This window comes from Epargyreus clarus, unplaced genomic scaffold (assembly GCF_041222505.1).
Source record: "Epargyreus clarus isolate Ecla_fem2 unplaced genomic scaffold, WU_Ecla_fem_2.2 ptg000015l, whole genome shotgun sequence".
Classification (NCBI taxonomy): domain Eukaryota; kingdom Metazoa; phylum Arthropoda; class Insecta; order Lepidoptera; family Hesperiidae; genus Epargyreus; species Epargyreus clarus.
This window is the reverse complement of record NW_027332223.1, coordinates 4,039,281-4,140,559: the sequence shown is the minus strand read 5'-3', so window position 1 is coordinate 4,140,559 and position 101,279 is coordinate 4,039,281. Positions and strand designations below refer to the sequence as shown.

At 35.1% G+C, this 101,279-nt stretch overlaps 3 protein-coding genes and 1 non-coding gene across 4 annotated transcripts; 2 read left to right on the top strand and 2 right to left on the bottom strand.

Annotated features, from left to right (window-relative positions):
• Positions 1–9,454: 9,454 nt before the first annotated feature.
• Positions 9,455–9,525, top strand: TRNAG-CCC (transfer RNA glycine (anticodon CCC)). Its single transcript has one exon. It is a non-coding gene; the product is annotated as a tRNA-Gly (tRNA).
• A 15,721-nt stretch (positions 9,526–25,246) lies between these two features.
• Positions 25,247–70,126, top strand: Wnt6 (Wnt oncogene analog 6). The gene is made up of 6 exons (XM_073081229.1): positions 25,247–25,544; positions 51,798–52,018; positions 67,561–67,667; positions 68,843–69,049; positions 69,225–69,365; positions 69,763–70,126. Exons 1-6 carry the CDS (start codon positions 25,483–25,485, stop codon positions 70,081–70,083), a joined length of 1,059 nt encoding a protein of 352 aa, XP_072937330.1. The 5' UTR covers positions 25,247–25,482; the 3' UTR covers positions 70,084–70,126.
• Positions 70,127–70,138: 12 nt separating this feature from the next.
• LOC140747851 (uncharacterized) lies at positions 70,139–78,842 on the bottom strand. The gene is made up of 6 exons (XM_073080467.1): positions 78,821–78,842; positions 72,790–73,029; positions 72,010–72,197; positions 71,188–71,329; positions 70,811–70,944; positions 70,139–70,696 (listed from the first exon to the last, which is right to left on the bottom strand). Exons 1-6 carry the CDS (start codon positions 78,840–78,842, stop codon positions 70,139–70,141), a joined length of 1,284 nt encoding a protein of 427 aa, XP_072936568.1.
• Positions 77,899–100,977, bottom strand: wg (Wnt family member 1 wingless). Its single transcript, XM_073081228.1, has 4 exons — positions 100,813–100,977; positions 94,127–94,389; positions 81,580–81,878; positions 77,899–80,719 (listed from the first exon to the last, which is right to left on the bottom strand). The coding sequence occupies exons 1-4, from the start codon at positions 100,905–100,907 to the stop codon at positions 80,192–80,194; spliced, it is 1,185 nt and encodes a 394-aa protein (XP_072937329.1). The 5' UTR covers positions 100,908–100,977; the 3' UTR covers positions 77,899–80,191.
• Between the last annotated feature and the right edge of the window lie 302 nt (positions 100,978–101,279).

Below are 101,279 nucleotides of genomic sequence, written 5' to 3'. Positions count from 1 at the left end.
TATTGCATAATTCGAATTTATTTATTTGTAGAATGTTTTATGTTCTATTGATAACCACAGGATTCTTCTTCTGGTAATTAGAGGGAGCCAGGAAAATATGTACCTACCCTGTAGCTTTAGAACGGATGGGTGAAGGCTTTCTTAGGATTTTATTGGCTGATTGTTTAAAAAGAGTTAACTTACGAAAAGCTCTTTGTGACCTCGAAGCTTTTAGTCATCATCATCATCAACATTATCAGACGTCGTCAATTTAATCATAGAAGCTAAAAAGCTTACTTTCTTCATGTTTAAGCTAAGCTTGCTCCAACCTGTGCCTCATATCTTCCGTTTTTAAGTGATGTGTACTAAATCATAGATTAAAAAAAGTCATATTTGAATTTTAGTCACTTTTCTTTCGCACCTAATACTTGCATAAGTATATTTTCATGTAAACTTAAAATGTTTAATACAATTACATAAATAAATATAGTTAATTATTTACAATGTAAGCCTGCGTAAGCTTATGAATAGGACGGTCTGTGAATGAACAGACCCCAACATTCCATACAACAATTTTATTGCCAGGATAATCATGTTTAATGCGAGACAAATATTTTTCTAGCATCACCTTGTCGTCCACATTGTTGAAAGTGATTACTTCTTTTTGCTGGGAAATTGCTGTAAAATTCTTAGATAGGCATGTTTACTATAAATATATTTACTAGGTATCAGGAGTGGATTTGTTTTCTGTGAAATTACTTAGTTTTAAAAAATCACAGCTAACGTTGATATTGAATTTGAATAAATTGAAATACATACAATTGAAAATTACTATAAATTTGAATAAAATATGTCAAATATTATTGAAAACTTATAATTATTATTTTTTAAATGTTTTTATAAATATTGCCTAATGATTTTAGAGTAAAATTATTGCGGAATTGAGACATTTTACTAAGTAATGAGTACTCATCATATGCATAAAGAAATATAAAAACCGCATTTCGAACCGAAAAATATTTGACCTTAGAGATCTTGTAAAAAATGTGGATAATCGAATACTTTCATTGAAATAAACTTCTAAATGATCTGACGAAATAAACTACTCTACCTAAAACTTTTATTTCTGTACCATGACAACAGATGGCATTGTACATATACTTTTATTTATAGCGACGGTACAACAATTCTAAGCATGTGCGGAATGAAATTTATTAAAACAGAACTTAGGTATGACGGGTATTGTTTTGCTGGATCCGTCGTGGATTTCGTTTCGCGAATTCTTGAGCGGCGAGAAATTTGAGATTGTGAATTTTGGAATGTGAAATTGAAAAAGTTAAATTGGGCGGCCGAGGGGATATGGAGGGGCGGTGGGCGGGGCGGGGCGGAGCCTGCCCTATCCGATCGGGTGCCTTATCGACTGGTCACGTTACATTATCATTCAAGAACCTATTATCGATAAGTACTTGTTAAGGCTTATCCGTTTGGAGACGGATTACGATTATCGTGATCGTTACGATTTGAAGTGATATCGATTATAAATGGTTTGAACGACAGACGTATTAATGTACATGTACCTACTTATCTAATGATGCTGGGAATATCACTCTACTAGTTCAGTTCAATACGTTTTAAAGCAATATCTATGGTAGAGTATAGTCTACTTTTCTACTTTTATAGTCTACCTTTTCTTGTTATATCTAGGTAGAGGTCAAGGCCCAGCAATGAGATAGAAAAAGAAATGGAGCTTTTATAGTTTCTCACGAAAAAAAAAAATTTTAGATTAAAGAAACTTAATTAGATATTAATGTGTCTCTCTTTTTGGAAATCTACTGCATCCTATATATGTAGATTATACGATGCTTCTTCAATACAGATTTGAATTTTATTAGATCTGTCCAAAAAGAAAAAGTAGAGTCTGTAGTAAGTATTTTAAATTTGGGGTCTTTAAAATTTATAATGAAGAAATGTTACATAAATTTTACAGATTTATTACCACTGTTACTTGGTAGAGTAAGACGACGACAAGAGCCTGCTTATTTACAAAGTAAATAAAACATTAAAATAAAGGCATCCATTAAAATGAAGCCATCAAACACAAAAATGACTATCTCTACCGCGTGAAACTACTTAAGGACAAAAAATAGAGCCTATCGGCAATGATACGCAAATAATGACGTTATGACGCGTCAGAATCACTTTGTGTCGAGATAGGGTTGCCAACATAACGTTGTAAATAGGCAAAGATCAACATATCGGTAACCTTATTCTATTATTTTTGTAAATGTATTTTTTTTTGATTTGGTGGCTATCAATTTTCACAAAAAAAATTAGATATTGTTTATTTTTAATTTTACATGCATTAAAGGATACGTATTACATTTAGTTTGAAAATAAAGTATGACGCACGATGCAAGAAGTGCACAAAAATACAGTTTCCACAAAAATAAGTAACTAAGATATTTCTGCCTTTTATATCATATTGAACTGTACTACATGTTTTTAACTATTTTAAAAATACTGTCATACTGTTGACAACCCTACTCAGCGATGACGCTTAGCCGGTCTCACGAGCTGATACCATCGGTAATCTCGCACAAACTTCTTGAAACACACACCACACTCTTATTTTAACGGCGTAGCCCACAAATTTGTACTGAAAGGCTCTCATTAAGTTGGTCCTACGTATATTAATGTGTCAATCGCTCCTCCTCTCGATGCGTTATTAATAATCATGTCAATCCTCTCTCGTGAGAAACTTTAAAGAGACGGTAACTATTAATTTAGTTACATTATAACTATTATTGGGTAATTGGTGGTGTTGGTTTGTGCTTATGTTATTAATTTTATTTAATTTTTATGTTACGTGCGCTGGGAGATGACTGAGTCATTGTGGCGTATGGTTTTTTGTTTTGATTGCAGTGGAGGGTTTTTTTGGTTTTGGTGTGGTGTTTAAGTATTTTGATAGGTAATCAAAATATGAGTTATGTAAAGCGAATTGTACGAGTACCTAGAGTGTATGTTCATATAAACATTTGTGGTAAGGGAGGCTTACTTTTCTGAGGCATTCCAGCTTAGTCCTGTCCAGGGTGACAGTGCATTTGTGATCAACCTCAGTTAGGAATCTAATTTTATCTGGGGTTGATTACAGATATCCATGGGCGGCAGTAGCCACTTACCATCAGGTGGACTGCCCCCTCGTCTGCTACTCCTATGTTATAAAAATCGTCACCTATCTTTCACATCTCTGGTGGTATGTCCTAACTGGCCTTAACGTTACGACTCTCCCGCAAATAAAGCAACTCGAACCAAAGCTATTATACTTCGATGCTTATAGATACATTCAAGGAGATACTTACACTCTGATGAATGAAAAAGTGAGTCAAAATAATAAGTAGGTATTGAAGTGCACAAAAAGTCACAACTTAATTTAATGTCTTGTTCAGACTTCTGAGTATTGCGTATCTGTTTTTTACTCTATTCTTATACTGAACAAAGAAATCACTCTTCATTATGTTCAGTTCCAGTAACTTTATTTCGGTACAGCCAGCTCCAAAAGTAAATGAACAGATTAAGGTTTAAAAAATACCTATACATCCAAGCGTTCATAAGTAGCTTAACACAACTAGTACCATAATTAGATGAACGTCGTAAAGTTTCGAAAGGAGAGGAACACTACAGTGTGAAAAGTTTTTTTTTTATATAATATACGAGTAGCAGACTAGCATGCAGTCCACCTGATGGTAAGTGGCTACTGCCGCCCATGAACATCTGTAATCAACCCCAGATAGGATTAGATATTCCTAACTAAGGTCTCCCATAGATGCGCCGCTACCCCTGAGGACTAAGCTGGAACGCCTCCAAAAAGTATGTCTCCCTTACCACACCCTTCTAAACGGAACACAGCAGCGCCTAACACTGCTGTTATTAGGCAGAAATAGGTGTGGCGGTGGTGCCGCCGGAGTGGAATCTCAAAGGGTTCTACCACCTTCAAAAAAGAAAAGCTGAAAAAAAAAGAAAAGTAGCTGAACAGTGACATATCATATTAGTGACGTGAGCTATTTTGCACATACGGTGTTCAGCTTCTTTTGACGCATTCGTGTTTATACGCTTTACGATGTTCATCTAATTATGATGCTAAGGGTGTTTAGCTACTTATGAACGTTTGAGTGTATAGGTATTTATGGAATTTTGATCTGCTCATCTACTAATGAAGCTGACTGTACATAGTGGACAGGAATCAATGTTATTATAAAAAGAGAACAGACATTGATGCATTTCTGAAAATCCATGAAATGACTAATCGGATAGTTGAAGACATCGATGACTAATTTGATATGATTTCACACTGAAGCTGCAATATGCATCGAGTGCCTAAAATGCCGCTTTTTTATTAAATATAATAATTTACTTAACTTTAAGGTTTTGTCATTATTATAAGGTGAGTTTTTGATAAGACTTAGTAAAAAACGAGTACGCAGTCAACTTGATGGTAAGTTGTCACTGCCGCCCATGGACAATGGACATCTGTAACCAACTCCATATAGACCAGGAAACTCGAACTAATTTAATTACAGAGGCATTATCCTGTGGACTAAAATGGTCATCTCACATATATGTTAGCCGGCATCCAGGCTTTTCCATCGAAACGCATGAACTGATTTATGCTAGAAATAGATGTGGTGGTACCTCCCCGGTCGTTCTTTAATGGTTCTACTACTTTTTAAAACTTTTATTACTTTTCCTTTTTCACCTTAGTGATATCTTAATAAGTAAATGATAATTATTGTTTGGACGTAAGATATCGTAAAACGCCACATAAGTCTCAAAGAAACTCTTGTTTTTTTTTTAAATCTGTTACGAGTAAAATAAACACAACCTTTGGTGGTATACCTAAGTTAATCATTAAGTTGTTAAAATACGATAGTACATTAACAATTTTAACGTCGAAAAAAATATACATTTAATATTTTGTACTCCAAATCATCCGCCGTCATTCCCAAATTCACAAAAAAATTAAAATCGGGAATGAAGTCATCAGAGTGACGGGACATGAGTGTATAATTTGCGTTCTCGTTTTTTGTTTCAAAAACAACACTAGCGGGATTTTAGTCGACAGTTTAAGATTATTAGCGGGCCATTAAGTGGGAATTATATCGAGCTGGGTTGAGGCCTGACCGATCACATTCCGATGAAATTGGTAATGAGATAAGCATCGGGTTATTATCGCGCGGGGAGCAAATCTTGACGTCAGTGCACTAGGTACTGCATGCGGTTCTGTCTGTTTTTGCCCGTGGGTAAAATGAAGAGGGAAATGTGTTAAACAATGGACTGTGCCAGTTTATAAAACAGGTACTTGTTGGTAAGTACGTGTAACATAATGAAAGAATTCATTAATTTTATTTTAATTCGTTTTACTTAGAATTTTTATAAGACATTGTTTTAAAACAAAAGCCGATTACGAATTTATTTTGTATCTCAGAACCAACTTAGAAAAATTGAGGTCTTCTAAGAGTTAAGGGTTTTAGTAACTTTATAAAATATTTGTAATTTAGTATCAGTAGTTCAACTTTATCAGTCTTACAATATTTTAGTGTTCAAAGTTAACATTAAATAAGTTAGTTTTTCTCAAAAAAAAAATGAGCAAAATTAGTAGCAGTATTTATATAGAAATTAAAGCACGACAGCGAGACAAGCAAATTTTGCTTTTATGTACAGATATAGACATAGATTGTTATCTCTTGCCCTTTTAAGCTTAATGCCTTCAGGAGCGTGGCAGATTGAATTCGCTCGTGAGAGGTGTGGGTCCATATCGATGACTGACATGTGAACATCTTATCGTTGTTTTTGTGTTATCGCATTAAAGACTTTTTGAGATATTTTGCTAAGTAATTGAGTAATTTTTGGAATTAAAAATCAATTAAGTACATAATTTGATTTTTATCAAGATTTTATGTGGAACGACTGTTTTAACGAAAGGGAGCTTTTTATTGTTTCTTTTCCCTTTTTTTGTCTATGCTATTTTAAATAACATTAATAATACACATGGTCCTTATCAAATAGAATTTATGTGATTTTATAATTATCGTTGTTTTAGTGTTATCGTATTTAAATACTTTCTTGAGATATTTTGCTAAGTAATTGAGGAATAATTTAAAATCAAATAAGTACAAAATTAAATTTTTTATTAAGATTTAAGTGATAACGTTTGTTTTGATGAAAGAAAGGTTTATGTTATTTTTCTGTTGTCTATTGTCTATGTGTTCTTTAAAAATGAAGAGGTTATAATATCTGTTTTTTAATGATGTATATGATTATAATATTTATGCTCTGAAGGTGGTAGAAGCCTTTGTGGTTCGACTCCGACGGCATCACCGCCACACCTATTTCTGCCTCATAACAGCAGTGTTGAGCGCTGCTGTGTTCTGGTTTGAAGGATATGGTAAGGGAGACATACTTTTCCGAGGCGTTCCAGCTTACTCCTCAGGGCATCTTTGGCCGACCTCAGGTAGGAGTATCTAATCTTATCTGGGGTTGATTACAGATGTCCATGGGCGGCAGTAGCCACTTACCATCAGGTGAACTGCATGCTCGTCTGCTACTTTCATTGTAAAAAAAGAAATCTTGCACATACATATGGAAATTTTGCACCTAAATATGAAAGTAAGTTAATATAAACTTATTTTACTAATTTAAATTTGCTTTTATTAGTTAGGCACTGTGGAGGATCCGTCATTGCCAAAAATGACAGAATGTATAAAGAAAACAATGTAACTATTATTTTAAAAACATACATAATATATACACTTACGTATACACCTATCGATCGTAATTAGAAACTTATATATTGTATAAACAAGTTCATATTAATAATTATAGCGTGTATGTTCGGTCTATTACGATCGAGTTTGGGATATTTGCCAAATTAGATTTTCTCTCCATTTCTGTATTGCGCGTTAACATCACAGATGGCACCTAATACAATGTAGTAGTAATAAAGTGGATAGTTTATTCATAGATTAGTAAAGATTACTCACTCCTAACAAGAAAATGTACTCAGTTTTGAGTATTGGAATAGTTGCGTAAAGAAGTTTTGCCACGTCTCCGTGCTAAAATGTTACTAGAATATTTGAAATAATTATTTATTTATTACTTAAATTTACGAATAAATGACTAATACTGCGTGTACTAGTCATTTATTCGTAAATTTCCTCTAAAAATGTTTTTATTTGTCAAGAATTCAAAAAAAGAACTTACTAAAATAAGCCGTTTGTGGCTTCGTTCAATTACAAGGCGGCGAAGTATCTTTACTAATCTATGAGTTTATTATTCAACGTAAATATCCACTTTCCTTTAATCCGCAATTAATATATGATTAACTATGATGCAGACCTTTCCCAGATGTGGGGAAACCCATGCCAAGTATAACAAGCGTTTAATTATTTCTTCATTTCTTGGAAGTATTAGGAAAACCAGAAAGTTTTAAATTTTTGTTTTGCTGTTATTTATTTAAGATCATCATCACGTCAATATCGAGGCGATCCAGCCCCTCGATACAACGGACCTAATGAGAAGACTCAAACGGACATTTGAGTTAGCGTAGAATTGCTCATTAGTCTTAAATTAGGCTAGATTGTAATTAATATAATGTACCTATTACTCACTTGGTACTTTATACAAACAAAAAAAAATAAGAAATCTTAAATTCTAATCGAATTAACTTCTCTTTGGGTAGCCGGTAATTTTTTGCATGTGCACACATCCTATGTGGCAGGGAGGCTGCTTAGTTTAAAATGTATACCATCATAATCATTGGTACCGGATTGTTGCGAATTAAATTTAACCCTACCATAAAATAATTTCCATTATTTTTTAACCGCCACAAAAAGGGTTAGAAGATGATCGAAATTATTTTGTCGATTAGCGTTTATCCTACTTAATTACTGTTATTCGCCACCGAACAAAATTTTGATCGATTTTCAGTTTCCTAATGGGTATATTATTTATTGAACCCTTTGTAGTTTGACTCCGGCGGCATCACCGCTACACCTATCTGCCACTTACTTCAGGTTCATGCTCGTCTGCTACTCCTATAAGTTTTATAAAAAATCATATCAATTCTTTGCTATGGCAACTACAGACAGAAGCTTCAATTTTATTTATAAGTGTAGTACCTAGTAGTATAACGAACGAATTCACTAGAACAAGATATAAATCTGTCGATTCCCCAAACTAATTTCATATTCACATCGCGTATACAGTTATTATAAGGCCAGAGTCCTACCGATGAAATCTAGTTCCATTTATTAATTTTATCACTTGACACCTCATTTACGTGTCACTTATCGCCCACTAAACCTACACAATTTACTTTCAAAATCACATTAATGTCAAACCGACTTGAACTTCTGCTTTGTGTAAAGTGCATTGATAATAATCTGAGCCATACTCGCGTGGGTAAACGAGATGGGGGTATGTTTTTGTGCGGGTGTGAGCGGGATGGATGATTTTGAATAGAAACATCAAAATTTTACAGCGTTTTTATTGCGCTCGCGCCGATCCAACTGTTTACATACCGGCGTCCGGTTCGCTTTCGGCCTATCGGGTTGTAGGTGGTGGTTTTTGGATATTAAGCTTTTTTGGATTCGCTGTAAACCATAAAACTTGGTAGGAGCAATTAACCCCTTTTAAGTTGTAACCAGTTATAAACCTACGTGCCAGATACAGCAATGAACACTTGTGATTAATTAACAAATTTCCCAATATTTGCGTAATAAAGATCGAAATTTGTTAATTTTGTTGATTGTTGAATGTTGACTAACATTGACAAATTTAGATTTTTGGTCGAAAAATCATTGGATAAATTCTTGATTATTAACGGATGTTAGTGCAATTATTAGTAAGTAAAATTTTACTTTTTGGGAATAATTTGAGGAAACTAAAACTATTATAAATAATAACGTCCCCGTGTTATCAGGGTATCTATATAAATGTACCCGTTTAATGTAATAGGTATGTCTGTAAAATAATGTTAACAATCACACTATGATAAATACTGATAAGGTCTCTCAGGCCAGTAATATAAGATCCTTGTTGCCGTATAAATGGTTTCGTAGCAGGTTTCAGGATTAAATGGATATTACGATACTGAGTGGAACAGTTTAATGTAACGATTAAAGTATTGAACTAAGTGCGTAGTAAGAACTAAGTTTTTTAAACAAATGTACATTAGTTTTATTTATTACTACGTTATTAATATTATATGTGTTGTGAATCCAGAAAATTTAACAACTCACTATCATTGTGATCCTTATTTCGTTGCAATAATGGTTATCCGTGAGGCCAATATAAAATGGCTAGTCATAAATGACTATTTTTTAGAGTTATGCATTTTTATTCATTCATTATTAAGTAGTTTTTTCATTAATATTATTACATGTAGCACATGTACTTATTTTTCATCAAGTTCAAGCGAGCACTGCTGGTGTAGTGGTATCATGCAAGATTCCCATTCTTGCGACCCGGGTTCGATTCCCGGGCAGTGCAATTTTTTTTTCACGCTGTAAATTTACTATTCACAGTTCTATTCACTTATAATATTTTGCTGTAAAAGTAATAAATTTATACACAATGTAATTTTTTTTGTATTTCAAAAATATTGTAGATATATTTTTTATCGTCTAATTTTGCAATAAATACAATGCAAATATTAAAAAATAGATAGGTATTTTCATCCACTTTGGGCAAAAAATCTGTGATTTTCGAACCGTAGAAGGGAACATACTTAGGTAGTACCTACTTTAAGCTCCTTATTTTAAAGTACACGCACCAATTTAGGACTATCGAGGCAACATTTTACACCCGTGAGAAGTTCAAGGTTCCTGTATCAACCCTTCAATCTCATCGCGAAAATTTTATCTGCCCAAATACCTCCAATATCTAAAGCGTGTGAATGCGGTAGGTGGCATGTCACATGACCGAGCGCCAAAATTCCCATGCAAGATTCCACCGACCATGGGAATTGAACAAATTAAGTGAATTCGACATAACATTCCTTCGTCCTGATTTTTAAGTGAATCACCTTTCTTTATGAATCATTAGTCCTGGACAAAATTCATACGTAGGTAGCTACTTCCTATTAACTACGTTATACATAGAAGTAGCTTAGTCTGATAGTGATTTAGCGTCAGTATAGTTCGATCGGAAAAGTACTACCGCCACATCTATTTCTAGAGTGAAGTAGTTCTATGAGTGCCGGTGAAAAGATCAGCACGCCAGCTGACTTACACATGAGGCGACTATCTAAAGGAGTACTTTTCAGGAGTGACAACGCGTCTTCGACCGGCTTCAGATAATACCTATTTAACGCTTTCTACATGCTTTCTACACTCACAACCCCACACTAGGATTCCCTGTGTCGTGGGTGCCATGGACACACACATAGAAAAATACACAAACACACAGACCCAGAAACAGAAATCGAAATTCATCATTTAGCTATCTGTCTGGCCGGGCATCGAACCCGGGACCCTTTGCGCGTCAGACCGGTATGATGGCCGCTCCGCCACGCGGGTCGTCCTATACCTATTTTATTACCTATTCCTATACCTATATTTAATACCTATTTTATTGATTTATAATATTAAAGTGTCAAATGAACATGTAATCTATATCACGGTACCTGGGTACGATCGTCCATGGACATCTTTACAAAGCCAGATCAGTTTGGATTCCTACCCGAGATTGGTCATAGAACTATTGGGAGTAAATTGGAACGCCTCGGAAAAGGTGTCTGTGTTACAGCAGTCTCAAAGAAGCGCTTAAATTGCTGTTATAAGGCAGAAATAGGTGTAGTGGTGCCTACGGAGAAGAACTACAAAGGGTTCTATCACCTTCCGAATATTCTACACCTGTTCTATATTATGAAATTTGTAACAGATAGGCGGTAGGGACCATATATTATCAGGTGGAACGTATCCTCGCTTGCTACTTCAATCCTATTTTAATATGTAACGGGTACTCACAATACGATTTTAATTACTTTTTCGCTGATATTTCGACCCAGTTGCATGGAAAACTTAAATAAAAGTAATTAAAAACCACGTATCGTTTACTCGTTACATATTAAAATATCTCAATACCGCGATAATATTAGTCTAAAATTCGATTTAATTGTATAATCATATAATACACGTTTAAAGATGGTAGAACCATTTGTGGTTCGACTCCGTCGGAACCACCACTTATCTATTTCTGCCTAATAACAATATATCGAGCGCTGCTGTGTTCTGGTTTGAAGGGTGTGGTAAGGGAGACATACTTTTCCGAAGCGTTCCATCTTAGTCATCAGGGCTATCGGCGCATCAGCCCGACCTCAGACAGGAATATTTAATCTTATCTGGAGTTGATTAGAGATGTCCATGGGCGGCAGTGGCCACTTGCCATCAGATGGACTGCATGCTTCTACGAGTATATTGTAAACTAGCTGACCCGGCAAACTTTTTACCGCCTCAAAATCTATTTATCAAATATATTTCATATAAAATATAGCCTATGTTACTCGTGGATAATGTAGCTTTCGAATGGTGAAAGAATTTTTAAAATCGGTCCAGTAGTTTTTGAGCCTATTCATTACAATCAAACAAACAAAGTTTTCCTCTTTATAATTTTAGTATAGAAAAACGGCGGTTTTATATTAAAGGTGGTATATTACTTATAAGTTCATATTATAAGCAAGCTTCAGGTCAGTAACAGTACTGTTCACGTCGCTAATTAAGTAACTCATTACACCGCGAACTGGGGCTAATAAAATATTATGTGTTATTATTAAATTATTGTTACTGTTTGTTGCAAGTTGTTAAAATGCGAACATTAATACGTTAGACAGATGAGGACAGGATTGAAAATATTAGATTATAATGGGGAGTTATGCAAATAGGCTGTATTGTACTTTTTATAATATAGCGGTAGCAGACGAGCATGTAGTCCACCTGTTGTTAAGTGACTACTGACGCTTATGGATATCTGTAATAAGATAAGATAAGATTAGATTCCTACCTGAGGTCAACCACACATGCGCTGATATTCCTGGTGACGAAGCTGGAATGCCTCGGATATTTCTTTCCTACCACACCCTTCAAACCAGAACACAATACAGCAGAAATAGGCGGTGGTGCCGCTGGAGTCGAATCACAGAGCTTTCGACTATCTTCAGACATTATCGTACATTTTTGGTTACGAGATGAAAAATATTTTTTTGAGATTTTTAAAATATTTTATATTTATTTTTAGTGACATACACTACAAAGAGCTAAACATTAGCCATTTCTAACTTCATCATATCCACACAAATCTAACGCGCTAGCGTGGAACAATAACTCGTAAATATTTATCACGCGTTCCAAATGAGCATTTTTCAAGGCACTAATTATTTCTACAATCCGCTTGAACAAATCACAAAACAATTGATTCGACGGTGTTTTTCACTTTGAAACTCATATGTTATTGCTTTTTGAGGTTAATTTCCGAAACTAATTTCTATTAGGTAGATCGATTTACTGAAGTCCGTTATTAATTATTAATGTATCCTATGCTTTGCCCACAAAGAACGAAATCTGACAGTAATTTCACAAGTTCTGCTTAGAATTATTGTAGTAGGCAAAAATGGACAAACTTCGATGTTTGGTATATTTGATAGATTGATTTTATTAATCTAAATATATCAATTTTTGCCTATTAGAAGTTGTCAAAATTAGCTTTTTATTAGTAAAAATAATTTAATAAGTGAAGAAAATGTAGCCCATGCCACCTACGACACCTCATAACTATATTAAAAGCTGTCAAGCCGCTTGAGCTGCAGGGCGTGCCAAAGAATGACAAACATACATACACACATACATAAGTATATAATATAGAAAAAAAATTGCCTTCCGTAGTCGGGTAAAAAAGAATCGGATGTTTCATATTTGTTGCTTAGCCAAACTTTGTCCCCAAACATAATCAGGCAATCACACTTACCTCCAAACTTCATACAGCATATATTAGCGGCCCATATGAGGTAGAACTACGTGTGAAAGGTGTAGACACGATCGGACAATGTATACACTACAAAGAAAGGTCGCAGCAAGAACGCATACCTACATATTTTTAAATACGCAAACGATTTAATTTGAATCCATGAAAGTTACTGACAATATTTATAGGATATAACACCACAAAAGTTGGATTTTTTACTTCCCATTCACGGATTTAAATCGATAGATGTGCCTTCGAAGAAAATTTTGTAACAAATTTTATAATTATGTTAGCATTGAATCACGTACTGTGGAGAGTGCACGCTTACTCTTATTTATTTATTTATTTATTGGGGACTACCATCATAAGATACAGCAGTGACTATCATATACAGTACAATTATATGATTATCTTATAGAGTAACTGTTCTTACTATTACAGGTAATCACAACATGCGTTGAATGTATATATACAGGGTTACTGATAATTCGATACATTCCCTTGGAGGGGTAAAAGTAGAGCTCATTTGCAATAGGTTTTGTCATTAAGTACCCTAGCCGATAGTGATTTGTTTTTGAGATATTCAAGTTTTTGTGTTTTTATTTCTAAGTACCGATTTCAGGCAAAAAATAAAATGCTCCTAAGTGAATGTTCTATTTTGATCCTATTTTCGTGCATAATCTTATACCTAACATCGCAACACTTCCTTAAAATGACAATACGCTGTAGTAGTACCCTTAAACTTTACGTTATGGAGGTCAATTTGCTAGAGTTCGATAAAAAAACCCTTTTTATTTCCACTTCAGAGTGAATTTGCATATAAAGGATGTATGGAATGTGTCGTACAAATTATTAAAATAATAGCCTACACAGCTACAGCGTATTGTCATTTTATGGAAGTGTTGCGATGTTAGGTATAAGATTATGCACAAAAATACGATCAAAATAGGACATTCACTTAGGAGCATTTTATTTTTTGCCTGAAATCGGTACTTAGAAATAAAAACACAAAAACTTGAATATCTCAAAAACAAATCACTATCGGCTAGGGTACTTAATGACAAAACCTATTGCAAATGAGCTCTACTTTTACCCCTCCAAGGGAATGTATCGGATTATCAGTAACCCTGTATATACTAAAAATTGAAAAATTAACTATCAAACTATGTAGCTATAATAACATTAAAATTAAAATAAAATATAGGTACGTCAAAAGTTTGTAACTTTTTTGAGCTTGGCTGAATAGGTGGAGAAACCATACTCTTACACGTAATATTTTTATCTCAGTATTTTTTCTGGGTATTGTGTACTGCTCACTGTATAATAAAAGGTAATGTACTACCCGCCATTTGCATAATAAAAGTGAAATTGCAAACCACTGGAGATCGAGTCAGTCCTGCTTCGGTAACTGTGAGAAACAGACGTGTCTCAAGTGCACGAATTATAATACAGTGTTTCCATTAGTTTCAAGCGTTGTTGTCGAATCCCAAAAATCCCATATATCCCATCCCATCCCATATAATCCCATATACCGGGCTAGTGAAATATAGGAACAACAATCGGGTTAAAAGTTGCACCTATACATTTATTAGTACCTAAATCAAAAAATTAATTATTTATACAGATAATTTCATTAAATGAAGTAGTGTTAGACGTTTTAATTTTATTAAAATTTTGACTTTTACTTAGTGAAAACATACACCCGGTATATATTAATAATCAAATCTTAACCAATTTTTGGCTGCCAAATTTCGAAATTTGCCAAAAATTGTCTAGAAAAATTGACAACTCAAATAGCCAAAAAAATTGATTAACAATTGTTCTCTTACTAACGGATCATCTTGTTGACAAATTGTGATCCAATTGCTAGTCGGCGAAAAACGGCAAGTCGTATCTATTGACTTAGATCTTCGGCCATACATCATCACGTTGACAGCCACGAGTCACGCGTAAGTTTTTCTCATAATCTTTTATATAAATGCACATTCATTTTAATGTACTAAGCCATTCAGAATAAATACATTCATTGTAAGCCTTAAAAGGTATCCGTGTTTCTGGTGGTTGCATTAAAAAATATCTGTCATTAAGAAAAAGGATTTGTGTAGCGACTTATATGTGACGACACGACATATTTATTGGCATAATGTGAAGGAAAAACCGGTCGTCCTGAATACAGGATAGGTTAAGTAGTCGGTTCGGAAATTATTACACAAAATCTTCGTGTAAGTATTAAATTACTGAATCCTAAGATATGTTAAGTTTAAATTTAAGTTTTTGAACGCAATGAATGCAATGAATTTGCCTCAGAAAATATGATTATTTACTTTAATCAGATCCTAAAACACGAAAATTATGTTTAGGGTGGAGCAAGTAATAATATAATTTTATTGTTTGTTTGCTTAGTACTCGGCATAGTATACAAATGAAAGCTACATATGGAATGGTAGTACAGTTAAATGTTAAATATGGACCGACCGCTTTAGTTTCAAATATGTCAAATCTCCGTCCATATATCAAGTGTTAAGCAGCCTATCTCAAACAAGTCTGAATGTAATCAAGCTTCCAGTCGCATTACCTTACCAGCAGACATAATCACGGCCTTATCAAAATGATTACACGTTCCGTCCGATAGATCGTATCTCGTCTGTCCTTCCATTAGATTTCATTAGAATGTCTACAGTCAATATCCTTTCCACACGCGTCATTATCAGTCACAATTCATTAAATTTTTCGTCAAGCTCACGATTCCAATAGGGATGTCGAGTATCCGCTATTGGTTGACATATCGATGCAATGATCTCAGATTATTATCGACACTCATTCCTGCACAGTCACCTGACTGGGGTGGCATCGTGTCTCATTGTGTTACAGCTATCTAGTACCATATTAAGCGTCTAATGTATGGAATTTAATTTCTAAACTGCAGCAAGCCAGAATGACTGGTTGTTACAACCGCCTAATGGCGGTTAAGACGTTTGGTTCAGATTACAGATTATGACATTGCTCGTAAGTTGAAAGCTAATCAAAATGTTTTAATCGATGATGCGATAACAATAGTGATGTGCCTATTTTTTGTATGTTATCGATAGGATATCTATATCCTTTATTTAAAATCTTAACCTTATATTGTTTACTATCACAAAATTTCTGGTCGTGATTGAACGTTACATGTTATTATATACTTATCGATATCGCTATCTAGAAGGTTAATTGTTCTAAATGTTTACAGACATTAGGTTAGTAAGAAACTTATTAATAATTAAACATCGCACTTTATATTATAATAATGATATCTAAAATAAATAATGCATAGTTATTTTGTTTATAAACTTTGATGTTATTTTTAAATTAATGATAAAGTAGCAATTTATACGAGTAAATGAAATTGTTTACTTTTATTGAATATTACGAGTACAATGTTATGAAATATAAACGATTTTTCAAAGTATTCGGGTAGTTGTAATAAATATATTTGACTTCACTGTCATACTTTATATTTTTATTTGTAAAGATAAATTAAAAAACGTGACGATTGTAATTCCAAATATCTATATTTGTAAGAATTTCGTCGATATCGATACTTTTCCTTAATGATTCACATCACGAAAGGTGAACGAATTCTTTGCATTACTTTAATTGATTTGTTAGATATTTCTCGTTGAGTGAGCGACCATTAATTGGGATTTTTGAACATAATATCGCTTTTATGGTTCCGTACGATGGGCTTTTATTAGCGTTCTATTCGTTTTCAAGTAATCGAATAGTGAATGACAGACGAATTATCGATAATCTTTTGACATAATGACTGAATAATAATTATTAAATTAGCCGATTTAATTTTCAAAATTTTACACTATGTGTCTTAAACATATTATACAAATTTGAGGCGATATGCATGGAATATTCACTTTGTCAATCTGAAGTGGATTATACTAAATAGTAATAAGTGATTACTGCATCAAGTAACTAAGTATACTTATTTGATGCTATAATTTCGTTAATTGCGACGGCTTTATAATAAAGCCTATGTCACTCCCACAATTTAGTCGAATCAAATGACATTTCAAATAAAATCTGTTAAGCCGTTTGTGCCTTAAGGTGTGCCAAACAATGAGGTATACGAACATAATAATACAATAACATTATCTAAACTCTTTGAGCTTGTGACTGACACAGTGAAGTGTTAGTGAAATAGTTATAAGTGAACATTAAGAACACAAGAACAATGTGTCTACTCCTTTATTTGATAAGACAAAGAAGTGCAGTGTCAGAGGACGCAACCTTCATTATATGATTATTTAGCAGTTTAAGTTAGCGTAGAATTACTCATAAGTGTTAAATTAGGCTAGTTTGTAATTAATATAAAGTAACTATTACTCCCTTGGTACTTTATACAAACAAAAAAAAAATATCCACTTTACGATTATCCCCCTCAGTGGGGTAAAAAAACCAACAATAAGGTAATTTCACTCACCTAACCCTAAATATTAAAAAAAACTAAGCTCAAGTGTAGATCATGCGACTAGTTGGCTTAGGACAAAAAAGTGGACCTCTGCGGCGGACATCGGAATCGTTTTAACTCGAGAGCGCTCTTCAGATGTTTTGTTTGCGCGAGAGTGTTGGCCCTTCGCATTCTAGAGGTCCCAAGTGCACTATTTAGTTTGCCGTAACAAGTGTCCGTCTGTCTGCTTTTATTTCAGACAAGCGACTGTCGAGCTATCGATGGCTGCGTGCCAAGGCTTTTAATTTTTAGGCTGGAATCTAGATATTTCTGAGGTAAAGTTTATTTCTATTTCTTGTCCTACATGTCCATGTGACTTCCAAAATTTAGATGTTTGGTTTAATACTTTGGAAAGATTGAAAATTTGAACCCTACGTTTTTTGATCCGCTGGTAACATTTCCTACCTACCTATAATTTCCTACCTATTTCTGCGTCATAGCAGTAATGTTAGGTACCGCTGTTTTCTGGTTTGAAGGGCGATAAACTTATACGAGGCGTACCAAGTTAGTAATCAGGTGTAACAACGCATCTTGTCGTCCTTAGGTATGACTCCTAACCAATCTGGGTTAATTACAGTTACTGTTGTCCATGGGCTGCAGTGGCCACTAACTATCAGGCCGACTGCGATAGATTATTATATTAAACAGTGCCGAGAGACGGGTTCAGTTTTTAACAAACAGAATTGTTTTCGAATTCTTTTACGGGAAATAGCGAACATTTTCAGGTTTATGTTATCGTTGTTATAATTCCATTCAGACATTTGGTTTATAAAATACACTTTTTCGTATAGAGGAAACGCATAATAAACATCTCAATCATCATTTGCACCGAGCTTTCATAAGCTTCATGAAGTTTTAGTTGGAACAGCTGCGTATTTTCACAGTAGAAAAATAAATGAGTCTACGAATCAAAGCTGGGAAATCGGAGTTCTGCAAAAGATGTTTCAAAGTGGAAATATCCTTTGTCGAATTCTTTTCAAACAATTGCCGGTGGTGCGATGCGCTTTGATGTTGCTCTAGAACTCGTTTCGTGGGTTTGTTTTGTTACGGCGTTTTACTTTATGAGAGGTAGATTTATTGTTAAATAAAACAATGGAAGGCTAGATAATAATTGAACTAATCAAAATGAGATTGTTATTGAAGTATTGTGAAAAGTAAATAGTAAGTAAAAATATAAATAAATAGGTATTATTGACAACACGTAACGAATTTCTTTGAATAATCACATTTCATTTTTTAGTATACGAATTCAAATTATTATATCAAACTGAGGATTTTTCTTGAACCCTTACTTGAGAGAAGGCCGATGCCCAGCGTGGAAAAGCAATAGTTGAAAACGGTTAGAATTATTCATAAAAGAAAATGAATTATAGTGTAAATGAAACAAACAATATACTTGGCAAGCTACGTGACCGATAATAATGTTATTTCCTATGATATAGAGAAATCTTTATTTATAGAAAGTATTAGATAATTGTGCACCCGTAGGTATAACGTTTATTGATAAAAAATCATTCACAAAATTACTGGCAAATCAAGTTTTTAGTACATAACACACAAATATGTTCAACGTAAAGAGAGTAAACGTAATGAGCCTAACCCCGCTAGACTCCGATATTCTTTCGAAAGTTGAACTGGATTTGAAATGTAAACAGTTTGTTTCGTAATGTTTTCCTGTTAAGCGTTTTGTCTTATCAAAGTTTCCATGTTTGTTAGTTAACAACAGTAATACGGTTTTTAGTAACAGCACCAGTTAAATAGGAGAGACGACTTCCGGTGCAATGTACTTGTGTACTTCGAGTATATTTATCAGTACATTACTCGTAATTATTAAATTGGAATTTTAAATGTGGAATGAACTTTCTCCTGAGGAATGAACTTTTCCCTAAGCGCTATCTATCATAGCTACCATACCATACCATACCTAGGCTCTTCAAGAAGGATGCAAAAAGAGCTCTGCTTCAAAGCCGGCGGTGTATTAACCACTCCTCTGGTTTTGCAAATCCATAGGCAACGGTGACTGCTTTATAACAGGTAACCCTTTTACATATATAAAAATATATAATTTGATAGACAGAAAATGCTTTGATAATGTCTAGCGTTGATGGAGATAATACTTAAATGATTAACATCCAATATAATATGGTAGTCAATTTGAGTTGTAGGGTCTACTCGTGCTATTAAGACAATGCTATACATAAATGTATAATAATATAAACACTTGTGCCTAGTGTGGCAGCTCCCCTTTGTGTGCAATTACTTTAACTATTCTTATTCATGTACGATTGGTCTACGATGCACTATAGTGATTACCGCTGATTGTTCTTCTACTGCAAATATCTTAACTTAAAAATATCGTAACCAAATATAACTTACAGCGTATAAAGATGTATCGTTCTGGTTTAAACGGTGTACGATAGCGGCATTTTTATCTTTCTATTTAGTCTACAGTGGCAGCAATCCGTTGATGATTGAGTTTAGGAGAAATTGTTTTACTGTTGTTATTTATTATTTTTGTCCTTAGAGTTAATCGTAGAGGTCACTTGTCATAAGGCTTTCTGCATACTCCTTTGGTACTTTTATTATAAAATGTATGATAGTTCATTATGAAGCAATACGGAAAATATTTAAAGCATAAATTACTTCTGTTATCTTTAAACTAACTAACAACTTGAGTAATAACTATATAACTATCGGTACAAACTATCGCTCACCGCATACCCAACATTACACTTGCGAGCAATAAATCTATACCTTGTTTATAATTAAGAGAGCTTTAATCATTTACCGTCTAATAAAACGCATTTATCATTTTGATGAGCTCAACAGTATATACTTACTTTATGTAGATGGAGAGATAAAATTGTATTGAGATAAGTAATGCACTTAAAGATAGGCTAATGGTTTGATTTTTGACCAAGAGGTTCAAGGTTCAAATCCCAGGCAAAATGATTTTCGGAGTTATATGCGTAATAATTCACTTATCGCTTCCAATTTGATATTGCTTGTTTTTCTTGTGTTTTGTTTAAAAATCATATTATTTAAAATGTGTGAAGTCCACCAATCCACTCTATAATTTTAAACTCTTGCTCAACTGTGACAGGACAGAAATGGGTGGTTAAGGATCATAATGGTATAAGTATAAGGTATAAGTGAAATAAATATCTAAAGAGACAAGGCATTCCAATGTAGACTTCAAGGGTTGCTACGCATCTGACCGACTTTAAACTGGACTTCAATATCATATCCAATTCATATGTGAACAATTGAGAATGGATGGAAGCAAGCAGTGCTCACTTATGCACAAGGTTTTGACAGTTGGTTGAACAAGTCTTTTTTTATAATATTGGAGTAGCAGACGAACCCTTTGTGGTTCGACTCCGGCGGCACCACCGTCTCACCTATTTCCGCCTAAAATAACAGTAGTGTTAGGCGCTGCGGTGTTCCGTTTTGAAGGGTGTAAGGGAGACATACTTTTTCGAGCCGTTCCAGCTTAGCCCTCAAGGGTAGCAGTGCATCTGTGGCCGACTTCAGGTAGGAATATCTAATCCTATCTGGAGTTGATTACAGATGTCCATGGGCGGCAGTAGCCACTTACCATCAGGTGGTCTGCATGCTCGTCGGCTACTCCTATATTATATTATAAAAAAAAAAAAAACATATTTTGGATTTGAACCCCGATCTATTGACTTACCTATGTGTTAAAATATTATTCCACAGAAGCACACATGTTATGAATATAAATATATTTAGTTAAAAAAATATAATTATTCAATTTAATGACAGCAGCAGCAGCGCAATCTGTCAATAATACAAAACTGGACCAACTACTACATATATGAATAGTATAACATATTTTAACATGTAATTATGTCCATTGATTTACATAATTAACTAATTAACCTACTAATTTTGAATATCGGCTACCATAAATAAAAAACTTGTTACTGGCATGACATATTATGCTTCCTGATTGCCATCGATATATCAAAAATATTTTATATGTCGTCAAATTTGTTTTTCAATTTTATGATAGGCCTCGCCTTAAAGGGATTGTGTGTATGATCTAAGACCCGAGTTAGGGACCTTCACTTACATTTAATGTAAAGTAATTTATATTAAATTATCAGTATTTAAAAAAACCTCATTAAAGACACATTCGGTATTTTAAAGCTTTCTAACATAATTATGACTGAAGTAAAGATACATATATGAAAAAAATAAACAAAATAAAGGAAAAGGCTTATTTTTAAGAAATTATCTTTTCATACTAACCATTTTATAATTTTTTATTGAGATAATCATTATCTGTCCAGAATTTATTTAGCCAACCCAATGGCGATATTTTTAACATACTCTATTTTAATTAAACGGATGAGTAAAGATCGTCTCTTATTCGAATCTTCTACTTCTGTCGTAGTGGAGACAGATACACAAGACACGTAGATTCCACTTTCCATCTCTTGTATTTGGTGTCAATTCTTTCTTCGATTTAAAAGAGAATGGTGCTATTATTTAGCAGCTGAGATTTCTGATTCGCGGTTGACCTAAAGTCTGTAGTAATGTCAACAAATCAAATTGTAGTTGATCTTAAAAACACAGTTCGTAATTATAAAATAGAATTTGTATTTAACTAAGGATGATTCTGAATTTCCTCTTACAATAGCTAACATTATAAGCATTAGAGACGTAACAATAAGATTTCCCAGACGCAAGTATGCCGCAAGTTTTAATTGGATAGACTTTATTATCAAGTAATTACAAATTAGTTAAGGAATAAGTTTTCCTATGTGATTAAATATGTATTTTATGAACCTCTTTGTAGTTATTCTTAATAACTAGGTACTAAATACATAAGATATGATCCTGTTTCGTATTTAATATAAACGTACATTTTTTGATTTTTCTCACGTCGTTTTTAACAATAATTTATATAACTAAAAATTAAAACGCGAATACCTAGCAGTAGGTAAAATATTCGTATTTTTTGATCTAATAACAAATATTCCTATATTTAATAAGAGACGGATTACGTGGTTGACCGATAGGTTCAGAAAAACATTTTTTGTCTTTCGCCTGATTTTGAAACATTTTTTTATTTTTGCCTGGCCGGGGATCGAACCCGGAACCCCACCACACTATAATAACTTTATAACGATACAAAATATAGCCCACAATTGTCAAAGTGGCTCCACCAGGTGCGTGGTGCGGCCGATTGTTTGTTTAACACAATTAGAATTTCGCACGTGTTGTCTAATAATAGATGTGGACTACGCTTCACTGTCCATCACTCGCCCAAACACGATACCTGCTCATATTTACGGCTTTAATAAAAGTTTGTTTGCATGAACGAAGTGGCATACACTTACACTGTACTATACTCGTACACTGTATGCCGCGCTTATTCTGTATGTCGCTCTCTGAGAATCTTACGTCTTTTTCTCTATTATCGGTCATATAATATGTAGAAATAATATATGTCATATTCCCTTCGACAATACTACTAAACGACAACTAGTGAAATTTCATTCTATGTTGTTGTTTGTATTTACGGCCTTAATAAAAAAATGCTTGCATGAACGGAGTGGCATACACTTACACTGTACTACACTCGTACACTGTATGCCGCGCTTATGCTATATGTCGCTAACTCTGAGAATTTTACGTCTTTTTCTCTATTATCGGTCATATAATATGTTGAAATAATATATGTAATATTCCTTTCGATAACACTACTAAACGACAACTAGTGAAATTTCATTCTATATTATTGTTTGTATGTACGGCTTCAATAAAAAAATGTTTGCAAGAACGAAGTGGCATACACTTACACTGTACTATACTCGTACACTGTATGCCGCGCTTATTCTGTATGTCGCTTTCTGAGAATCTTACGTCTTTTTCTCTATTATTGGTCATATAATATGTTGAAATAATATATGTAATATTCCTTTCGATAATACTACTAAACGACAACTAGTGAAATTTCATTCTATATTATTGTTTGTATGTACGGCTTCAATAAAAAAATGTTTGCAAGAACGCAGTGGCATACACTTACACTGTACTATACTCGTACACTGTATGCCGCGCTTGTTCTATATGTCGCTCTCTGAGAATCTTACGTCTTTTTCTCTATTATCGGTCATATAATATGTTGAAATCTACATGACATATTTCCTTCGACAATACTACTAAACGACAACTTGTGAAATTTCATTCTATATTATTGTTTGTATGTACGGCTTCAATAAAAAATTGTTTGCAAGAACGAAGTGGCATACACTTACACTGTACTATACTCGTACACTGTATGCCGCGCTTATTCTGTATGTCGCTCTCTGAGAATCTTACGTCTTTTTCTCTATTATCGGTCATATAATATGTAGAAATAATATATGTCATATTCCCTTCGACAATACTACTAAACGACAACTAGTAAAATTTCATTCTATGTTATTGTTTGTATTTACGGCCTTAATAAAAAAATGCTTGCATGAACGGAGTGGCATACACTTACACTGTATGCCGCACTTATGCTGTATGTCGCTAACTGTGAGAATCTTACGTCTTTTTCTCTATGATAATATATAGAACTAAATTTCCGTTTATGTTAACTTTCATGTTTATGGCTTTGATAAAAGTTTTTTTGCGAGAACTGAGTGGCATACATTTACTCGTACTGTATGCCGCGTTTATGCTGTATGTCGCTTACTCTGAGAATGTTACGTCTTTTCTCATAGTTCATATTTACAAAATCAAATCAAAATTATTGAAATGTCATTTCATTTTATTGTTCTTGTTTTCACCCGTGATAAAAGTTTATTTGCAAGAACGGAGTAGCATACGCTTATGATGCTGGGCTTCGAATATTTATGAATGAATATAAGTTTAGTTTTACGAGTATTTCACTGTTCAGAATTATTAATTTATTTATTAATCCATTTATCCATAAATTTACCTACTAAAGATCAACATTTGGTAGCTTCTGCATATTAGAAATTGTCAAATTTCCATCTATATAGGCTACATTTTGGATAGACTGAGTATTAACAACGTGAATTAAATACTACTATCCCTTAGACTACATGAATTTCTGCCGTATTCTATTAGTGTAGATTTGAGAAAGTTTATACTCCATAGACTTGTAATGTCTTTGCTGCATAGTTGAAATCCTGTATTAAAAAAAACGAGTGTCAACGTAATATCGCTACACCAAGTTACATTGGACGCTCGCAAATTTACTACTTGGTATTTTGTTAAATTTTATTACAACTTACACTAATGATGTTGCTGTTAAAGCTTGGAATGTAACGACTACAGTGCCTGTTATGACCGTTGAGTTATATGACAAGTTTATTATCATTTATGTCGAATAGATAACGATTTTCAACGGTAATCTCCAAACGGTGCTTGTGACGAGATTACTCTCCATACAACCTCCGGAAAAGCTTCGACTTAACATAAGGTTTAAGAAATAATTTCCTATTAGATTCGATCAACTTTAGCGCTATATAACATGAATTAAGCATACAATCGAGATCGACAGATTGACGAGGACGTAGTTAATTAACACGAAACTGGATTAGATAGACGTTAGTTAATCGAGCAAAAGCGCTAATTTATTAAATCGCCCACACGCGTCGTAACGAATGTTCGTATCCCCACCTTTGCATTTCTAATCACGCGAAGCCTAATCCGCTAAATATTAGCCAAAATAGCGCGAAAATCGTTTTGCGCTGCGCGTGCGGCGGGGTGGGCGCGCAGGTGAACGTCAGTCCGTGCCGCGATCTCCCGCCGAAAGGGATCCACGCACGCAACGCCGCGAAATTCGGAGCCGTATCGAAAATCGATCGTTCGTTCCGCAAATTTCGGTCGAAATTACACGACAATCGAACGGTCGCTCTTAGCTTTGAATGTTTGCGGGTCAGGGGTCGGCGTAGGCATGCTTAGGGCCCGGGAGTTGGGGCTGTGATGTCCGGAGAGACATGCGGCCGGTGGTCATCGCCTCTTGTTTGCTGCTCCTCGCGCCCATCACCGACTCCTGGTGGTGAGTCCGCCAGTTTGTTAATATTCAGCTAATTTCTCCAGGTCTTGCGTCGCGTTTCCGACATCGCGTTCGCGTTTATCTCGCCTGATTTGTTGCTAAAAGCTCTTATTAATACGAAGCTGTCGTGTTTACAAGAAGCCTATAAATCAAATATCAATCTGATATTATGCAGATATATAAGGAAAGTGGAATGTTTAGCATTTTACAAGCCATAAAATGTATGTAAATTGCCTTCGTTCGGTTGTAGATAGATAAGTTTGCGTTGATTAATTTGCATTAGAATCTGTGAGATAGACTGGTGTATCTTAATTGATTGGGTGTGATGAAAGATGATTTATTTCGGAGCGCGGTTCTCACCTTTAGCGGACAGAACATTAATTTACAGGCATTTATTTAAAGCAGCACAAAATGTCAGGAGTTAATGAAACAATGAGCGTGTAATGTAGGTCTATCTGTCACCTCGGTAGTAATAGGCGTTAGAAGATCAATTGTAGCGCTTACTGAGATGATAGTTAAAATATAACTTCCGCACTCATCTGGTAAGTCAACCGAGATAAATATGTGATGAAATGTGTGCATATAACTGCTAGTGTTCTAGTAGCTAGGTTTTATTTCATGTGCTTGTTCTGACTGTAGGAGAAAATGTTAAATAAGATATTGTTACTTATGTTGCTTTTGTTTATGTTTTAAAATTGCTGAGGTTTGAACTCGATTAAAATAAAAATCTTATTTAAACGTTTGAATAACATGATTTATTTAGTAATTATAATATAAAAAATTGACTTTACTAAATGGTTAAAGTATTTAACATTAATATACATGACAATAATGTCCTTAACACGCTTTTTTACATATAAAAAGTTGTATATTATTTTATGGGTACCTCTAAGTAAATTAGAAGTTAATTGAAGAACAGATTGAGCTACTCTACATTGTATCCAAGTGTTTTTGGAAACTTAGAAGTAGAGTTTAGTTCAACTCAAAGTTAAAGTTAATTATTATGTAAGAAAATAAAGAAAGTGAAGGTTAAATATTTTTATAAAAATACTTTATTGATACTAACGATTATCGACTATAATACTAGAATAAAATATTTATGCAATAAAAGATTTATGATTATGATTATGACAAAGCGCTGTGATTAGTGTTAACATTTTTCAGAAGCTTTCAGAACATTACACTGAAAGCTCAAGAAAGCTCTATAATGAAAGTGCTCTGTGCAGTCTATAAGGGTATGATTGAAAGCGTGATCCTCATTAGAAAAACAGACGATGTACCCACTCACGGCGAGATTTATAACTGGGAAGTGCAATAATCCTCTAAATCTGATTCGTACCTTTGTTAGTGCCAAATGTAGGACATTAGACGTCTAAGGCTCGTTTCTCATAACATGAGAATTGAGAGCGATGAAAAGATAGTGATACAATAATTAATTTTGTATTAATAACATCTTAAATACATATTGGTAAAATATAAATTATTTTGTAATAAAATGTCTGCAAAATAACAACTATTAAATACAATACCAAAATAATTAATTAATAATTAATTTGAAGGTGGTAGAACCCTTTGTGGTTGGCGGCACCACCGCCACAGCTATTTCTACCTAATAACAGCAGTGTTAGGCGCTGCTGTGTTCCGGTTTGAAGGGTGTGGTAAGGGAGTCATACTTTTCCGAGGTGTTCCACCTTAGTCCTCAGGGGTAGCGGCGCATCTGTGGCGGACCACATGTAGGAATATCTAATCCTATCTGGGGCTGATTACAGATGTCCATGGACGGCAGTAGCCACTTACTATCAAGTGGACTGCATGCTCGTCGGCTACTCCTATATTATAAAAAAATGAAGTGCTTTTGCTACAAGCAGATACAGGCCTCTGTACAGCAGGCCTGTATCTGCTTGTAGCAAGTGCAGATACACGCTTTACAAGTTTGTCTTTTTACATATTTGTATATAGTGCGCAGAATAATTAAAAGTAAAATCATACCGAGGGCCTGCCACTAAAAATGGGGTTGGGTCTTATTATGGATTATTATATAAATACTTTAATTATTTTTGTAATATTGTCATTATAACGATTATTATGTAATATTGAAAATATCAAGGGTTTTATTTTTTCAATACTAGAATATTTCTCGAAGGATGCCTGTTTTAAAGGTGATTCTTTACATTGACTCATTACCTTTTTAAGATTTTTCTTCTCAGCATTTTCGGGTTGCTGTACACTTTCTTTTTTATGAAATAGTGATCAAAAATAAGCATGTACTTTATTTTGGTAGTGATCATAAATAGCTTTAACTTTATTTGCTCAAAATTGCGTCTTCACCCTTTCTCACTTTATAAACCGTACACTACAATTATGAAGATCAAATTTAAGTACCTAGGTGGCGGCGTAGTCTAACTATAAAGGATTCTCCACGCTTGCAGTAGCAACGAAGAGTTAAAAGTTATATATTTTCTTAACCTGTAGCTGTAAGCTAAATGATCGTTTATCGCGCATCTTATTCTGTCATCCTGGTCAATAAATCTAATCCGTAGCTGCGGCATTATGATCTTATGATCCTCGCGTGATTTAGCATTATATCATCAGATCGTTACTTCTATTTATTGTTTTATTGTAAGTAACTAACAATATTTATTCTAATTGTTTATACTCACTATTTATATGGGTTATATATGCCCACTTCTCACATATTTCGATGTTGAGTAACCACCTGTAAAGAATATTAATTGCAACTTAAGCATCTCAAAAGCTTTTAATTGCTTGATGTTGAGGTTTTTTTTATTATTATCTTGTAGTAGACAAGCTTGCAGTCCACCTGCTAGTAAGTCGACACTGCTCATGGACATCTATAATCAACCCGAAATAAGATTACATTCCTGCCTGAGGTTTGCTATAGATGGAATGCCTCGAAGAGTTTCTCTTACCACACCCTTTAAGCTTAAAGTATTGATACTGCTGTATGTGTGACCCCAGTAGCCACACTTGATTACCATCAGGTGGGCCGCATGTGGCTACTGCCACTCATGGACATGTGTAACCAACTCCATATAGAACAACTAACTGAAGTGAGTACAGATGCGATCCCACTCCTTAAGACTAAGAAAACAAGTGGGTTTCTTAGTATTACATAGGGTCGCATGCGTCTATGAAATAATTTTTTCATCGTTCATCGCGTACTATCAGACCAGTCAATAAATCTAATCAGTATGTATGTAATATGTTAGTGCCAGATGTAGGACATTACGTGTCTTATTGTCTCCGCTTGATCCAACATTGTATCGTCGGCTCATTATTGTTGGTTTAATAAATGTAAGGGTGTATAAATAAATTGGAAGCTATTGCATAGTAAATCTATGAGTGTAGTTTAGTTTCGTGGTTCTTGGTCTTGGATTAGTGTATCTTAGATTGGTGACTCTTCGATTAGTAGGATCCTTATTTGCCGCTCTTCATGGAACAAAGGAAATTTAGAGGTTGTTTTTTATAATATACGAGTAGCAGACGAGCGTGCAGTCCACCTTATAGTAAGTGGCTACTGCCGCCCATGGCCATCTGTATTCAACCCCAGATAGAATTAGATATTCCAACCTAGATCGGCCACAGATGCGTCGCTACCCCTGAGGACTAAGCTGAAACGCCTTGGAAAAGTATGTCTTCCTTACAACACCCTTAAAACGGAACACAGCAGTGCCTAACACTACTGTTATTAGGCAGAAATAGGTGTGGCGGTGGTGCCGCCGGAATCGAACCTCAAAGGGTTCTACCACCTTCAGAATTATTTTGGTGCTTTAGTTTAGTGGTTCTTGGTTTTGGATTAGTTGTTCTTAGATTGGTGATTCTTGGATTAGTAGAATCTATATTTAACGCTCTTCATGGATAAATGGAAATTTAGAGGCTAGAACGAAAAGTTATGGCATATTGTTGCAAATTTTCAACTTTACCGGGAACTATTGTGGGTTTAGAAGTCACTGAGAAGAAGACATACCATTAATGTAATAATGGAATCTGCTCAGAGAATTATTTGTGAAGTTAAGAGTGATAGCCGAAGTTAAATCCTAGGCATGCACATTTGATTTTCCTATCCCCATCTGGCCAGCGCGGTGGACTGTGGGCGAAACCCTATCACCCTGAGAGGGAAACCCGTGCCTAACAGTGGGACAGTAATATATTAACGAGACTAACCGTTATTTAGAATGTTTATTTAAATCAGCTTGGTATCAATAACCTCTTGTAGGATTATCAACTTTGAGTATTTTCACAATACTGTAATCAATGTAAGCTTGGGGCTCATTAAAACTTTATGGCAAACGGAGCCGTTGAACACAGCTAGTCAATATTGCAGTTACTGTACCTGACCTTAGACTCTAAGGCTTACAGTAATAAAATTTGTTCGAATTGGCTTACAGCGTAGTATGATTTATCAAACTGTCTGTCTGTACAAAATAAGGAGATACCTATAATAAATCGAGTGAATACAATAAGGTATAATGCCTACATTATGACACTAAGTTAGTTAAGTCTTAGCGATTAGTCCCATCGTGTGTGAGATTCGATGAAATATACTTCCTAAGATTAAATTTAAGCTCTTATATTCTAAGTCATCTGCTAAACATTATAACAAACCAAAATGAACTTACTGAGTAAAAGCTCTAGTCTTAACCTGATATGAAAGTCATTCTTTAGGTATGCCTAAAACAGTTTCAGAGGCTTAGTCCATCTTCCGTCATGCTAGCTAAGTTCAAATTGGCGATTTTTATACATCTTTTGTGTACACCAATTGGAAAATAAAGGAATTATCTTAACGCTGGTTTTCTTCACCGTTTAAAGCCTCAAAATAATTTTTCTTAATAAACCAATTGTCACTGTTTCAATTTCCGCTATTTTCTCATACTATAAGATGTAGCGGTAAATATTAGTCATCCAGTGACTAATATTGTAAAGCGTGTAATTAATGTTAGTTTCGCTTAATTATGCGTCCGCTAAGTGTTTCAATCGTAGGAGTGAGCAGATCAATCGATTTGTCACTCTGAATAGATTATCCTTATACACCGGCTATAATGCGTTATTGTTGCTACATTTAAAACTAAAGCTTCTGATTATTTCTTTAATTATTATTGATCTTTATTGATACTTTGTGCTTTATTGATATTATGGCAATATTTTAATTCGATTGTTTGATCGTAAACGTAACATAGCTTCGCGGCTTGTTTAAGATTTACAAAGTGAAGCAACGTCAGTGCGATCGAAAGTTTGATGGGTAACCGCTAGTGATTGAATTTTACGCATGCTTTCGTACTTTAAAGGGCGCGTTAAGGCGTCGGATCCGGTTGTGATTTTTTGGATAGTTGGCGGTACACATCGTAGACTAGACATTACATTAGTCTACCTATCCAAACATCTACTTCGTTTTTGTTTTGGAGGTTATATCATAGGTCACAACCGAGAGAACTTTGATTATTATTTTTTTTGTTAAAATAAATAGTCTTAAATAGGACGTATCAAAAATGCTCTAAAATGTCTTAATTACAAATTAAACTAAAAGTAATAAGCAAACTTTTATTTTTATTGACTGATTGCCACACTAATAAACAAAGACAGAAAAATACAAAAGCGAAAATAAAACAAGACATTTTTAATTTAAAATATGTATATTTGAATTATCATGAAACATACAACAAAGTAGAGATAGGATGTTTTATTCATTTAACACACCAAAATCCAGAACACGGGTATTGAAGCCGTTGAACTCAACTTAGACCGGTGTTTCAAGTAATTATTTTCCCAATGCAACATACGGCTTTCCTCAAAATTTTACGGCGAGATAATCGCCCGGTTCGCTGGCTTCATAATAATAAATTGGCAATACCAAGCATAAATCAGCGTGCATGAAATTCAATAAAGTCATACGGTCGAACCACCTTTGAGGGGAGTTTAATTTGCAATTAATCAAGCCGACCCTAAATTAGGCGCTACGGCCACGATCAACAAAAATTGATGCACTGTAAAGGCGCGGTCACGGTGCGCGATTAATGTATTAGGCTTTTAATAAACTTGAGAATGAATGGTGGTGAATAAGGCAGTGGTATGGAGTTTCTTGCGCCGCTTCTTCTCCATAGCCAAACACCTTCTGAAGCGGTGGTAGTATGTTGACTTTCAAAAAGGGTTCTATATGAATTTTGAATAAATGAGATTTGAATTTGATAGGTTAGTGGTTGAAGATTAGCCTCTCAGTCGGATAAACGTTCGAATCCCAGGTACGCATTATTTTTCTAAGTGAAGTGCGTATAATAAATTGTTTATTACTTACAGTTCTTCAGGGGTAGGTACGCATCTGTCGCTATCCTCACGTGCGAACCTAGTTTTATCTAGGTTGGATTATAGATGTCTATAGGCAGCAGTATCCACTTGGTATGTTATACTTACTGCTATGTTCACTACTTGAATAATATATATAGGTAGTTTGTTGTAATACATTTAAACTAAGTAAGTAGAATTCTACGTATCTTACCGGTACGTTGATTATTTCGTTGAATAATGACCGTATTTGCTTCCTAAATTTACAAAATTCGTATTTCCTGTTACTAGTGAAATAAATCATCAATCAATCATTGTGAACAAGCCTTTACTGACTTTTATATTTAAGCACCTCAGTAAGTCAATGTTTCGTGACGTGACAGCCAAATTCTAAAGCATAAAGCATAATGGTGAAGAATGACTCAATTTTGCCAAGTCGAGATTTGTATGACAGATTGATTGATTGATCTCAATATGGAGGTTTCACGTGCGATGTTATTAAAGATTTCTTACCGTTTAGATCCGGTGCTAATGAATGAATTGATAATTTGGTGTAGGCTGATCTCGGACTAATTTCAACACCTCTTAATTTAAACTGGTAAAATGGTAATATGGTAATTTGACGGCATATAGGCGTAGAGACAGCCTTGTCTAAATGTCCACTCACTACGGCGAGCAACAAGTCATCGCACTTCTACGCAATGCACCATACAGCGCTATGGTACTCATTATATTATAGACTACCTAACAAACCTAATTTTGAAGTTTTAATTCCAGTAAGAGGCGAAGTTCTAAAAAGGTTGAACACAAATATGTTGTTACCTCTAAAGACAAAATTAGAGCAATTATGATAGTCCCGATGTAAATGAAAAAATATTTTTTTAAAATATTGTTTAGCTGTTAAAAGACTATTTTTTTCCTAAAATCCTGTAAATAATTTAAGAAATATAATAGTTGTAATCGTACGCAATACCCTAAGTTAGTGCGTACTTGTTTCAAATGCTATTACCTACCTAATAGTAGGTGACAGCATTTGAAACAGCAGTGTTATACTGCTATAGTCAGAAATGCTAGCCCGCTGATGTCAGCGCCGTCTTATTACAACAAGGAGAACTTACGATTACAGTATGTTTTTTCAACATACTTAATACCTTAAATGTGAGATATTTAAACTGTAGTTACAAATAACATAAAGTATTCACACGATTGCTATAATAACTTGAAATACGTAATCGTTGTAGGCACGCACATATCATGTTACCAAATTTGGGTATTTTGTCAAAAATTACAAGGTAATTTCAACGATAAGGATCATCATGTACAAGTTATTATATTTTCGTCACGTTTCTCAAAATATCTAGGCACTATCAGCGTGAAAGATAGGATCCAAGGCTGCATAGATTTGCGTTTGATAAAGTTGGCGCGTTTTGGAATATTTTTATAGCGAAATCAAGGTTGAAACTTTGTTTTTAAGCGATACAAGATATAATATTTTGTCATACAATTGACAAACAGAGCGCAGTAAGTAGTTAGGAAGTTATTACTTTGGAAATACATTGTTTGTTTATCGCATCACATCGCATTACACAAGTAATATATTAATTTAATAAATAATATTGTTTAGTACGATTGTCAAGTATTTATCTAAAACATAAATTATTGTTAATATTGATATGGTCCCATAAGGTTAGCTAATTACGTAATAACTTAAGACAGAAGGTCTCCTAAGTAGGGACTGAATAAATTAATCGACTTGGTATTACATGTATCTCACAACTTTTTACGGTAGAAGAATTGAGTTGCGTGACTTGTTTTTTTAAGTTATGTTTTTGATAGCTTGGTATTTTCCGATCAAAATAATCCGTAGTCGCTTATTATTGCGAGTATCGTACAGATGTCCATTGGCTACAATCATATGAAATGAAATAAAAAAATGTTCTCGATAAAAATAATTGTGGACAGTTACCTAAACCAAATTAATCATTCCTAATTTATTCAATTACAGTACAATTTCAATTAACATACTTTTGTCAAGTTTAATCGAGCATGGGTCACGCGGAGGTTGTAGTGGATTGGGATATTAAAATAAAAGTGTAATTAATTAGGTAATCGATGTTCGAGTTACCGTGGGCGCAAACAGGTAGGTATTAGGTAAAACGTGGTTACCACACCCACGGCATTTATTGACATCTTTTTTACAACGCTTTTTGTAATTACACGTTTATGTTCCTTTTTAGCGTTCCGTATCCAAAATTAAAGACTGAACAATTACAAAGCTTCCGCTGTCTGTCTGTCACAGGGGTCTATCTCTTTTATTATTATAATCATAATAGATAAAAGATATTTAACATTTTTACTGAGTGTTTATATGTATGGTTGCTATAGAAACAAATATTATACTGTAATAGTACAAGAAACTGGTAATTTTCGACATTTTTCGTACTAATTTATTAAACTGTAACAGGAAGACATTGCATGAATTTTTATAGGTGCAAATTTAACAAAATTATTATAATAATAATTTAAATAATTTAATGGGACGGAACCCTCGTAGCGAAATTGACTTGTACTTGGCAAAATATATGATAGTGATGTAGCGAGCGAGTCTACCCACCTGATAAAGTCCAAGTATGCCGCCACTGCCACCTATGACAACTGTTTTCACTTCAAATACGAGTAGTTTAAGGTCTACCCAACGTCATGTTGAAAGAGCCACCTCTTTGGTTTGAGTCTGGAGTCACCACCGCTACACCTATTTCTGCTGCAGTTCTACTAACATGATATTGTTATTTTGTCACTTGTTATGTGTGAAAGAATACAACTTTTTCTATAAATCCATGGCTTATTGTAGTACTATTTTCGTTGTAACCACAATCAACTACTAGGTCGAAATATTCACATATAAGTAATTAAATTATTGCGATTATATAAAATATTGGGCAACATACCCAGTAATATATCTATAATTAACAAGTTTCTCAAAAAATATGAATTATTGACTCGCACGTGCTCAGAATATTGCGGACGAATATATGAACGAACTTACAAAATATTGAAAAATCGACGCGTGTACTTTTAGTTTTTATAAGCCAAATCTGCTTCACATGCAGTGTAAGACGTTGTTATTTTTTTATTTTTTAAGTATAATAAGCACAGACTTATCATAAAAAAAATACTAAATATATTATTTGCAATATCAAGTGATTGCATTTATAAGCCGTTCAGCAGGACGGCAGGACGGCAGGATATATTAATGACAAGTAGAGATAGAAAATTAAATATTACAAATAAAAAAGCACATATTAATTTTCTTTAGCCTGATTTTTATATAATTTTATGAATTAAGATAAAAGGTAAGGTAATATTTTTCCTATCTCTGTAATACTTGTCTGTATATTTATAAAATGTAATATTAATTAACGTAGATAATATCTAAATATCTATCAACTTCCGATATATCTATTATGTTAAACGAAGCGCCTTGTGAGTGGGCAGCCTTAAATCTGCATCCCGTGAGATTTACGACGTAATTAAAATATTTACTTCGCATTAAAACACTACTCGCTCTATTAAGGAGAAATCTGAATAAACTTTTATTTCTTTGTATAATGTTGTAAATCAGACTTGAGCTTTAAGTTTAAGGTGCTAGAAAAAGTACGGATTGACGAAGAATGTACCACCGCCACACCTATTTCTAGCGTGAAGCAGAGTGGAAGGGGCAGATTTTTTTTATAATATTGGAGTAGCAGACGAGCATGCAGTCCACATCATGGTAAGTGGCTACTGCCGCCATGGACATCTGTAATCAACCCCAGATAGGATTAGATACTGAGGTCGACCACAGATGCGCTGCTACCCCAGAGGACTATGCTGGAACGCCTCAGGTGTGGTAAGGGAGACATACTTTTAAGTCTCCCTTACCACACCCTTCAAACCAGAACACAGCAGCGCTTAACACTGCTGTTCCGAGGCTGACATAGGTATAGCTGTGGTGCCGCCGGAGTTGAACCACAAAGGGTTCTACCACCTTCGATACATATGAGGCGACCATCTTAGTCCTGAGGAGTAGCAACTAATGATGTGCCGAGTCGGCCATTTTTGGTATTCGAGTACTTTAGTACTCATATAAAAAAATCGAGTCAGTACTCGAGTCCAAAGTATTCACGAAGTACTCGAGTACTTTGCACAACATACAGTCCAATAGCACGGAAGAGCAAAAAAAAACGCCACTCACTACACAAAACTAAACAAGTTTTTACTTGTACGAGTAGTAGTTGTAGTGTACGAGTATCGTCAGTATTCGAGTATTACTGGTACTCGAGTATCACTATTGGTACTCGAGTATGCAAGTTTATGTAAGTACTCGAGTACTGACTCGGCACATCTCTACTAGCAACATATCTGTGATCAGTTTCACGTAAGTCAACTAGTACGTAGTCTAACGCGTAGTCTAAGTTGGTTCTAGAGGTTCAAAGGCTACAGAGCAGCTGCAGGCTGCTTACTATCAATTGGACTGCATAATTTCTTCACCAAGGCAAAAGTGGCAAACGATTTCTAACTTAAATGTTAAATTGGATGCAACTGGACTATCACAAATTTAAAAATTCACCCATAAATAAAACGTGGCCTTAACATTAAATTAATGAACCTAGCAACATCCGCCCAGACAAGATCAGTCACAACATTTGGGTGCCGGTTCTGTATTGACAATAAAATTGATAGATAACACTGATTAACTAAACGTGGTCGTTTCACTACAGTCTAATTGAGAATTTATGTCTACTTTACAAACAAAGATAACATATCGATGTGTATTTTCTTAAATTTACACCTATAAAATGCTGTTCGCTTATATCAAGTTGGAACTTGGTTTAAATGTAGCTTTGTATAACGGAGGTACGGGCGTTTTACAAATCAGTTGTCAATAAAGAAGAAAATTGTATTATTGAGGTTCTTTTTAACTGAAGAAGCAATACAACGTCTAGTTAATCACCACTTGATTCCTAAGTATCCCTAAGTACTGATGCGTTGCTCCAGAGTCCTAAATTGATGTTACCAGAACATAAGTGTTAAGGGTTCTACCACCCTTACAGATCAGCCCTTTAATTTTCTGAAGTGTGTTTGATATTTAGATTCTGAACACCACATTACCATAATAACGTCGCATAATAACATGCTCTATATTTTATTTCATATTATATATATACAGCTTAATCTTATTAATTCAATGTAAGTCCCACCTATTAATAAAATAGTTAATAAATAAGATTTTTAGTTACGCCAAAGAAGAATAACTTAACATGAGCGCATAGCTATTTGTAAACACTTTTAATTACACCTCAATTTAATTTATTTGTGTATGTCAACACTCAACTCATATCATTGGCTACTTGTACTCTTAAACTATTACGCAAACCTCTTAAGATTAATTCAAGTGGTTAAGTAATACTTAAATAAGTTTACCCACATTTGAGGTAATTGAGTCATAAAACTGTTATTACGAGTATCTGGGGGCCTACCACCATATTATAAAAATCATCATAGTTCAGGAAAGTTTTATTTCAATATTGCATCAACATTATTTTGTTTCGTTCCACGACCTCCTTAAAACAGTTTTGTTTTATTCGTGCCGAGTGATGTAAAAGAATGAGTAATTTGTCTATTCTTTGTCAATTTGGATACGAGACATGGTCGTGATTGTGTTCCGTCATACGCAGTTGAACAAACTTAAACCCTTGTTAATTTTTCGATTATCCATTGTATAAAACCAACTGTAATTGTCATATTTTGCTTAACACGTTCCCTGCGGCACAGATTTTTCTGTACTTTCCATTACTGCGTTACGAGTTGTTTTAAACCTCGTCCTATATCCGACATTGTGGCGGCACGAGGCGTGTTAAATCCCACCGCCCGAAGGAGACTAAAATCCTTTTTTTGGCGCCAAATAAGACAAAATCGACGGCTTTTGTCTTGATTATTATTAACAATGAGTTGATTAACCTAAAACTGCCGCCGCCCTTGGTTAAATTCGTTACTTTAGATTCTATGGGTAAAATAAAATGTGGGTCTAATGCACCTCGGACCGCACTGAAAAATGGCAGGTTTCCATATAATTTAGTGATGGGAAAATATATATCGATTTTATTTTATTGTTTTTATTTATCAACGTTATGGACAGAATGAATACAAAAAGGGGAAAAGTTATGGATGTTTTTCATTGAAACATTTCAGACAATAAGGTTTTTTGCAAACAGTGCATTCCGTGAGTTTTTTTTTGGTTTTTTTGTCTGCCTCACGACATGTCAAGAATGTGCGGAGTTTTTCGTAGCATCCGACACATCTCTTCTTCTTTGGACCCTTATCGAGATGATGTGCTTTCTTTGCAGTGGATTCTGAAAAGTAGGAGCGAGTAGATTAGGGTAAAGAGTAATCGGAATACTCGGTAACGATTTTGCCTACGTTTCCTATATCAATAATGTAGCTACTTAACTTTTGTTTGAACCATAACAGGAAACGTAATTATCTATAATGTAATTTCTTACTATACGGATATACGTCTAGCCTGCCAAGTCTCACTACTGGACTTTCACCTAGACAGAGTATATTTGTGACTTACCTGTTTTTGAAATATCTTCCTGTATTCTGATTCTGGCTCAGATTTTTCAACCGGTTTTTCTTCATCTTCCTCCATGATCAACTTTTTTCGGCAACGTTTCGACATGATAATTTTCAACATAAAGACAGCGGTCCTACTTCGTCGCTACGCAGCCTCGACTGCGTTGCACAACACTAACCACGTGAAGCTAGCGTGGGGTGCGGTACGAGGTGCGTGGGGAAACGAGGCGTTCCCAACCTCGTTCCGCACTGTGTTAGCATTATTATTTGTTCAGTGCGGTACGAGGTCTAACAAACCCGACATAAGGTTGGTGTACCATAGAACTAGGAATCAGTAGCACATCACAAACATATAGTTATCACTCTCCTACACTGAACCAGACGGAAGTTATGCCTCTCGCACCACAGAGAAGTTAAAGTTTTTTCTTACCGCTATAACGACCAGACATGGACGAGGTGTTTTAAGCCGCGTTTCGCAGCTAACGTGTTAAAGAGTTAAATTTCTTGCAAAAAAAAATGAATGAATAATTTCGACTGACATAATACAAAACTGCTTATTATAATATTATAAAAACAGTAATACTTTAACGAGGTCGTTGTACGAAATTTCAATGTATGATTAAAATAATATTGTTTTAAGAGATGGTAGTAACCCCCCTGGACATACTGATGTCAGTGGAACGGTGAAAAGTTGATGGTATTAACATTTTATTACGCCTACGTGTGGGCGGTCGGTTAATCCAAGGCGACTATTATCAATTACAGTTGTATTGCGTTTATATGTAATAGTATTTGCGTATGTAGCGGCGAGTAAATTATAATGTTTTTGAAGTTAAGCAATGTTGTGCGCGATCGGGAGTTGGTTGAGGGACCGCGCATGATTTTTCGGTGTGATTCTGTGGTATTCCCTAGAACAACATTACTCTCTTGCCATGAATATCGAAGTAGACAACTTAGCGAAGGCGATGGGATAACGTCTGTCTGTGAAGTTACTCCAACAAGGAGTTATAGTGAAGCTGATATCTAAAGCACCTTTCCAGGAGATGTTGTTTTATTCTAATAGACTTCTATAAGTTATTGGCCGTCAAAAATTAGCCCTTTACGTACTGAGGCAGGAGCGTTCATGCTTTTGTATCTTAATTTTAAAGGCTGACTTATTTACACTGTAAATTTCACATAGATGGGTACTGATCTATTTGCAGTTGCCGAATTATTTGGATAGTGACCATGGTCGGGGGATTGACAGCAACAAATTGCAGCATGGTCTACTATGCTTTAAATCTGCCCAATTTAATGTCAAAAACTATATTTCTAATATATATCTATAACAGGAATGCCTTCGTACATTAAAAATTAAGCCACAAAAATTGTTTCACAGAACTATGTAACTCAAAATGACCCATCCACGGAACTATTTACACAAATCACAACTATTTAAGTACTCGGCTAAGTGCTTTGACCACCCCCTCGCTCAGAATCGTGAGACATTCGTGTGTACATCCATCAGGACGGATTGATCCCATTCAGCGGGTGACAATGAATGACGGTGTTTGCGGACACCGGGCGAGGCGCTAACGCGCGACATCTCAGCGATTAGCGACCACATGACGACTTAACTGTAAACATCATTACCATTACCACTCTACTGGAGTTGTGAAACTGGTGTCAATAATCCCGACTTTATTACGTTGTAGCATGGTTACCGTAGCTGTATTTTTAACGTGGTTAGACGGTTAGTCGTTTGTCAACAGCCAGCAACGCCAGACTAGATCGCTCTGTCACAGTACGAGAGTAAACACTTTTAAAAAGTTGATGTGACGATGAGCAATGTTGTCGTAAGGTTTTAGTGGGCGCATCATGAATGTTGGCTTGTAGGCTTTCAAATTGGGGCTGAGATTCTCGGTCGCATTGTTGGTGATTTTACACTTTTAGAAAGCGCTGTACGTTACCTTTTGATGCGGAACTGTTACTTGGCTATTTATTAAAACGTGTTATGAAAATGATATGACATTATTATTGTCGCTTAAATGATCTTTAAACTAATAGAATTAATTGTATACTTCGCAAAAGATGTTTTTTCCTCTTTACGATCACAATTTGAACACCATTTGAACTATGAAAATTCTCTGAGAACTTGTAATGAAATTTAGATATTTTAACTCGTGTCAATAAATATTACAATTAAATAGGTGTCTTAGTAGGTACGATTTAAACATATTCCATAAATACTCAGTAAATAAAAATTAAAAGTAAGTAATATTCATTCAAGATAGTAAAATTCAGGCATGAACGACAGTGAATCGTTTTAGCGCAAACATTTGCGTCCATAATGGGCGCGGGATGCGTTAATTGGTGAACTTCTACGCACAATGACGCGTTTCTCAAATACATAGATTAAGCTACATACGTAGAAGGTCCTTATGGTCCTCAGATATGGGTACAGAAGGAAATGTAGGTAATGTAGAATCACTAAGTGTTTCGGTAGATTAAACTGTGTTTTGTGTAGAGCTATATATTATAATTCAATAAGTGTTTCAAACAATGTAACTTTATGTAGAGGCTGCTACGTTTTTTTATTAATTTTGATTTTAACCATCTACAATCGACGACCCGCATGGCGGAGCGGCCACCATACCGGTCTGACGTGCAAAGGGTCCCGGGTTCGATCCCCGGCCAGACAGATATCTAAATGATGAATTTAGATTTCTGTTTCTGGGTCTGGGTGTTTATGTGTGTGTCCATAGCACCCACGACACAGGGAATCCTAGTGTGGGGATGTGAGTGTAGAAAGCGTGTAAAAAACAATGAAAGTTGAAACGGCAAGAGCATAGAGTATATCTCTCACATGGTTTTAAGGCGTTATAGTTAGTTAGTACTTACATAATGCGTATCTTTATTTAGTTCTCAGAATAAACTATTTATGATTGACATAATTTTAAACTTTGAATTATATTTATAAGAATCTATCAATGATGCCTAAGTCCGCGTCTGCGTTACACTATCGCGGGCATTGGTTAGCGAGGCCGTGCTAAGCGTACTGCAAACATGAGCAACGACAGGGCATCGCACTGCCCAGCGCATGAACTAGTTCTGTCTCTGCCGAATAGTGACGTGACTTAATTAATAAGTACAAAGACTAAAATAGCTCCAGTTATACTAATTTATAGCACATTATTTGAACTACATAAGGAGCTTATGTAGTCCACAGAGTTAATAACCTACATTTGACCTCATTTAGTTCAGATTACATATAAACTCTGGTATCGGGATTGGAAAATCAATGACAAGTCGAGTCGTTAATATAAAACAGACATGGCCTATTTATAAGTATCCGTGTATCGTGGATATGTTTTTATGCGATGCACGCAATAAATAAGGTCGGTCTGATATTATATTAAATGAAATAAACTAATTTGTTACAAAATTAAAATAATACAATAATAAAAATATCATAGTCATCGTAATTGTAACTATAAAATATTTTAACAGTATGTAGGTCCCTATACGTATTATATTATTAGGTATTATAAGGTATAGTAGGTATATCGGTATTTCATGATAGTAATTTAAAAAGTACCTTCCTATCACTATCACTGATCACTGCAATGTGTACAGTATACGTACAGATAACATCTGAATCAATTCCAAATGGACTAATAATCCTCCCAAAAGTAGACCAACAAGGCTACATTAGTATTAGCCATAGACTAGTAAAGATACTTCGCCGCCTTGAAATTGAATGAAGCCACAAACGGCTTATTTTAGTAAGTTCTTTTTTTGAATTCTTGACAAATAAAACATTTTTAGTGAAAATTTACGAATAAATAACTAATACTGCGTAATTTACGTAACAAATAAATAATTATTTCAAATATTTTAGGGACATTTTAGCACGGAGACGTGGCAAAACTTTTTTACGCAACTATTTCAATTCTCAAAACATTTTCTTGTTAGGAGTGAGTAATCTTTACTAATCTATGGTATTAGCACAAAAAATTATTAAGTATTAGTAAAAGATTGCACACAAAAACGTAAATCAAGAATTTTAAACTTATGAACGTATACTGGTCTCTCTATACTTCAATGTAGGTCAAAAGCCAACGTTTTTGTAACCTACCTGAGTTTGTCCTGAAATAATTCGTCGTTGAGGCAGTTATGACGTCGAAAATAGACGAGATGATTCGCCAATTTGTTACCGAACATTAATTATAACAAATCGGTGTTTCGCGCTCAGCCGTTACGGTGTACAGAGTAAAGATTATTTGGAGACAGCTTTGAAAGGTTTAAGAGAGGAATATGTGTAGAATTGACGCGCAAGTCAGAAGTAGCCACGGAATATAGTTTATACAATTTTAATGTTGAAAGGAAGAAATCAATACAACTCAAATTATTATTTTATACATAAAATTCTATTATAAAATTCTCGTGTCACAATCTTAGTTATCGTACTTCTCCGAAACGGCTTTACCGATTTTCACCAAGTTTTATATGCATATTCTCTCATATTCTTAAGTAGGTCTCAGAATCGGCTACTATCTATTTTTCATACCCCTAAGTGATAAGGGTTGTTCACCCTTAACATTTTTTTTATTTATATGGCAACACAACGTGTGCCGGGTCAGCTAGTAGTTTATTAAATTTGATATATTTTGGTGCCGTATAAACTGATTAATTATAATTAGATATCTATCATACCTAGTTCTCAAGAACAAGAACAGATACACACAGAACAGACAGTCAAGAACTTATTGCTCAACTCATCCATAGAGAGTGTAGTTTAGGTCATAGTCTTATGATTTCACACGATTTAGAAAACTTAGGTTTAAGTTTCCTCACATTGTTTTCCTTTACAATTATCGCAAGTGATACCTACCTTAAATTGTAATATGCGGATAACTGAAAAATCAGAGGTTAGTGTAAATTTTTTGCTGCTGTGTACTTTGCGTAATAAACAAGAACAAAGACAAAGTATTAAAAAAAATCTCCCACATATATAAAAAGGTCAAATTACACAAACTAAATTTAAAAATCAAAAATAACTTAATAACCTTCATACTAAGTTTAGTGCACATTTAGGTTAACTTCACCGAAATCACGTAAATCCGATCGCCAAGAATGTCATCATATGAATACCGTCCACGCTCCGTTTACCCCAAAACGTTACATTAAAGTAAGTGGAGTGTATCAATCTCATAGTTAGTGGACATAACACCCAATATCCTTACTAATCCTTACTAATATTATAAATCCGAAAGTTACTCTGTCTGTCTTCACGCATAAACACCACTGAACAGATTTTAATGAAATTTTGTACAAAGATAATCTGAGACCCGAGAAAGGTCATTTTTACAGGACAGGATAGTTTTTATCCCGGAAATCCCACGGGAACTAGGGATTTAACGATTTAAGATCGATTAATCGGAGAATCGATCTTTTGGACCATAAAGTCGATTATTTTAATCAATATTAGTAAGGATTGAATCGTAAACTATGTATTTGATCAAGTGATGATCTTTAGTAAGGTTGTTGTCCATGAGCCCACGAAGGTTTCAGAGTTGATACGACCAATTTTCGCCAGATGGTGCCACTGTCATTCCAATGAAGGTACGAATTTTCAGTTTTATGTATGTTAGTATGTCATATTATTTTCTTTTAAACGCGGGCGAAGCCGCGGGCAAAAACTAGTGTCATCTTGACAATACTGTCCACGCTCCGTTTACCCCAAAACGTTACATTAAAGTAAGTGGAGTATATAAATCTCGTAGTTAGTGGACATAAATACCCAATATTGTCCAATAAATAGTGTACTGGTGCCAACATTTCAGTGAGGCCAAAGTTTCAGTCCAATTAACATACAAATAAACAAATTTAAAACTATATTTAAATAAATAAAAACAAGTAAGTAAACGTTTTTTTATGAGAAATTAAGGTTACAACAACAACAAAATAATAAAAATACTAAAATAAAAATCAAAATATTGATTTCAAACATTCAAATCGTTTATATCTGAATTCATTTCTGAAGAATTTAAATTGAATTTGAACTATACTTCTCACAAAATACCAATTATTAACTCTTTTTACAATTTATTTTAACTAAAATTGTTAAATTTTATTTGAACGCTGTTTTATAGGTCGTAGATGGGATAAAAAATCACTCAATATATATTACATTCAATAAGATTTGATAAATTATATTATAACTTATTTTTCCTATTTATGTTATTATGACAGCTAATTTATTACAGACATAGATCTCAACGTGAAGAAATATATTATAATTAAAAATAATAATTATTATTGCCCTATATCTGCCTCTACATTAAAAAAAAATAACAAAGTATGTTGTAGTACTTGATAACTGTACTTTTATATTATCATCTTCAATTCAATCGGCGTTATCTGCGATAATCTTTAGTAGTAGGTAGTATATTTTTGCGAATCAATAAATTCACAATTAGGCATGTCTATTACCTTAGACTCAATTACGTTGGAGTAGATATCGTAATTTACGACTTTTACCCAATTTATTTTAATTAACATCTCTATTGACTTATGCCTGGTCGTAAATACTCTTAATACGTTTAGAAAGTAATCGAGATCTTGTTTTAAATTAAACTAACAGTAACAGGTTAATTGACTATTGATTTGGAGCAAATTATTTAGAAAAATCTATATCCCTTTTTACTTACATACATAGATACATAGTAGAGCTGCTAATATTACTATTACACAGCTGGTGGTAATATTTCTGGGCTAATCCGGCATCATCGCCACATCTATTTCTACCTAATAACAGCAGTGTTAAGTGCAGCAGTAGCAGAATACAGCAATTCTGGTTTCAAACCAGTACGGACGTAGTGAGAGAGACATATTAAAGGCTTTCCAACTTAATCTTCAGGAATAGCAGCGCAACTGTGGCCATCTTCGAGTAAGAATATTATCTGAGGATGATTACATATATTCATGTGTTGATTGTAATGGCTAAATTACATAAAACACCCTTCGAATGTTATGTGCAACAGTAGGAACTAGGCTATGGTAATATGACGCTGCATCAAAAATTAATGAGAGAAAACATCGCGACTCGCGAGGAAACTTGCATACCTAAGACACCTTAAAAAAGTTCCCAAAGGTATTTGAAGTCTACTAATATGCACTTGGCCAGCGCGGTTGACTCCTAAACTCCTTGAGAGGAGACCCGTGTCCCGTGGGACAGTTGAAGAGACCGTAAGATCACAATTAAATAGATAAACACTTCAGAAATGGCATTACCGTTGGCAGCACTAAATCATTCCGAAATTCGCTTGTCCATCATTACCCACTTCCTCTCCGCTTAGCCGCATCTCACACCACATGGGCTTTGAAGAATTATTAATTGACATACAACTTATCACAGTTAATTTATTCGTCGGATAGACAGAGGTTTGTCGTTAGTTTGGCAATATTCCATTGAAGCAACGCTCAGAGAAATGTAGACTCTATAACAGTAAATTTAATTCGATTTTCCAGTGAATAAGTGTATCATTTTCTCGGATCAGTAAAACGCTTCTCAAATTGAAGCCAAAATAAACTGGACTTCTTCAAAACGGATTTCGTAACTGTACTCACATAATCGTAGATACAATGTTTGACAATTATTATTGTGGCAAATATTTGGGTCCAACCTCCAACGCCCAACATGAGTCATGACGTATTGACAAGTGCTAAAATCAATCTATAATAATAAATAAGTAATATAAAAATGTGATGCCAGAAAACACAGACGTTTTCAAAACTAGAGCATTTTCCTAAACTTAGAACTATTTCTAATAGAAACTTAAGGTTATTTATACGATACCGTATTAAAATTAAATAATATCAGTTTTGTATTCTGGTTCATCATGGAAATAACTGAATCAATTGTATTGGATTTTTTCAAAATATTAATAAGACATGAAAAAATAATAATTCCACAGAATATTGGCACCGGTTAGTTATCCCAAAACTAGGATCTCTTCGTAAAATTAAAAAACCTTGCACATAGAATCGAGTGAAGCTTTAGGCGGAAGCTAGTTTAAAATAGATTTTATGAATATCACACCTTAAATAAGCGTGGGAGTTCACATCACGGTGTTTATAATGCCTTAATAACAAGGCACAATAATGACTGGTTTACTAAGGGACATAGCAAACATGCTACTTTTTGCAATCGCGTTCGACGATTCAGCTGTTTTTCGGATGCAGCGATCAAACATTGTGTGCACACATTTCAACGGCGGTCACAATTACTTTTGGACGATCAATCCAGCAACAGAATAGGAAAAACGCAAAGTCGCAATAATGCAGTCGATATGACGCCCATTTTCGATACAGCGATACACCACACAAAGTCGCTAAAACGTGATACAGCATGGATGCAGTCACCAAAATATGAATCTCCGATGCTATGTATGTCTGTAAGAGCCTTAAGATATGATTTTCTCATAATAATTCATACGAATCATCAATGTTTGAATATCATTTTTGTAATAGAGAAGAGATTTTAATCTTGATTTATAACTATGCGATATTCATTAGCTCTGACAATACAAGCGAATTCACTAGATATATCATTTCGTATCATAAAAATTTGTTGAATAATATAACTTTATTAAACCTACAATGTTATCGAATCTTAGAAATTACTCTCAGCTCAAATAAAATAGTAACAGGTTAAGGTATTTAAAAAAACATTTTAAATGAAAAGCACGTGTAGTATTAAGGTTATACAACCGGCCGCGCACGAAGCTTGTTTGCTCGGTGTAAGACGTATATAATAGAAAGAAGAAACAGAGAGAGTGAGAGAAAGAAAGTCACATGGACGGAACATAATATGTGACGGTTTCTACCATTCAACGCCTACAAGCGTTAACTTGTGTTCCAAAAACGTTTATTTACCGACAAACTTTCCCAACAACTTTTCAGCCCGCATTAACTCTTGTACATATTTATGTAATATCCTTTAAACGGCGAACAACAGCCTATTTCACGATCGGACAATAAAGATAAATCCTTGCGGGCCACAAATTATGTGAGTGGGGTTCTTAAGACGCGTACGACGAACGTCGCTAGGTGTCACCACCTGCGCATTCAGCCGCCACTCTGGCCCGATTGATTCAGCTAATGTAAGCGCTGGTAATGATGATTCAACCCGACTGTTTTGCGGATTTGTTTTATCGACTTGGTTATCGGTTTTCGAATTCCGATTGCGGGACTCGTGAGTGTGTGCTTACGCGTAACAAAGTATTTGATACTTTTTATCGTATGGACTGAACCAATTATTATAAGGATTTTATTGATTTAGCTAATGTAAGCGCTAATAATTATGATTCAACCTATTTTGCGCATTTATTTGTTCTTTGTTTGTTTTGTTTTCTAAATAACTGTGTGCGTTTATCTACGCATATCTAAAGCGTTCGTTTATTCCTCTTAAATTTTATATTTAATTATTTTTTTGTAATGGGTTTATTAATTCAGTGAATGTAAGCGCTGGTAATGATGATTCAACCCGACAGTTTTGCGGATTTGTTTTATCGCCTTGGTTATCGGTTTTTGAATTCCGATTGCGGGATCGGTGTGTATGCCTAGGTGTACCTACCTAAAGTATTCAATACTTTTTTACATATGAATTTAATTACATATTATAGGGATTTTATTAATTCAGTTTATGTAAGCGCTGGTAATGATGATTCAATCCGACTGTTTTCGCGGATTTCTTTTATAGACTTGGTTATCGATATTTGACTTCCAATTACGCGTATCTAAAATGCGCCGTTTTATTTATGTTATTTTTATAGGATTTTAATTACATTATTAAGAAGAGTTTTATTGATCCAGTTATGATTCAGGTAGTGTAAGCGGGCAATAATGATTCAAATCGACTGTTTCGCGGAATTGTTTCATTGACTTAATTATCGACTTTTGAATATTAAGTTAGATAAAATAAAGAGAATAAAACTCTTTATTTTTATGGGCACTGAAGTACATCTGAAGCAATTCATTAATAATTTTAATTATTTGGCTAAAAGGTCAAAATTATCTACGACTGAACCGACAATCAACTCAACTTATTATCCAATTATTTTTAATTCCGATGGTAGAATAGGACACGTACACCCACACGAGCATTATGAATTGTAAGGCAATCAAGTTCGCGTGAATTAAAGCTAATTTATAAATACATTTATAATATTTGCACCGAAAATCTTTTAACCTGAAAATGACGTCACCGAAGCAGCACGCCCTACCCGAATTCCTATGATGAAACTTACCTAACCCGACGTAAACATTTGTCTATGGGGTTAATAAAATCATTTCGTACGGCGAGCACCGGGCGTGTTGTGGTCGTAACTCACCGCCATCTCGACATTTAGTGTTGTACTCCCGTTTTACAGTAGTAGTAAAACCGCGAAGGTCGATCACTAGTTGTTTATATTAATTGAATTCTTGATAAACGCTTACGTATTCTTGGAGGATGAGTGCACTGATTAATATCGGTCGGATGATACAATATCGGAATATAGGTTCGGGTAAGGTAAATATTTGTAAGTTTAAAGCGGTTTTGTTTTAAATTTCGGGATATTTTTTAAAGATTTAATATTGCTAAATAAGTATTATTAATACAAAAATAAAGCTATAATTTTTGATTACCATTTTTTAAATGTTGTGACATTTAATACAACTTTGAGCAAAACTAGTATTATTCATAAATGTAAACTACATCATGTGAATACATTATAACTAAAAAGAGAGAAAAAATATAAATAACAAAAAAACGGGACAGATAAAACTAAATTAAAACTTGTAATAATAAAAACTTTAATGTTATGAACATCTTAACTACTTTAAAAAAATATTTTCAAATGTTATAGGTCTAATAGAATTAAACCAATAATCTGTGCAAACATAACATAACCTGTTCTTTATACTCGTATTATCCGTAATTAAAAAGATAAATCATAAATGATGCAAAAACCAATTCAATAATTAACTTGATGATTTTCCATTCAGAACACAATCCACAAAGGGCCTGTTTGCAATCAAAGCAACCTTATACTTCCGGTGGCTGAATGATGAATGAATGGAGTACATTCAATGAATGTCAAGTGATGTACATCAGTGACACGAGAAAGCAAATAAATGAACGAAAATAAATTCTGTTAACGATTTTAATCTGTGATTTATTCACCTTAATCCATATAATTTTGTTTTTTGAAAAAGACAACTTATCTACAAAAGATAACAATCTAGTTAGCAAGCTAGGTATATCTATAACTACAATACAATTAATTTCTTAAGTCGTAAGCGTAAAATAAAATAATTATCATTTCCTTTAACCACGAAAAAAAAAATCATGAATAAACTATTAATTTAATGATGTGTGAAGTTGAGCAATTTTCACTAGTGGCCAGTTCTATGATTTTTTTTTTCTGCCAAAATATCTGTATCTAGCAGTGGATAGGAACATTAATGATTTTTGCAAACAGTGCTTACCATAGAAATGCTGTTACCATAAAAGCACTGCAAAAATCATTACGTTATTTATAACTTCCATAGTGAAAGTTATTAAAAAGCAACAATTAATCATCTACGTTGTTACAAATCACTTCACAAAACCTCTGATGAAAGGAAACAATCAATACCGACCGCCTACGTCAGCGACTCATTCAATTCCTACTAAACCAATTACATACATATTCAGCTATTATCGAATCATTAGTTTTCGGGCGCGATCGATCTGTATCGAGACGATTCCCGGTAGTGTTCAGACACGTCTAAATTTATTCGAACTAGCTTCGCACTCGCCTGACAATGAACTCTTGTTGAGTAAACAGTTCATCATTCAACGCGACCTGGCGCTCGTCTATCGACTTCTCAGCGGCGGATCGTAAATCGATATTTACCGGTAAGAACAACACTAGTTGTAGAAGTGAGTTTTTACGACCGCCCGTAATTAGAGAACTTTCGGATTTTGAATTTAGAATTGAACGAGTTGTTGAATGATTTCCGTTTCGCTAACGGCGTTTCTGTTGTTATTGCTAAAATAATTTATACGCGGTATAGGTGTACCGTTACATCGGTACTTATTTTAATATACGGATACTTTAATTGATAGGTACTTAAATAATAACGATAGTATCTGATTGCTATTGCCAATAATTTAAATGGAGAGTCTTGTTATACTTCTATCGATATCAGATCGTCCAGTTTATTAGTTCTGGATGTGGTTTCTAAATGAGAGTTCTAGATTACAAAAATGTTAATCTCAACAGTATAGTGTTCTTTATAATATTACACGTTAAAGAGACAAGTAAATAGAATGCCACGGACCACTAAAATACTTACTAATTGACTAAATACATGGAATTTTATGTATATATCTATATTATATTTTCCGCTAATCCTTATAGTTTATATCAAATATTTGTGCGCTTCGATCAACAATAACGAATATTGTATTTATCGCTCAAAATCGAAAAAAATCAAGATCTAGACTAAACCATTCATTCGTTTGAATATACAACGCGAGCAGTTAAGTCGTCAACAGACTTCTCTAATTATACGCTCACCATTGCTCGAGTTAAGACGTATGCGTGATTTAATCCACATAATTTACTCTCAATGTACAGATACTTTTTGATTACTAACAAATCTTCGAAGAATGTACGTGTTTTAGTATTACATCACTTTGTGTTTGTTAAAATGCTACAATTGGCGTACAGGAATTTTGGTTATTTAGTCATTTCGAATTTATTTAGAACGAAAAATACATATTCAGGCATGCTGTATATTGTTCAATTCATTGATTTAACAAAATCTTAAACTTTTGATATTGCATTTGCAACAAAAGTGGATTAACTGTTTTTTTTTAGTATACGGTCACTACCAAACTAAAAGCACTATAATTTGGAGGATAAATTCAAAAATATCTTAGCTCAAACCACGAAAACAAGACATTTTATTGATACCTAGATATAAGTAACTTAATTATAAATATTAGGTCGTATTTTTTAATATTAATATTCTTTTGGTTACTTTTCGTTTGTACCTAGTTTTCTATTTTGGACATGGCAAACATTTATGTCGTTTAGCTGATGTTAAACGATCAACAGTCCTTGGACATTCATAAACTGTTGTAACATACATGTTTTGAGTAGTAAGGAAAGATACTGGTTATTAGGACTACGTTGGAAGTTAGATTCGTATTTTGTCCCTGAGTTTATCTAGCCCTTGAAACCAAAACAATTTAACTTTCCAGCACTATTATAAGAAGAGAAAGTGCTGCCAACCGTACATTTGAGTTACCACTTCCTTTATTTCCAGGGCGTCTGGCAGCGCAGTGATCCTCGACCCTCGCATGGTGTGCAAGAAGAACCGCAGAACCCGTGGGCGTCTGGCCCAGATCTGCAGGAACGAGACCGGCCTGCTGAAGGAGATCAGCCGTGGCGTGACGCTCGGCGCGACGGAGTGCGCGCATCAGTTCAGGAACCGGAGGTGGAACTGCACGACTCAGAGGCGCAGCATGAGGAAGATACTCATGAGGGGTAAGCATTATCTATTATCATTATCCTTTTTTTTTTACTACGAGGGGTACCTATTGTTTTTGTAATACGCGTAGGATCCGAACATTGTAACCCATTAACGAGAGGTAGAGTTACTTACTACCAGTAGCACTACCATGAGTTGGCATAGAAACGCCACTATAGAAATTGTAAATAGAAAACTATTGTCATTTTGCTAGTGAGTAACATAACTACTATCGTTACGGTATTTCTTGACAACGTCTGTCAAATTAATGACTCATGGGACCGAATTTGTATGGCAATAGATCATAATGACATTAGCTAGCGATTTGATTTCGATAGGTTTTTTACGTATCGAGTTACGCCACTACGGATTTTAGTTCTACGAGTAACCACCAGAGGCGCTGTACAATTTTTCATACATTTATTTTACGCAGTCGCTAGCGAGTAATACTTTTGTAAACTCATGGTAGTGCTACAGTAGGTTATCACTGCTAACTTTAGCGTAGAAGGCTATTAAAGTAGTAACCCATTAAAATCTTTTTCATTAAAGTATATAGTGAAAATGTTCAGAGGTATAAGAAAATCGTAAGCAGATCATTTTACATAAGCTCAAGTAGGTCAAAAATCGCAAAATGATACCTATAGGCAATGGATGCAGTTAATTTTATCATAACTAAACCAATCAAACATTTTCCTGATAGGATGTTAAGACAAGTTGTTTAGTTCCGGTATCAGCCTTATATTATAGAGCGCAGCCACCATACAATTTTTTTGGCAAAAGACAAAGTGAACCTGACACGTCTTACCTAAACCAACATATCATTCGACATCACGTGTGACTCCGTGAGAAAACACTTTTGACACGTCCTGACACGTGATAGTATCATCGGGTTATCATTGATCATCACGAAATTCAAATAAAAATATTATAGCAGCCTGCCTTCACTGGCAACACTTTCGCCTTACTATAAATAAATGTCACATGTGCATGTATTAAAAAAATTACAACTTGTTGAATACTTGGTTTTGTATCCAATTTGGATTAGTGCGATTTTCTCAAGTTACTAGTATGAATGTTATTACCTTATCTTATAGAACAGCAAGGTTTTCACACTTACCAAAAAAAAATCTGATATTTCGGTTGTATTCCAGCATAGACTATGTAAGGTGAGGGATATAATTATGTATCAAATTATAATACTACTCCACACTTAAATGAATTCTTGTAGAAGAAACGTACATATAAAATTTCATCATTTGTATATTTACTTAGCCAGAGATCGAACCTGGACCCTTAACTGCGCGGGTCGTCCAAATTACAGTCTCATACAAGTAAAATCTCAGATCAGCGTTTTTATTACTAAAAACTCGCCTTAACAATTAAGATGCATCGACATTCGACACTGTCAACCGCATTTAAGTCCATCTAATTTTATTACTTCATTGCTCATATAACGTTCATAAAACCACATCACACGGCCGTTTACACGCATTTATTGAATCGAGAAATCTATTTACGATCGATCGACACAAAAGTTCACAATCAATAGATTTATCGGAACGACGGCGATGAGTTCATCAGCATTTAAGCCGTTGTAAATTGTGGTCAGGGTCTCGCTACCTGCCAGCTTTATTAGTCGATGGACAAAAGAATGCAAAATGTGTTAAATCGCACAGATGGGTATCAGTGCCTAATTCGATTAGGCTAAAAGAGTTGATTTTTATGTGGCCACTCGTATATCTGACGACCCCGAGAGATGGCGGATCGGATCGGTAGCTTATCGATAAGTTTTGCATCGGCCAAAACATCTTAATGCGTAATGCTAAAACGGGTCGTTTACGATTCGGAATTTAAATAAACTAATATGATGGAATGTTTATGATTGTTGTGCTCTTGTTTGGAATGTATTAAGACACCCACGCGGATCGTTTAATTCAATCTTTGTTTTGGAATTGTCCGAAAAAAATAATAAGCAAGTTTAGGTTTAATGCTTTTAGTCTGAATCAATGATCATAACATTAATTATTTTTAGTACGACGATAACAATGTTGTGTAGTACCACTTTTAGTGAAAAATATTTTAAATTTTTATTTAAACATTCGCCAAGAATCAGAGTAATATATTTATACTGTCTGAAGGCCTTAATGACCACTGAAATTATAGCTTCTAGTTTATTCATACTCTAAAAATTCAAACGAAATTATGTGTATCTTTTATCAATAGTCATCAACGGTTTAAGTGTAACATTTTATCTGTATCGATAATTTTATATCGACACTTCCGCAGCTCTGATAGATGCTGGCCGGTCGACCATCATCCGGGCATGCATTCATTTTGGATTCATTAGTGTAAATTAAGAGGTATTTGTCAAAAATTCGCTCTCAACCAAAAATATTTATAAACTGCACCACTGTAGCCTCTTAGACTGTTTTTTGTAACTAATCTACCCACATTTTTTTTGGCAAAACATTTTAATATTATTCGATAAAATGGCAAAGTTTATGTTTACGATTTATGGTATATAGACGTTTCTGCTAATGTAAAAAACATTATTTAAACTCAGATAGCTTAATTCGACGTTTTGTTGATAGTTTTCATCTTTTTTAGAGATACGAGATTAGGTCGGACCGCTGTTAATCACTTATTTCTATTTAAAGCACGTTATCAATTAACATGACTACCTACCTACTATTAAATGTATCATTTTTAATTTGGCTAACCTTGCTAATTTAAGACAGCAATTTGTTCTAGTTTAGTTTTTGTAACATTTAAATCTGGATGTTTCGTTTTCGATCATCACTTTAATTGGTTAATTAATTTTAAAGTTTAGAAATACTTTTTAAAATTGTTCTAAAATTTAATTTCTGTAGAATATAATACGAGGAATTTTGTACTCGTACAAATGTTTTAAAAACTAAATAGTTTACTCTTGGAAGTTAAGTAAATAAATTAAACTTAAGGCCCTTATCCTTATTTTAATATTGATCTTTAAAAGAGCTTTATATAATTACAAGCTTTAATCCCTTAAGCCCCTAATTTGATCTCTATTTAGATAAAGTTTCAACGTATAATATCTATGTTATCATATGCATAACTTTATATAGTTCGTTATATTCATAAAACTCCCCTCTGCCCCTCATATCTTAAACCATGTACCTCTACCTAAATTTATCCCCAAAATTCAGAAGGGTGGCAAAATTTTTGAAATAAGAGGAAGTTTCTTCCACTGAATTTCGACTCATATTTTCGCCATAAAATTCTTTGATAGTTAACCTTACGTATTACGGAATCCCTGAGTCCGTCTGTGAATATAACTGTTTATAAATACTGTAATTACATTACAGTTAGTAGAGTCTCTACTACGAAATCTCCATATAACTCGATTTCATTTGTTTTACGTACATTTGAGTACTACGTACATACGATTTAGATTCTCACAAAAGTGAGAATCAACTTCCAATTACGTACAAATCATTATTCGAAGACGGGATCGAGGCACTAATTAATAAAAGGCGAGGCGTGGGCGGCCGCGGGGGTTAGGGGTAGAGGAGCAACAAATTAGGTTAAAAGCCTATAAATTGATGCGAACAGCTATGGGTGGTAGGGTACAGGCCTGAATTAGTACCGGGTTTTATCACGTCACCGGTGATGAGGATGCACAGGATGCTTCTGTGTGGTTTTGGAATTTATTATCTACGTTTTGGACGTGGTTGGCTATAAATTTTGTTTTTTCGAAATCGAATTCTGTTTCAAGCAATAGACCGGTTATGGGGAAGAAGTGTCGTTGAAGAGTTATTACCAATTGGTAATAAGTTGTTCGGAAATACGTGTCAAACGTCAGTCAATACGTATGAATCACGTAAAGCAGTATGATATTTCTGTTTGAAAATATTAATGGCATCTTTACAGCTCTTTAATAAGTTTTTTTTTTTTAATTTAAATAACTTATTAAGTTTTTAACATTCCTTATTAAGTTTCTTTTTATCCTATATTTGTATGTACCTATATACTTAATTTCGAATATATAATAAATAATCATTCTCCATAACTTTGTCAATATCTTTTTTTATTTTTTATAATATAGGAGTAGCAGACGAGCATGCATGTGGTGTGGCGGTGGTGCCGCCGGAGCCGAACCTCAAATGTTCTACCACCTTTCAATCTCCGCTAAACCTATCTTTTGTTTTCTTCCTCTATCTATTTGATGTTTCCTACATCTCTCACTTACTTATTCCATATACTCCAAACTTGAGACAGACACTTTTTTTTACACGCAAGAATAATATAAAGAACACAGTTAAATAATCTTTCTGGATATTTATACCCGGAGGCTAAAAAACCTAACCCCCTGTACATTACTCATGAGAAAAAAATAATCATCGTTAATTGGTCCCTTTCATTAGTAACTCCGTGCATTCCTTGCCTCGTTGTTTTTTCGGTGTCAAATCTTTATCAATGAAAAAAGGAATTCATTCTTATTTAAATTACTTTATCACATATATACATATACTGCTGTCGACTTACCGAGCGTAAGAAATGTTACATTTAATGACTCTTGAGATAATATTTGGTAATTAATATCTTCTTAATGAGTTCCCTGAGTGGCAGTTAAATGTGCTTCGGACTCTAGTTCCGTTAAGCTCGGTTTATTTATTATTTATTTGATATGCGCCATCAAGCTATTGTTTAAGTGCTGGGCAGAGGTTGTCTCTGAAGGGTCATCTTCCATGCAGAACCATTGCGGATTGGTATTCACATAGAGTTATTTAATAGCCCTAATATATCTTCAATTTCTTGAATTACGATTCCTTGAATAATAGAGATATTGTAGAAAACTCTTATGCTTGATGATTTCGTCATGTTATTTCGCATCGTAGAAGCAAGTGATTATAAATTCTATCTGGGATTTGAATTCCGGACCCCAGTTTAAGATGCCAAAATATAAACCAATACTATACTGCTATAATTAACTAGACTGATTGTACATATTTTAAAACTTTAGAATATTTATCATGAAATATATGAAACAGATTGTTAATTTAATGCTTGAACGTGACAGTCCTGAATTTATAAATGAGAAGAAATTCCATAACGAATCAGGACTTGTACTTGTATTATCATGACAAAATTATTCTTCTTCTTGTGTTCTTCTTCTAGACAAAACTGTTAGTCACAAAGATAAATACTTAAATACCCAGTCCCAAAGCACCAAATTGGAACCCTGGGTGACTAGGTCATCTTAAAACCAATAAAACCCGTACTTAATCAACAAAAACCGTCAGCTGACATTCCTAGTCGTAAACACCGATATTTAATGAAATCCTCGCCCTAATTCAAGGGCGACATTAAACCGAATCAAAACCAACGCCTGCCCAAACCCGCGATCAAAGTCAGAATCGTGGTATCAAATCGTAAATACCCCGACACTCTTATCTGGCTAGACTCAACAAAACAGTCTAATTAAGCTATAAACAAAGCCACAACAAACTCCCAAAATATTGAGGTCCAAGGCTTTATACTAATCTCATCGGGCCATTAAGTGTCGACAGGTCGCCGAGAGAACCCGCGGCCCATAAAGATTACCACACGATAAGTCGACTACTGCACCAGTGGACCTCACACGCGCGCCGATCTCCCCATAAATACTCCAAAATCGCTTCATATCGACAAAAAACCGGGCGATAAATTTGGCGCCCCTAACACGTAAATGTTCTTAATTATAGTGTAATATCCGGGCAGGGTTTGTATCTAATCTGTTCACTCGTATGGTCGCTCACCATCCAGACTGTAACGATCGTAACTCTCGCGGTATCGATTATTACCGGTACTCGCTTCCAATACAATATTAGGTACATCTTAATAAGTATTTTATTATGTTAATGTCAAAACCCAAGCTGGAAACTCGATACTTTGTATGGAACTTAATTTCAGGCTTTAAGAGATAAGATGGGTCTGCCAAATGTAATGGCCATCGAAATGATAATGATTATAAATGCTTTCAAGATGAACATCATCTTTAATAAAATCTGAATAGCTTAGGACTTTTATAAGACCCACGTTTAATTTATTTAGGTATTATAAACGTTTGTACCTACTTAATAAAGGTTTGCATCTGTTGGCATTTGTTTATGTGGAATTAATGATTTGCGTTTTTTTGTTCAGATAGAAAATGCACAAAATGGTTCGTAACAATCATAAACAAACTGCATTTGTCGTTTTATACAATATCTCGGATACAAAAAACAATTCATTAACAATTCGTTTTAGGTCGGATTAACGCGGTATTCGTCCCCCATTTTTTAACGCACCCAACGTCTGACAAATAATTTGCGGAACACCAAATAAAGGCGAACTACATATTTATAAGTGCTCGATATAGCGGATGTCAGCTCGTTGGCTCATGCTGGAATAAACAATAGCTCCCGTAAGTTATTTGAAAGTCAAACATCAAGTTTCCCAGAGTAATCGACGTCTCAAGCACAAAATTGTTGGTAGGGGCGATATCTCGCGAGCATCGAGTAGAAAACTCAAGAGATTGCTTGTCTTTTGAAAGTGTTGCGTCTCGCTCGCACGCTGGATGTTGAGTATGTTGCCGTCTCTCACATCCGAGTGCTGGTTTATTCCACTTTTATTTTTTCCTCCATTCCTAAGGACAACCGGCCGTCTGTCCGTCACGAGTGACAGGCGCGCGCGAGCGGCCGACAATCCGCACTTGTCACACTTGCCTCGCTTCCAATGCCAAATTAAAGGAAATACTCCACAATAGTAAAATAGGCGCTGTAAGCGAACGCGACAGCTTACTTTTTCGAAAATATCTCAAGGTACTGATTGCTTGCCTTATAGAGTTTATGCTTGATTGTAATGAGAGAGAAGTGTAGTCATTAGTTGTGGTATTCAGTCTGTTAGGCTCCGTTCTCGTCACAGTCAAAATATTTTTTTAGAGCGCAATAGATTTATTGATTGTATATAAATTATGTCTCTTTACTAAAGTATTAATCACTTTAATATTCCAATAGCTGCAATTCCTGGGGAAACATATCTTGACCCGTTACACAAGCTACGCATCGCTCTGGACCAAACGCCCTTTAATTAAGTGTTAACTAGCAGAACACAAGTTAACTGTACAAGCACTCATAACAGAGATATTTCTTCGTCCTTCGTTCGGCATAAAGCTAATTATTCCCATTAAACGGGCACAATCCATTCAAATTAGCCATCGGACGTTCGTTGAATAAAGTATTCGCGTTTTGTGCGCGGCTGAATGACGCTTGGCCCCTTCCGGTGGGTGGTTGCTGTCACAACACGCAATGCGCGTCGCGGACGCACCGCACCGCATAATGAGACGTTTACTCGCATTAGCTAAAGAAATTGACAAGTGAACAATAGCGGGCCGAGGGAAAAAAGACTGCGAACTGCAGAAAGAGCCGGACAGTGTCGTATCGTATTACCCGACGTAAAATATCTGGAGGAAAGGAATGAGAAACGATCGTTCCATTTAAATACGGGTACGAGACGGGAGCGTTCGCGTGCGTTCGGTAGCGTGAGAATGCGCTTTATTCGGGCGGCGACAGCGCGTCCCGCGTCGGCTCGGGTCTCGGGTCTCGGGTCGTCGATAAATCAGGTGCGCCTGCGACGCTCATATATCGGCCGGAGAGGCCACAATGGCCCTGTGCTGACACGCTGACACTGACGCAATTGCTCGCATGCGCCCGTCGCCGTCACACCGACGTCCAACGTTACGAGCCGCGCCATCCCCCCGCCCCCGTACACCTCACCCTCCTGTATTTATTGCGCTAAATATTTGAATTAATCAGATGAGATAAAATGCTCGCGTTCGTTTAAACATTCCGATGCGGTCGCGGTGACAACTCGATGTATTGTCCTGGTATTAAGCTGATCCTCTTTAAAGAAGTCATCCGTTCTCTTTTTACCCGTCTCTGTTTATTCAAATTGCTTGCTTTATTCGTTTTAGGTCAAACTTTATTTGCAATTATATCTTATCAGCGTAAGACTTTCTTTTCCTTCAGACTTCCTAGAAGAAATATCCCAGCTAGCTTACAAATGAAGTGTGCTGCAACCATTTTATCAGCAAACAAATCTTTTTAGAGGTTAGTAAAGTTGCTATGATAGTTTTATGTGAGTGTCCCTCCGTGCACTTGGAGGTAACTGGCATACAAGTTTATGACACCCTACTTCGTACGACACACGATACTTGGCAAGTCTAAGGCCTACATGCAATCATTCACTCAGAGCAAGGAAGATACGTGGAGGAATTCGGTTTTGCGGAGCATAAATCGCGAGCTTGACTTAAGGTTATGGTAAAGGTTTATGTGCAGTTAATAATAAAAATATCCAATTTGCATATCGCCAGCTTGAGTAATTTTGGAAAATAAACTACAGTTATATCATAGCAATGTGACGAAGAATGTTCCAAGTTCGACTCTAGGGCAAACAGACATCTGAATGATGAATATCTATTACCGATGTGTGTGCATGATCTCTGATCAAGTGTTGATTGGTATAGTTAGCATACCTTTGAAAACTCTTTGAAAACTTTACAGAACGCCGCACATTTCCACCGTTACATTTTTTATCCTTTAAAAATGGATGCCTTGTATACATAAAAACAATTGATATTTTACCTACCAAAGTCCAAACATGTAAATTTTTCGCCAAAGTAGCAGAATTTTCCAAATGTTGCTTAAGTACTACGAATTGCCAAATCGCCTATTGAATATCTGGTAGGCTTTTTTTTACATTTTTTTTAATAAATATTAGACCATTAGTAATAACGGGCGTCAATATCTTTGTATTAAAACGCTAATCTCCAATCATTGCGAATTGACACGTTTTATCTCCGATCAATCAGATTATAAAAAAAGCAGTTTTGACACTTACAAACACTCCAATTTCGTAACTTTATTTAATTAACGTCTAATAACGTTTTCTAGATACGAAGATTAAAGGCAAGTGTCGCTGCCGTCGTCTCCATATCAAATCTAAAATTCCTGTACCGAGTGCGTGAACGGTTAATTTAAAGTCGCCTCAGACGAGCGAATGGAGCGATCTGTATCGAGAAGCGAGTTTCAGTTTATCAGTTTCTAGCGGGAACGTCCGGCCGATTTGGGTTGTGGTGCAAGTGTAAGCGCGGATCGGTTTTGTCGTAGAGAAAGCAAAATAATGTTTTAGGTGGCCCTGAGGCGATATACGTGTGGAATTGATAACAGCGCTCTTTACACAACCTTAGGTAACACTATGGATAGGCCTTCTACGTATGTTAAGTGTGTCATAAAAAGGATAACGCGCTCTAAACTATAGGGATACTTAATCTACATTTTACATGATTCTGTTAAAGTAAAAAAAATCTCGCCCACGTCCATTACGTCCCAACTCTTAGTGTAAATCGCCCATCGCTCCCAACTCGCGTCCGCTCGTTATAAATAAAATTAAAATTGCAAAATCCTCAACAATTTCACATATGGCCAGTAGATGATCTCGGCGCTATCTCACAATTTGACGGGTCCCGAGGCATTCGCACTTTGTTTCATATCGATATATCGATATAATTTATGTCGTTACTGCAATTGATTAATGTTGTAATTGGTTGCGCTATGAAATGCCATGATTAAGTCGTTAAAGAGGTATTGAGTAGTAATATGCGAGTGATATCGATATTAATATTGCTATTAATATAATTAAGTTTGATGTGTGTGTGCACGCGAAGTGTTTGAGGATGTAATTTTAATTCATTTATAAAATATTGTGGATGTAGTTATTTCTTTTTTGTTACACTAAGAAGCTAGCGATTAATAAGGTTCCAACAGCGGGAGTGATACTGATTGGTGCAATATCTTTTTTATGATAAATACCTTCAAGATTTAATTCAAAACATTAAATTTTCTTGGAGGTCCGTTGATTCTATTGTACAATGGTAGTGTTATGCGCTTTTATATTATAAAAGCTCTTATATTTTAAATGTAAGTCCTTGAAGAATATTTAGTTCTAAGGAACAGCACCTTTGCACCTATGACCGATCTTATATAATAAGTTATATTTCAATGCAGTGTCTTGGTAGTTAGATTATCTTATATATAAAATCTCGTGTCACAATGTTAGTTACCGTACTCCGAAAATGCTTTACCGATATTCACAAAATTTTATATGCATATTCAGTAGGTCTGAGAATCGACTACTATCTATTTTTCATACCCATAAATGATAAGGGTTCTTCACTACTAATTTTTTTTATTTATATGGCAACACAACGTTTGCCGGGTTAGCTAGTAATTTCTAAAATCTCATTTGATTTAAAATTCTAAGTTAATTATAAGATTAGTAGGTAGCTAAGGTATACATAATAAAAATCCTGTTAATGTTCAAAATATAACTTACTTTAATTTCAAATTTTCACTTTTCATTTTTTTCAATTTGTAAGCTTATTTCTGATATTATCTTCATTTAGGTCTTCTATGAGGTATTAAGCATTAAAAGTAATAATTAATACTTGAGTTCTTCTGTATAAGAATATTATTTTCAAGATTTCAATGCAGTGTCTTGGGAGTATGAAATATCTTCTACTTCTTGCACTTCCTGCTCTTCTAAGAATGTCATATAAAAAACTACTGCGAAAGTAAAGTAATGGAACATCATTACTGGATCCATTTTGTTATATTTTTTCTTATATCTGTTATATTTCCATTATGTACTTTTAATATCTTTTTATATTAAAATTCTTATGAAACTTCTGTCAGATGTTGTTTATGTTACCATTGTCATTGTCAATGTCATTTTCTTTTAAATTTTAATTCCTAAAAAAGGTCATTGCATTTTTGTAAACAGATTAAAAATTGTACGTTTGTGAGCCTGACCATTGAAAAGTATCTGAAAATGTGCTGAAAGTAGTACGCATTATTAGTAACTTGGCTCTATATTACACATTTAACGCCGAAGACACACATAATTGTAAATATACCTATACCGCTTACATCCTATCTGATGCATAAACAAATTCACATACGATTGTTCGTACTGAACAAATTTTATCAACCCTTGTTTGTTCAATACCTACATTTGAATTACCCATAGATAGTAACAAGAGCGCTTTATCTCGTTGGACCGTGGCTATGACTGGGCCTTAATCACGCTTCCTACGAAACTGGTTATGTCTACACCTACCGTACAGGCACCTGTTTATATGAAGCTACTTGTCAATTATCCAACCCAAGAAAAGCCGGTGCAGCGTTTCCATGACGTGGAGCACGTGCCCAATGATTGACTGGACGTGAATGGCAGGACGACTCCCAAGCATTTTGACTCAGCAAAAACAAACCCCATCGACGCGTTATGGAACCTTTAAGTGTGAATCAATTTGATTCCATCGGTTTTATTGATCGATTGACAATTTCACTGAATTATTCAGCGAACACGAATACCGACATTCCTCCGCCGCTCGTGGCAGCCTTCGCAAAAAGCACGCACCGTCATGAAGCCCCGAATATAATGACAGGCGGATGTCGTGGGAGTGGTTCGTTGCTGAACATATTTCGAGGCCAGAGACGCTAGAAAAAAGGCAGCGTTTGGTGATGAGAATGTCATGTCCCTCGATCCCGACGACATATTTGCGAGTCGGGGCTGCGTTTTGTGATAATTACAGGGCATAACGCGAGCGGAGCGCGCGGAATGCTCGGCTCTGAGCTCACCGCCACAGATTTATAATGACGGCCGAGTGTCGCGACCGAGCTGTCCTATCGACAGCGCACGGTGCGTACCAGAAAAAGCGTGGCGTTCACGGCATCCGCGCGGGGCGGACCTGTTCCCAGGCCTCTCCCCTCCGCGACCTCGCTTTTTCTCAATCGCCCGCTAAACGACTAGTAAAATATCTCGAAATTGACATTCCTCTCATAATTCCACCCGAGGACGCATCCTTGGAGACGTCCGGCGAAATTTAATTGCCGGCTGATAAAAATACCTATGAAAATCACCGTCGTCGAGAGCCGGTGACGCAGTGTAATTACGGGCTGAATTCTGCGTTGGATGGGTGTGCACTCTCGCTTTTTTGTCGCACGTCAATTATATAAATTGTTTGTGCAATAAATTTCGCTGTATCTCCTTGGACGTGTGGCGGGCTGGCGGAATGCGACGACGATACGAAGTCGTTCCGCGGTATACGGGCCCAATTAGCATGGGATCGATAGGCGCGGCCGATCCCGATCTTCAGCCAACTCCGCATTGCGTAAGCACCGAGTTTATCTAATCTGAACTTAATGAATGCCTCGTTCCTATCACTGAACTATGTTAACGCCTTGTACTGCTAAAATGATGGCAACCTCCTATGTTTAATGTCATAGCTCTAGGGTATTAAGAGTTAAGAACTTAAGAAGATGTATTAAGCACATTACAATTGGACCACCGCAACTGATCTTTCTAATAAAGGCTATTCGATCCGCTTAACGTCCGCGTGCCAGCGCAACAATACAAATCAAACGTACTTACGATAAAGACAGTCATAATGTCTTCTTGCTTAGCATTAGTTACTAGACAATATTCGCGAAGCGTTAGGCCTTCAATTATGCTACGGATCTCGTCTGTGACGAATTCAATGGCAGACCAAAGCTCATCACAGTGTCGTTACGATGATGTCATTAGACTTTGATGGGAGATCGTTTTGTTTATAAAACCATCTTGATATTATTTAATTCGTAATATTTTATGAAGACTGTTCGAGTATACTTAGATTTACATTATAATCTTAAAGAGTAGTTAAAAAATTGAAAATAGGTTATTGGATTGTATTTAAGAAACAATTCAAATTTCGTTTCCGTATTTTCTTTTAAATTTTCCTTCGATTTAGTTGTGGTTAGTGAAGTTTTAAGAACAAATTATATTTGATTTAATTTATTCCCAATCAATTATACATGTATGGTATACGTGTGTATATAAGTATTTAAGTCGATAAGACCTACTGTTATCTTCCCAAATTACTTCCCTGAAAATAAGACCCTTTAAAGAGTTAATTTAAAGCCATTTGTATATAATATAAAACGTGTAAATTAATTAAAAAGGTTTCTAAGGCCTACGTGACCCTCAAAATGAACGAACCCAATCAGAAACGGCTCAAATTTGCGCTGTATCGAATCGATTGGCTACCAAGACTTAGTTAAGTAAATCTCACGATAGCCATAAAGCCGATCAAAGCTTAGTCGTAATCGAAAGACATCGATATGAAGTCATCGACCCAAACAAAAACTTTACTTCAGACGTAGTAAAATAAGATAAGTATGTTAAATTGCGTTAACGGCAGAAAATGGTATATTTGTTCAGTAATATATACGATATTATATACGATTGAAAGTATTACTGGTTACTAATTCTTCCCGTTGATGATGAATGCAATAAAATGCGCTTATTTATTTTCTGTACAATAAATAAATGTGAACTTAGAAAGCACTAAATAAATAATACAGTGATTATAAGTAATATAAGGCTTTCAGTTTAAATTTTCCGAAAGTGAATTTAATATCATTTCGTAAACCCACATATTTCATTCATTTTAGGCATCGATCGCAATCGATTTTAGGCACATTATAATTTTTGCCGCTCTTTACGAAGTACGTATATATTTGTTAGTCAATTTCTGATAGTGGTTTACTATTTTTAAAGTTTAATTACATTACTTAACGAAACTAAATGTGACAATTTAGTATTTATAGGCAAAATATAATTTAGGTGTATTCAATTTGTATTCTACTACTTTGGTTATTGTTTAGTTAACTGCTTTTTGTATTTTACTAGTATAGTTATTAGTTAGTAAACTGATTTACGTGTACTATGGCAAGTTAAGTTGATGTTCGCATATTCAGTGGATGGCTGGCGCGGCAATTTTCACATTATTCATGCCATCTGAATATTCATCCAACATCGGTTGACCCGTCGTTAATTGTTATGGCCAGGTGCTTGCCTAATACACGGCTATGAACGATGTACAACATTTAATTTGTCTAAGCGAACATCACTATGTGAATGATACGAGTAAGATTCTAGTAAATCTAAAATTTTGCGAAATGTTTATACTTAAATATTCTTTTAATTCTGATTGCAGACCTAATCATTAAGGATATTAATTGCAAAATTAAACAAAAAAATGTTTTTTTTTATATTTCAATGACAACCATCATATTTACTACCTACCTAGTAATTTTGTACCTAACTAGGTATGCGGCTATTTTTTCTTTAACATACTAGATACATTATCCCGATATAAAGTATGTACAACTTTTTACAGATTTTGAAATACTTGATCAATTATAAGCAAGTAAACGGATTAACATTATGCTACGAAGTATGTATGTAGTAGTCTTAGCTGTTTATAAGGAAAAGCTATAGAATAATTTATGTAGTAGTTACTCGTTATAAAAATAACTGTACAGAAAATCGTTGATCATAAGAAATACACTCGTAGGCACACTGCAAGCAGGTACATGTTTTTGAAAACAAACACGCCAGTTTCCGACGAAGAAAACATATGATTAAATATAAAGTTTCCGAGAATTACTGGAAGGAGGAAATTCTGCGCAATAAGAACTCCACGATGTCCGTGTTGACCAGTACGTACGAGTTTTTGTCCAACATTGGCTTTAATGACTGTGAAATCCGTCCAATAACGTTCCCCGTCCGCCGCGGCCATGTATCACGGCGATGTTTTATGGACGAGCCTTCGATTCGTGAAGCTCATCGTTCTTTATTACAATGGATACAAACACCGTGTGAATATTGATTTTTGGGTCAACAGCTTCACATTGTAGTGCTTTACGTTCAGCCTCTTGCATTTTATTTCTATGCCCTAGTGCATTGACGACCGCGACGAAACGACTCCAGTTTTCGAGTTATAAAACAGTGACACAGTTATTACCACTTTGCACTTGCAATTCTAATGCCGCTTCGTAAGCTTAACTGTATTCGATTGACTTACATGAAGAACCCAGTTAGAGGTATTAAATGTTTCTCTGTTAATAACGAACGCAGTAAACTCATTGAAATACAATTTACTTCTTTGGACTTTACTTATTTCAACAGTTACTTGTAATTATATTACATTGAGGTCATTGATGTGTGTATAGCTTTTTTGTGATAGAAAGTGCAATCGTTCACGTTATTGATTTTAAGTGAAACTTTTCCTTATGGATATTTATGACGAATCCTAAATAGGACAGGAGTACCATGTACCTAGTCGTACATGCATTGATATTCTTAAATTTAATAAATTTACTCTAAGAGTCACAAGAGTGGCCCCTAGAAGCCATAATATTCTCTTTCACGTCTTTCATTTCTAAATTGAAATGTTGATGTTTCAACAATTATATTTTTATTATAATATTTTATGAATATGATTGTATTTTTGTTATCTTTCTAAGTGATCGTATTTTTTTTATTTTTCCTTAAATCATTTCTCTCCCCTAAGGGCTTCTGAATTCCTTTATGCCCGCGTGCCCCGGCATTTTTAAGATCATAATAATATTGTATACACACAGTATTGATTAGTTTTTTATTTTTATTTTATTAGATACAAGAGAGACGGGGTTCGTGAATGCGATCACCGCGGCCGGAGTGACATACGCTATAACCAGAGCGTGTACAGCTGGATCTCTTCTAGAATGTTCTTGCGAGAAGGTATTGTGTTTTTATATACAGGAAAACTTCGGCCATGAAAAACGTTTGATTCACTGGATTTCGTTTAGATATATAACATCAACTATATACCAGGATAGTAATGCTATCTGCGACAAATTACAGACGTGTTGCAAATTCAGTTTTAATGATGAATGTGGAAAATATATAATTCAATTATTTATTGTTTTGGTATTATTATCAAAGAGTTTTTCATAATACAAATTATTTGGTTTTTTCCAAATCAAACAGTTTTTGTAAAAAAATTAAAATCCTATTGTAAAGATTTTAATGTCCGAAGAAATGTTTTTAAGCGTCTAAGGTAAGTGAACTGCAAAACACTTTAAATTTCGATGAACATTATTAAAGTTAACTAAAACGGTTATTAAATCAAAACACGAGAATTGCCAAGATTTGTTAACGCAGAATAATTTGACATATTATTTACGCTATCTCGCTGAATTAACAAGTCAATTACTATGCACTTTAAATTCAGTTAGCCGTTGAAATAACTATCCTAGAAATAATAAGTAACTATTCAAGAAATAATTGACGATACCAGTAAATCAACGTGCCGGTGTTACTTGTCACGTCAGTTGCAAATATTGCAAAATTGTTGTTTAAGTTTTCATCGAGATGCCAATAACGTGTTTAGTTTATTGCTAAATGGTTATTACATAAATGTTAAGTATTGGAGCTATTTAGAGAATTTGAGCTGAGCTTATTGGGTATTGATTACCGATGTTTATTAATAAGCCACTTACCACCGTTTTTACTTGTAATTTTGTAACATTTTTATTTTTTTAAAAAGAAAAAGTAGTTAATAAAAACAATGTAATAATATCTGCACTCAACAACCTCTTATAGGATTCCAGACTATAGAGTGTATGCACACTCAAGGACAAGTTCAGACCTAGAACCGAAAGATATTTTAAAATATCATAAGTTATATATACTGAACTTTAACAGGGCTAATTTACTTCAATTTATCAAGTTAATACTTAGGTCACTTTGAAAGGTCAATGAAAGCCACATGGCGCCGAAAGGTATTAAGAGCAACTTTATTTTAATTATGACCTATTCCCTTTATTTTTACGCTGATACGACTTATATACGAGTAGTCCCAAGCAATATACATAAAACACTAAATAAAAAATCAAATCAATCTTTTATCCCAGGGTGTACCCAAACCTCGTCGTGGACGAGTGGCCCCGGTGCCTCTTCCCCCGGCGCCAGTACAGTCAGACCGTTGGCAGTGGGGGGGCTGCAGCGACAACGTGCGCTTTGGACTGCAGAAGTCCAGAGAATTCATGGACAGCCGCTACAGAAAACGAAGCGACATAAAGACCCTGATAAAACTTCATAATCACAACGCTGGGAGGTTGGTTAGTAATTTTGGAATACCATCGAATTTTAGTTCAAAAGGGTTTCGTTGCAAAAATTTGTCATAATTATCAAAAAAATCTTCTCATTCTATTCCATATTCCGCATATAAGAAAGCGTTTTATCAAAATCAAGGATGCTAACTTTATCTCTAATTTTAATATTTTTCTGTTTTAGGCAATCAAAAACAATATGAAAGTGGAGTGTAAGTGTCACGGTCTATCGGGATCCTGTACACTCAGGACGTGCTGGTGGAGGATGCCTACCTTCAGAGAAGTAGGCGATCGCCTAAGGGACAGATTCGAAGGAGCTGCTAAGGTAACAAATATTGAACCCAAATTAAAAAAAAATAGATTAAATTAAATTTTTAATATTATATTTCATCACCATTATCATTAGTACCCCACTGCTAGATATGGGTTTTCTCTCAGAAAGGGAAATATCGAAGAGTAAGACGGCCAGGTACAAATTAGTAGACTTCACAGACCTTTGATAACTTTTTTAATATCTCAGGTATGTAGGTTTTCCTCATGATATATTCCTTCACCGTTAGAGCTAGTGATAAATAATTTTATAATACACACGTAATTTTGAAAAATTGGAGGTGCGTGCCTGGGATTTGAACTTCAGACCCCTCCATTGAAATGCCTAGTTTCAACCACTAGTCAAACAATGCTTGTTAATTGTGCTTATTAATAATATATTTATGATGCAGGTAATCTCCAGTAACGATGGCGATAGTTTCATGCCAGAGAGTCCGAGTATTAAGCGTCCAGGCAAGAAAGATATCATCTACTCAGAAGAATCGCCAGATTTTTGTTCTCCAAATTTAAAGACTGGATCTCTTGGCACAGAAGGCCGCCAATGTAATATTAGTTCAGCCGGAACTGATAGTTGTGATCAACTTTGCTGTAGACGAGGATACGTACAAAGTACCATCAGGGAGACTGAGAACTGCAACTGCCAGTTTAAGTGGTGTTGCGAAGTTATATGTGAAACATGTTACGTAAAACGAGACATACAAACGTGCCTATAATGTGATAGCCAATGTAATAAATGATTAATTTTAAATTTAATAACGAATTTTTATTTCAAACAATTCTTTGCTTTCCACCAGGTCGAGTAAACTTTCTGTCGGCCGGTTTTAGTTCGTTTTCATCTTCGGTTTTGTAATCCGATAGTTCTAAAATCTTCTCTGGATCTACTGGCACCTTTTGCTTCATTTTGTTTGATTTTGGAAATTCTTCTTTACTATTATTAATTTCCGGCATGTTTTGATTAACATTATATTCCACTCCTTCTGAATCGTCCTCTTCTGAACTTGCTTTTTTATTTGATTTTATATTGGATGGAGGTGTCGAACCTACAGGTTCTTCGGAGTGAGAATTGCCAGTTGGTGATTCCAATAATCCCTGGGTATTGTCAGGCAATCCTAAATATTTAGGGGGTTTCTTTCTGGGCTGCACTTCATCTTCAGACTCAGGTTCAAAATTGCTAAAATTACTGCTAAGATTGAACAGCTTACTACATTCTGGAACATTTGCGGATCTAAGTCTTTTTTTGGATATAAAATTGTATAACATTCTAATTTTCCAAATATCATTATAACTGAAACCTGTTCCCTCTCCTATGGTAACTTTAATTTCTCTCTGAAATTAAATTTTGATTAGTAGCAACAAAATATATTTTCAATTTAACCGTTGTCGCATAGTACTAAAAAGCCTTATAAAATTGTAAGCAATGTAACATAAATAATTGTCTACCACAGGTTCTATTGTAGCCATCCCATTTACAGTATATTTGTGTAATGAATAGTGTCCAGCGCTCAAGAAATCATAATCAACTTCGTGAAATAACCATTCGTCATTTTTAAGGATGTTGAATAAATAAGCCTTTCCTGAAATGAAATAAAATCGAGTATGCGAGTAAGGGTATTTTTGGCAGAAATTCTGTTGTAGTATACGTATTTTTAATTAGTCTAAAGTACTTATTACTTACATATAATATGTAATAATAGTATGTCTGAGAAGATATACAGACATAAGTATGATGTCCTGTAGATACACAATAACAATAGATATTGTTGATGATTTCTTTATACGATCTTTATTGTCTTATTATAACATAATGTTAACCGTACCAGGCATTATATTCTTTTCCACGATGTTTATGTATTCATCTCTATCTGGCGCATTGTGCTGTGGTGGCACTCCCACTAACGCAAGCACCGCTTCAGCAAGTTCTCCACCAGTTGCTAAACAATCGTACCCAAGTACCACTTTCTGAAACAAAAAATATTAATTTGCTCAAGACAATAATCACCTCCACACCCATCAACTGCTAAGGTGACGGAACCGTTCTTGCTTGTTGACAGCTGTTCAACGCTACTGTTCTGGTTTGAAGGTAGTAAAGGAGAGACACTTATAAGAAGCTCATGGATATCAATATATCTTTTTTTTTTATAATATAGGAGTAGCAGACGAGCATACAGTCCACCTGATGGTAAGTGGCTACTGCCGCCCATGGACATCTGTAATCAACCCCAGATAGGATTAGATATTCCCACCTAAGGTCGGCCACAGATGCGCCGCTACCCCTGAGGACTAAGCTGAAATGCCTCGGAAAAGCCTGTCTCCCTTACCACACCCTTCAAACCGGAACACAGCAGCGCCTAACACTGCTGTTATTAGGTAGAAATAGGTGTGGTAGTATCTGCAACCTATCTCCGATAATCAATCTGAGGTTAATCATATATCTGGAGTTGAGTACAGATGTTTAGGCCAGTAGAGTCATAAAGTGAGTTACGCTAGTTGCTACTTTCATTACATATAAAAATTCTCGGTGAGAAAAAAAAAATCTAGCCTGTCATAATTTTAAGAAGGGCTATTGTGAGAATAATATTATATACATTATGTTTAGCGATAATAAAAGCAGTATCAATATTAGATACAAATATAAGTACCTGCACTCCTACAGTTGTGAAATTCTTAAAAGGATGATCAGCACAACCGAGAAGACCTTGGCGATTGATGAAGATTACCCATCGAGACTTCTCGTCTTCGGGTGGTCGGTACAGCTCGAAGAAATTCAGACCAGCGATTCTATTCGTTTCCGCAAGGAAAGTGCGTATGCGGTCACGGAAGACTTTATCTGGTATCAAAAACATACGACAGAACACATATTAGTATTTTTTATATTTATTAATATGCTACTCTTGATTGTAGGTGGCTACTCTCGCCCATGGACAACATGTCATCCACCACAGATAAGATTGGGCTCCTATCTGGATTGTCTACTGATACGTTGATATTCGTAAGGATACTATACACTTCAAAGCGGAACACAGTAGCACCTAACACTGCTGTTATAAGGCAGAGATACATGTGATGGTGGTGCCTCCGTAGGTGAACTATGAATAAACGAGTCGTCTATAGACATCTCTGTCCAACTTCATATAGAACACGATCTACCTCTCCGAAGCCGTTCTTAGGTGTATTGTTATTGATGCACACTCTTCCTCCGAAACGTAAAATTGCTTTACATTAGAAATGGGTGTGGCTGTTCTAATTTTAAAGACACTAGAACCATATGATATTTTTAGATTACATCTTACACTATGATTCTTAAATTATGATAATTCTACAAGTAGCACTGAGATAATTCTACAAGTAGCAAGTTCTTAAGGATATTTCCTTAATAAAATAAATAAAATTAAAACAATATAAATCCACACTACACTTACCGAAAGAGAACTCATCAATATAGTAAGGAATGACTCCAGCGGGCCATAACTTCAGTTTCTCCATTTCTTCTTCAGTGAAGTCGAAGCCCGGTTCAGCGTTCTCCAGTGTTGAGGCGGAACTAACTTCGCTCTTGAGGACAGATGTGGACCACTTTGCTGGCGACAGCTTACTGTATTTGATATGTGGTACTGGTGGAGTGAACCGATGTATGTTGTATTGTATATCCGCGTCGGCAAATCCTTGAAATACATATAAGATTAGCTTATTTCCGTAACTTTACCCAAGTTACACTATGATGTATTTATATTTATTTTAAATATAATATTGAAGTAAGAAATGAGCATGCCGTCCACCTGATGTTTAGTGGCTTCTGCTACCCATAAATATTTGTAATCAACTCTAGAAGAGATAGTCCCACCAGAGGTTTGTCACTGATGCGTTGCTTCCCCTGAGGACTAAGTTAAAACGTCTCTGATAAGTATACCTTCTTTACCTCACCCTTCAAATCAGGAAATCTTACGTGCGGTCGGCTACGGATGCGTTTGTACCCCTGAGAACTCAATTGAAACGGCTCCGATAAGTATGTCTCCCTTATCACCTCAAAACTCAACACAGCTGCACTTAACACTACTTATAATGCAGAAACAGGTATAACAATGATCTTCTACAGACGAATCTGCTGAAACTTTGTAAATGAGTTACAAGCCTTAGGGGTCGGTTGAGCGCCTGATATTACTAAATCAGTAGTACCAAAATATAAGATAAAGTATGAAATTTTACTCACTTCTCAGACCCAGAATGAATAGCGTACAGGTCATAAAACACCATCGTTGCACTGAGAACATTTCAACTGTGAAACGAGCGTGAATTTCACAATCTCCCACTGTTCTATACCATTTTACGGCTTTACAGCATATAGTTTGCATAAATAAATGATAAGAAACACAATAATAGTAGCAACTTAAAAATAAAAGTACGAAACGGTCTTGAATACACCTATTGGTAAATAGTAGGTACTTACAAGGTATTGCGTGATGTCTATGTGCAGTCAGATTTTAATAAAAAAAAAATGAGTTATACACAAACAACAGAATACTATCTGAGGTACACATTATTGAACAGAAACAGGTGTGGCGGTGTTGATTTTGTAATAGAATCGCGAAAAGCTATATCTCTTACATACTCGTACATCTCATCTTACAAACCAGAACACAAGAGAAGTAGATTATTGTAAGATATATTATTGTATATAATAATAGATCGAGTGTGTTAGTTCAGTATATATGGTTTTCAGAATTTAGGTTAAAGCCTAATAGTATCTAAATGAAGGCGTAGTGGACTTTGGAGTTCGGCCTTAACCTTTCCCTTTTTGATAGAAGACACGGCCCAAACCGCGCAATAGTATTCAGAAATCGGAAGGTAGCGGAATAAATTGCGATCTACTAAAATAAAACAATAAAAAATACAAAAAATAAAAAGAACCATGTTATTATTTAATACTCTATAAAATAAATCTCAAATCATACAAGGACATAAGTGCTAGGACACAACAAGGAAAAGTTCGCAAACTTTCTCATCGCGAAGTCCTTTCGCATGAAAAATTATTCACGCTATTTCAGCCACGCCATTCGTATCTCTTATGACAGATTTCTCAGTTCATAAACATAAATTTTCCAGCGCGCGATACTCGTGGGAACAAGCCCCGGGTTCGACCACCAACACTGATCGACTTTTCACTTTCGAGACAGCCGCATTCAATACATGCTCTTACGACACCTTTAAATAAAGTCTCCTTTACCTCTCCGAGTAACGCTTTGTTAGAAAATAAAGCCGTTTCAGAAAATTGTACGCTATCAAAGCGAGCACAACGGTTGCATTCGCAATAAAACAAAATGGCGGATATATGACAGCTCGCATCGTAACGAACGCGCGCGCATAAATTTTAAAATGAAAACATCATCGTATATCGAAAAGACATCGCAGGTTGTAACCAATGTTGCCATGTGTAATGCTCGTGATATTTATTTGGTCAGCAAAGCAGGCAAGGCAGGTATCAAGTTATGGCAATTGTTATGGCGTACGCATGTACGTAACATGTTATACGGGCGACATGGGCTGCGTTGACGGATAAATGTCTAATGTCCCATTCATCCCTTGTAATTCAAGTGTGCGCGGACCGTCACATGAAAGCGACAGGTACGGTGACCGTTAAGTCTTTACGTAAAACTTGCTTGCTAAGTTGATAAATACGTAAACCAGATTTTAATTTTTACCTGATTTCTCACAAAAATTGAATTCACCTCGTACTAAATATCTAGAGAAATTTAGTAAGTCGAAAATGTTTACTGATAACTATTCCAGACATCTGCACTGAAGTGGACAGCTTAGTCATAGCTTTTTTATATTTTTTTCGGGCCTAGAATCTAAAGTGAATCTAATTTTTTAGAACAGGTGGACAATGTTTATGAATATATTTATGGACATGAACGTAGTATTAATTATAATTTACGCCTATTAATAATATTCCAAATTTTGTCAATCAAAGACCGAATTTGTGGTACGAAGATATAATTTCTACTATGAAGTAATTGTCAAATGTCGATTTTTGGGAGACAAAACATTGGGTAGATTGACTATTAATTACGAGCCTTAGTAATGAAAAACTGCGATCGGAAGTTAATTCCAAGTGACAGTTACTGATATAACTATAAAGATTTACTTTTAAGTGTTTCAAGGGACGTGTTCGACTTTACGTAACAGCCGTAATGTGTAGTTGTGAACTGGGTAATGAGGTATAATTACGGGTCATTATGTGTACTTGGAATAAAGAAAATGTAGACGGCACCTACATATATTGTGAAACGATTATATGAATAACGAATGCGTACCGAAAAGTAATTATTTTTTTCTATTTGAAAAAAGAATTATTTATGAAAGAAATCATAATTGCTAATCGATAATAGTACATTACAATACGAGGACGAAAAATTTTTTTCTGACAAGTGTGAGTTTGCAGGCCGAGCCGCAGGCGAGGACTGCAATCACACGAGTCAGAAAAACATTTTTCGTCCGCGTGTTGTATAAAATTTTATATTACGGGGTCGGAAATGGGGGTTTTGCGCACGCGAAGCGTGCGTAAAACGTCCATTTACGCACGCCGTGATATAAAATAATTTCCATGATTATCTGGGACTATTTGCTCATGTTAGAAAATGCTGGAAATTGTGTTGATTAGAATTTAAGATTTTTGACTAAATAGTTATTTGTTTTTCGCCAGTAAACAATAATTTGGTTAGATCCACCTTCGGACCTTCGATCCTCCTAATATTAGACACTGTAAATCTTATATCTATACTAATATTATAAAGAGGAAAACTTTATTTGTTTGTTTCATTGTAATGAATAGGCTCAGAAACTACTGGACCGATTTTAAAAATTCTTTCACCATTCGAAAGCTACATTATCCACGAGTAACATAGGCTTTATTTTATATGAAATATATTTAATAAATCGATTTTGAAGCGGTACAAAGTTTGCCGGGTCAGCTAGTGTAAGAATAAAATTGAAACCTAAAAAGTATTTTGTTTTATGCGGATTCTGTATTTTTCATATTATGAGGCATGTATTCGTTACGTGGCACTAAGAATGAAGTTGTCACGGACAGAAGACTCCGGTTTCATCTAAATACTTCTTATTATGCAAGTACATATTCTTTAAGCACTTTTCCTTAAACATATAGGTCCACTTTGTTTTTTATCTCATATTTTTTAACATTTAAGTAGCAAATAAACATGGAGTGGCCACTTTATCGTAAGTGGCCGTTGCAGCCCATTGACATCTGTAACTAAATCCGTTGTAACCTATAGTTTCTATCTGAAGTTACAGATGCGTCCCTACTTCTAAGGACTGAGATTGTCGCCTCATATGTAGGCTAGCATACACACCCGTCTACAGAAACACAGTAGGTACTGCTTTACGATAGAAATACGTGCGGTATTACCTTCCCGATCGAACTATATTGGTTCTACCATCTTTCAAAACATGTTATAACGGTGGTAGAGCTCTTTGTGGTTCGACTCCGGCGGCACCACCGGCACACCTATTGCTGCCGTTATAAGCAGTGTTAAGCGCTGCTGTGTTCTGGTTTAAAGGGTGTGGTAAGGGAGACATACTTTTCCGAGGCGTTCCAGCTTAGTCTTCAGGGGTGGCGGCCCTTCTGTGGCCGACCTCAGGTAGGAATATCTAACCCTATCTGGGGTTGATTACAGATGTCCATGGGCGGTAGTAATCACTTACCATCAGGTGGACTGCATGCTCGTCTGCTACCTCTAATTTATAAAAAAAATGTTATACTTATCCTTAAATATATTTTCGTTTGTGAAGGTGCGTTTATAATTATATATAACGGAAACAGCTGCAGCTGTGTTAATTTCACCACCCAAATGTTTCAAAGATATTGTTACTTGATATTTCTATATTTTATAAGTTTATAAGATTGGTTGATTGCAGCGTGTGATTACAAGAAAAAAGATTGATAACATAAAGGTGTTGGAAAACTAACGCCTCACTTATTTGACTTACATCTGGTTTGTTATAGCGATGTAAACTGTTGTCTGATAAACCTAAACTTAATAGCTTGGTAACACGTAACAGTAATGTTAAATACCCGGCATTCCGTCTTACTCTACAAGGGTAGCAATGTATCCAAAATCAGTCTTCTTAAATTCTTCGAAATTAATATTTTTGACGACCCGCGTGGCGGAGCGGTCACCATACCGGTCTGACGTGCAAAGGGTCCCGGGTTCGATCCCCGTCCAGACAGATATCTAAATGATGAATTTATATTTCTGTTCCTGGGTCTGGGTGTTTGTGTATTTGTCTGTGTGTGTCCATGGCACCCACGACACAGGGAATCCTAGTGTGGGGCTGTGAGTGTAGAAATCGTTTAATCTGATTCTACTGACGATCGTGTGATCATGAGGTTTCATCACATAATGAGGAACTTCGCATATATATTCAGTTTAGTTCCTTAATATATTGTACAAATTAAAGTAAATTATTTGTGTTATGTAAGTATGGGAGGAATATGGTAGAAAAGAATAATACGATTGAATTTTTGATAAATTTTGTATTTTTAGTAACAACTAATCAATATTTTAATCATAAATAGATACTGCTAATGTACAACCAATATCATTACAATAATGTCACCCCAAAAGCGGTCACTGGACGAAATATAATTTCAAAAGGTACATTCTCTATACAATAATATGATTTGAGATTCAGATAAGTTCAGCTGATTTCAATTGTACTGTTAACTAAAATTAACAATTAAAATGCTACATTCACATAAATAACTTATAAAAATATCGAATAAACATAATATTTACATGCATAAAATTATTTTGCATTGGCAATTTGATTTAGGCGAAAATAGATAACTGATAAAACCTGGATACTGTCATCAATAAAAGTTCAAATGGCACTGATTAAATTTCAAATTTGAAACACTGGTTTGATTTTAAAATACGTTAAAATACTTTTTATCACATTCGATTCACGCTAAAATTCAAACATGGCGAACATCCTCATGGATATTATAACTACGAATAAAACTGCTCAGTCTTATACATCCGACGTGTAAGAACATTTACTTCAAAATACATTCAGATTTTGTCCCAATCAATCAAGTCTATGTCCACAAATTCGGACTAAACACAAAATAGGTTTAAAATAACGCCGATTATTTAAACATCGGACAACTAAAACTAATCTTATTTCACTTCGAAACAATCAAAAGAAATTTAAAAGTGAAATAAAATATGCACTTAACACAACATTTAATAAATACCTTAATTAAAATACGTTATTTAATACATTTATTTAGTGGAGTTAGCTTATTCAATGCTGTTTATACATGGTGATGTTGAATTAAACTATCTACCAATACTTATAGGCTATACTATTTTATATCACATATGATATATCATTAATGTTGATATATATTTATAAATAAAGCTTCTTTCTTACCGGCAAACTGTTGAATGGACATGTCAGACATTAATACAAAAAATAAAATTAAAAATGTAATAAGGAATGTTCGGTAATTATATGGTAAGTGAACGCCACAGTATATTATCCGATGACATTTTGCTTTTTATCTGTATATCTTAGTTAATACGTGGAATGCGTTTATCTACTGACAGCGTCAGAAAAAGTGAGCAAAAATTTCTCGGACAAAGTTTCCAAGTGTGGAAGAAGCCTAATGCTTTAACTTAGTACAGAATTAAGGTTCCAATTTAGTTTCGCAATAAGTATTCCGAATCAACAGTTTGCGACTATCTTACAAAAATATGTTGGCAGGAAACATAACATAATGCATGCTTTATACGTAATGGACAGGTATAATACCAGCGTATGCTTAAAACGTACAAGTGTCATGTGGCTTTACGTGCCTTTATCGGAATATCGGACGCTGCACGTACACAATATTATACGTATAATACTGATTATTTAATTCGTTTAATATTTAATTAAAATTCTCGAGAGCGTTTATCTCGTAATGTGGGACACTTTTACGATGGCACTACTTATTCACTGATAAGGTCCGGACGCAGCATCCCCTCCCGAACACCCAAGAAGACGCTTTATGCAAATGCACTTAAGCGCCAATTTCCATTAAAGCGGCTCAATAATTAATATAGAAATATAATTACAAGATAATTTCGCTCTTGAGTCTCAAAACAGTAAATGCGACCGACCCGATGCGGATGTCTATAAACAGCGGAAAATTTATGTTCAAAATATACCATTATACAGCATGTATAATATTGATAAAGAGATTTAAACTTTGAAGTGATATTAGGGAATACCACTTAAAGTATTGTCAAAGGAATGTCAATTATAATTATCGGGTACGGTACGCGAAAGCACGGTATCTATAATAAATACACCTGGCCGCGTAAGGAAACCAATAAGCCCAATTCCGATTGCAAACGAGGGATGACAGCCTGACAGAAATAAATCGTCGTTAAACTGGTCTCATTAGTGTCCCAACGACAGAGTCCACAAAAAATAACTTTACTAGATCACATGTTCGCACTTAATAGCCAAATAAATTAACCGGACGAGTAACCGCTTATTTTAATTTCACGCCGGATCAATTATAAGTGTAGGAAGAAGAAATAAACAGCGATACAGAACTATTTACATAAGTCAAAATGAATTACGATTTCGACGACTCCGATTGAAGAAAAAGTGAAGCGATTATATACACCGTCTGTTATCTGCCTCCGAATACTTTTAAACAGGTCCATTCGAGTCCGACTCACAACCGTTCACTGAGAGTTTCTCTCTTTGATCACATTATGTGTACACGTCATCAGAGTTCGCTTCACTTGTCTATAAACATGTGTGAACCACTTTTTCTGTGCTACACAGTTTGCACTTGACTTCGCAACACCAGTGGAACGTGCAGTTGCACCGTTCCACCACGAACATAGTCTCGGTCCTGTAGCCGCGGCCGCAGCACATCAGGTCGCAGCCGTCGACACCGATGCTCGTGTCATTGCAGGCGCGCCCGTGTGTGCCAGGAATGCCGAGCCTCGGGTTCTTTTCGCAGAAACCTGGCGATGATTCCAGGTACACGAGATCCTTGGCCCCCGGAGACTTATGATCCGGGTTGTGGGGCCGCAGTTGGAATCGATATCGATCTCGTCGTGGTACCCGGTGCGGCGCCGCGTCGTTCCGCTGCACGGGCGCTTCGAGGTCCGTGTTGGGCATCATGACCCGCGAGGCCCCGTCGAAGCGGTCCTTCAACGAGTCACCCACGGACCGGAAACTCGGCAACCTCATCCAGCAGGTCTTCACCGTGCAAGATCCAGACATGCCGTGGCACTTGCACTCTTGGCGCATCTCCGATTGTACATGCTGCGAAAGAAAATTAAAATTAATAAAATGAAAACATCCTAAAGGTCTGTTAATTTATTCGATCGCGCGAGGAGGTCTATAATGATGTCCAAATATCTTTAAATTCCTTCGATAAGCTCCGATACAAGTGATCGATGATCTTTACGGAGCACTCCATCGATCGCATCTTACGATCGAGCAAATTGTTACAAATCGTGAGGAGGTGGGCTGGTCGTCACCGCGCGTGGACAGGTCATAAATCATATTCTTGGGACATTTATCATTCTTAGAACGTAGATAAATGACGCGAGGATGGAGACAGTAAATATTTTCCTATCCTCGGGCGCAGGCGCTTCGTAGAAAGTGGTCGACGGAATTTTTTTCATTCACATGTAGATCGCCGAATGTGTTGTACGGCGTGGTGACCAAATATGTGTTAAACAATCGATGGAATGTTGTGAATATTCATCAGGTGGACACCCAGTGCGTCCGTCGTGACAGGAATTAAGCGCGTAGGTTAATGACGCGTTTGGGTGGCTCGAGGCGCCCGACGTCCCTTTTTGATGAATTTTAGGAAGGAACGGACAGTGGGTATGCAAATGTGGGTGTGCGGTGGGAGGGAGATGCGCGAGCGCAACGAATGGGTGCTTGTTGCGCAGTCGTCGCGCGATGGGCCGAGCCGCCTGACGCATAATTAATTTTAGACTTAAGCGACATGTCAAGTGGCTGACAATCGATCGTCACCCGTAATGGTAATGTAAACACGGAGCGATGACATGTCTCGTCGGTAGCTCGATTGTTTTATTTAATGGCTGTTTACAGCGTTAACGTCAAGTGATTGGACGAGGCGAGGACGGGTATAGTGCCAATTGAGAACTTACCGCTCTGCCCGCTTCGTTGTTGTGGAGATTCATTTTTTCTCTGAGGGTTTTCCCTCGTTCGCCGGTGTCGACGAATTCCCGGCTGAATCTGAATCCGAAGCCGATGTTGTCGCTGCAGCCGCCCCATTTCCATACGCGGACGTTGGCTGCCGCTGCGGCGCGGGACCGGTGCGGCACGCGGTCGACATGCGAGTAGTCACAGGTGCAGGACTCGATAGAGCCCTCGGCACACGCTCGGGACACTGCGTGGGTCACCCCCGCACTTGTTATAGCGTAAATGAAAGCCGTTTCGCGGCATCCTGTAACAAACGAAACATTGTTAAAACTAAAGAAATGTTAGTACAAATTTAACGGAATATCTAAGATACTATTTCTAATATAAAATTTTGTTTGCTGCACTCCAACGTTAGGTACTAACCCTACACTGATCACTACCTTACAGCAGTAATGTTGGCGCTATTTCACAGATTCAGGCTACAACTGCGCCTGTGGGACTTTAAAACTTCTGTTCTGTGACTTGTAAGGACTAAATAATTCGGTGTAGGATCTATTGTAATCGAAATAAAAGTTTATACAAAATTTAAAACACCTAAGTTACAAATGCAAAACGCCTAGATTAACTTTTTATTTTCATATCCAAAACTACACCTATAAATCAGCTCCATAAACATTTAAAACTGTAGATAAAAGTAAGAAGCAACAGCATAAGGATATTAAGTATTAAAATAAGATTTGTCTTTTTATTAAGTCATATTTTATACCCAGATGTCGAGAGCTCTGAATTACTGGCTCGGTATAATAATATAAAAACAGATATTGACTTCCATTCACAAAATATTGTTCTTTTTTGGTACGAATGAATAGTTAATGGTATTTCTCACGTTAATATGTTTGGTAGGTTTTGTTTTTATTGTTGTCCCATACTGTACCCGTACTGGGTAAAGGTCATATGACAGAAGTTGGGCCATATTCCACCACACTGGCCCAGTACAGGTTGTGAAACGTTAAATCCTATTATTACGTTATGAATTATTTTAAAATCAAATAATTTATACCGGACTGAAAAATCATGAACTTGAACCTGGACCCTCGATTATAAAAATTAAGAGCTCACGGCAGTGCTGTCATCACCGATATTTTATAATTATAATTCCGATTATACAGAGCACCCGTTTTAATCAATTTTATTATTGCTTAGGGTAAAACGAACAAAAATCTCATTGCAATAATATTTTAAGTACCTATTAAAACTTGGAAATGCAAAACATCCGAGCTCATCAAATTGCAACGGGTGAACCCTCGTACCCCACGATTAGTGACTTAGAATATAGAAAATATGTAGATAAGGCTTCCAAATTAATTTGCGCAAAATATAATGCGCTCCATGCTTGAAATATAAGGGACACCCCGCAACGAAATTTTTGGTAGCGGTTCAGTGTTGTAATTTAATTACGGAAGGGAATAGTATATAAGTAAGGTATATTAGTATATAAGTAAGGTACATAAAAATATGAGTAATTTGACTGTAGCACACTAACAATTTAAAATGCGCTAGTTGTAATGGACGCTATCTCTGACGCGGATTCTATAAATTTTGTGCATTCTAGAACCTTGAATTACTATTCGACAGATTGTTTTCAAGGTTTTTAATTGATTTTTGATAAAATAAAAATAACGGAGCCTTACAATGTGTGAAGTTTTATTAAATACGTTATAATCCTTGCTATCATCGCTAATCAACAAAATATCGAACACAAATATCGATATATCGCATACGGACGAATACATAAATCGATGCGTCCCGTATCGAATACTATAAATAATTAATGGCCCAGCATTAGAATCAAATACTCATAAAATACAATTAAAAGAGAGAGGGTTTACTCGTCGATACAAAATAAAAGAAGTAATCTTACCTACCCGAGAGATTATAAATTTGATCATTACAAGTGGTACTGGTGCGCGCGTCGAATCGTTCCGTTAATATCGATTTAATAGCCCGTGTACATTTTAACGATTAATATCGATATGATGCTTTGTCTACTCAAACGGGTATGATACGTTTCGATAACGTATGTTTTAATTATGTATTAGTGTCACTCAAAAAATGAACATTGTGATATAAGTATGTAATGCTTATTAATAGATATAATTTATTTCGATTTAAAATAATGGCCTGACATATCGTCAAAATACGATATTTTAACATGAAAATGTATCTATTTATATTATAAAATACGAATATATTTTTTTACTTTTGTGTTTTAAAATGATTGCATTTTAATGTGTAAGATAAATATTCATAACATATTTAAAAGGGTGAGTTAGGAATTACCTAATTTTAAATTGTTGGCTAAGACAAAACGTTAGACTACTAGTACAAATTACATGATATAGTGTTTTTGAAAATTGAATACATTTTATTTATTTCATCACATTCTGCAACATCTAAAGCTAAACAGATAAAATCGCGAACGCACAAGCTAACAAAAGCTATCGTTACAAATTGTGTAAAACACGATTAAATTTGCATTAATTAAAACTATGCGTAAACTTCCCGTGGCGTTTGGACATCATCTCGTTATTAATACATGACTAGACATTGTAATCTTACGGTTTAACTTTATTAATAACGCTATTATACGTAGCTTTACATTAAAAGCTCACACGGCAAAGCTCTGATGGAATTCGTTGAAAAACGTAAAAACGAAAGTCGCTCGGTCGCCTGTCGCAGATAATCGAAAATATTTTTATGTTTTTTTTTGGTACATGCAATTAGTAATTTCCTGAAATATATCTGTCAATGCTATATAAATAATGGTAGGAGATATCAATCAATAAAATAGGAGTTAAAATAAATTAACATTATTTTAGTATGTTAATTTAAGTCCGTTTTAAAATAGGTTATTGAGTTTCTTTAGCTGAATACTGCTACAGGAATAGCAGGTAATAATTATAAGATGGCATAATATAATCAGGTAATATTTGGAGCAATCGACTCGATAAATAATATCGAGGGCTTGGCCGTGGGCTAAAAATCAAATAAACATTTATTCGCAGTACATTTAAAAAACCTGGGAGGTCGCCAAATAAATGCAGAACCGATATATTATTATAACATAATATGTTATTTATCTGAATGTGTATTCAAATGTTTTAATTAAAACACCACATATTAAATCCATAAGGGATTTCTAGTTGCTACGTAAGCAAAGGGCTTAATACTGGACATACCCGTATTATGAAGGTATAAGGTACTTCATACATCTCTGTCTAATGCTATTCATTTGTGATTACATTCATACGCCCTTGGTGGGCTTCCGGCCTCACACGACCCTATAACAGAATCGAAAGGGCCTGCATGTAAAAATAATAATGAACGGGTATTTATTATTTATAAATAAGACGAGTCTCGACGCGCGGCGTTGGTCATACAATTCTTTTAAATTTTACAGGACCTTCGGTTTCTTAGATAATTTTTATGACAAAGCGTAGACGTTGAACTCTATCTTTTCGAAAAGGCTCATTAATTTTTGATATTTGAAAATTAGCAAAACGTGTTTTACATTTAAAGAACAAAAGACAGTATTTGCATTCAGGTGTCACAAATAAGAAATACCTTAAAAATGGCTTAAAATCACGGACAGACATCTTAATTTTATCATTCGTGTACGTGGAACGAGCGCAGCCGAGCGCCGTCGTTATTAAGGACTCAATAAGCAAATGAAATCATTTTTTTATTGAGTTGTCATCGTGCACAGATATAAATTACGAACAACCCGCTCCGGACTCGCTTTTTGTTTCCCTTTGGGATGTTACACAAAAGTATTTTATTCAGCAATTACTTTAGACGTTCCACTGGGAATTTTAATGTCAATTTCGCGATCGTTCAGTGCTCGGACGAAATTAATTCAAGGTATACGAATGCGATGCCGCGGTGGCATCCATCTCCGTAATGAGTTGGAACGTTGGCTCGCATAACTATAACAAACTAACTGTGTACCGCGGATGCATTTGTGTTGAATCTTATTGGCCTTAGTAATTCCATCTCTGATGGGCAGCTGTTCTGGTTTGAGGGTGTAAGGGAGAGACGCTTATACGACGTATGCGAACTTAAATCTCAAGGGTAGCAACGTACCTATGTCCAATCTCACGTAGAAATGTAATCTTATTTGTACGTATAATTCATAACATAGTTGCAAAAACAGACGTTTTTGAATATATCACTTCAGCTCCATCATCTTTCTCTCGTGAACTCGTGACACTAAGTCAAATAAATTGTACTTATCGAAACAAACCAAAAGAACCCAAACTTGAGGGGTTTGCTAATAGCTATCGAAGAGTTCCCTATCCACCTCCTTACTCCATTATGAGATCAGCTCCACAACACTTTATTATTACATCAACAAAGTATATTAAGCATTTTTTTTAAGTAGATACGACAAATATGTTTTATAGCTATCCTATATTTGTTAACATAATTAATTATGTAGAAGTGAATCTACTTAATGTTCATCTGACATATATTAAGAATAAAATCTACCTCTTTATTGTATTAATATGATAATCCTTCGCCAATTAAACATGGCGTAAATAATGCCCATATATTATCCCGATTGGTTTCAGCTAATCCACAAGTTGATGTAGTGGAAAGTCGTGGGTCGGCGGCGCGCGTTGCGACAGCTTCCCCACGTATCTGGGCTCGTAGGTTTAATAGTCGTCAGTGTAAGGAACCGTTCACATGAGCGATTTCTGGCCGTAGACAAAGCTGCGATTTGATTCGATTTTCTTTATCGATACAGAACAGTTGCAGCTTGCATATGATTGAATATATTATAAATAATTTAATATGAATTTTTATTAAGAAAATTATTATTATTAGCGTAATTATTTTCAAAAGAAAATTATTTCGACACTACCACGGCGACTCCGTTGTGTTTATTCCGCAGAAGCGACATCACGGCTATAGGTATCATTAAGTCAATGAAAACGCTGGAAAATCGCTTGTATGTAAACTGCCTAATGTTCGTCAGATGAGTCAACCTGGCTGCGGGGCGCCGCCAGGTGGCTCCACGTGCTGGGAACGAGTCGCCATAACGCAGACCTGACACATCTGGCCACCGGACATCTGCCCGCTGAGATTTTATACAACGTCGGTGACATAACGGGACACCAATTAGGAATGTAAACAGTAACTGGTCGGTTTAATTGGTTCGTCTATGGTCGCGATGATTCATAACTCGTTTACGTAGCAGAGAGTTCGTTTAGTTCTAAGACGAATTTATAATAATAACTATAAATAAATCAGTAATTTATTTCGCCGGCAGCACGGCCATCGATTTCCTCGGACAAAGCGGATTGTCGCGTTTTGCGAATAAATCGTGACGTAGAAAAATTATGACAGATGTAAGGACTTGGAGCGTCGCGTTCAGTCGCATTAGTCACGGAGCATCGGATAAGATGGAAATACCTATGCGACTAATTAGCTGCCCAAACAGCGTTTATCTTGGATCTATCATGACGTTAAAATGCTATTAATCTATTACTTTCCAGTAGCCAACAGAAGTCTAAAGATTTTAAAGTTCAAAGGCAAAGTGTTTCACACTCGAGTGAAAATCAATTTCATATTCGGACATGCCTTTTAAGTGTACCAGAGTATTTTAGAGAGATTTTTTTACCAACTAGCATCTTATACCTAGGTCGAAAAAATCTTCAAAGAACAATTCAGTCGATCTTGTAGGTCGCTCAATATGAACCGTTTATAATTAAGGCGCGCTATTATTTTATTGAGCCGATTGCACCGCATCAGGCGCAGTCAAATAAGAACAAACATGAGTAATGTGAATCTATAAAAGTAAATTATTATTATAACTGATAATAAAGTGCTGTCGGTGGATTATCTGTGCGGATAATAAATGGTCCCGAAGTCGGTTTACAACGCGAGCACCGAGCAGTAATTTCGACCGAGGATTGGCTAGTGATGGTATGGATACGAAGGTTCGGATCTGGATATCAATATATATGGAAATATTGCTTTGGTTTCAGATACGTAGAATTATGTATTTGGCATTATTCGATACTTACCGGTTACGGACATTAGAATATGAAGGAGTAGAAAATATAAATATATATAGATTTAATTTTATTTATAAAGTAGATAATTGTACAGCTTTTGCTTGGTCGAACAAAAGCTTATCTTAATGTTGTTTCAGTTAGACTCCGCCCTTATATTCAATTATTCGAAACGTTTATACAGATTGGGTTTCAGTTTCGGATATCCGATAGTTTCGGTTAACGTTACAGAGCTCCATAACATCCCTGAGCAGTTAAGGCGAGGCGATGAGAATTTATAAAAGTCAAAAACTCGTAAATCCGACGGTCCCGTGAAGTAAACTTAATCACTGTTGACATTTGACGAACACCTGGCCGGAGAGCCTATTAAATAATACGATATTAATGTACTAATTAAATGTACTCCGCATTAAGTCGTCACGAGGTGTTTCGATGAGATTAGTGTGAAGGATTGACTTATGACGGATTTGCGCGTCGCGTCGCTTGTAACACATTATTTATGGTACCGCGTTATTCAAATTTGATGAGACGTAATTACTCAAAACAACCATAAATCACCCGTTTTATAATACGGTGTTTGGCCGGTTTAGAAATCTTCATATCAGGGTCGGCGCGCGATGAAGTCATTATTGCTGTGGGTATATTGTCTTTTACGAGAACATAATGATGTTTTATCTTTAACAACAAAAGTTAATATCATTCTGATTTACATCACATTCGATTTGATAACTAACAATAAGTGACAGCTAGGAACTTTTTAATTTTTATACAAATATTTTTTGTAAATACATATTGTATCTAGGAGCTACTAAGTGCTATTGTTTGATCAGAACAAGAAGCTAAACGGGAATTTCTACTCTCCATAAAACTAATTAGTTCTACTAATAAAACAATGACACTTGCCTCCAGCCGTCATGAGCAGAAACAGCTGAATGGTAAGTAATTTCGCTATAAAGGCGCATCAAGAATAGGGCAATAAAAAGCAATAATTCATTTTCGTTATGCCACGTACGAGTGATAATTTCACATTGAACCGACCGGAGGCTCCGAGGCGACAATTCAAAATTACGTCGCTCATATATCACTCATTGTGAGTGGCACAAAGCGCTCGGGGCTACCACTCGCTACCATCCACCACTCCGACACCCATTCACAATGGACAAAGACATTTGTTTTCAAACTAAGGAAAAAAACACCGAAAATAATTCCTTCCCGAGCGAGCCGGATAAACAATAAAACCAATCTTGAATTTCGAACGACCGAATCGATGAGTAAAAATGACAGCGTATTCGCGGTCATCGGAGCGATATCGGTCGTCTTTTTTCAGTTTCACAAATCGTTCGTATCTCAAAAACAATTCAAACGCCACAAAACCCAAAACGCTTATCTAATTGAGCATTAAATATTTCGTCGAGGACATTTTATATGCGTTTTATTTTCGGTGAGGATCATTTTATACGTTTAATCCACCCACGTCGCTGGGATCTGGAGGCACGAAACCTTTAAAACAGGAAATATTTGAGAAAGGTCGTTTTATTGGCCGAGTTACCTGCCATTAGGAGTCGAGATAGGTGTAAACGTGGCTTCCGTGGAGCGTGTACGATTACAGTGGAATCGCTAAACTACACCGCAGGAGGGCTCACAGCGGGGCACCGGCCCATATATTTTTCTATTCTCGGGTCAACAATGACCCGTCGTAAAGCTGGACTATTGTGCCGTTGTCATCATTTGTGTTAATACGATCCTTGAGGTTTACACCACAAAGAGATGAAGATGTCGCGTCAATACGTCAATGGTGTGTCGACGTGTATATTAGTAATTATTCGTGTTCCATCCGGGGGGCCTTTGTGGGTCCGGAGTGTAATTATAATGTAGGACCTATTCAGATTTGGGCTTAATGAAGTGTGTCGATTTGGAATTCATATTCACAAGTTTGTCGCGCGGCTTTGTTTGCGTATCACATCACAGTTTTTTTTATTTTTACACAAGAAAATAAATATTTTCCCTAAATATTTCCGTGATAAACATCCGATAAAGTGCGCTATCCTAAAGTTGATGGCCCAAGTAATTCAGTTCAGTATTCACCAAAATTAATTCGTAACAGACAGACAGAATACATTTAAAAACTATTAATGTTTTGGTATCATGCAAAGCTCGATATTTTGATTACAGACAGACACTTCACCCTTTCATTAGTATAGATTTTTTCTTTAATGAGTAGCGTTGTGACGGGCACCCGCCGCGATCGGTTCGTTTTTATGAGTTTCTCAAATGGACGTAATTGCAATGTATTAAAAAGTTTATCGGCAGATATTTGCGGCTGGCCTGTAATATCGGGCCGCGTGATTCGCCCGCCCTGGCTGCCTTAATAAAGTAATATGCTCTAAATGCACACGCATATAACATAAATTTTGTACGTGTTTTGCTCTTTTTGACCTGTGAAATTATTACGACGGTGGTCCACGGTATCCCCGTGCTATATCTGGCGTTTAATTTAGAAAAATGGTGCTCGATTTATATTTTTTTGTGCTTTGAATAAAATATCAATATTTATATTTGCTCTAGGCGTTTCGATTCACGACTGTCGGGGTATAATTATTTTATTGGTCAGCGCCGTGCTCGCTCCTACAAAAAAGTTGATACAAAAAAATTGAATCCGGTATCTCCGAGTGTTCCGTAGGCTTTGAATTATGATCAGTACAGTTTTTTCTGTACAGTTATTTTATTGTCAAGGTAGTTTTTCTTGCTTGTTCAATTTATAGGTATTAAAAACTAAAATGTAACACATTGTAACACATATTTTATTTTTTACTTTATTTGTAATTCCTTAACCTTTTAATTTACTTGGAACATTTTATTAAACAATATTCAATTTACAAATAAATCTTATTTAATAAACGTTTTAATTAACAAGATAAAAGAGCGATGGTTTTCTACCAATCAGCGGAACCCCAAAACTCATCTAACTGACTAATTACTAGTTTCACGTGTAACAAAGTTTATCGCCTTAATTGGCTCTGTCTCAGCAATTTACGTTATTCTGCTTACATAAATAAGACGGAGCTAATCGTTTTGAAAATTATGCTTTTGATTTACCTGTTCGTTCACGCGTCCGTGGCTTAATTCTACTACGAGTTCTATTACATAATTTGATTGAAACGTTAAGTCGCTTTAAGTTGTTTTTTTTTGTTCTTTAGTACCGAATGTCGTGTTTTTTTAATTGATGAATAAAGTTGTTAGTAGAATTTGTTCTTTTAACTGGTTTCAAGTGAACTAGTTTTTAATCATCATTAAGGTTGTGTAAATACATAAATCTAATCATAGTAACTATTTTTATTAAAGTGCAATGAAAATTCTTTATCACGTTTAATTTTAATATTAACTGGAATAGACATTAGAACAGTTCTAATTAAACAAAAATGAACGCTCAAATTATTTCCTTCCCAGGAATCAAACCCAGAATCGGCATTGGTAGAGCAACTACGTCACTTATTCGTATTATCTTCGTAAATCTTTAAAACAACCTCCGAATGACCGTTTTCCTTTTTCATTGTTTTAATGTATGAATGGGTAATGATTTCACTCAATTAGGAGATATTAAAATTTAAACCCGATATCTTATGGTTTTGTTTGACATTTTTAAGCGAGTGGCCTCATCTTGAGCCATTATCTAAATATCAAATGTGCACTGACGCCCGCTGCACAGTGGTTGCCATATGTGACCATTGCGCGGCTTTTTATAACTTTTATATAAAAGTTTTAGGTTCGATTCGGCCGACGTCTAATCTAAAATTTGAAAATGTATTACTAAAAACGCTCTTCAAAATTTACCTATTCCCTAATAAATTGTAATCAGCTAAATTTAGATCGATCGATGTAGAACTATAACAGAAAGGTATCTAATGAGACAAAATCACCATCAAATATACAGATTTAGGACAAATAAAGACCTACGAAAACACATCACAAAATGTGACGAAATGGGAAATTTGAGACTATTTTTAACTAAACAAAGTAATCGATTAACAGAAACGGGTCAATAACCGGTCCAGCCACTCCAACGCATCCCGATATCTCCCAATTCGAGATCGAACGCAGCAGAGATAGGAACGCTCTTAATTTCGAAGATAACCCACCTAATGCAGTTCCTGAACTTCGATCTTAGGAAAGCTTTCTATTATTACACGTTACCAATCTGCGTTTAAAAACATTGATTTCAGAGGTTCATTGAACTTGTAGGTATAATACCTACAAGTGCCTATTCCGTGCTCTGGAAGGCATGGTAACCTTCGATTCCAGTTATCATTGGTAGTTCAAAAAATACAGGCATAGAGGCCTAATCAAAGATGGACCTATTTTCCTTATCAATTTGCTTTGAAGCAGTGTACTTTAGGCTTCTCTCAGTTGCAGACATAATAGAGTTTCAGTCAAGCAAATTCATCATCATCATCTAATGATGGTCACTTATTATTATTCCATTGATTATTTGGTTCCTGATTTGTTGCTTATCTCCTTTTAGAATAAAAGAGGTTAAAGTAATCAAATTCTCAAATATAAGACGTAGGTTGCCGGGGATTAGCATTATCAAAAAGTTAATTTAAATTATGCCACCGATTTTGGAAAAAACAGTTTCGGATCCCGAACCTGGACATTCAGCATGAGAGCTGGAATTATTGCCACTGCGCCATCACTCCACTCATTCGTTCATTGAACTCGCGTGAAACATATCTTGTTTAGCAAACAAAAAACGCGAGACAGATTTGATTTACAAAACTGGCTGTTTTTTGCTATAATAGCGAATAATGCTCGCTGCACGGCCAGATGTTCGCAGACTCATAATAAGGCGTATCGCGTACAAAGCATCGAAATCGGACACCGGAGATAGGGCAGCGCCGGACGGACACCAAAATAATTCGGCACTCGCGAATATAACTGCCATCCCGTTTTTAACCTTATCCCAATAGCGTACAACAGTACATCGCGTTAAATAACCGTAGCGGCTAATGGTGCCGTTGTAAACATTTTAATTTTCGTAAGTGCACCTTTTACGAATTTAATCTCGTCTGCTATATTACATACCTAATTTTGTAAATGTTAAGAAAGTGTTGTACAACGCAGGTTATAGTTCCTACTGTTATTAATAGTAGCAAGTTTAGATTTATATGTCAGAGTTCAATTTTGAACTACTGGAGCGATGCTAATACACATTTTACTTTTAGAAAGCTATATAAATAAAATCGCGGGCACTTATTTGGTTATAACTTGACAAGTATTACTATTCCGGTTCTTAACACAGATTAGTTTCCATCATATTTTGTTATCGTTTATCTATTCACATCATCAAGATAAATAGATGAACTGGTGTTAGTGGATTTTACGAAATAGATGTATGGAGCATAATGGATGCTCACAAAAGATTCGAAGCGTGATTAATCGGATGGAGATTTCAATCAATAATTCGCATTGTTAGTGTAGCTCACGAAAACAACGATTATTCGATTTTAAACGCATATAAAGCATTCTCGATTTGAATTAAAAAAAAGAGAAAAAAAAAGAGAGCGAGACGAGTTATCGACAAACGGGAATTGGAACGTCACTCGGCCGCATGTAATTGATCCGGGATGTTTTATCTTGATGAGCCCTTTATATGTGCCCCCGACGCGCTACCCTCCCGTTGAATACAGATAACATCTTTTAAAAGGGTTGCCAACTAAAGATATCACTTAATTTGTAGCCACTCTTTATAACTGGGATTAGGGGCTTGTGCACAAAAAGGTTCGCTTTTTGTGTCTTTGTGTTTTTAACGATTTTTAGATCCGGCAAAATTTCGATCGCTTAAAAACTCGAATATTAAACGACTCAATGGTTTGTAATCTGTTTCCTTGGTATTCGAGTTTACGCTTATCTTCTTAACGTCTTTTTAACGTTTTGTTCGCTTTGTCTCGAAATGAACAAACAAATGTCGCGTGTTCGTATTCGCTATTTAAAAACTTTTGTTTTTTTATTTATTGGCGAGAGGATAATCGCGCTTTGGGCATTAAGTTGTCAGTCTTTATCAGAATTTATTCGTAATTAATTTAACGGGTATGCAATTTATTATAATAAATTTGAATATTGGTTTTGTGTGGCTCAGTTGATCACCAAAGGTCAGTTATGACAAATTAGATTTTTTGTGGACAAATATTTTATATAAACCTAATTGTATAGTTATAAAAAGTAATAAATAAACTGTATCAACTATTGTGAAGCTATTCAAAATTATTTTGTAATTTAAAGTTTGATTTTATTTATATTTCTACGATGGGAGAATACATTGTTTAATTAAAAACTTGACCGATTTAATACATTTTTATATAGCACATTTAAAAAATATTTTAAATATGTCATTGGCCGTTCTAAAGTGGTTTTGACTTAAAAAGCATACGATTTAATATGCATAGATCGACTCTCACTTTCAAATAAATTATGAACTGACCTCTGTCAACAATCTTGCCGAACAAGTTCTTCCCTCTGAGGAAGTTTCTCGTTGAGCAGTTCCATCTCCTGTACTTGAACTGGTGTTGGCACTCTGCGACGGCCATGCTGGCTCCCTTGGCGACGGCTGCGAGGACCCCGGGATTCTCGCGCGCCAGTCGCCGCTGCTTGCGTCTGAGGGTCGCGTGCACCGCTGGGTCCATGTACAGCACCCCGGGTGATAGGGGTGACAGATTGTTCGGCTCGCCGGCTTTTGCTATGCCCCTGAAAGAAAAAATACTTTGAACTTGGATACTTGATACTTTGATACAGAATATAAATTTAGAAAACTTATATTGATAAAGTGTCAAAGGAAATTTGGAAAAAGTCTACGTAATACAATAAATATTTTATTAATACCTAAGTTTATCTGTTTTAATAATTTATATAAAATGAAAGGTGTTTCTTATTATGAATGAAGCTCCGTGATCAACAACAGGATAGTATTAAAAGTAGGTACGCATACAATTTAGTATTCAATTGAATTCAATTCACTATTCAATTTCAAACAAGTTTTTGTATAAGTAAGCTGAATCAAAATTTATAAAAACATGACACCAAACGGCGTTACAGTTCTCACATTAACCGAGATCGACTTTTGTCGCAAAACCACACAATACCAGCCACAAGAGCTGGGAACTTGGAAAAAAATAATATAAACAGAGCCCAAACGCCACTTAAGGCAATGGGTGCAACTCGAAATGAAATGCTCATTTGAGAAGGCAAAGACAACAAACAATTGACGACTGAACTGTCAATCCGCAGACGTTTAGATAAATATTTGCGTCGCGCATTAATCCTTGAGGACTGAGTGAGTAAACAGCGACGATCGAGATCTCGGCCTGTTGACTCTGCTCGGAACTTCTCCGGTCCCGATGGATCCCACAAAAAACATTCCAACTTCAAAAAAAATAACAATACAACGCTCGCTACTTTAACACTTTCTCTAATACTCCAGTTAAAAACTAGCGATGGACGCGTCCCAACTCATTTTTAACCGCTTCAATGTATTAGGCTCCGGTACAAAAACTTGATGCACTCTCGGCACGTTGGAAATCGTATTACTTCTCTATTTGCCTTTCTTTGTAGTCAAGTGTTACGTAAATATGAACGTGTTCGTTGGAAATTCTCATTTCCTTCGAGAATTCATGGAGACGCCGCGACAACGTTTCTCGCTTTGTAATGCTCTTAAACTATGATATGTTTTTAGTGTACCTTCTTAAAAGGCTCAAGTGAACTAAGGGTCTTTAGTTTTATTTGAAACGTTTAATGTAGATGAGTCTTAATAAGACGTAAGAGCGTTTAGAATGAAATAACTGTAAATGTATATAGCTCAAATAATTATTATTTAAAAACAACCTTTAAAGTGCGACAAAATTTTAATTGAATAAAATTAGAGTAAGTAAATAGAATATAAATGTAAATATAAAGTTTAAATAAATTTACACTTTATAACTTTAAATGCATCGAAACAATTGACATTAACAAATACAATTATATTTATGTCAATCATAAATAAAACACTAAATTAATTACACACTCGTAACTTCAATCAATTATACATTTCAATATAATTGATTACAATTATTTGCCGCAGTCGTGACGTTCCTTTACAGCGATAAGTCATTTAAAACAATACCAAGGCTTGTTTGTCCGTCCGTATGTAAAGTCCTTTACACTTGTCACTCTGGTAGGAAACCAAATACGAGACACGGGGTCCTCGGGAAAAAATCATGAATAGCTTTCACATGTAAACGTGAAGTTTGTACAACGATAAAGATTGTGTGAATGTGACAAAATAGTAAATATTGTCTTTGGTGGGACCTGGCTATTCGGGTAATTAAGAACCATTCTACACGGACGATTTCGTCTCTTTGGATCCGCAAACTAATAGTACACGTATTGGGCAACTCTAATGTGCGTTTGCATCAAACCGTAAACCGTTGCAAAGTATGAACGATAGCTGTTTGCTTTTCGTATAGCGGTTTTGTACCGAAAATTTGAAAGCTGCTAGCGCTTATAATTCCGGAGAATCTCAGATTAAGAGATTCTTAATCCAAAATTCTCCGGATCTGAGATTCTTCAGAAACATTTTATTATTCTTACTACATGACGACGGTGGTTTCCTTCCATCAGCCCAAATCCCGCCTGGCTAATCGATATATCAAGTTATAAAAAATATATAAAAGTTTAAATATATTGCACGATATACTCGTATATAATATTGCACTATAAGTAATGCGGCCATCTGACAGGTAGTTAAAAGGAATTCTCCTTCCGTATATGAATCTTAACATTGCTGTATATAAATAATCCTTAACATAATTTATCTTATGCACTGTAGATATAATTACAAGTACTTTAGAATGCATAAGATATATACTCCACGGTATATCTCATATATAAAATTCTCGTGACACAATGTTAGTTACCGTACTCCTCCGAAACGGCTTTACCGATTTTCACCACATTTTATATGCATATTCAGTAGGTCTGAGAATCGGCTACTATCTATTTTTAATACCAAAAGTGATAAGGGTTGTTCACCCTTAACATTTTTTTTATTTATACGGCAACACAACGTTTGCCGGGTCAGCTAGTAGTATTCTATATTGTTTCTAAGATCATGTAAGTTGTAAAAATATTCGGTTATATAGCAACTATTTAACCTTTATAGCTTGATTTAACAAAATATAATGTTATATCGAAAAGCTACTTGCTATTGCTAAGAATTTTAAGAAGTATCGCAACAAAGTTTAAAGATTTTTAATTCAAGTATAACTTTACGTGAAATTTGTAAATTAATTATCGCTTTAATACCCAATAATATCAAATTAGCTACCTATTTTAATAAGCCGTTGTATGAAAAACTAGTATTTATGTGGAGATGATCAACTTGATTACTTTTTTAAACTTTTTATTGCGGGTTTTATTCAATTACGTTATCAATGTCGCAATTTGAGTTTATCAGTTCTCCCCTTAAACGTACATATGGCTTGATTCGTGGCACGCATCCCGCATACAGAATTAGTCCTTATTATTTAATTTGTTGGCGTCTTACGAGGCGTCAAAATATCAGCGTCGCTTAACCATATTTGTTGAGCCCTCTCCATCTTAAATACTCGAAGATTTTGTACAACTTAAACGGTTGGTTTGAAAGACAAGGTATCTTTTTACACTGGTCACCTTTATCAGCGCTATCGTGACGCTGCACGCGATTCCGAACGTAATGTAATATGGACTACAACTGATGAATAAGAATTAGGTGCTGTGCCAATTTTTTGTTTCAAACACTTTTTATTTTGGGGCCTCGAGAAGGATGTGCTTCGCGACATAAGTTACTTAAACTAATAAAGAATCCTGCTTTCAATGTTTATATTCAAACTTCGTTTATTTGTGGGTTCATTAATAAAACCTTTTGTATTGTATCAATAAATAATTAAGAATAAATTTGTAAACTAAACTTAAGAAAATGTCGCCACATTTTTTAAACTTGTAAATGTCATAGAAGAAGCGTTAATGATAAAATAAAATATAAACACAATCTGATATTATATAAAATAAATTTCATTAATTAATTGTAGTTAATTATGAAAGGATAGCATCTGACAAGGGTAATTAAATTTAATTTCATCAATCTATATAAACGAACACTTTCCGACGGCTTTATGTCGACCGGCGGCCGGCGGTCTGTGTCTCGGCGCGCAGTGATCGATGTATAACTTATAATAACTAAAACCTACCTTATTATACGTATAATCACCTAATTATACAAACAAGTAAAAGTGTATTTGTATAACGAAATGAGCACGCGCTACCGTCGACCTGTTGATAGAGAATGATAAGTTTTATCGCCTTCAAATATATAGAGGCGGCTTATAAAAATATTATACGATGTAAAAATAATTTATTTTACTTCAATATCAATAAAATCTTGTTTTCCATATTTAAATATTTAGTAGAATTTTATTGTGGACCGCCCAATGATAGCGAACCATTGTGTTATGAATAAAATTGATTAATTAACTTTTTGATTTATTTGCGTGGTTAAGATATGCTAATAAATTAAAACAGTGCTTTGATTTTAAAAGATTAAAGTATTATGTTGAAATGCGTGGACGTTGTGATGATGGATCGGTTGTCACCGACGGCAGCCACTTATGATTGTTTTACACTTTGTAAGAATAAAACAACTAATCATTAATGATTTGCGATATTAAAGCGCTGCCGATTTAATATTCGATAAGCTTTTAGAAGTAATGAAAAAAAAATTAGTTGAATTTTATTAAGATGAATAAGATTTAGGCTTATATTAAGAATCCGTCGGGCATTTTGTAGAAAGCATTTAAAAATTATAAAGTGTCATAGCTAATTGTAGTTCAACTATAATCTTTTGTTACGTTTTAAAACAGAATAATGTTTTAACATATTATTATAATTAGCTTTTCAATTACAATCTTTTCTTAATGTCTTAAAACAAGATAATGTTTTAATATATTATAGTTCTGATTTAAAAAGTGCGGTAAGACAGACATATTATTATATTCCAACTTCGTTATATTTCACAAGATATCCGTGAATGTCGTCATCTAGGTCTATTATTTAGTTAGTCCACGGGTCACAGTAATCATTTTACATTAGATAAACTGCATGTCAATTTGTTGCTTATATTACATAAATAATATTATTTATTGTAAACTTACATCACCTTTGAGTTTAATGTATTAAATGGTAAATGTGTACTGCGAATAATTTTATTACGGTCGTAAATTAAACGTTTACGTTCAGTTTCGAGTAAATAACTTGGCACATTATTAATTTTACGGCTGGTTTCATTTGCTGAATAATTAGTTCAAAATTTATGAGGGCGACGCAATCATTTTATCTCAAATCTTTATTAACAAGTGTTTTAACCAGAATTGCATGTTTAAGGTCTCGATGCTCTGATTTTGAGATTTTAGGGTTTAATGGAACTTTTTACTTTCGATGTTTTGGTTACGAAATGTTTTAGGTTTGAATCCGGACCTCCAATGTCGAAGGACGAAGTTTATATCACTGTATTCATTGCTACTCCTTGGTAAATATTTTATGCAGTCTATATAAAATTTCCATTCAAAGATGCATCCTTTTTACTAAATGATTTAAATTCATTTTAATAAATTCTTTTTTACAAATTTTTTACATATAACAAACGCAAATTATAAATATTAATTTAAGTACACGAAAATATAAAACAAGTAATACGAACTAAGCACAAAGTTTAGTATAGTTTTACGTATAAATGGAATCATATTTCTGGATTAAATATATTATACCTATAAAATACAAAGTACATCTTATTTTCCAATAAAATAAATAAAATTATATTTCTAATAGAGACCAAACTCTGTGACGTAGGGATTAGGCGGGTTGCATACCAGGAGCCGAGTGATAGTGTATGCAAATACACTTGACACTCCGTCACCCGGGAGACGTTTTGTCCCGGGATGATTCGAGATGTTAGGATGAAGTGACGTTAGTTTAAATGACCTAAAGATTTCATGTAAGTAAGTATGATATGACTATAGTAATATTGCACGAAAATAAAATTATTGAAACTTTAATGTAATTAAAATAGATATTCGATGTAAAATTGTGGTGTGATTACTTATGTAAAATTTTGCTAAGTCTCAATCTTACCAGAATTTGATAATCTTCAAATATTAATAATTTTGACATAGTTAAAGGTACTAGTTACGAGATGTTGCAAGTTATTGCTCCATTATTGGATTTAAACACTTTTTAAAGGGCAATGATCACTCACTTTGTATACATACTTAAGTGTATGTTTATGTAGTATATAAAAGTTTGTCTTGAATAGACTACGCTTGTAATCTCACCACATACCTAATCAACGTCCAATTCATTTCCTAGTTTTAAAGTTGCTTACATTAAACTTTATATCTGTGAAGTATGCTTAAAGCAATCAACATTGACTTTTAATATGCCTTCGAGTCTCACACTGGTATGTTTACGCCTTTTTAACGATTTGCTAATTAACAACTTATAAAGGATATTGTAACATAGCGTTTACTATGTAATACAAATAAGTATAGTATTTTATCGTATGCGGAAATAATGAGAGTAAAAATAAACTAAATGTTTTGACATAAACATTAGAGGGGGTTTACCTGTTACGTTCATGTTTTGGCTAGAAAGTCCTTATCTATCTACTACAAAGTTGTATGAACTAGACATTTTTAGTTCTAGAACATTTATTAAAGCAATTAATGGGAATTTTCAGTCATAATTTAAGTTATTACATAGAATATTGCTCGTTCTTCGAGTCGCAAATTTTATTATTTTGTCGTGTGTGTATCACGCCTTATGCTAATTTCTACACTAAGGAGGGGAGTTAAGGAGGATTTTTAAGTGAAGTAGTATATACAAAACGATAGTCAATAGACTTAAATGTAAGTTTAGGAAAATTAATGGGCATTACAATTATTAGGTCGCGAGTACATTACGTTTTATGTTAATTTCTTTAGTTTATGGAGGTTTAATAAAAATGAACGCAGTAACAACAACAGTAATAGTAAACAGAATAAGTGACACTAAAACTAACGTGTTAAGGACGTATTATAAAAAAATATATGAAAAATCACTCACCACCACATACTGCCGCGTCCTCGCCGGGGCTTGTTGGTTCCAGCGGCTTCACACCTCAAACACAGAAACAGCACAAATAGACACAGGCACTTCATTCTGCGATGGGCGGACCCGCGTCACATGAGCGCGGTCGGTCGGAGCACGTTACCGTCTGACTTGGCTCGCTTCGGTCACCGAGGCGGGGTCGCTATGGTGGGAGGCCTTACCTGCCTCACCGCCCGATTGGTCTCACACTTCTGTTTTTTATGTTTGGGTCATTAGGTTGACGTTATGCAACGCTTAGATAACGTGGATTACGACGCGTTAGTGAGCTTCGGCAATTGGATTTTATGTCGTTAGTGTAAGTCGAGGCTTAAACTGACTTATTTTTTATATTAATTGGATTAAAAAAAATATTTATAAAATAATTTATTAATAAAATGTTTGAATTTCTTATACAAAATAATAATATTATTTTTTTCTATTTT

Excerpts from the sequence above, each read along its gene's own strand:
- Wnt6 (XM_073081229.1), top strand. The coding sequence starts at position 25,483 with ATGCGGCCGGTGGTCATCGCCTCTTGTTTGCTGCTCCTCGCGCCCATC. Across the intron at positions 52,019-67,560 it reads GAGGAAGATACTCATGAGGG|ATACAAGAGAGACGGGGTTC; the intron begins GTAAGCATTATC and ends TTATTTTATTAG. Across the intron at positions 69,366-69,762 it reads GATTCGAAGGAGCTGCTAAG|GTAATCTCCAGTAACGATGG; the intron begins GTAACAAATATT and ends TTTATGATGCAG.
- LOC140747851 (XM_073080467.1), bottom strand. The coding sequence starts at position 78,842 with ATGTCCATTCAACAGTTTGCCG. Across the intron at positions 73,030-78,820 it reads GTCCATTCAACAGTTTGCCG|GATTTGCCGACGCGGATATA; the intron begins GTAAGAAAGAAG and ends ATGTATTTCAAG. Across the intron at positions 70,945-71,187 it reads GGAAAAGAATATAATGCCTG|GAAAGGCTTATTTATTCAAC; the intron begins GTACGGTTAACA and ends ATTTCATTTCAG.
- wg (XM_073081228.1), bottom strand. The coding sequence starts at position 100,907 with ATGAAGTGCCTGTGTCTATTTGTGCTGTTTCTGTGTTTGAGGTGTGAA. Across the intron at positions 81,879-94,126 it reads CGGCAAGATTGTTGACAGAG|GATGCCGCGAAACGGCTTTC; the intron begins GTCAGTTCATAA and ends CGTTTGTTACAG. Across the intron at positions 80,720-81,579 it reads ACAACGAAGCGGGCAGAGCG|CATGTACAATCGGAGATGCG; the intron begins GTAAGTTCTCAA and ends TTTCTTTCGCAG.